Here is a 144,179-nt window from a genome sequence, read left to right on the forward strand (position 1 = left end):
CTGGACCATTACCCCATATCATCGCAGCTAGCTAGCTGCTACCGAGTGGCCCAGCCCCAAAGCTAGCCTTGAGCCAGGCCCATCTCCCGGCCTGCTCAGTGGACCCTATGATCACTCGGCTACACAGCTGATGCCTCCCGGACTCTTCACTAACACGACTAGAAGCCACTACATCACCGGATTCCTGCCGTAAGCTCTGGACCTTTGCATCGGATCATCGCAGCTAGCTAGCTGCTACTGAGTGGCTATAGTGACTAACGCCCTTGTCCTGAAGCTAGCACCAGTTAGCCTCGAGCCAGGCGCATCTCGCCTACAAACTAAATTACTCCAGCTACAATACCTCTTTTGTCAATTGGCCTGGACCCTTTGTCGACACAGAGCCCCGCCGATCCATCACGACTGGTCTGCCGATGTAATTCCGTTCGTTGTGCCCTCAACCGGCCTTTGCCAGACGTCGGTGAAGACGCTTCTGCTACCCCCGGCCTGCTATCTTTATGTACGCCGTGTCTGCCGCTTGCTAGCGTAGTAACGACTACCTAACGGCTTCCCTGTTTCATCTATTGCTGTTCACCTATGATCACCTGGCTACATAGCTGATGCCTGCTGGACTGTTCATTAATCACGGTACTCCATTTTGTTTATTTTGTTTATCTGTCAGCCCCAGCCTCAAACTCAGGCACTGTGTGTAGTTAACTGACCCTCTCTGCCCATGCATTGCCATTTTACCTGTTGATGTTGTCTTAGCTGATTAGCTGTTGTTGTCTTACCCCGTTGTTGTCTTAGCTAGCTCTCCAAATCAACACCTGTGATTGCGTTATGCCTCGCTTTATGTCTCTCTCTAATGTCAATATGCCTTGTATACTTGTTGTTTAGGGTAGTTATCATTGTTTTATTTTACTGCGGAGCCCCTAGCCCCACTCAACATGCCTCAGATACCTCTTTTGTTCCACCTCCCACACATGCGGTGACTTCACCTAGCATAACTAGTGCCTCCAGAGATGCAACCTCTCTCATCGTCACTCAATGCCTGGGCTTACCTCCACTGTACCCGTACCCTACCATACCCTTGTCTGTACATTATGCCCTGAATCTATTCTACCACGCCCAGAAATCATGCTCTTTTTATTCTCTGTCCCCAAGCACTAGACGACCAGTTTTGATAGCCTTTAGCAGTACCCTCATCCTACTCCTCCTCTGTTCCTCTGGTGATGTGGAGGTTAACCCAGGCCATGTGTGTCCCCAGGCGCTCTCATTTGTTGACTTCTGTAACCGTAAAAGCCTTGGTTTCATGCATGTTAACATCAGAAGCCTCCTCCCTAAGTTTGTTTTACTCACTGCTTTAGCACTCTCCGCCAACCCTGATGTCCTTGCCGTGTCTGAATCCTGGCTTAGGAAGGCCACCAAAAATTCGGAGATTTCCATCCCCAACTGCAACATTTTCCGTCAAGATAGAACTGCCAAAGGAGGAGGGGTTGCAATCTACTGCAGACATAGCCTGCAAAGTTCTGTCATACTTTCCAGCTCTATACCCAAACAGTTCGAGCTTCTAATTAAAAAAAATAATCTCTCCAGAAATAAGTCTCTCACTGTTGTAGACCCCTCTCAGCTCCCAGCTGTGCCCTGGACACCACATGTGAATTGATTGCCCCCCCCCCCATCTATCTTCAGAGTTTGTTATGCTAGGTGACCTAAACTGGGATATGCTTAACACCCCAGCTGTCCTACAATCTAAGCTAGATGCCCTCAATCTCACACAAATTATCAAGGAACCCACCAGGTACAACCCTAAATCCGTAAAAATGGGCACCCTCATAGATATTATCCTGACCAACTTGCCCTCCAAATACACCTCTGCTGTTTTCAATCAGGATCTCAGCGATCACTGCCTCATTGCCTGCATCCGTTATGGGTCCGCAGTCAAACAACCACCCCTCATCACTGTCAAACCTTCCCTAAAACACTTCTGGGAACAGGCCTTTCTAATCAACCTGGCCCGGGTATCCTGGAATGATATTGACCTCATCCTGTCAGTAGAGGATGCCTGGTTGTTCTTTAAAAGTAATTTCCTCGCCATCTTAAATAAGCATGCCCCTTTCAAAAAATGTAGAACTAAGAACAGATATAGCCCTTGGTTCACTCCAGACCTGACTGCCCTCCACCAGCACAAAAAACATCCTGTGGCGTACTGCACTAGCATACATTGCTACTATGGCCTATTTATTGCCTTACCTCCTTACTCCATTTGCACACACTGTATATAGATTTTTCTATTGTTATTGACTGTACGTTTGTTTAGCCCATGTGTAACTCTGTGTTGTTGTTTTTTGTCGCACTGGTTTGCTTTATCTTGGCCAGGTCGCAGTTGTAAATGTGAACTTGTTCTCAACTGGCCTACCTGGTTATATAAAGGTAAAATAAAAAAATATGTCCCGTAAACACTCCAGTCAGCTGGTCTGCGCATGCTCTGAGGAGGTTTAAATGTTTTACTCACGTTGGCCACAGAGATAGAGAGCCCACAGGCTTTGGTAGCGGGCCGTTTCAGTGGCACTGTATTGTCCTCAAAGCGTGCAAAGAAGTTTTTTAATTTATCTGGGAGCAAGACATTGATGTCCGCGACGGGGCTGGTTTTCTTTTGTAATCCGTAATTGACTGTAGACCCTGCCACATACGTCTCATGTTTGAGCCGTTGAATTGCAACTCTACTTTGTCTCTATACTGATGCTTTGCTTGTTTGATTGCCTTGCGAAGGGAATAGCTGCACTGTTTGTATTCGGTCATGTTTCCAGACGCCTTGCCAAGATTAAAATCGGGGGTTCGCACTTTCAGTTTTTTTTGCGAATGTTGCCATCAATCCACGGTTTCTGGTCAGGAAAGGTTTTAATAGTCACAGTGGGTACGACATCTCCGATGCGCTTGCTAATAAACTCACCGAATCAGCGTATACATCAACGTTATTGTCTGAGGCTATCCAGAACATAGCCCAGTCCACGTGATCGAAGCAATCTTGATGCGTGGAATCCGATTGGTCAGACCAGCGTTGTACAGACCTGAGCACAGGCGTTTCCTGTTTTAGTTTCTGTCTATAGGCTGGGAGCAAGAAAATGGAGTCATGGTCAGATTTGCCGAAGGCAGGGCTTTGTATGAAGTTAGAGTAGCAATGGTCCAGAATGCTACCAGCTCATGTCGCACATTTGATTTGCTGATAGAATTTAGGAAGTCTTGTTCTCAGGTTAGCTTTGTTAAAATCCCCAGCTACAATAAATGTAGCCTCAGGATGTATGGTTTCCAGTTTACATAGAGTCCAGTGAAGTTCTTTCAGGGCCGACGAGGTATCTGCTTGGGGGGGATATACATGGCTGTGACTATAATCGAGGAGAATTCTCTTCTCTAATATGGTCGGCATTTGACTGTAAGGAATTCTAGGTCAGGTCTTGAGTTCCTGTATGTTGTTGTGATTACACCAAGACTCGTTAATCATAAGGCATACACCCCCGCTCTTCTTCTTACCAAAGAGATGTTTGTTTCTGTCGGCGCGATGCATGGAGAAACCGGGTGGCTGTACCGACTCTGACAACATATCCCAAGTGAGCCATGTTTCCGTGAAACAGAATGTTACAATCTCTGATGTCTCTCTGGAAGTCAACTCGTGCCCTAATTTCATCCACCTTGTTGTCTAGAGATTGGACATTGGCGAGTAATATGGTCGGAAGCGGTGGATGGTGTGCTCGCCTTCTGAGTCTGACCAGTAGGCCGCTCCGTCTGCCTCTCCTGTGGCGACCGTGTTGTTTTGGGTCGGCCTCTGGGATAAGATCCCATGTCCAGGGTTGCGGTCCGAACAAAGGATCTGCTTCGGGAAAGACGTATTCCTGGTCATAATGTTGGTTAGTTGAGATCGCTTTTATATCCAATAGTTCTTCCCAGCTGCATTTAATAACACTTGAGATTTTCTGGGCTAACAATGTAAGAAACGAATAACTGCATAGTTTTCTAAGGACCTAAAGCGAGGCGACCATCTCTGTCGGTGCCATGTTTAAAATATATATAATAATTAAATAAAATCTTATTTTTTTTAAAGTCTCAGGCCTCCTGTGTGTCTCTCCACTCCAGTGATAATCCATGGCACAAAGCCTCCAGTGATGATCCATGGCACGAAGCCTCCAGTGATAATCCATGGCACGAAGCCTCCAGTGATGATCCATGGTACGAAGCCTCCAGTGATTATCCATGGCACGAAGCGATGATCCATGGCACGAATCCTCCAGTGATGATCCATGGCACAAAGCCTCCAGTGATGATCCATGGGACGAAGCCTCCAGTGATGATCCATGGCACGAAGCCTCCAGTGATAATCCATGGCACGAAGCCTCCAGTGATGATCCATGGCATGAAGCCTCCAGTGATGATCCATGGCACGAAGCCTCCAGTGATGATCCATTGCACGAAGCCTCCAGTGAGGAGTTATGGCACGAGGCCTCCAATGAAGGCCGTCAGTCCGGAGCCTCCAGCGACGCCCTCTAGTCCCGGAGCCTCCAGCGACGCCCTCTAGTCCGGAGCCTCCAGCGACGCCCTCTAGTCCAGAGCCTCCAGCGACGGGCTTCAGTCCGGAGCTGCCAGAGTCTCCCTCCTGTCCGGAGCAGCCAGAGTCACCCTCCTGTCCGGAGCAGCCATAGTCTCCCTCCTGTCCGGAGCAGCCAGAGTCGCCCTCCTGTCCGGAGCAGCCAGAGTCGCCCTCCTGTCCGGAGCAGCCAGAGTCGCCCTCCTGTCCGGAGCAGCCAGAGTCGCCCTCCTGTCCGGAGCAGCCAGTGTCGCCCTCCTGTCCGGAGCAGCCAGAGTCGCCCTCCTGTCCGGAGCAGCCAGAGTCGCCCTCCTGTCCGGAGCAGCCAGAGTCGCCCTCCTGTCCGGAGCTGCCAGAGTCGCCTTCCTGTCCGGAGCTGCCAGAGTCGCCCTCCTGTCCGGGGCCCGCTGCGAGGGTCCCCAGTCCGGGGTCGGCGGCAAGGGTCCCCGCACCAGAGCCGCCACCGCGGATAGATGCCCACCCAAACCCTCCCCTATAGGTTTAGGTTTTGCGGCCGGAGTCCGCACCTTTGGGGGGGGGGGGTACTGTCACGCCCTGACCTTAGAGATCCTTTTTATGTCTCTATTTTGGTTGGTCAGGGCGTGAGTTGGGGTGGGCATTCTATGTTTTGTTCTATGTTGTCCTTTTCTATGTGTTTGGCCTGGTATGGTTCCCAATCAGAGGCAGCTGCCAATCGTTGTCTCTGATTGAGAACCATACTTAGGTACCCTGTTCCCACCTGTGTTTGTGGGTAGTTGTTTCCTGTTTTGTGTTTTTTTCACCTTACAGGACTGTTTCGTGTCGTTCACTCTCTTTGTTGTTTTTTGTCATTCAGTGTTCAGTTTATTTAATTAAATTAAGATGAACACTTACCACGCTGCGTGTTGGTCCGATGATTCCTATTCCTCATCATCAGACGAAGAGGAGAGTCGTTACACTTCCGTAATAGTGTAGTGCCCCCAAGTATACATAAAGTATTGTAACATACAGAGAGACATTAATTGATTGTTTGTAACCAAGGATGGAGTTTCATAAAAATATATAAATTGTAAACTAAAAAAAAAAGTTTAAAAAACAACATAAAAGCCACTCTGACAGTATGTAGAGTCAGGTCCAAAAAAGACGGTATATTCTATAAATACTGAGCTGCAGTGCAATCAGAAAGTATTCACACCCCTTTACTTTTTCCACATTTTGTTGTGTTACAATCTGAATTTTAAATGGATTAAATAGAGGTGTTGTTGTCACTGGCCTCACTGTACCCCATAATCTCAAAGTGGAATTTTGTTTGTATAAAAGAAAAAAAAATATTTAAAAGCTGATATCTCTTGAGTCAGTAAGTATTCAACCCCTTTGTTATGGCCGGCCTAAATAAGTTCAGAAGTAGAAATGTGCTTTAAAAAATTGCATAATACGTTGCATGGACTCATTCCATGTTCAATAATAATGGTTAACATTCTTTTTTTTATGACTACCCCAAGGTAAAGTCACTCAATCGAGTAGTGAATTTCAAGTACAGATTCAACCACAAAGACCAGGGATGTTGGTAGATGTTGGTAGATTGGTAGATGTGTAAAAATAAAAAAAGGACACACTGAATATCCATTTGAGCATGTTGAAGTTATTAATTAGGCTTTGGGTGGTGTATCAATACACCCAGTCACTACGAAGGTACAGGCGTCCTTCCTAACTTAGTCGCCAGAGAGGAAGGAAGCTGCTCAAGGATTTCACCATGAGGCCAATGGTGATTTTAAAATGTTGTGATATTAGAAAGGAACCTAAATGACAGAGTGAAAAGAAGGAAGCCTGTAAAGAAAATGTGGCAAAGAAATTAACTTTTTGTCCTGAATACAGAGCATTATATTTGCAGAAAATCCTACATAACACATCACTGAGTACCACTCTTCATATTTTCTAGCATGGTGGTGGCTGCATCATGTTATGGGTATGCTTGTCATTGGTAAGGCCTGGGAAGGTTTAAAAAAAATATATATATGTAATAGAGCTATAAGCACAAGCAAAATCCTAGAGGAAAACCTGGTTCAGTCATCAAGACTTGAACATGGCTGTCTAGCAATGATCAACAATCAACTTGACAGAGTTTGAACATTTCCTTAAAGAATAATGTGCAAATATTTTACAATCCAGGTGGGCAAACTCTTAGAGAATTACCCCAAAAGACTCACTCAGCTGTAATCGCCGCCAAAGGTGCTTCTACAAAGTATTCACTCAGGGGTGAAATTACTTATGGAAATGAGATATTTCTGTATTTAATTTTCAATGTTTTCACTTTGTCAATATGGGGTATTAATCAATGTTTAATTTAGGCTGTAACACAACTAAATGTGCAATAAGTCAAGGGGTATGAATACTTTCTGAATTCACTGTATATCGTATGCAAAAAAAAGGGGGAAATTATATTATTTTATACTAACACAATTGTTCAGACAAAGATTATATATTTTTATTATTCTCAAAAAGATAGGGGAAAAATATTGGCACCCCTGTTTTCAATATCTCACCTTGGGAGGATAACTGAGCCTTTTTCTAAAATGTTTTATGAAATTGGAGAAGACATTGGGAGGGTTCTTAGACCATTCCTTCCTTCCAGATCCTTGATATCCTTTGTCTGTGTCACGAACGTCGTAGAGAGGAGACCAAGGCACAGCGTGATTGGAATACATACTTCTTTTAATAAAGAAATATACTGAACAAACGAAAATACAAAACAACAAAACGAACGTGACCGCTATAAACAATGAGTGCAGACATGCAACATCACAAAGACAATAACCCACAAAACCAACATGGAAAATGGTAACCTGAATAGGATCCCCAATCAGAGACAACGATAAACCGCTGCCTCTGATTGGGAACCAATCAAGGCCACCATTGACCTACATATGCCTAGACTAACTACACACACCTAGACATACAGAAACCCTAGACAATACCAAAACCCCATAGATATATAAAACCCCTAGACAAGACAAAAACACACATACCACCCTCGTCACATCCTGACCTAACCAAAATAATAAAGAAAACAAAGATAACTAAGGTCAGGGCGTGACAGTCTGTGCTTATGGACGGGCCCAATTCAAACTACAGTCCGGAAACTAACATGTCCATTGTAAAATATTGCTTTTGAGGTCAATTAACCATTTCTCTGTGCCTTTTGATGTGTGCTTGGGGACAAGTTTCAGTCTCCTGGCAGAGACAACAAGGTTTTTTGGCTAACATGTACTGTTTTTTGGGGTAAGGTTCATGATGCCGTTAACCTTAACAAAGGCTTCAGTACCAGTGGAAGAAAAATAGCCCCATAACCATATTTTACAGTAGGTATTGGGTTATTTTCTTCATATACATCCTTATTTAGATGCTAAACCCACCACTGATGTACGTGGCTAAAGAGCTCAATTTTCCTGTCATTTGACCATAGCACCGGTTCTAATCCAGGTGCCAATGTCGTTTAACAAACTCCAGGCATTTACATTTGTAGGATGACATGAAAATAGAGCTGTTTAGCCACTCACACCAGTGGTGGGTTTAGCATCTAAATAAGGATGCATATGAAGAAAATAACAGTATTGGCAGTATTGTCCTTAAGCGCAGATGAAGGATATCAAGGATCTGGAAAGATTCTGTATGGAGGAATGGTCTCAAAATGTATTTTCCAATCTCATAAAACATTCCATGCCATTATCCTCACAAGGTGAGGTATTGAAAGGTATTGAAAACAGAGGTGCCAATAGTTAAACAAAATAATACAATTTTCAATTTTTTTGGAGCATACAATAGGTAACTCAGTATTTGTATTATTTATTTTATACAGTCTTTTTTGCTCATATGTACAAATAATTTTGGACCTAAGTGTACATCTCCCTGTGCGGTGGAAGCAGGGCCGTCAAGTTCCTGTGGGCTGTCAAACACATCCCCTCTGCGGGCGTAATGCGGAGTATGACGCGTCAGACCCTATCACTCTGCCTTGCCACTGACCAGCCGCTTATGTACGCTGTGTGCACCACTGGATGCCAAAACAGACACTGTGAGGTGGGATAACAGCTCCAGCTCTGAAACCCTGCCCTCTCCCATTTCCCCACAACCGGTTTGATGCTGCTGCACAGACCACGGACCACAATGCACCACTTCGAGTGCCGTGTCCTGAAAAAACCTTTCCAGGTTCACCTGTAGGTACACTGAGGAGCAGCCCCCCTTGCTGAGGCCCAAAGACAACCCTGCTTTACTCCATTCAACTGGACCATTACCGCGCCATTAGAGGAGAGACTCTACCTCCACATGGGGGTTTTAGGAGAGATTAGAACTGCTACCATACCACTGTTCTGTGGAGGGGATCAAATACCTTTCCTCTCCTTATCGCATATGCAAGGTTCACTGTGAGGATACTGGAGCACACCAATTTTAAGCTGAATGCATACTGTGGTATGTCAATAAAAAAACGACTACCCAAAGGTTATTGGTTGACTGTATATGCAGCGTTATTTTATTTTATTTTATTTAACCTATATTTAACTAGGCAAGTCAGTTAAGAACAAATTCTTATTTGCTATGACGGCCTATCAAAAGGTAAAAGGCCTCCTGCGGGGACGGGGCTGGGATATAAAAAGAAAAGAAAAGAGAGAGACACCACAACACTACATAAAGACAGACCTAAGACAACAATATAGCATGGCAGCAACACATGACAACACAGCATGGTAGCAACACAACATGATAACAACATGGTAGCAACACAACATGGCAACAGCACAAAACATGGTACAAACATTATTGGGCACAGACAACAGCACAAAGGGCAGGAAGTTAGAGACAACAATACATCACACAAAGCAGCCACAACTGTCAGTAAGAGTGTCCATGATTGAGTCTTTCAATGAGGAGATTGAGATAAAACTGTCCAGTTTGAGTGTTTTTTGCAGCTCGTTCCAGTCGCTAGCTGCAGCGAACTGAAAAGAGGAGCAACCCAGGGATGTGTGTGCTTTGGGGACCTTTAACAGAATGAGACGGGTATACAGAGATTCCCAGTTTACAGAGAAGTATAGAGTGCAGTGATGTGTCCTATAAGAAGCATTTGTGGCAAATCTGATGGCTGAATTGTAAAGAACATCTAGCAGCTCGAGAGCACCCTTACCTGCCGATCTGTAAATTACGTCTCCGTAATCTAGCATGGGTAGGATGGTCATCTGATACAGGGTTAGTTTGGCAGCTGTGGTGAAAGAGGAGTGATTACGATAGAGGAAACCAAGTCTAGATTTAACCTTAGCCTGTAGCTTTGATATGTGCTGAGAGAAGCACAGTGTACCATCTAGCCAAGTACTTGTATGAGGTGACTACCTCAAGCTCTAAACCCTCAGAGGTAGTAATCACACCTGTGGGGAGAGGGGCATTCTTCTTACCAAACCACATGACCTATATTTTGGAGGTGTTCAGAACAAGGTTAATTGGTTTAACTGAATGTAACGGTCCTGTAGTACACTGTATGTTTCCTGAATAAGTATTCCGCTCCATTCCAGAGGACCTGCTCCCTGGAGTGGAAACGTCACTTTTTTGTTGATTCTATGTCCTCTGGCGTCCTCCATGCCCCTTGGTCCCAAAAATGTGCTGCCTACATTTGCCATTGAGGGTAATATTCCCCTGCACATGATCATTATTTCAATCCTCATGAGCCTGCGGACAGGCACAGCCTCCCTGACAGCGTTTGATGCTGTTTCTCTCTATCTATCTCTCTTCTCTCTCTCTCTTCTCTCTCTCTCTTCTCTCTCTCTTCTCTCTCTCTTCTCTCTCTTCTATCTCTCTCTCTCTCTTCTCTCTCTCTTCTCTCTTCTCTCTCCTCTCTCTTCTCTCTCTCTCTTCTCTCTCTCTCTTCTCTCTTTCTTCTCTCTTCTATCTCTCCTCGCTCTCTTCTCTCTCTCTTCTCTCCTCGCTCTCTTCTCTCTCCTCTCTATTTTCTCTTTCTCTCTTCTCTCTTCTCTCACTCCCTCTCTCCTCGCTCTCTTCTATCTCTCCTCTCTCCTCTCTCTCTCTCTTCTATCTCTCCTATCTCTCCTCTATTTTTCTATTTCTCTCTTTCTCATCTCTTTCTCCCTCTCTTTTCTGTTTATCCCCATCCCTTTCTCTCTCCTCTCTCTATTTTTCTTTATTTCTCTCTATCTCCTTAATTCCCTCTCTTTTTCTCCCCTCCCCTCCCCTCTCTTCTGTTCTCTTGATGATAAAAACCTGTAGAAATAGCAAGGGGGGAAATAAAGCAGCAGCAAAAAAGGCTTTTGTTGTGCATCAAAACTAAACTGTCTGTCTCTCTTGGCTCATACACACTGTCCCCTTTTGGAGAAAATGTCAGACATGTTTATTTAGGTAAGTAAGAGTGTTTGCACGTTGAGTCACACAAGGTAACTCCTCTACAATCTCCAGAGACCATCCCTTCATTTGAACATACAGTATAAGTACATGTAAATCAATGGGAGAAAAATACCACATGAGGAGGTTTAAGATCTCAGCCTCCTAGGCCTCTTTATTATATCTCATCCTGTCCATCACGTCTCAACCTGGCTGGCTGTTTGCTATAGTCAACCTCTGATCGTTTCCCTTTTGTTCTGTTTGGTTTGCAACATGAAGGGGAATGATAGAGCATATACTGGAGCAGCCTACTGTATCGTCTCAGGATTCTGGAGTCTGATAAAACAATGTAGCCCTGGAAGAGGAGAGGAAAGGAAGAAATGGGGAAGAGAGCGATGTTCTGTGGCAGATTGTTCTCTTTGATCTGGAGTGCAGTGAAAGGAGGTCATTATGTAACCGTCTTCAGCACACACATGGCTGAGTGTGTGACTGCCAAACAGAGAGAGAGAGAGAGAGAGAGAGAGAGAGAGAGAGAGAGAGAGAGAGAGAGAGAGAGAGAGAGAGAGAGAGAGAGAGAAAGATAAATAGAGAAAGAAATAGAGAGAGAAATAGAGAGAGAAAGAGAAATAGAGAGAGAAATAGAGAGAGAAATAGTGAGAGAGATGGAAAGAGAGAGAGACCGACAGTGAGGCAGAGGAAGATGGAAGACATGAGAGGAGCAACATTTCTGCTCATATTGGCGTTGGGTCACTTTCCTTATTAAGGTTGTTTAGTGGAGCAGCTGTAACATGGCCCCTAATGAGCCTGATAATGAGACATCAGAATGCCCCTTAGTGATGGTTCAACGTTAAGTCCCACTGTCTCAATACAGCATCCCTTTCTGTGGCAGTCTTTACCAAATACTAAAAGATTGTAGAATTACAGGGGAGTGCTGATCTTGTAAGTTATGAAAAATATATGGTTTCTGGCTAATAACAAAACCATACTGGCTGATCATGATGATTTGTTCATCTTAATTGAGGACAATTCATTATCTTGGAGAGAGGGGGGCAAACGGTAAAGGCCAAATCATGCTATTGTATAGCAGATGGGTTTCGTAATCAATCATTCAATAATAATGAATAATTCTAAATCTGTAAATTGTGTGTCACTTTTATCCTTTGGAAATGGCCTTTCCCAAACACCATATGGTCCATAAACCTCTATCAATACAGGCTGCTAATTGGCTTGTCTAATGTACACTACAAAGGAGGACAGAGATGTACAGTACACAAGTGCTGAACTGAACCAAGCTGACACAGTAAGACTTTACATTGAGCTTCTTCTCTCGGGTTGGAAATTACATTTCCATTAATAGATCCTGACAAATCAATGTTACACTCTCACCATACAGAGAGGATAACAAAGGGAAGCTGTCTTCACTGATGGAGGAATGAAATGAGGGAGGGAAGGATCGATTGGCAAAGTGTGGTGGTGGTGGTGTATGGTGGTGTATGGTTGGGGTGGTGTATGGTGGTGTACGCTGGGGGTGGTGGTGTATGGTGGTGGTGTATGCTGTATGGTGGTGTACAGTGGGGTTGGTGGTGTACGGGGGTGTACGGTGGTGGTGTATGGTGTATGGTGATGTACGGTGGTGTATGGTGAGGGTGGTGGTGTATGGTGGTGTACGGTTGGGGTGGTGGTGTATGGTGGTGTACGGTTGGGGTGGTGGTGAATGGTGGTGTACGTTTGGGGTGATGGTGTACAGTGGTGTACGGTGGGGTGGTGGTGTATGGTGGTGTACGGTGGTGGTGGTGGTGGTGGTGTACGGTGATGTATGGTGGTGTATGGTGAGGGTGGTGGTGTATGGTGGTGTACGGTGGTGGTGGTGGTGAATGGTGCTGTACGGTTGGGGTGACGGTGTACGGTGGTGTACGGTGGGGGTGGTGGTGTACGGTGGAGGTGGGGTTGTACGGTGGTGGTGTACAGTGGTATACGGGGGTGGTGTACGGTGGTGGTGTATGGTGGTGTACAGTGGTGTACGGTGGTGGTGTATGGTGGTTGTGTACGGTGGTGTACGGTGGTGGTGTATGGTGGTATACAGTGGTGTACGGTGGTGGTGTATGGTGGCGGTCTATGGTGGTGGTGTACGGTGGGGGTGGTGTATGGTGGTGTATGATGGGTTGGTGGTGTACGGTGGTGGTGTATGGTGGTGTACAGTGGGGTGGTGTACGGTGGTAGTGTATGGTGGTGTACAGTGGTGTATGGTGGTGGTGTATGGTGGTGGTCTATGGTGGTGGTGTACGGTGGGGGTGGTGTATGGTGGTGTACGGTGGTGTACAGTGGTATATGGTGGGGGTGGGGGTGTACGGTGGTGTATGGTGGTGGTGTATGGAGGGGGTGTACAGTGGTGGTGTATGGTGGTGGTGTAAGGTGGTGTACGGTGGTATACAGTGGTGGTGGTTGTTGGTGGTGTATGATTGTGGTGGTATATGGTGGTGTACGTTGGTGGTTTATGGTGGTGTACAGTGGGGGTGGTGGTGTACGGTGGTGTACAGAGGTGGTGGTGTGTGGTGGTGTACGTTGATGGTTTATGGTGGTGTACAGTGGTGTGCGGTGGTGTATGGTGTGTACAGTGGTGGTGTACAGTGGTGTTGTGGTGTGCGGTGGTGGTGGTGTACGGTTGTGTACAGTGGTGTATAGAGGTGTATGGTAGTGGTGCTGTACGGTTGTGTATGGTGGTGTATGGTGGTGTACGGTGGTGTACGGTGGTGGTGTATGGTTGTGTACAGTGGTGTTTGGTAGTGTACGGTGGTGGTGGTGTACGGTTGTGTACAGTGGTGTACAGAGGTGTATGGTAGTGGTGCTGTACGGTTGTGTATGGTGGTGTATGGTGGTGGTGGTGTACGGTGGTGTACAGTGGTGGTGGTGTACGGTGGTGGTGTATGGTTGTGTACAGTGGTGTGAGGTGGTGTGCGGCCCACCGACACTGAGACAGCCTGACAGGTTCTGTTTCTGCTCATTGGAGGACTGTTATCCAGAGTGACCGTGTTGTCTTCCTTTCCCTCCACCGAGGTTATGCTATTGCCAGCAGTCCACATGACACAATGAATGAGTCTCCTACATGGTTGGCTGGGGACAGGCAGAGGCACAGAGAGACCCTCATCAGGTCAGCCTACTGAAGGTAATTCACAAGTCCTCTCAACCCCCCTGTACTGGACCTATACACACATCACTCATCACACATCCCAGTCACGTGGGGTTGGGAGGGCGGTAAATCAGAGGGTTAGATCTCCATATATGTCCCCATTCGTTTGTGACCCATAGGGACTGCTTCTGTGGCCACTGCGTTTGGAAGATGACGTGCCTTGTAATCGGGTGTGTTGGGCTGTCAGCTCAGGGTGCATGATCTTGCCAGCATGACTCAAGTCTGCCCGTGAGCCGCTTCCTGCGCTTGTGCATCTACTTCAGTTGCTTGTATGATCTATTTTAGATTCTCTAGCCTAAGGATGTGTGCGCATCCTCACAGCAGATAGCCACAGAAAAAAGAGGGGTAGGGGGGATAGATAATGTTCAAATCATCTACAGGCAATCATGCAAATTCCCCGTCTGTGGTGCACTCAGGGATGTAGATAGCAGAGCAGCCCTACTTCCTCATCAGCCACAGCAAATGTTTAATTATGCAAACGAGTGAGATCTCTAACAGCCCTTTGCACACGCCAACATGTAGGCTACACATATGCCAACGAGTCATTTTAACCTTTAGAATTTCAACTGATGTATGTCTTGACCATGTCTGAGAGCGGGAGTCCATGGTGGTGCAACGATAGTAGGAGACAGGGTCAGAGGACCGGTCCTCTTTGTCTCTACTGCAGATGTCACACACTATGCAGCCTTCGCACACTGAAGCAGCCAGGCCTGGGTTTGGCTTGACCCTGAAGTGTCGTTCTGATTTAGACCCTATTCTCTGTGTCTGCTACCAATGTGGCCTGATGGCTGTGCCACCATGCAGGGGATTCGCCATACTCTGTGTGTCTGCCATTTGGGTTTTTACATAAAGCGGAGAAATGTGGATCTTCCTCTTCTTCCTCTCCTCTTCTCGCAGTAATCCCTGGGGAGCGGGCTTCCTTGGAAGGCTTGGTGTAGTGAGAGCACTGCGGTGACATTGTGCTGTTTCTATGGTTGGGTCTAATCTCGTGGAGGCAGGGGTCTGTTTTTTTTGTTTTTTTATTGTTTGAGGGGCTTTAGAGCAGCTTTGAGCCTGAGGGGCGAGAGCACAGAAATCCCAGGGATCTTCTCCCTCTCCCAGTAAGAAGATGTGGGTTACAACGAGGGGTGTTGGGTGATTTCAAAATTGCCATAACTAGAGGGGCTTTGTTTTCTAGGCTACATAGAACTGTCTAAATCCATTGCCCCCCAAAAAACGAGGCCATCAGAAAGATGCCGCTTGAATTATAAAGTCGAACAATAAATGTGTTAATCCTATACATTTTCCCACTGCACGCTTGCATCGTTGTTTGACAAAAACATCAGCTACGATAAAGAGCAAAATTAAACAATCTCTCCAGCAGCAGCAGTATCAAACGCGACCCCGGAGCTGGGAGAATGACACCTTCGGTACTCTACCTCTCATGCAATTATGCTTTGTCACCTGCATTTGTTTCAGTGGAAACCACATGTAAGAATAAATAATATGAGAGATGAGAGCTGTTTCATTCAAATCAGCCTTCCCAGAGTGATGTACATTTTCTTTGTTTAGTCTCTGGGGAGTGGAAGGAGTTTCATGGGGATGTCTGTATCGTGGTTAATTACTGCCATCTGGTGGGTGAAGATAGAATGTGTTTGCTCAAGTCAACACCATATATATTATTGAGTCAGGAATAAAGAAAGATATCATTTAGAAGCAGTCATGGAAATCCTATAAAACAGTTTTACTACGATTGCCACCCGAGTCAGCGACCTCACAGGGAAAACTTATGAGCCAATTTGACCCTTTTAATGGGAAAAATCCCCCAGAGTAGCTTCTCCAAACAATTGCAAAAGACAGAACCATTAAAAGGGAGGGTGTAACCCCACCAACAGTAAGAGGATAATACAAAACAGATGTTGTGGTTGTGTGACACGCTGTTTTGGCCTTTCAGCCAAAGCCTACAGTTATACATAACACTCCTGATATGTAAAATGTAGTCTATTTCATGACTTATGTCTCTGATCCCTACTAGCAAGCATTTGAAACAAGGTTAGTTACACACCACAAATACTGTAATTACACAAATATAATATAGTTCATAACATTGTGATATAAAGGCTCAATTTAATATTCAACAACAATTTGGTTCACCAGGAAGAGTAAATTAACTTCAATTCAAATCAGTTTGTCAAAATTGGACACAATTCTATATTCTTGAAGTTTGAATAATAAATTCTCCTGAAAAAAACCCAGCCCTCTTAGAGGACAGTGTTTGTTGAGCTCCCTCATACTCTGGCTTCCTCTGTGGCCTTTCACTTTCCACTGACTGACCACAGCTCCCCCAACGCAGTTCTCCTCTGACATTTCTAAATAAGCAGCAGCATTATGAAGTTTGCCAACACCCTGATGGTCAAATGACAGGGTTGTGATTGGACCAGCATCAGCCTCCAGACTTCACCATGGGCTGATTCTACTCGTTAATACTGTTGTGGACCAAACAGGCCTGAAACACCCTAGAAAATCCTGCCTTCAACTGCCCCATCCCACTGGCCCAATTATTCATGTGAATTAGACACATTTTTTCTCTTCTTGATGTTCAGACATGGGACTTGCTTTTGAGATTTATGTTCAACTTCCTAACATTATTTCACCGAAGAGAAGGCTTTTAAATGATGGGGGTCTCTTGTTTAGACAGAGATAGTGTTTGAGAAAGACAGAATTATCATCCCTCCCTGCCAGCACTGAGAAACAACAATCACACAGCACAGCTGTAACTAGTTACTGTATGTTACCACCACACCCATGAGGCCAAATACAACTTTATTTATAAAAAGTAAACCCAGAGCTGCCTCTGTGGCTGGTTTCATGGCAATGGGCTGGGTCCTGTGCAAGATGTATAAATGGCCTCAAGTCTGAATCACATTGTTGGACAAGTATTGGTTACCCAAAACCAAAAAACATTCACATACTGGACTGTGATAGAGCATTTTAAAGTTTATTTAGGAGAAATCAAGTAAAAAAAAAAGTGGTATATTCTTCTGGAGAAATAAGACCAAAAATTAACAAAATACAGATTAACAAACCGTCTAAGGCGATGCAGTTTCCCATGTTAAGAGACAAATGGAGGAGTTAGTTCCTGCAACTTGTTGTTTAGAGGCACAAGCAGTCAAATACCAATTAAATAACATTGGAACATTAAACCCCAACATATCACTGAGATTCAACTCGTGATAAACCCTTACAGTTCCACTGTGGTACAGAAACAAGCAGAGAACCTGCAGCAGTAATGTCACCCTGACATCATGCCAAGAGAGCCTTATTCATAGAACGACTGGTGTTCCTGCACTTATCAAACCTCAGACAACTCTGGAAAAAGATCAACTTTTTAGATAGATACAAATGCATGGTTAGAGGATCATGAATATCCAATGGCTACATATCATGAGTACATTGTTCTGTTAAAAAAAATCTATAGGATCATTACGCACGGCGCAATGATAGTCTTTCGATATCAAAGTAAAAAATAAAAACGGGAATATGAGTTTATATAGTCATTTTCAAAACAGTGTAGAATATAGGATGCAAGTACATATAATATATTTTTTTCACAAAGAGCTGACTAAAACAATCTCAATGTACTATACAATTTTCTATCAGTGTTAACTCATGTTTACTAAAGGAAATGGAAAACACTTCAGAAAGGTCATTCATCCTCAAACTGCCTCTATAAAGCACTTTCGATGTTCTGCTACTCCCCTTGATTCTGTTAATGTTTTTTAAAGTCCCATACAGTTTACACTATAGAAACACATGTAGGAGAACCTATCCCTCTTTCCTCAAAGCTTACTCTTACCAGATCTTATTTTAGACAAAAAAAATATTAAGCTGGGTAGTGATGGTGGAATGTTCATGCCATCGTCTCAAGACAAGTTTGAGCAAGGCTTTCGTTCAAGGCCAGCCATGATACATGTGGGTAAAGTCATCAGCATTTTAATTTAGGGGAAATAAACATTACACTTTCCAAAGTGAAGAATGTCAAGTAGACATGCTCATTGCAAGTCAATTTAACAAAAGAAAAGTTAGTCAAAATTTGACAGAATTCAACTAAACTAAACATCAGATTGGAATAAATAAAACCACAACTAACGGCATTATGGTGAAGATAGTCAACTCTAAGACAGGACTGGTCTACAGATGTTAAATGTTGACTATTCAGTCATGCGTCTAAGCCAAAGCATCCCGTACCAACCACATAATAACAACGTAGCCTATTATACTGCATTCAGACAGCCTTGCCAGAGGCTGCGATCGGTAGATGGATGCTAGTGTATACATATTCTAATGAAAACCATATACAAAAAATATATTGAGTACGACTGTACCAGCAGTAAGTATTTCTAAAACGGTTACTGACAAAAATAAATTCTGAGGGTAAATAGAATAGAATAACAAGGCTTATTATAATAGATACCAGCTATTTGAAACATGCATCTCTGTAAGCAGAATACTATAATTATTACTAACTGTATCTACGAAATAAACCAGTGAGTACTAAAAGAACAAAAAGATAAAAACAAAAAATGTAAAGTCCACAAAAGAGAAAGAAGTTAGTCCAGTTCTGAATAGTTGGAGAAAAAAAAGAGAGAAACATTGTGACCAGAGGGAGACGAGAGCCTTGATAGCCACTGTTAGAGAGCCACTGTTAGTATTGTTAAAACAAACAAAAACACACTCTTACAAATGTACTGTTTGCTCCAAATGAAACAGGTATGCTGTTACCACTACCTCAATCTAACACATAATAGTGCAAATCAGAGGCGGTCTTCCTTTCCAACTAAAAACACAAACACAGGGTCACATGTGGAGTTAACAGAGACGGCAGGAGGAGGAAAACAGAAGAGGAGCAAAGCAGACTATGGCTTTTTGTTTGAAGCAGCAGGCAAGTTCTTTGGTTAATAAGAAAGGCATGAGGGAGTTAAGACCGAACAGTATGCCTTCTCAAAGGCCAAATGAATTGGTCATTTTGGGAATCTCTGTCAGGGTAAGTGTTAAAAATATATAAAATGATACACCTCAAATAAAGACAAGCTGACATCTGCGGGTCCTAGAGAGCTCCTCAAAATGAAGAATTTGAACACTTGGACTCAAACCAAAACTACCCTAACTAAACAAATGTATCAAATCCTCCCAGATCGGAGTGTCAGGAACCCCCCAAGGTCTGTAAAAGGCCAGCTTTGGTGTATAATACAGTATTAAAACTGGAAATTCATTGTCTTGTCTAGCGTTGTTCTGAGCTCAGGGAAGTCAAGCTTGACAATGAATGGTATAGGGAGGTCAATCGGTGCACTTGTCTGATGCCACAGACAAAGAAATGGTTGTGGTTCACCATTCAACAGTGAGGGAGGTCCGGCCAGTGTTTCAGGAGTTGGCCTCTGGACTGTGGGGGTGTCCCCCCGGCCCCTTGGACTTGATCTGGAGCCAGGTCTTCCCCAGGGCCTTGGCAAAGTGGTCGTCCACCGAGCCTGTGATGGACACAGAGTTGGAGACGGGCTCGGGCTCCTTGTAGTTCTTCCCCAGGCTGCGGCGGAAGTGCTCCTCGATCACAGGGTCGACCGCAGTGTTATCTGGGATTACAGAGGAGAGGAGAATAAATCAACATTTTAAAGTGTGGCATGGTAACAAAGATACAAATTATGTCAAATTTATGCACAGATTTACCACGTTAGTAAGATAATGTGGTGATAAACATTTACCATCAGCCTTCCTCTGATCCATGGGTGGGCTGGGGCTGTGAGACTTGTGGCAGTGAGACAGGTTGCAATTGCGATTGCTTGCAGGAGCACAGGTGATCACAGAGGGACGATTCTATAAGATATAAACAAAAACGTTAGCGACACACAATACGAGACTGTACGTAAGGCGCAACTGACCAACGCATGAATGTATTTCGGAATTGTCAGAATTACCTGTGGTCTGTCCACAGGGCCAGGCATGGCAGGCCTCTCTGTGCCACCCAATCCAGAGTCTATGCTGTTTTTAGTCAGAGCCAGAGGCTGGTCCATCGCATAGGAGGGGATGGAGGCGTACAAGTGGTTGCCATGGAGGCCGTTGGAGGAGGAAGTGATGCACTCCACGGGGCTGTGGCCGAGGATCCAAGGGTCGTTGCGGTTGTCTCCGCCGGCAGGCTGTCCCCTGGTTAAAGAGAGGACAAGTGGCAGATTACCCCCGACAGCCTGACACAGACCAGCAACTGCTCCAGTTATTCATAGGCCACTTTAAATCAACCCCGCCTTGAAGTCAGGAGATTGGGCCTGTCACTTAATGAGGGTGCAGGGATTCAGTGCATGGATTGTTTAAAGAGCAGTAGACAGTGTTTACTTACGACACGCGTCTCTTCGGAACATGTAACTACGCTGAACAAGAAAAATAAAAGGCAACATGTAACGTGTTGGTCCGATGTTTCATGAACTGAAATAAAAGATCCCAGAAATTTTCCAGACGCACAAAAAGCTTTTTCCTCTCAAATTGTACACACATTTGTTTACATCCCTGTTCGTGAGCATTTCTCCTTTGCCAAGATAATCGGTCCACCTGACAGGTGTGGCATATCAAGAAGCTGATTAAACAGCATGATCATTACACAGGTGCACCTTGTATTGGAGACAATAAAAGGCCACTCTAAAATGTGCAGTTTTGTCACACAACGCCATGCCACAGATGTCTCAACTTTTGAGGGAGCTTGCAATTGGCATGCTGACTGCAGGAATGTCCACCAGAGCTGTTGCCAGAGAACTGAATGTTAATTTCTCTACCATAAGAACGCCAAATTAGGGAACTTGGCTGTACGTCCACCCAGCCTCACAATCACAGATCACGTGTATGGTATTGTATGTGTGAGCCAGGCATAAGCTACGGACAATGAACGCAATTGCATTTTATCGATGGCAATTTGAATGCACAGAGATACCGTGACGAGATCCTGAGGCCCATTGTCATGCCGTTCAGCCGCTGCCATCACCTCATGTTTCAGCATGATAATGCACAGCCCCATGTTGCAAGGATCTGTACACAATTCCAGGAAGCTGAAAATGTCCCAGTTCTTCTATGGCCTGCATACTCAGACATGTCACCCATTGAGCATGTTTGGGATGCTCTGGATTGACGTGTAAGACAGGATGTTTGAGTTCCCGCCAATATCCAGCAACTTCGTACAGCCATTGAAGAGTGGGACAACATTCCACAATCAACAGCCTGATCAACTCTATGCGAAGGATGTCGCGCTGCATGGAGGCAAATGGTGGCCACACCAGATACTGACTGGTTTTCTGATCCACGCCCCTACAGATGCATATCTGTACTCCCAGTCATGTGGAATCCATAGATTAGGGCCTAATGAATTTCAATTGACTGATTTCCTTATATGAACTGTAACTCGGTAAAATCTTTGAAATTGCTGCATGTTATGTTTCTATTTTTGTTCAGTATACATGCACACTGTAACGGCTGTCGACGTCGTTCTCCTCCTCAGACGAGGAGGAGCATGGATCGGACCAACACGCAGCGAGGTATGTCGACATGATGATTTTAATAATAATAATGAAGACGAAAATACACTTGAACAAACTACAAAACAACAAACGACGTTAAACAGACCTGAACATGAGAACTTACATAACACGAAGAACGCACGAACAGGAACAGACTAAACAAACGAAACAGTCCCGTGTGGTGACGAACACAAACACGGAAGACAATCACCCACCTAACAAACAGTGAGAACAGCCTACCTTAATATGGTTCTCAATCAGAGGAAACGTCAAACACCTGCCTCTAATTGAGAACCATATCAGGCAACACATTTAACCCAACATAGAAACACATAACATAGAATGCCCACCCCAACTCACGCCCTGACCAACTAAACACATACAAAAACAATGGAAAACAGGTCAGGAACGTGACACACACTCCTCGTGTGTACAATATTTATCTGATTTTCATGCCAGCAAATGTTTGGATACATTTGACATTAAAATATTGTAATGTAAAAAAATATTTCAAAGTACGTAACGATAGATTAAGACAGACATGTTTATACTTACAGTTGAGCAGCATACAGTCGACTCATTTTGGTCATGTGGTTGTTGTCACAGTCAATGCAGTCATCTACCTGCTCCTCGCCATACTTCCTTTTGCTGGGGCAGGTGGGGGGAGGACCGGTCCTCATGTTGGTCATTGGAGAGGGCAGCGACGGCATCCTGGATTCACCTGTGAGAGAAGATTCAGCTGTAGAGAACACTCTCTGTTTATACTTTGCATGCAAACCAAGGTGCAAACCAAGGTGGTCATGTCTCAATAATGTAGAACTACAGACTATTCAGAACGTTTTAAACACTAAATCAGTAATACTAAGAGTTTGCCATGCTCCCCCACGTGATCTAGTTACCTGCTGTGACCATTACCTGACAAATGGGAACTAGAAAAGGTTTAGTCGATTAAACTCAAATCCACGATGGAGTTGAGCGGCAACTAGTGTGGGGGGGACTGGAGCTCCGACGTAGTTTTTAAATCAGAAACGACTGATTTCCGCACCCAAAGAATAGCCCACAATTACACACATTGTTCTGTGTAATCGCTGGATATTCTTTGGGTGCTGAAATCAGTAGCTAGTTTTTGATAAAAAAATTAAATAAATGTAACATTGGAGCTCCAGTCCACCCACAGTAGTCGCCACTCAAATCCATTGTAAATCGCAGAATTGAGTTTAGTCGGCTAGACAAGGTTTAGCTTTACCTTGTCTGTCAAGCCTTGCAGTCACACTAGCTAGGTTTCCATCCAATTGGCGACAGATTCATGCAAATATTCAAAAAAATGCATGAATAAAATATGCTAATTTTCCTACCAGAGATGTGTTTCCATCAAATTGACTTGTTGCAGATGAAGTGATGACAGTGCACATAAAAATGTTTTTGAAGTTAAATTGCTATGTACCGAATACAAGTTAAATGGGTTTCCATCTCATTTTAACCTTACTGATGGTTTTGTCACAAAAAAAATGCATTATACACTGAGTATACCAAACATTAGGAACTGAGTTGCACCCCTACCTTTTGCCCTCAACCTCAATTCGTCGGGGTATGGCCTCAACAACGTGTCGAAAGTGTTCCACGGGGATGCTGTCCCATGTTGACTCCAATGCTTACTACAGTTGGATAAAGTTGGCTGGATGTCCTTTGGGATGTGGACAATTCTTGATACACACAGGAAACTTTTGAGCGTGAAAAACCCAGCAGCGTCGCAGTTCTTGACAAACCGGTGACGCCTGGCACCTACTACCATACCCCGTTCAAAGCCACTTAAATCTATTGCCTTGCCCACTCTGAATGACACACATACACAATCCGTCTCAAGACTTAAAAATCCTTCTTTAACCTGTCTCCTCCCCTTCATCTACACTGATTAAAGAGGATTTAACAAGTAACATCAATAAGGGATCATGGCTATGTCATGGAAAACAACAAGTGTTCTTAATGTTTTGTATACTCAGTGTATATCAAATGTGCCCACTCTATTATTGGCTCTAGTATTGGCTCAAGTATTGGCGCTCTAGCCAACAGCTTGCAGATATGGAACGCCGTGTGGGTCATCGCGTGTCAAAGAATATATACACGTCAAATAATACTATTTGACGCGTTAAATAAGCTTTTAATTTGACATGTCAAATAACACAATTCTATTATAGAATGTTGTGTGTGCTGAATTTGCACGTGCAAGCCAAGCGCCACCATTACTATCAGTAGCACTGTCAAAGCTGTACATAGAAGTCTGCAAACAAGCACACACCATACACGAACAATGTGTTTACAATACCACGTTGGTAATAAGGCATTTGTTCGACTGCTTTAGCTTGGTACCCATCTAGCACCAACACAACTAGCCTGAAAACAATGAGCAATAGAAACTGCAGTCATTTTCATTAATCTTTTAAATGATTTAGGCATCCTTGTGAGTAAGTATTAGCTAGGTAACCACTTGTTGTTCACCTATTGAAATTGAAATTCAGTTCATGGAAATACATAAAGATCCCTTTTTCAGGACCCTGTCTTTCAAAGTTAATTCAAAAAAATCCAAATAACTTCACAGATCTTCATTGTAAAAGGTTTCAACATTGTTTCCCATGCTTGTTCAATGAACCATAAACAATTAATGAACATGGACCTGTGGAACGGTCGTTAAGACACTAACAGCTTACAGATGGTAGGCAATTAAGGTCACAGTTAAGAAAACTTAGGACACTAAAGAGGCCTTTCTGCTGACTCTGAAAAAGAAAGATGCCCAGGGTCCCAGCTCATCGGCGTGAACGTTCCTTAGGCATGCTGCAAGGAGGCATGAGGACTGCAGATGTGGCCAGGGCAATAAATTGCAATGGCCGTACTGTGAGACGCCTAAGACAGCGCTACAGGGAGACAGGACGGAGAGCTGATTGTTCTCGCAGTGGGAGACCACGTGTAACGACACCTGCACAGGATCAGTACATCCGAACAGCACACCTGCAGGACAGGTACAGGATGGCAACAACAACTGCCCGAGTTAAACCAGGAATGCACAATCCCTCCACCAGTGCTCAGACTGTCCGCAATAGGCTGAGAGTGGCTGGACTGAGGGCTTGTAGGCCTGTTGTAAGGCAGGTCCTCACCAGACATCACCGGCAACAACGTCGCCTATGGGCACAAACCCACTGTCGCTGGACCAGACAGGACTGGCAAAAAGTGCTCTTCACTGACAAGTCGTGGTTTTGTCTCACCAGGGGTGATGGTCGGATTCGCGTTTATCGTCAAAGGAATGAGTGTTACACCGAGGCCTGTACTCTGGAGCGGGATCGATTTGGAGGTGGAGGGTCCGTCATGGTCTGGGGCGGTGTGTCACAGCATCATCGGACTGAGCTTGTGTCATTGCAGGCAATCTCAACGCTGTGCGTTACAGGGAAGAAATCCTCCTCCCTTATGTGGTACCCTTCCTGCAGGCTCATCCTGACATGACCCTCCAGCACGACAATGCCATCAGCCATACTGCTCGTTCTGTGCGTGATTTCCTTCAAGACAGGAATGTCAGTGTTCTGCCATGGCCAGCGAATAGCCTGGATCTCAGGACGTTTCTTTTTTTGCTGATTTTAGCTAGCCAGCTACTTAACCCTGTTACCCAAAGCTAACGTTATAAGCAGCCAGCTAGCTTCATCTGGCTAGTGAGGCTCAACCGGACCGGGTTGTGTTGTGAAGCTAGCCACAATAAGGATTAGGCACAACAGTGGAATTTGAGGTTTACCTTCAAAATAAAAGTAGCTCTTTGAAAGAGACGCAGAAGGTTACAATTGGTGGAATTGTAACATATTTAGACTAGATAATGTTAAACAAGGTTGGAATGTGAAGCAATGAAATGGGGTATCAGTCTACTCGGTGACACCCACAGAACACAACTGTGAAGAGTTTACGCAAATATTAGCTTTGTAGCTCTAATCGGGGGACTGTGACTTTGTGAAATCACCTCCCCAGTCAGCCTATTGTGTGTATTGACATTCATTTTGCACTGTACAGCTTTACCCAAGATATTTTTTCCCAAGGTCCTCCTCAGAGTTATCAGACTCCAAAACATCCACGCAGTTTTGTTTTTCCTCAGGAATAGTGTTCAATGCATATAGTAGGTTGACAATAAATGTGGTTCTAATCACAGTTGTTTCAGATTCCCGCAATAAGAGCCAAGACGCTAATGTTATCTGGGTGTCAGAGTAGACTGATACCCCATGTCATTGATCCACAATCCATAGGTAAGGCTGTACAGTGAAATAAGTATGCCCCACAATGCAATGCTAAAGTGTAATACATCCAGTGTAATTTCAACAGATTTGTCAAATTTAACAAATTGTCTTTTACTGATTTTATATAACATTCCAACCTCGTTTAGCATGATCTATTCAATTATGGCATAATTCTATTTTTTATTCATTTGCATCACTGTCAATGACATACTTTTATTTTGAAGGCTAACCGCAAAGTCCACTATTGTGGCAAATCCTTATTATGTGTTTGGGGAATAACATTGTTTTCACCCATCAGCTAGCTAGCTTTTTTTTATGACCAGCACTGTAGGTGCGCGAGACAACTTTACCTATATTTTTTATAGCATACCTATCGATGAATCCTTGTGACATATGAAATACGAGTGATAGTGTAATCAATGTATAATAACTACGTAAAAAAAAATATGAAATTATTATGTGACGTGCGGTCATATTCAGATCCTGATTGGTCAATAAGCTTATATGGCACGTCAAATAGTGTTATTTGAAACGTCAAACACAATTTGTCGTGTATCTTTTTTTGACACGCAAAGACCCAAAAGGCGTTCCATAAACTGATACAGTGCGGGTATAGCCTACATGAGATTATTATGGACAAAAGAACGACATTATTTTAATTTGTCAAATGGCTGCCAAGCATCGATCATGTCACCACAATAAGACCCTCTCCTTTATTGGAAAGGAGAATAAAGATTATCACCTTACACTTTCACCACCCATTGAAGTTGAGAATTTGTTGTTAACTGACTTGCCTAGTTAAATAAAAGGTTAAATAAATGTTTTTAAATAAAAGTTAATCAGAACTTATTTTATTTGTATCCTAATAAACTGCATGTTTTCCCGAGATGTAGGACCACACAATATGCCATCGCGTGACTCCAAGTTTACTTCGATATGATGGTTAATATATCAACATTTTCACACCGCCATTTCTCACATAATAAATTTTACAGACAATAAGATCCCACCTTGTCATGCGTATTTTGTTTAACCGACAAATTTGCTGTTTCCATCATCAGGCCTGTCTTTACATGTTTTATCCGACATGTACTTTACTCAAATAAGAAGGTTGGATGGAAACCTGGTTAGAATTTTTTAGTGGTTACAAAACTAATCAACACATTCAATTGTGCTTTTAATGCTAGTTAACTAAACACACGGTATGGTTTGTTATGGTGATAATGGATTGATCAACAAATAATGGGGGAAGCCATAGCATAGATAGCTGGCTAACGTTAGCTAGCAGTGGTGTAAAGTAGCCTACTGAAGTACTAAATACTTTAAAGTACTAAGTTACTTAAGTCGTTTTTTGGAATATCTGTACTATTATTACATTTTTCACAAATTTTACTTCACTACATTCCTAAAGAAATTAATGTACTTTTTAACTGCATACATTTTCCTGACATCCAAAAGTACTCGTTACATTTCGAATGCTCAGCAGGACAGGAAAATTGTACAATTCACGCACTTCAAGAGTCATCCCTACTGCCTCTGATCTGGCGGACTCGCTAAACACAAATGCTTCCTTTGTAAATAATGTCTGAGTGTTCGAGTGTGCCCCGGCTATCCGTAAATTAAAAAATAAATTAAAAGAGTGCCGTCTGGTATGCTTAATATAATGAACGTTGACTACTGTAGTCAGTTTGCCTCTATTGGCCTATTTATTGCCTTACCTCCTTTTTTTTGCCTTACCTACCTCCATTTGCACACACTGTATAGATTTTTCTATTGTGTTATTGACTACGATATTTTATCCCATGTGTAACTCTGTGTTGTTTTTTTCGCATTGCTTTGTCTTGGCTAGGTCGCAGTTGTAAATGAGAACTTGTTCTCAACTGGCCTACCTGGTTAAATAAAGGTGAAATAATAAAATAAAGTTAACGTTAGTGACTTACCATCAGCTAGGTTTAGGCCAATAACAGATTTAGCTAGCTATTGAAAATGAGTCTCTTACCTTCGTAGTGTAGTCTCCCGATATTGTTGTTCATTTTGTCCAGGAACTGATAGTTCAACAGGTCCATTCTCGTGAAAACCATTTACGCGTACTGGCTACTTGCTAACATCAAAGTTAGCAGCTAGCTAGCCAGCTAGCCAGTAAGTGTCCGTCCTAGAATAGAATATAAAATATTAGCTAGTAGCTAGCTAAAGTTAACCAACTAGCTAGCTAGGTAAAGATACGCGTTGTTGTACCAAATACACAACATTAGCTAGCTAACGTTATAGCTAATAGTTTAGCAACCTCTATGAACTAGCTAGCCAATGCATCCATGTCAAATGGCCCTCTTCGCCTGTAAACATTGGATAACTGGCTAGGCTAGCTAGCTAACTACCGTGGTAGTAAGCTACTAAGAAACTAAACTAGTGCAAGCAGCTAAAGTTAGCTAAAAAGCTAACTCACTTTTTCAAAGTTGGTAAAAACCAAAAAATACAAACCTACAATGTGTTCGAGGTCCAGATCAGATGGCCGATAGTCAAAACGAACTGTAGATAGATCTTCTGAAAATCAGTTGGCTGGCTCCATCAGTATTATATATTTTTCCGCAAACAGTTTTCAGACAAAAGGGACGTTGCGCCACATCTCATACTCAGCCTAGCTACACAGTGACGCTGCTAACCAAGCTAGTTAGCTAGCCAACTACCCCTGGTGACTATCTTCTCTCCCACGACCCCATTCAATTTACTACAAGGTTCTGTGCGTCAGGCCCGACTGAACTAAGGGGCCACACAAAGGGAGGACTTTGACAAATATAATATTTTTCACTTGAAGCAAATATTTTTTTCCCCTGAGAGATGTTTGTTTTTTGTATTTAGATTAGTCATAAACCTAATGATTCTTGAGTTTCGACATCTGGGGGGGAGCTGTTTTAAAACATTGTGTAATTTTCTATGTTGAGTGTTTACAGGGAGTTCCCATAATTGTTTGGTGTTTCAAACATTTCGCCCCGCAATGGAAAATGTTAAAAACCTCTGCTTTACCTTTATTTGTTTGTTTGAAATAATCTTTATTAAAGCAATTTTTAACATTTTACAAACATAATAGGTTCAACCATATAAATACAAATATGTTTTCACATCAATACATGGGTTCATTATTTGGCTACTTAACATGATTTACATATTTAATAGTGTCCATGTAAGTTTTTGTAGGTCAACTTGTTTTTTTAGACCTGGCCTAGACTCCCCAAGCACATAGGAAGGATCATACTCTATGGAAGGATAGGACCTTGAGAGGAACCAGACTCAGAGGGGTCTGCACTATGGATGGTATGCAACTCATTATCTAAACCCGTTATAATCCTATGGGAATGGGATCCTCGCTACAAAATAAACGCCAGGTGAAATATGATACCATAGGCCTATGGGTCATTAGGCCTAATGATATTGTATGTTTAACTAGAGATATTGCATAACGATGACTGGATTTTGTCTTAATGAGCGTGTTTATAATGAAGACATTAATTTAGCGACAACACCTAGCGACCTTGTCAAGAGGTTCGGACCTCTTAGCGTAATTGTTGACAGTCGCTGGACCTGGTTTTGAGTCCCGTTTAGGGCTACCCCACAAATTCGCTGTTGGTGTCAGAGGTGGGATAGCGCCTGTGAGGCCATCGGAGAGGCGTGTTCACGTGAGGGAATTGGTATAGAGACTTTTGGGGACACGCAGTCCTGAAGGAAAGGGGTAATGTAGCGACTTTGTCAAGAGGTTCGTAACCTCTTGGCATAACTGTTAAGGTTTTGGCTTGACAGTCGCTGGACGCGGGTTCGAGTCCCGGTCGGGGCTACCCCCTGAATTTGCTACAATATATTATATAATGTGTTTGTAGGTTATGTGTTCATTGGGCTGGGATGATCAAAATCATTTACTAGTTTTGTTTGCAGAAGTCTCTACCCTCACATCAACCAATGTGGTCCACCTACTCATTAAGACTTGTGTCCTTCCTTTCTGGATAAATTAGGTCTGACCACAATCTCTACAATTATCACCCTACCTGAGAGAATAGCAGATTTCTAATGCCAGTTTCCATGGAGATACATTTTCTGCCACTTGTTACAATGCGTTCTACACTTGGTGCAGCGTATAGCTTAGAGCTGTGGAGGAGCAGCATGACATTTAATGACATTGCCTGAGGGAAAGAGCACCTCTGAGGCCAATGTGTTATGTGTGAGAACATGATTCATGCCCTACTATAATAGTGACATAAAATACAGTACAGCGTCATCATTAGTCTAGTATTTTCCTTCGTATTTCACAGTACATCATTTGTCTGACAATGGCTTTTAAGGACGTTATCAAACACTCAAGACAGAGCAGGGAATTCATTATGATATCTCAAGTGAACAAGAAGCCTACATACAATTGGCAGTAGATGCAGTGACATACAGCATTTAACCCATGTTAAGGTTTTGCATTTAATGTCTTAGGTCTATATTTTCTAGTGAATTCGTTGATCAATTCCAAGAGTAATGCATTTTCCAAATATTGACACCACAATATGTACAATTGCTAAAATGGGTTAACAGCTAATACAGCAATACCATACACATTTTTTATTGGAATCTAAGTCTTTTTAATTTGTGTATGCGAACCATTTGTATTTTTTATAAACTTTTGTCAAATACTATTAAAAATACTCCCCCAAATATTAAACAGTGCTGCAGTATATTGTATACTATTTGACTATACTAATTCATATTCTTTTACACCATCAAAGCCATAGAAAAGACTGATGATCAGTAGCCTATCTGAAAAAAAGAATTAGAGAGCATGGTATTATGCGAATTAATCTAATGGCAGCAAGAGCAAAGCTCCGCAATCATACATTCTGCAGACCTCTACACACCCACATTAAAAACCATGCTAGTCATGTGCAATAGTAAAGATAGGTAAATATTTCCAAAAATACTGTGTTTAAAACACCTCTAGTGGGAAATCCACATGGATGATTCAGAATGGCTGCATGGGATCTTTCCTCAGTTAAATTAGCTGCTTAACGGGGATGGGGAGGAATCCATCACATGGCAACGTGAAGGAGGGGGTTAACACTACAGCATGCGCTGGTGTCCCAGAGGACTGTTGCTGCCACTTGCCTGCCTCTCCTTCTGCAAGCCACACTGACAGCAGACCAAACAGCCATTTTCTCTCTCCATCCTCATAGCTGTATTAGGCACAGGCAACTGCGGACACAGAGATAACATAAGAAGAGAGAGGGTCAGGCTGTGTTGGCGGTTTCCTCTATATTACTACCTCGTGCATTTCCATTAGAAACCTCTCTTCCCCCCCCTTTTTTTTGCAGTGGTATGAAAAGACGTGATGCCTGTGAGGCAGTACAGAATGGGGGAGGGGTAGAGGAGGCAGACACGACACAATACGAATGAGTGGGAGTAGGGAGGAGAGGAGGAGAGAAGAGGGAGGGAGAGAGTGAGCATTTCTTGCAGACGTTCAGGCTAGCAGAGAGGCATGCGATTGGCTGAGGGGGAGAATAGCATCACGGCCACAGTGAGGGGAGCTCTGAGGATGCACGGCTGAGCTGGGAGGAAACATTACATTCACTGGGAGTTTGCATGGAGAAGAGCTGAGCCTTCAACCAGCTGCACCCTGGGAAGTGGCGCCTTCTGCAAATTAATCGGTCCCTCAGGTGACATCATTTGGCCTCTACCATTCTCCTAAGGACTCTTCACATCCAGCCCTCATTGATTCGTCTGTTCTGTCTGCTCTAATAGCCCTCCATCTTCTTCAGCCATGAACTACCTGCGCCGGCGCCTCTCTGACAGCACCTTCATCTCCAACCTGCCCAATGGCTACATGACGGACCTCCAGAGGCCTGACCCTGCTCAGCCTCCTCCCCCAGCTACAGCAGGCCCAGCCACGGCTGGGACCACGCCGCCTGCCACCTCCCCTACCCCCTCCCCTGCCCCAGAGAGGAAACCCCAGCTGTCCCAGTCCAGTGGGGCAGGCTTCTTCAGCTCCATCACCAACGTAGTCAAGCAGACTGCGGCCTCAGCAGGACTGGTGGAGCAGACCACGGTCACGACGCCCAAGAAGTTTAAGATCCTCCTGGTCATCGACGAACCACAACAGGAATGGTGAGGCAACATGCTGTGTCTTGCTGTAAAATGGTGTACTGTAATTATGTGAATTATTGTGTTGATGTATGTGTTGTTTGTGTTCTGTAACATCGGAGCGGCTCTTGGCCAGGTCACTGTTGTGAAACTGATATTCTGCTCAGGTTCCTTCTTGAAAAGAGGAGCTCTCAGATGGACCTGGCTTGTGGTAAAGAAAAGGTTAAAACAACCTGTCAGCCAACAAGTATGGCGTCCAACTCTGCTTATAAGATTTGAACAGGTTACTGCTGTGGATGGTCTGATGCCAGTGCAGGTCGCTCTAATGACAAAACACAGATGCAGCTACTCAGGAGGAAACGAGGAAACAAAGTCCACTGACTCACCATGTTAATGACATTACAGCATCAGGGAGTCTTTTTATGGCTTGCCTCACCCAAATACGGTGGTTTCCTGCAGTAATTGACAGGCATTCAGGGGTTTATGCCCTTTTTGACAAGATTCAAATTTCAAAATGACAGATTGGCCTTGCAGCAGGAGGAAAATTCTATATATTTTGAGGATGTTTGACTTGGTATTCCAAGAAACCCATGTGAATTCTGCTGCTATTTTTAATATTAGGTCAGTTTCTTGCAACCACATGTGAGCATGCTCCAGACTTAAACCCATTTAATTGATTAGTCTGATCAACCCAATGTACTCTAACACGGCTTTGCATCATTGTTGAGAAAGGCAATTTCATGAATATTCAACAGCCAGTGAGAGCATGGGAAAATGCATGTGTGTTTTCTCTATTGAGTAAATACTGCAGTGCTTTCCAGTCATCAGTGAGGTTTCCTTTCCCTTCCCGCTCAATGATAGGATCCCTGGTCACATGACCACCTGTCCACAATTACAGAGAGTCAATCCACAGAATTTATCTTTGGCCAATCATGCAAAGACAACACATGGCATCATTGTAGGAATAGGTGATACATAGGCTAGTAGTAGCAATAGAAATGGAGCTAAAAGGGATGTTATGTGTGTGCTCTGCGTTACAATGCTAGTTCAGATGGACACCTCTCTTTAATGCTGTGTGTTGAGGAGGCAGGCAGGAGAGAAGGCAGATCATGACATGAATCCAAAGAGCAGATGGCATATATTAAAGATCTAATGCAGCTGTTTTTTTGTGTCAATATCAAATCATTCTGGACAACAATTAAGTACCTTACTGTAATAGTTTTGCATTAAAATGGTCAAAAAGAAACAGAAATTGCTTCTTAGCAAAAATAACTGTTTCTCAAGCAAGAATTTTGCTAGGATGGTCTGGGAGTGGTCTGAGTAAGGAGTGGGAGTGATATGTAATCAGAAAACTAGCTGTTATTGGCAGAGAGGTTTGGAACTCTCTTTGTTATTGGTCTATATAAACTTATACTGCCTGGTGATGTCACCAGTCAGGCCAAAACTCCACCCATGCAAACCCTGCTGATTTAGAAGTATGTTTCATCAGCTGTTGTACAATATGATACAAAACACCTGAAAACTGAATTCTGCACTGGGCCTTTAAAGGGATTGCACAGCATCACTGACAGGTAGCTATTTCCTCTCCTAAGAGCTACTTTAAATCAAGCCTCTTTTTCCAATGTTCTGTAAAATGTATAGCAACTGCAGTGTTGTGAGTGAGAGGGTTTGCTTATTATATACTATATGTTGGCAAGGCGGATTTATGCAGTAAGGAATTCTACAGAACCTTTCAGTGACAGACACAAACTTACATAACTGTCTGCACAGCATCCCACGCCAGACATCCTTCTTCATATCGCATATCCTGCTTTGAAGAGGTAATTGCGAGATATATTGTAGATAGTAGGCCTACATTATCACATAGCAGAGTCCTGAAGAAGGTAGCATGAAGATCGATGTTTTTAGATTTTGTGATTCTTGCTATGTGTTTTGTCTTGTGAATTCAAATTAACTAGATATATTTGCTTGAACATGGTTCCTTAGCATCAGCTGATTTTCCTCAGACATGTGTAGCTATATACAGTGGTCTATATACAGTAGGCTATGTGCAGTAGGCTATATACAGTGGTCTATATATAGTGGTCTATATGCAGATGGAAACTGTAGCCTGAGGGACACATCTGCATTTGGATGACATGTTGCTTTCTGGAGAGTGGCTATTCCAGGAGTCCTGTGTGTATGCATGATTCATCTCACCATGCAAAATGGCTGCTATCACAATAACAAAGGCAGAGTGGACAGATTCCGTTTATTGGCATATGGCATACTGCAGATGCATTTATGATATTGATGTGTATGTTGAATAATTGCAAGCTCCTTTTAACAATAATGACCACTATGCTTGCACTGCGGATATAGCCTATAGCCTAAGTAATGCTAGATATTTGAATACACGTCACATTGTATCACGGCTGAGGGAGCCCATTAAGGTAATAGAAACCCAGATAAATCCTAATAAGATCATACTCATGTCATTTTTAAATGATGCCATGTCTTTTGGCTCCACATAACAGCAGACAGTCAACAACCTGAGAAGAAATGTAATCATTGTATTCTTATGGGATATGGGAATGCATCTATAATCATTAAATGTACCTGGATTGTTTTCTGTCTAATACCACATAGAGTAATGCGAATCATGACCGGACTATCTGCACTGACTCCATTTTGCACTGACTCTATGCACACTCACAGGACTATCCACACACTCACACATACTTACACTAACATACACACATACACTTACATTCACACACACATAACCCACACACATATACACACGCATACAGATGACACACACACTTTCACACATTCACTCATCATATACACTGCTGCTAATTAGTTTTTTGACTATTATTATTATTATTATTATCTATCCTGATGCCTAGTCACTTTACCCCTGCATTCATATACAGTACCTACCTCAAATACCTCATACCTTGACACATTGGTATGGTATTTGTAACGGCTTTCTTCCATAGGTGAAGGAGAGGACCAAAGTGCAGCGCGGCTAGTGTTCAACATGTTTAATAAAAGAACAAGTGAAACACTACAAACAACATACAAAATAACAAAATGTGCAAAAACCGAGACAGACCTATCTGGTGCAGACAACCACAGAGACAGGAAACAAACACCCACAAAATCCCAACACAAAACAAGCCTCCTATATATGATTCTCAATCAGGGACAACGATTACCATCTGCCTCTGATTGAGAACCATATTAGGCTGGACATAGAAACAGACAAACTAGACACACAACATAGAATTCCCACCCAGCTCACGTCCTGACCAACACTAAACAAGCAAAACACATAATAACTCTGGTCAGGACGTTACAGTACCCCCCTCCTGAGGTGCGGACTCCGAACGCACCCCTACAACTCAAGAGGAGGGTCTGGGTGGGCATCTGTCCGCGGTGGCGGCTCCGGCGGTGGACGAGGACACCACTCCACCACTGTCTTTGTCCCCCTCCTTAGCGTCCTTTGAGTGGCGACCCTCGCCCACGACCTTAGCCTACGAATCCTCCCCAAGGCCCCCACATGATTTTGGAGGTAGCTCAGGACAGAGAGGTAGCTCAGGACAGAGAGGTAGCTCAGGACAGAGTGGCAGCTCCGGACTGAGTGGCAGCTCCGGACTGAGTGGCAGCTCCGGACTGAGTGGCAGCTCCGGACTGAGTGGCAGCTCATGACTGTAGGGCAGCTCATGACTGTAGGGCAGCTCATGACTGTAGGGCAGCTCATGACTGTAGGGCAGCTCATGACCGTAGGGCAGCTCATGACCGTAGGGCAGCTCATGACCGTAGGGCAGCTCATGACCGTAGGGCAGCTCATGGCCGTAGGGCAGCTCATGACTGTAGGGCAGCTCATGACTGGCTGACGGCTCTGGACGCTCATGGCTGACTGACGGCTCCGGCAGATCCTGTCTGGTTGGCGGCTCTGGCAGATCCTGTCTGGTTGGCGGCTCTGGCAGATCCTGTCTGGTTGGCGGCTCTGGCAGATCCTGTCTGGTTGGCGGCCCTGGCAGATCCTGACTGACGAATGGCTCTAGCGGCTCCTGACTGACGAACGGCTCTGACGGCTCGGGACAGACGGGCGGCTCTAACGGCTCGGGACAGACGGATGGCTCAGACGGCGCTGGGGAGACGGATGGCTCAGATGGCGCTGGGGAGACGGATGGCTCAGATGGCGCTGGGGAGACGGATGGCTCAGATGGCGCTGGGGAGACGGATGGCTCAGATGGCGCTGGGGAGACGGATGGCTCCGATGGCGCTTGGCAGACGGCCAGCTCTGACGGCGTTGGGCAGACGGACAGTTCAGACGGCGTTGGGCAGACGGACAGTTCAGACGGCGTTGGGCAGACGGGCAGTTCAGGCGCCGCTGGGCAGACGGGCAGTTCAGGCACCGCTGGGCAGACGGCAGACTCTGGCCGGCTGAGACGCACTATAGGCCTGATGCGTGGTGCCGGAACTGGAGGTACCGGGCTGAGGGCACGCACCTCAGGGCGAGTGCGGGGAGGAGGAACAGGGCTCTGGAGATGCACTGGAAGCCTGGTGCGTGGTGTAGGCACTGGTGGTACTGGGCTGTGGCGGGAAGGTGGCGCCGGATATACCGGACCGTGAAGGAGGACACGCGCTCTTGAGCACCGAGCCTCTCCAACCTTACCAGGTTGAATGGTCCCCGTAGCCCTGCCAGTGCGGCGAGGTGGAATAGCCCGCACTGGGCTATGCAGGCGAACCGGGGACACCACCTGTAAGGCTGGTGCCATGTACGCCGGCCCGAGGAGACGTACTGGAGGCCAGATATGTTGGGCCGGCTTCATGGCACCCGGCTCGATGCCCAACCTAGCCCTACCAGTGCGGCAAGGTGGAATAGCCCGCACTGGGCTAAGCACGCGTACTGGGGACACCGTGCGCTTTACCGCATAACACGGTGTCTGACCAGTACGACGCCCTCTCACTCCACGGTAAGCCCGGGGAGTTGGCTCAGGTATCCAACCCGGCTTCGCCACACTCCCCTTTAGCCCCCCCCCCCCCCCCAAGAAATTTTTGGGTGAGCCTCTCGGGCTTCCAGCCTCTCTTACGTGCTGCCTCCTCAATCCACCGCTCCTGGGCTGTGGCTGCCTCCTTCTCCTCCCGAGAGCGGCGATTCTCTCCAACCTTTGCCCAGGGTCCTTTTCCGTTCATGATTTCCTCCCATGACCATTCCTCCTGGTACCGCTGCTGCTGTTGCTGCTGCCCGTTGCCACGCTGCTTGGTCCGGGTTAGGTGGGTGTTTCTGTAACGGCTTTCTTCCATAGGTGAAGGAGAGGACCAAAGTGCAGCGCGGCTAGTGTTCAACATGTTTAATAAAAGAACAAGTGAAACACTACAAACAACATACAAAATAACAAAATGTGCAAAAACCGAGACAGACCTATCTGGTGCAGACAACCACAGAGACAGGAAACAAACACCCACAAAATCCCAACACAAAACAAGCCTCCTATATATGATTCTCAATCAGGGACAACGATTACCATCTGCCTCTGATTGAGAACCATATTAGGCTGGACATAGAAACAGACAAACTAGACACACAACATAGAATTCCCACCCAGCTCACGTCCTGACCAACACTAAACAAGCAAAACACATAATAACTCTGGTCAGGACGTTACAGTATTGGTACTCCCTGTATATAGCACCATTCTTGCATGTTTTTATTTATCTTGTGTCTTTACTCAATTACTTTGAACACTGCATCGTTGGGAAAGAGCTTGTAAGTAAGCATTTCCCTGTAAGGTTTACACCTGTTGTATTCACCGCATGTGACAAATAGCATTTGATTTGACATCAAAAGCCTGGAATTTATCAAAAAGTCAACAGTTATGGAAACATTGAAGACATCTGAGTAAATTACGTTACCTTTCACAAATCATCTGTAGAGCCATCAGCTGAAAGATCTCTCCAGCTAAGCATTTCATTGTTAGTCTACACTTGTTATTTATTAAGCGTGTGATGAATAATACAATTTGATTTGATTGATTTTGATTTGATTTGAAGCCTCTCCTGGCATCGTTAGCTGTTTCCCTGTTTCATGTTTCCACCACTTAGCCACTAGAGAGACCTGCCACTAGCTCCCAATGCCTGCCTCAGGCTCAGCATCACGTCTACATTTCATGTGTCTACAATAACAGTGAGTCAGTTCTGAGGCCCTCTCAACTTTTATACTCTTTGGGATTGGTGACAACAGCAATGTGTTAAACAATAGGAGAGCTAGCTAGGGGACGTTTGCCACTGTCTGATTGCCCCATTGATTGTGTAATTTCTCGTTACTCTTTGGCCTTTTAGCTTGCGGTTGTATTTCATAAGGATGAGCTGTTTATGACTGTAGGTTTTTACTTTGGTGTCGACATTAGCTTGTCTTTCAGCTCCCAATAAAATATCTGTATTAGCATGTCTGGTGGTGATTCATTGTTAATTAAGTTTACTGATGTCACCATGAAGAGCATAGGCCCAATTACAGATATGGATGTGATGAATACGTAATCACTTAATTGTCTTTGAGTCTAGAATTCTGGAATACAGGATATTCTGTTTGAACAAGAACAGTATTTAACCGATAAAATTATCAGATATCTACTTCAGACAATATATTACAACTTTAGTGTCTACTGCATCTCCTCCATTTTCAGATCTGATCATTTTTAGTCTGTAGGCCAACCTCATGTGATATCAGCTCTGAACTCTTGGCTAAAGGGGGTTTGAGGGTTGTGTTTCAGTGTGGGATGGGCGGTTTCTGGGTCAGAAATGTTGTGCCCTGTGCAAGAGATAAAGACAGAGGCTAACAAGCTGCAGTATAGTAACCTTAGGACAGAGACTGAAATGGAATCTGACAGGAATACTTCATACTCACACAACAGAAGGCTAAACTAGGCTATGACCACTGGTTTCAGGCCTAAACACAAACCTGCTGCTGATTATTGCATGGTAGCAATGCGCTAACATCTTTCACAGTTTATGTCCTTATTATTATAGTTATGAATGTTGTTGCTGACAGTCCTTGTTTCTTGGCATTATCACTTCAGGGATTTAAGAAACCTTTCCTCCCCTTCTCTCCTACTCAACTATCTTAATAAGACTGTTGATTAGTTGTTGCTATGGAGAGCTAGACAAATTAACTTGCTAGAAACCAAACAGAGATGAAAACAGAATGTTCTGAAAATGTGATAAACTGGAGAATAGCACACTAGTATAATGACCAAAGCTTGCCTCAATGACAGTGATTGTGCCAAATCATCCCTCCATTAGTGTGATTATATATTTAGCTAATCTAATGAAAATGGATTTAGAAGTAATTGCTCTAAGAATGGGTAAAATAATTCACAGTGTCAGGTTCTCTGTGAAAATGACATTTGTCTTTCTATGGCGTAGCAACTGTGATATTCTAGCTTTTTGTGAAAACATCATGGCTTCTGTAGTCATATGAAAGGGCATTTTTTTACCATAATGACACTCTCCCACTGTGTACCACATATATCATGCTGTCCTTGTAGGAGAGATCATGGCTCTAGGACTGACCCCAGGCCTGTATATCAGATCGACCGTCTGACACTGCTGCCTTCAAATGCCTCTTATGCTAGCTTTACATTTACATTAACTCCTCTTTCCATGTACGCCATGAAGTGTACAATTCCCTTGTCCAAATATGTATATCTGCATCTGGCTTCTATACATTTAGCATGACTCCGTGAACGACTGTGTATGAAGGCAGTACCGTGGTGTCAGAGGTTGTCGAGCTGGAGTTGATCTGTCTTAAGATGCACTACAGCCAAGGGCCTAAGACAACGCATTATCTGTTATTAAAGTGTTATCTAGGGAACAGTCTTCCTTTGTGAAACCCTGACAGAAATGGGACAGCACTCACTCACAGAATGGCTGCTCAGTGCAATATCATCCTGCCTCAGAAGGAAACATCAAACAAAGCAGCACTTCTATTCCCTAGCTGCTCTTTGCCTGCTACCTGTTGGAAGTGGCATGGCAATTTCCCCTCGACTGACAGACTTTCAAATAGTTTTAAGATTGCATACTCTCTAGTGGTTCTGTATTGACTTTGTGCGTTGTAGGAATGAAGCATGTAGGCGAGATCACCGTTACCATTATACTGGAAGTATCACAAATATGGCATAATGAAGACGCCTCTTCAGATCTTATTGATATACTAGCATGGTGAGATGAGTTGGACTACTGCTTGAGCTTCTCTGTTTCAGAGGTTTGGAGATAACGTAGAATAAAAGTAATTTCCTGAAGTCAGAAATAAACACCGATATATCGGAGATTATAAACTGGGTGGTTCGAGCCCTGAATGCTGATTGGCTGAAAGCCGGGATATATCAGATCGTTTACCATGGGTATGATAAAAAACATATTTTTACTGGTCTAATTACGTTGGTAACCAGTTTATAATAGCAATATGGCAACTCAGGGGTTTAAAGTATATGGTCAATATACCACGGCTAAGTGCTGTATCTAGGCACCCCGCGTTGGATCGTACATAAGATCAGCCCTTAGCCGTGGTATATTGTCCATATACCACACCCACTCAGACCTTATTGCTTAATTAGAGTGGGAATCAGGAATAGAAATTTCCCCTAACCTTTGATAAAGGATCAGATGGTTACGGTTAGGATTGGGTCTGTCTTGTGATAGGAATGCTGTGCTATACATCAAAAGGTGGACAAGGACAGATGGAACTGTCTCACTTATCAGACAAGTGTCAGAGGTTTGCTCTTGCCTCTTACAGTAGAGAGACAGCGATAGCCATTACTCATTCACTCAGTGTCGTAAAGTGGATGTCACATACTGACTAGGAAAATGAAGACAAAATAGGCCTGTTAGTCAGATTTGCATTGCAAATTATCATAATTAAGTTTGCCTTTGTTTGACATATTAATCTAAATCAACTAATCAACAAAGGCAGTTAGTCCCAGCCGCTCTGTCGTCCTGCCCAGCCCTCTCTCTCTCTCTCTCACACTCATAATCCTTAAAAGTCTATCTAATTAACATAACACAAAAATCCCCATTAAAAATCTGTCAATTTAAGACAGAGATATGTTTTTTTGCATGGGCTGCGTCTCAATCCACCGTATGCCCCTATGTCGGCCTTCCGCATTTGGGGTGGAAAGTGGCAGAGCTACAGCGCTGTTTGTAAGACCAGGAGACATCCTGAAAATTGGTCTTTTCACGAAAACATCTGTAGTGTTCGAACTCATATGACCACTCAATGAAAAGATGATACTTTCACGAACGCGATGGTGCTTCTCCGTTTTGCTCTATGACCCCCACAAGCTCAACAAGACCCGTCTGAAGCCGGTACCACCGATGTGTGTAGTTTTGTACCAACAAAAAAAAGGGGTTAAATATGTGTCCAAAAAAGATAACATATCCTGAGCTTTCCTATACTGTATCTCCTAGATATAGGAAAGAGACTTCAAAACCGTATTCCTTCTGATTTATTTTTTGACTGTCTATTTTGCCATTTCTGAATGTGTTATTCAATGTGTTTCTATGAGCCTTAGTAGTAAAGGCCACATTCAATATTTAATCAAATCAATATTTATTTTTTAATTAACTACAGAGGTCCTAAAATTCTAAATATAATAGCTAAATGATCCATGGTATGACCATCTTAAAATAATTCCATATGTTAGCTTAGTAGCTGCTACTCCCCACCGACTCACTCACTCTGTCTTTTCTGTCCCGTCTTGGACTTGGGCATAGATCATTTGAGTATTAGAGCTATTACAGGACATTGGTATGCACCATTGTTTTTTTTCCTCACAAACGCTTCTTCACATGATATGTTCCTTAATAGACACATTATGGTCCGACACAAGTGGCATGTGCTTCATTCAATGCAGGAAGGTGTTATTCGCATGTGCAGTGGTCAGGGTGCAGAGCAAAAAAGCAAAGATCAATCAGTTGATTGTAGGTTTAATAATCTCTGCGTCAATGCATAGGCCTATGTAAAGTAACCAACTGCGGTTTGAACCTGGGCCTCCTGGTCACAATAAAACTGTGTTAACTTGCTGTGCTAAATCCAAAGCATTAGCTAGGGAAACGAATGCAGGTATTCAGGAGTCAGCGAAGGTTACTCATCACGTGAGTGTGATTCTGAACCACCTCCGCTCTACACATACATTCAGTACATCCTCCACAAGTTGGAACTGAATCAGGGAGACAGTCGTGATACCCATTCTTTACACCAACACTGACCTATCTAAAATTTCAGGCATTGTGGTTCTGTCTCTGAGTCATGTCTTTGGCTGCCCCACATATATCCATGTATCATAACACAGATAATCTACAGGCTTTTCATTTCCTGTGTCTCTGCTGCTGTGACTCATATTCAGATGATTGTTTTCCTCCACAGCCATAGATAAATCCCAGACTCAAATTAGATCAGCAATAAATTATTCAGCCAGTCCTCACTAGGGTGTGTTTGACATACGGTACTGACGTGAAACAAACAAGTAGAAGATATATCAAATCATTTTTCCCATTGTATTTTTCTTCTGCTAGTAGACTTCGCTGCACACTGCTATGTGTCATTTCAATAGAAAGTGGAAAATATGCTGGTCATTGAAACCTTGTATGGCTCTACTGTAGGCCTAATTGCAGCACATTTTGATTACTTTGGCCATTGAACTACAGCAACATTTTTTGTTTGTCATAGGACTGTTTGGGTTTTTAGACCTCCATAGAGAACAGCTATTTTGTAATATTTAGTGGAGGAATATCCCATTGAAATCTGTACACTTCTCTACAGCACGGTTCCAGTTGAAGTTTTGGCCACTGAAAAGCTTGACATAATTCATTGGCTAAGAGCAACACCATGGCAACACTGAGGAGAGGAGAGGCAATGCTTTCAACAGTCCCCTGACACATAGTTTGTTTCAGGTCACTAAGTTTGTCTCCATTGATTAACCTCCCTTCCCCTCGCTCATCACTTTAAGAGCATGGCAAAGGTCTCCTGTGTTTGTCCGTGGTTCAATTCAATAAATGCACTGTGTGTGGGTTCAATAATGGCCAGCCTGCCTGTCTGCAGGGAATGAGTGCCAGTACCTCTGTATAGACATAGCTCGATGCTAAGCTGATATTAACACTGGATGCGCTCAGTAGACTAAGATCCACCAGACTAAAATCCACCAAACAAACACTTTTTTCTTGGACAAAGACCATAGCTATTGAACCAGATCATTTCATCCATTTTATGGAATTGTAAAATGTATCTCGTTCCGAGGGCTTCTGACTACAATGCACCATTCAGTAACGATCCACTAGATGGAAGCAAACGCTGCAACACGGGGGACTACTTACATTTCATAAAGGACAAAAACAAATCAAAACATAAAATGATAAGTAGTGGATATGTCACTACCATGACTTTATCACTTTAACAATTCTCCATGACATATTTATCTGAGGGGAATATGTCACAAGACAGAATGTTTGGGTAATGGTGTGGTGTGTATTTAAAGTCTTTGCTCCATAAAATCCATATTGATGCATTTTAAAGTTAATGAAGTGTCTTATTCAATATTTGTGATTGTAAATTGATGGAAGGCGTTCACAGAGAAACGTGATCACAAGGACTCAACACTGATAGATCCTTCTGCTATTATCTCATCATGTCCTCTAAAGGTTCATCAATTATCTTCCCTGTTGCTTAGGGCCAAACTCTTCAGAGGGAAGAAAGTTCACAGAGATTATGACATCAAAGTCGAACAGGTAAGCCTCATTTGGCAAACTGCATCGATTTACTTTTGGCACCTGTCTCAGATAGAGTTGTCTACATAGAAACTTTTATTCCATTCCAGCCAATACATATATAGCTCCACCCACCAGCCTCCTCTGATCTGTGCCGTATTCATGACTATTGATATACATTCAGTTAATCAGATAGATCTGTATGTTTTTCTACCATGCAGGCTGAGTTCAGTGAGATCAACGTCATAGCTCACTCCAACGGGTCCTGTAATGTGGACATGCAGGTTCTGAGGAACGGTACCAGGGTGGCCAGGTGAGACACGTGCAGATGCGCGCGCACACACACACACACCACACACAACACACCCACAAGCAAAACAGTATTATCTGAAATCATTGGCACTTCACCAGTGCCCTTAGAGACAATTTTTCATAAGCAACACACTCAATACTCGGAAATGTGCCACATGGAAAATGTGCCATGGTTCACTTTACATGTGAAGGTCAACCCAGTTTTAATTTCTCTCTGAAGCATCTGTGTATTTATGTTTTACAGGTCATTCAAGCCTGACTTTGTCCTCATCCGCCAACACGCCTTCAGTATGACCCAGAATGAGGACTTCCGTAACATGATCATTGGTCTGCAGTATGGGGGCATCCCCAGTATCAACTCCCTGGAGTCCATCTACAACCTGTGTGACAAGCCCTGGGCGGTAGGCAGACAGAAGGCTGGCTGCGTGCAATGCATGAGACTTGTTTATTTGTGTCCTAAGTCAGTGGCATAACTTCACTAATGGATGTCTGTTTGTCTCTAGTTTGCACAGCTAATAAGCACCTACAGGAAGCTTGGTACAGAGAAGTTCCCTCTGATCGAACAGACCTTCTATCCCAACTACAAGGAGATGGTAAGAACGTAATCATGTCGTCTGAAATGTAGCCATTAATGTGGACTTCTTTTTCTTCATTGTATCATGAAACCAGACATAAAACAATACTGTTTGACGGTTTATCACTCAGGTTACCATGCCAACGTTTCCTGTAGTTGTGAAAATTGGACACGCTCACTCAGGAGTAGGAAAGGTAATAATGTTATTAAGGCTTGATATTGTTATTCTGTAGACTGTGGGGCTGCTAGTGGAAGGTGGTGTGTGTTGTGTCCAGGTGAAGGTGGATAACCACAGTAAGTTCCAGGACATAGTCAGTGTGGTGGCTCTCACCCAGACCTACACCACCACAGAGCCCCTCATCGACTCCAAATACGACATCAGAATTCAGAAGATTGGCAATGACTACAAGGCTTACATGTAGGTACTATTCCCCATTTTGTATTCATGATTATTCCTCTGTTGTAAGCAAATGTAAACATATGAAAACCTTTAAATGTTCCACATTTAGCATAAGGATCTGCCTTTTTTTCAAATAATCCAGAAGTGTAATCAAATGAATCCAAGACTATTGAATTTGTGAATCCTTGAATTAACAATCAACAGGGACTTTAATATGTATACCATTTGTATAATGTCTCATATGTTATAGGAGGACCTCAATCTCTGGCAACTGGAAGAGCAACACAGGCTCAGCCATGTTGGAACAAGTGGCCATGACTGACAGGTATGAGTCCTTAACAGCAGTACAGCACCACGGACAATGCTTCCTTTCTAAAAGGACAAGACAAGAGAATGTCAGAAAATGGCCTGTCTCGTTACCAAAGTCAATTATCATTCATGTAGCTCATTATGAAACAATGTAAATGTCTGTATTGATACAAGTTAGCACTCTGTACTGTGTTCTCTCTGAATGATACAAAATTGATAAAGCCATTTGATTAATTACACTCCTACATGCAAATGATCTCTATTAAATAGCATCGCACTTGTCCTTGACTGTGACACTATGTAAGACCACTTAGTGTCAGATCTGTACTCCTTGGCCTGTGTTCAGGTACAAGCTGTGGGTTGACACCTGCTCAGAGATCTTCGGAGGGTTGGATATCTGTGCTGTCAAAGCCATTCATGGAAAGGACGCGAAAGATTACATCACTGAGGTAGGTGTTCCCTAGTAAGTGTAAAATATTTCACAGCGCCTGAAATATTGCAGGAATTTTTATGATTAATTATTTAATTATTCAGCTGCTCTCAACACACTGAGGCAGTTCGCTTATTAAATATTTTGAAATATTCAACATCTTTGTTAACCAATGTATTGATGTATTCCATATCCTTGTTAGGTTGCTATCTGGTTGTTATGGGAACAGCAGCCTAGACATGTTTCACAGATGGCACAACTGTTGAGAACATGGGATGGTATCCAAACATAGTTCCGAACCATTCAGTTAAACCTTCACTTTAACCAAATGTGACACACAATCTACTGTCCTTCCTTCATAACCTACTCCACGTCCATTTTCTCTTCCTCTGGTAATATTACCATCTTCTGTGTGTGTCAGGTGGTGGGGTCGTCCATGTCACTGGTAGGAGAGCATCAGGCAGAGGACAGGCAGCTCATCACTGACATGGTGGTAGCCAAGATGAACCAGGCAGTAGGACGGACACCCGCTGGGTCCTCTAACAGACCAACCACCATGCAGCCATCACAGGTATGGTGAAGTAGGCTACATACAACACTGTATGGGAATATGATCAGTCATAGTCTCACAGATAGTCTTTTAGAAAATCCTGTTTGAGAGCCTTCACGTGTATTAGAGTTCAGTGTATAACGTCCATATTACTGTGTCTTAGTAACTAGTGTATAGCTAGATTTGTTTATAGCCTTTGTGTATTGCCAGATTTGTATAAAACCAACATTGGATCCATATTCTTGATTGAAAAGTACATTCTTTAAAGCAGTATGAAAACAGAACTGTGTCATAAGGACATTTAACTGTAGTGTCTCTGGGAGTATCACTTAGTTTTATGTGTTTGCAGAGTGGTGGCCAGAAGGAACTGGTGGTTGATCCCAAGACTGGCGCTACACGCCCTCCTCAAGGTTGTCTGCAGTACATTCTCGACTGTAATGGCGTTGCAGTGGGGCCAAAACCCGTCCAGGCCAACTAATTAGCCCGCCAGAGAGGAAGTGTATGTAATATTGAAATGACGATGACGTACATTAGCTGAACACAAAGCAGAGAGGAGGGGAGGGGGTTGGGGAGTGGAGAGACGGTAGACGGACTGAGATCTGGCTGGTGTTAGTTTGGTCCAGAGTGTACTGCTGGCCTGGACTGTGTTTTTCCTCTATGCAGTGTCAAGATATACTGTCCACTTGTTTCCCTGTTGATTTAGTGTGCTTGTAACGGTCGCCTCTGTTTCTCTGTAGCCGTGGTTTTCTTTGGGGCTGTTGTTGACGGTGTAATAAGCAGATTGTGCCTACACTGAGTCCAGTGCTACTGTGTGCCACGTGTTTGATTCAGTCATTATTCATAATTTGACCTCCCTCTAAACCCCCCTGTTTATTTCTCAATTTTGGTGTGTACTTTTAGATATGGTCAAACTGGTTTATCGTGCAGTTTGACGTTTGTGTATATGTCAATATGTAAATGTGGGTGCGTATGACTGTATTGGTGATTATTTTCATACATATACTAATATAATAGGTATTTCTTTTTGGTTTTGCATGAATGATACGAAGGAAGGTAACTGTATGTTTTAAATGTCAGATGATCAATCAGGATGTTTCTTTAGTGACATCACTGGTATAGTTCCAAACTACTGTCCCTGTGATTTATGCATTGTGAATGTGTCATAATATGGAATACATATTGTATAAGTTCTACATAAACAACCAAGTGTTAGTGCCAAGAAAGCTGATGAGCACACCAATATATACAGCCAGATCACTTCTAAGTAGACCTTCATTGATTAAAAGGAGGTTCGAGACATGAAACGTAGTTGCTGTTCCTTTGTCCATTATTAGCAGATAGACTACCCATACTTCGCACAGTGAATGTTGAAATACAACCGACTCCTAGCGAGACAGTTCTTTGACAGTTTTATAAACTGTCTCTATGCACAGAACACAGCCATAGATGTCTTCATGTGTATGAGGACAAACATATTAGATAACTTACAAAATTACAATAGACTACTCTAGCTTTTTGAGAGAAATAATAAATATTAGACTTTTGTTATCACTCAGCACTTATAATCACAGTCCCCCACTGTAAATATATGGGATTGGTTTGTGGCAGCTGCAGTTGGATCAGGAGAGAGGAGAGCTTATGGTAGAGTTAGAGAGTAACTGTGATAGTAGAATGCTCTCATTAAGATTTGTTAACAGAATGACTCTAGACGTGTGTCCATTATCTAATAAGATTACAGTAATAACCATTTCCTCTTAGGCCTATGATGCATGTATTTGTGATATTTCAGGAAGTGAAGTAGTCCAATTAGTCTTGTCGCTTTCAATTATGTTATCAAGTAGAAAAACTAAATTGTGCTTCAGTAAAATAGTCAAGGTTTTACATAATATATTTAAATTACTAGGTATAAGGTTTCTGATACCACCATACACATACCATCCATGCTTAATATCAATGACCGTAGTGTCGTTGCCATGACGATGGTGATGCTGCTCTGTATTGCAGTGATGATATGCGTGGAGTTATGCTTATGTTACTGCCATTTAAAGATTCTTTGACATATTTGCCTTATCATACTCATACTGAGTTAATGGAGAGTGCAATATATATGTTTTTAACTTTATATTCTTTATATTTTTAGTACCAGATCTTCTAGCATAATTTATTCACAGAGCTATATTCACAAGTGGGATACAAACATTTTCCCATAGCTAACACTGTATTAATTAAAAACACTTGCATTAAGTAGTAGTTATTAGAAGCCATGCATGTGTCCTATTTGGTGAAATGGTCGTACAACTAAGAATACATCTACATCAAGATAATTGTAAATGTGTGTCCCATTGTAAAACACTTTGTAAACTAACAGAATTGTACAAACAAACTATGTTTGGCAAGCTCAATGTGCAAGTTCTTTTCCTAGGTGTATGAAATAACATTGTGTCTGTGCAGATAGCCTAACCCAGAGAGTAACCCTGTAAAAGCCTTGCCTGTGGCTTTATGGTTTTGTGTTTTGATTTGTGGAGTAAAATGCCATGACATATCTACAAAAGTGAGGATAGAGCGGCGGCACCAAGGTCCTTAATAGTTGCATAGTGACATATTTGTTGTGTAACTGATTGATTAAAGGAGTTATTGTCGGGGGAAATTCAAAATCAGCCATCCTGCCCAGGTGAAAATCCTTTGCTGGTTCAGTTTTTCAAACCTGCTGGGTTGCAGCTATTTGGGACCAGGGTTGCTACTACCTGTTAAGTGTGCACTCTTGGAACTAGTGTTGAACTGTTTGAAAAGATCCAGTACAGATAACAAGACATTGTAGAAACATACCCCACACTGATATTTTCCCCCTGTCACTGGCAATAAAGCTTCCTTTGCAATATATGTTCAGTCTGTGTTGCCGTATTTGTTATGGTTGTATAAAAAAACTAGGCCTATATCAATGAGCAAATCAGCCTATATTGTGTCACTATGTACAGTGTATATATAGTGGAAAGGGAGACTCCTTTAAAATGTCAGTTTATAGAAAGATATGTGGAGCAAGAAGACCAACAAACACAGGTGAAGAAAGGCCTACTAATGGTAGTCAAAGTATGTATTTTTCATATCATATTATTAAAGTTTGGAAAACCAAATAAATGAGCAAACATATTGGTTGGTCAAAACCCCTCCATCTATACCCTCATGAAGCATGTTCACCCCACATTGCATTGCTTCTAATGCATGACAGATATCTGCATTATTGTAATATCGTATCCTCCTTGCTTTGTGTTTTTTTATTTTGCAACTTTTACCTCCTCCATTGACCAGTGTTGATTTTAGACTGTTTACTGTTATTGTCACATGGGTTTAGGGACAAAATTACCCATACAAATGTGAAAAGGGTACAGAAATTAGGGGGCTGTCTGGAACCCCAAGGATCCCTATCACAAAGTCCCAGGCCTGCTCCAAAGTCATCTCCTAAAGCTTCTGCTAAAGACTCAAGCCAGAGGCCTACCTCAACCACACAGCAGCCCCATCCCCAGTCAGCGAGTCAGGCCAAGCCCAGACCAGGAGGACTGGATGCTCAACAACCACTACCACCTCCAGCACAACCAAGACAGCTCAACTCAGCACCTCAGGTCCAACCCGAGTCCCAGGCTCCTCCACAGGCCTCAGTCCAACCCTAGCCTGAGCCACAGGCCCAACCCCAAAATGAATCACCGACTCAGGCACAAGTGAAGGCCACCAGTCCTGAGAAGAACCAGCCTCCAGTGTTAGAACAGCCAACAGTAGAGGAAAAGGCACAGGCACATCCACTGGTGAAGTAAGAGCACATTGGCAGCAACACTTTGAAAATACCTAGTTTTGACATAATTACAAGGTTAAACCAAACATCATAGCCAGTATCTAATAACTATAATACTCTACAGTCAGAGTACAAAACAAATGTTCAGTGAATCTCAGTCCCTGACCAATGCCTTTGGCCTGAAGGAAACATCGTTCTTTCGCACAGCCAGTGAAGACGTGGCCAAGGCCGAGACCATATGCAACTTGAGGAAGTCTTTTGCAGGTCTGTTCTCTGACTAGACACAGTGCAGGTTGACTAACCCTGAAACAGAGGGAATGAAAAGTGGTGTACCGAAACCAGTCTCTGTTTCACTGACCTCTGTATCACAAAGTGTTACAATAACCTCCTTCCTGTTTATCTAGATACATACGTATATGCTATTTCATTATAGGAATATTGAGTGTGCTCAGAGGTCAGGTAAAACAACATAGTGATGCAGGCTAAGACTACAATCTATGACATGCTTATATTTGTCCTGAGATGTACACTACCATTCAAAAGTTTGGGGTCACTTAGAAATGTCCTTGTTTTTGAAAGAAAAGCATATTTCTTGTCCATTAAAATAACATCAAATTGATCAGAAATACAGTGTAGACATTGTTAATGTTGTAAATGACTATTGTAGCTGGAAACGGCAGATTTTTTAATGGAATATCTACATAGGCCTACTGAGGCCCATTATCAGCAACCATCACTCCTGTGTTCCAATGGCACATTGTGTTGGCTAATCCAAGTTTGTTATTTTAAAAGGCTAATTGATCATTAGAAAACCCTTTTGCCATTATGTTAGCACAGCTGAAAACTGTTGTCTCGATTAAAGAAGCAATAAAACTGGCCTTCTTTAGACTAGTTGAGTATCTGGAGCGTCAGGATTTGTGGGTTTGATTACATGCTCAACATGGCCAGAAACAAAGAACTTTCTTCTAAAACTCGTCAGTCTATTCTTGTTCTGAGAAATGAAGGCTATTCCATGCGAGAAATTGCCAAGAAACTGAAGATCTTGTACATCACTGTGTACTACTCCCTTCACAGAACAGCGCAAACTGTCTCTAACCAGAATAGAGAGAGAAGAAGAAGACCCCGGTGCACAACTGAGCAAGAGGACAAGTACATTAGAGTGTCTAGTTTGAGAAACAGATGCCTCACAAGTCTTCAACTGGCAGCTTCATTAAATAGTACCCGCAAAACACCAGTCTCAACGTCAACAGTGAAGATGCGACTCCGGGATGCTGGCCTTCCCCTGTCCAGTGTCTGTGTTCTTTTGCCCATCTTAATCTTTTCTTTTTATTGGCCAGTCTGAGATATGGATTTTTCTTTGCAACTCTGCCTAGAAGGCCAACATCCCGGAGTCGCCTGTTCACTGTTGACGTTGACTGGTGTTTTGCGGGTACTATTTATTTAATGAAGCTGCCAGTTGTCCCCCCCACATTCTGAAATTGCATTTTCGTCCCCCCCAGTTTTATCATTGGAATGTGATACAAAACAAGGCAACGATGTGCTTTAGGACCATGCGGACGCATCCGAGCGGTCAGGTAGACTGTTTGGAGTGTTTATCTGACTGAAAAATAAAATAAAAAATGAATAAATAAATTATGTCCCCCCCACTTCTAAAACTAAAGTTGTGCCCCTGATATTTATTTACTATAGTATTCACTGTAGTGTTTTAGCAGACTTTACTGTAGTATTTACTGTAGTGTTTTTGCAGACATTAATGTAGTATTTACTATAATGTTTTTGTTTTATTATCTTTGACATAGAAGTGGCTGTTTTCTCCTTGAGGAAACCTACTGGACAAATACTAAAATAGCAAATGTTCTATAACCTGAAGGTAGATAGGACTGGAGTCTAGTTCAGTGCTTCTGCTCTTTTCTATGACCTGTAGGGAACACAATATATGGTCTATACTTCGCATGTAGGTTTATCACTCATGGGTGGCACCCAAGTGAGCGGACGCCTAAGGCAATTGTTTCATGAACGGTTCGCAACGGATATTACCCCCTTCGTACCCGCTCCCATAGTCTATAATTCTATATAACCTTGTAACACGTGTACAGGTAGACCAGAGAGGCCATCCCTGATTGACAGAGATCAATTACCCTGATTAGAAGCACCTGGACTGTGCACCTGGACTTACTGATTGTAAGCTTTGAATCTGTACACTGAAGAAGGCAAAAGCAGAAATGTCTGTGTATGTTACTCTCCTGATACAATAAAAATGGTAAAAATTAAGAAGTAAGCTTTACGCAACATATTTTTTTCACACAAACAATTGGGATATGGGGGAAGGGAATGGGTGGGGGTATAAGTAAATTAAATACTGTAGTATTACTATAGTGTTTTTATGAACACTGTAATATTTTTTGTAGATAAAATTGTAGTATTCTACAGTATACTACAAAATTCTATAGTAAGTACTACACATGATCGAGGGATACTACAGTGTGTAGTGTATTCTACAGTGCACTACAAAATTCTATATTAAAGGGATACTTTGAGATTTTGGCAATGAGGCCCTTTATTATGCTAGCAGATACCAACAAACTTCCAGTCATTGCGCTAATGCTAGTTAACATTGGCTAGCGAAACAACTAACATCCTTCATACTGAACACAGAGACATAAAAATGGTATCCACGAGTTCATCTGGCTCTGGGGAAGTAGATAAAATCCCGAAGTATCCCTTTAAGCACTACATGATGTGGAGCATATTATTCTAGAGTATAATACAAAATTCTGTAGTAAGCACTACACAATAGATATTACAGTGTGTAGCATAGTATTCTACAGTATATTCTAACATTATATAGTAAGTACACATGATCAAGGGATACTATCAATCATACAGAATATTAAATATAGGCTATTTTAGTGGAATAGTAATAAACATTTGGCTTTCAGGCTCCCGAGTGGCACAGCGATCTAAGGCACTGCATCTCAGTGCCAGAGGCATCACTACAGACCCTGGCTCGATTCCAGGCTGTTTCACAACCGGCCGTGTTTGGGAGTCCCATTGGGCGGCGCACGAGTTTGCCTGGGGTAGGCCGTCATTGTAAATAAGAATTTGTTCTTAACTTCTTATGGCTGCAGGGGCAGTATTGAGTAGCTTGGATGAAAGATGCCCAGAGGTGCCCAGAGTAAACTGCCTGCTCCTCAGTCCCAGTTGCTAATATATGCATATTATCTGAGGTTGGTCGATTTTCAACTCACCGCCTATCGAATACACAGTGGGATATGGATCAGTTTGCACTTCCTACGGCTTCCACTAGATGTCAACAGTCTGTAGAACCTTGTCTGATGCCTCTACTGTGAAGTGGGGCCGAAGGAGACAGGAATAAGTCAGGTCTACCATGAGCTGACCATGGTCTAACCATGCGCGTTCACATGAGAGGGAGCTCTGTTCCATCACACATCTGAAGTCAATGGAATTCTCCGGTTGGAACGTTATTGAAGATTTATGTTAAAAACATCCTAAAGATTGATTCAATACATCGTTTGACATGTTTCTACTGACTGTTATGGAACTTTTTGACATTTCGTCTGCTTTTAGTGAACGCGCTTCCTGACTTTGGATTTGTTTACCAAACAAGCTAACAAAAATAGCTATTTGGACATAAATGATGGACATTACCGAACAAAACGAACATTTCTTGTGGAAGTGGGAGTCCTGGGAGTGCATTCCGACGAAGATCAGCAAAGGTAAGTGAAGATTTATAATGCTATTTATGAGTTTTGTTGACTGCACAATTTGGCGGGTAACTGTATGGCTTCCTTTTGTGGCTGAACGCTGTTCTCAGATTATTGAATATTGTGCTTTTGCCGTAAAGCTTTTTGAAATCTGACACAGCGGTTGCATTAAGAACAAGTGTATATTTAATTCTATGTAAAACATGTATCTTTCATCAAAGTTTATGATGAGTATTTATGTTATTTGATGTGGCTCTCTGCAATTTCTTGGAATTTCTTCAATATTTTGGAGGCATTTCTGAACATGGCGCCAATGTAAACTGAGGTTTTTGGATATAAATATGAACTTTATCGAACAAAACATATATGTATTGTGTAACATGAAGTCCTATGAGTGTCATCTGATGAAGATCATCAAAGGTTAGTGATTCATTTTATCTCTATTTCTGCTTTTTGTGACTCCTGTCTTTGGCTGGAAAATGGCTGTGTTTTACTGTGATTTTGCGGTGACCTAACATGATCGTCTGTGGTGCTTTCGCTGTAAAGCCTTTTTGAAATCGGACACTGTGGTGAGATTAACAAGAAGTGTATCTTTAAAATGGTGTGAAATACTTGTATGCTTGAGGAATTTTAATTATGAGATTTCTGTTGTTTGAATTTGGTGCCCTGCACTTTCACTGGCTGTTGTCATATCGATCCCGTTAACGGGATTGCAGCCATACTGACTTGCCTAGTTAAATAAAGGTTAAATAAATTGTAAACCGTATTGTTTACATGATTTTTATCCACTGATTGGTTTCTACAGTCCTACAGATTTTAATAAAGTTGCCATGCATTGATAAGCAAAATGACTCTAGAGGCCTACGGTCTCTGCATTAGAAATGCAGAAGCAATTTATAGAATTCCATGTAAAGTGCTGTTTCTTGTAAGTTTAAAATTAGTAGATTATACATGTAGCTACATTCACCGGACAGTTTATTAGGTACACCCATCTAGTACAAGGTCGGACCCCCCTTTTCCTCCAGAACAGCATTCTACAAGTTGTTCGGAAACGTTCAACAGGGATGTTAGTCGATGCTGACGCGATGGCATCACTTCCATCTCATCCCAAAGATGCTCTATTGGGTTGAGGTCTGGCCACTGTGCAGGCCACTCAAGTAAACTGAACTCGCTGTCATGTTCCAGGCAAAGTTCTTCCACTCCTTATTGTCCAGTGTTGGTGATCACGTGCCCACTGGAGCCACTTTTTCTTGTTTTTAGCTGATAGGAGTGGAACCCAGAGTGGTCGCCTTCTGCACACCACGTTTGTGGCCCGCCGTTTAGCTTGTATGATTCTTGTCATTCTCCTTCAACCTCTCTCATCCTCTGACTGGATGTTTTTGTTTGTCACACCATTTTCGGTAAGCCCTAGACACTGGCGTGCATGAAAAGCCCAGGAGGGCAGACGTTTCTGAGATACTGTATCCGACATGCCTGGCACCGACTATCATATCACGTTCAAAGTTGCTTAGGTCACTAGTTTTTCCCATTCTAACATTCAATCGAACATAATCAAATCAAATCAAATGTTATTTGTCACATGCGGCGAATACAACAGGTGTAGACCTTACAGTGAAATGCTTACTAAGCCCTTAACCAACAAGGCAGTTTTAAGAAAAAATATATTTTTTAAAAATTAAAAAAAAGTAACAAATAATTAAAGAGCAGCAGTAAAATAAGAAGTGAGGCTATATACAGGGGGTATCGGTACAGAGTCAATGTGCGGGGGCACCGGTTAGTCAAGGTGATTGAGGTAATATGTACATGTAGGTAGAGTTATTGAAGTGACTATGCATAGATAATAACAGAGAGTAGCAGCAGCGTAAAAGGGGGGCAATGCAAATAGTCTGGGTAGCCTTTTGATTAGATGTTCAGGAGTCTTGTGGCTTGGGGGTAGAAGCTGTTTAGAAGCCTCTTGGACCTAAACTTGGCACTCCGGTACCGCTTGCCGTGCAGTAGCAGAGAGAACAGTCTATGTCTAGGGTGGCTGGAGTCTTTGGCAATTTTTAGGGCCTTCCTCTGACACCGCCTGGTATAGAGGTCCTGGATGGCAGGAAGCTTGGCCCCAGTGATGTAATGGGCCGTACGCACTACCCTCTTTAGAGCCTTGTGGTCGGAGGCCAAGCAGTTGCCATACCAGACAGTGATGCAACCAGTCAGGATGCTCTCGATGGTGCAGCTGTAGAACCTTTTGAGGATCTGAGGACCCATGCCAAATCTTTTCAGTCTCCTGAGGGGAATAGGTTTTATCGTGTCCTCTTGGTGTGCTTGGACCATGTTAGTTTGTTGGTGAGGTGGACGCAAAGGATCTTGAAGCTCTCAACCTGCTCCACTACAGCCCCGTCAATGAGAATGGGGGCATGCTCGGTCCTCCTTTTCCTGAATGCCTCGATGCCTGTTTTATATAGCAAGCCACGACCATGTGACTCACTGTCTGGAGCGATCCATTTTTGTGAACCAGGTGTTGTACCTAATAAAATGGCCTGTGAGTTTATGTCTACTGTAAGCCTATGGATTTATATGTACTGCTACTCTGAATACAGTTATTTACTTCAATATTCATATGAGAATCATACAATCTCATAAACTAGTCTACAGTAGCCTACATCATTCTACTATTCCAGTCTACCTATGAAATCAGATAATCCCTCAGTGCAACAGGTTTGTGCCCAGTGTTCAGTGAAGAATTACTCCAAAGTCCAACCCCAACTAAATAGTGAAGAACGAGTTGATATTTTGTGTTGCAGATCAAGACAGGTAGGCAAAACTACATCAACCTTGAATAATTCTGATTGCGTGAGAATGTAAGATGTGCTCCGACAATCTAATTTCGAAAGGTGAACAAGTGCAACTGTCTGTCAAGGCTATTCATGAACACAGTCTACAGTCTACATCTCGTAAACTATTCTACAGTAGCCTACATCATTCTACTATTCCATTCTACTATCTATGAAATCAGATAATCCCTCAGTGCAACAGGTTTGTGCCCAGTGTTCAGTGAAGAATTACTCCAAAGTCCAACCCGTAAATGGAGGCGGGACGGAAGATGGGAAGCCATGCAGTTCGCGAAGGGAACTTCTGTTATTCAAACACTGGTTGCGTGACCCACATTTAACCTGTCCTATTATTAAGCAACCCCGTGATCAAGAAAAAGGAAGACATATTGCTGAATAAGTGAATAGTGAAGAACGAGTTGATATTTTGTGTTGCAGATCAAGACAGGTAGGCTAAGCTACATCTTCCTTGAATAATTCTGATTGCGTGAGACTGTAGACTGCTATCTAGTTTCAAAAGGTGAACAAGTGCAACTGTCTGTCAAGGCTATTCATGAACACAACTGATAGCGGTTTTAAATCCATCAAAGGCTTTAATTTGTTTCATTTGACAATTTATCTCGACCTATAGACATACAAAACCTTTTTGGATTATAATAAGGATTAATTTTGTCAATTTAAATGCTAGCTTGTCTGTAATTCAAACAGCATATATGTCACGTTCCTGACCTGTTTTCTGTTGTTTGGTATGTGTTTATTGGTCAGGGCGTGAGTTTTGGGTGGGCAGTCTATGTTTTCTGTTTCTATGTTGGTTTTGGGTTGCCTGGTATGGCTCTCAATTAGAGGCAGGTGTTTGACGTATCCTCTGATTGAGAGTCATATTAAGGTAGGTTGTTCTCACTGTTTGTTTGTGGGTGATTGTCGTCCGTGTCAGTGTTTGTCGCGCCACACGGGACTGTCTCGGTTTATGTAGTCTGTTCCTGTTCGTGAGTTCTGCGTGTATTTTATGTAAGTTCCATGTCCAGGTCTGTCTACTCCGTTTTGTTATTTTGTAAAATCCTTCCAAGTGTTTGTTTTCGTGTTTCATCGTTTGATTTAATAAATCATTATGTATTCACAACCCGCTGCACTTTGGTCAAATCACTACTCCTCCTCTTCGTATGAAGAGGAGGAGGAATGCCGTTACAGAATCACCCACCAAACCCGGATCAAGCAGCGGGTTAACGGACAGCACACGAAACAGGATTTCTGGTCTTGGGAGGAGATCATAGAAGGAAAAGGACCATGGGCGAAGGTTGGAGTTAATCGTCGCTCTGGGGAGGAGAAGGAGGCAGCCACAGCCCAGGAGTGGCGTTATGAGGGGACGCGTCTAGCACGGAAGCCCGAAAAGCCCGCAAGTACAACCCAAAAATTTCTTGGGGGGGGGCTAAGAGGTAGTGGGTCTAGGGCAGGTAGGAGACCTGCGCCCACTTCCCAGGCTAACCGTGGAGAGCGGGAGTACGGGGAGACACCGTGTTACGCAGTAGAGCGCACGGTGTCTCCTGTACGTGTGCATAGCCCGGTGCGGGTTATTCCACCTCCCCGCACTGGTAGGGCTAGAGTGAGCATTGAGCCAAGTGCCATGAAGCCGGCTCAACATATCTGGCCTCCAGTACGTCTCCTCGGGCCGGTGTACATGGCACCAGCCTTACGCATGGTGTCCCCGGTTCGCCAACACAGCCCAGTGCGGGTTATTCCACCTCCCCGCACTGGACGGGCTACGGGGAGCATGCAACCAGGTAAGGTTGGACAGGCTCAGTGCTCAAGGGAGCCAGTACGCTTGCACGGTCCGGTATATCCGGCGCCACCTTCCCGCCCCAGCTCAGTACCACCAGTGCCTGCACCACGCAGCAAGCCTCCTGTGCGTCTCCAGAGCCCTGTACGCACTGTTCCTTCTCCCCGCACTCGCCCTGAGGTGCGTGCCCTCAGCCCGGTACCTCCAGTTCCGGCACCACGCACCAGGCCTACTGTGCGCCTCAGCGGGTCAGAGTCGGCCGTCTGCCCAACGCCTTCTGCACTGCCTGTCTGCCCAGCTCCGTCTGAGCCATCCGTCTGCCCAGTGCCATCTGAGCCATCTGTCTGCCCAGTGCCATCTGAGCCATCTGTCTGCCCAGTGCCGTCTGAGCCATCTGTCTGCCCAGTGCCTTCTGAGCCATCCGTCTGCCCAGCGCCTTCTGAGCCATCCGTCTGCCCAGCGCCTTCTGAGCCATCCGTCTGCCCAGCGCCTTCTGAGCCATCCGTCTGCCCAGCGCCTTCTGAGCCATCCGTCTGCCACGAGCCGCTAGAGCCGTCCGTCAGTCAGGAGCCGCTAGAGCCGTCCGTCAGTCAGGAGCTGCCAGAGCCGCCAGCCAGTCAGGAGCTGCCAGAGCCGCCAGCCAGTCAGGAGCTGCCAGAGCCGCCAGCCAGTCAGGAGCTGCCAGAGCCGCCAGCCAGTCAGGAGCTGCCAGAGCCGCCAGCCAGTCAGGAGCTGCCAGAGCCGCCAGCCAGTCAGGAGCTGCCAGAGCCGCCAGACAGTCAGGAGCTGCCAGAACCGCCAGACAGTCATGAGCTGCCCTACAGTCATGAGCTGCCCTACAGTCATGAGCTGCCCTACAGTCATGAGCTGCCCTTCAGTCATGAGCTGCCCTTCAGTCATGAGCTGCCCCCCAGTCATGAGCTGCCCCCCAGTCATGAGCTGCCCCCCAGTCATGAGCTGCCCCCCAGTCATGAGCTGCCCTCCAGTCATGAGCTGCCCTCCAGTCATGAGCTGCCACTCAGTCCGGAGCTGCCACTCAGTCCGGAGCTGCCACTCAGTCCGGAGCTGCCACCCAGTCCGGAGCTGCCACCCAGTCCGGAGCTGCCATTAGTACAGAGTTGTCCCTCTGTCCTAAGCTACCTCTCTGTCCGGAGCTACCTCTCTGTCCGGAGCTACCTCTCTGTCCGGAGCTACCTCTCTGTCCGGAGCTACCTCTCTGTCCTGAGCTACCTCTCTGTCCTGAGCTACCTCTCTGTCCTGAGCTGTCTCCTCTATGTAGGAGGGGCCTTAGTGAGGGTTCCTGGACCATGGTCGGGGACGAGGGTCGCCACTCAAAGGACGCTAAGGAGGGGGACAAAGACAGTGGTGGAGTGGTGTCCTCGTCCGCCGCCGGAGCCGCCACCGCGGACAGATGCCCACCCAGACCCTCCCCTTGAGTTGTAGGGGTGCGCCCGGAGTTCGCACCTTGAGGGGGGGGTTCTGTCACGTTCCTGACCTGTTTTCTGTTGTTTGGTATGTGTTTATTGGTCAGGGCGTGAGTTTTGGGTGGGCAGTCTATGTTTTCTGTTTCTATGTTGGTTTTGGGTTGCCTGGTATGGCTCTCAATTAGAGGCAGGTGTTTGACGTATCCTCTGATTGAGAGTCATATTAAGGTAGGTTGTTCTCACTGTTTGTTTGTGGGTGATTGTCGTCCGTGTCAGTGTTTGTCGCGCCACACGGGACTGTCTCGGTTTATGTAGTCTGTTCCTGTTCGTGAGTTCTGCGTGTATTTTATGTAAGTTCCATGTCCAGGTCTGTCTACTCCGTTTTGTTATTTTGTAAAATCCTTCCAAGTGTTTGTTTTCGTGTTTCATCGTTTGATTTAATAAATCATTATGTATTCACAACCCGCTGCACTTTGGTCAAATCACTACTCCTCCTCTTCGTATGAAGAGGAGGAGGAATGCCGTTACAATATATGCTACTGTCAACTTTTGACAGTTTGATAAATGTTTAATTTATTCCACCCAAGTTGTCAATTTATACTATTGTATTTTTATTATTATTATTCTATTATTATAAAGTAACTGCCTAACTCATTAAAGAAATTGTGTAGTGGTTACTCAAACATCTCCAACAGCCAGTAGAACTCAAATCATAAAAGTGGTACTAACTCATATGTCAATAAGATTTCTTATCTTTTAACATTTTTGAGTACTGTTAACAAATATTAGGTTATTGAGTAAATACATCTTTATTTATTTGCGTTCTGATAATCTAGTTATTGAGTTTTACAAGTTATGATTATTTAATATTTTAAAGTCAATCTAACATTTATTAAATAAGTTGTTCATACTTGATTCTATTATGTTTTACGTCTTTACTTAAAATAATAAAGTAGTAATAAGACATTTATATTTACGTAAAAAACACTTGATTATCTGTGTTGTGCTGATATAGAATTATTACGTTTTTACAAGTTATTAATTCATAATAGTGGCACGTGGCTCTTTTTTAAAGAATTGTGAGTATTTTAAAATGTTTAGACTTCATGGTACTTTTACACAATGTTGTATTAATATTTGAAGAAATAAAAGTATATTTCTAAAATAGTATTAAGCAGTTTGTTTTGCTATGAGGTGTAGTTGATGTGATGAACGGATATCAAATTGACGTTCAATAATGAGACAAGCCATTCCCACCATCAACTAGGTAATGTTCACCAGTCTTAATGACAGAGGATAATGCAGCATCCTGTAATGCTTACAGCTCTACCTCCAGTTACTGCTAGAGGAATGATCACTGTGCTCAACAATGCTTGCTAAGGCGGGTTAAAATGACAAATTGTCAAATACCTAAAACCATGTTAAACACTAAGACATGACCACTGAAAATGACTAATCAGAACTACTTACTACTTGAGATTTTTTTTTAATGAAGGTTAACAATTTAAGTAGAAGTGACCCTACATTTGTATGTTCACTACAACAAATTTTCCTCTTCAAGTAACTTAAAGCGTACATAATTTAATTTAGTCGCAAAAAGCTCATAAAACACAACAATTAAGTATTTACAACTTTAAAAGATAATCATATGGATGGAGATGTCACTGTATTACTAGAAAGTATTGAATACTGAAATACTTTGAGTTAGGTTACTCGAATGGTTCTAGGCAACGGGTTTCCACAACAAAAAAATTGTTAGCAGAACTAATTACTTTTTACAATGTAGTATCCAGACCTCAATATGATTAGGTGTTCCCTGTTTACCAACTTCTAACACACTAACCTTTTCAATCATACCAACTAGGTAACAAGACTGTTCCACAGGACTTTGTCAGTCTTCTGTTAAGGTATGTGTAGATAATTTATCAGCACTCATCATTAGGGTTGCGAAGGAAGGGTATATTACTGGAAACTTTTCAAGTTTACCAATAAACTACTAGAATTGTTGAATTTTACAAGGATTTTTTGTAATCTATCAGAAGACATCTAGTCGCCCCTTTCGGTACTTAAGAATTTTACTGGTGTCTGTAATTATCTCTGGCCTTCTGTGTATCCTGATCATATGTAAAATATTTGATAAGATGATTTTCAAATAAAAAATAGGATGACAAAGCAGTAAAACATTATCCTAAATATAAACCATTAACTTAGTGAATACCATTGGTGTTTAATAGGAGGGTTTCAGCATTAAATATCCTTTATACATTATGCAAGACATGTACGTACGCACGCAGATATGCACGCACGCACACACACACAAACACACCCACACATGCTGCCTATGAAAGTTTTCTCATTCATTTTGAAAGACTAGCTATAGATGACAGGCGGCCATTTATCATCCTACACTCAGATATGTTTTTTTTTATCGTATCTTGATTTCTGCAGAGGGGGGGGGGGGGGGGGGGGAGAGGGAGAGCGGTAGAGAGAGAGAGAGAGAGAGAGAGAGAGGTAGTTGTACCTGTCAATTCTAAAGGTCTTTGAGTTGAAGTGAATGTGGCTTTGTTCACCTTTCTCACCTAATGTGTCTAAAGTGGAGAAATGTTCTGAAATGGTACAGTACAGAAAGTTGTGTTGACTTACTGTGGGGCTGTGAGTTCCTACCAGCGGGCCGCTTAGTTAGTTGTCGCTCTCTTATCTCTTAAACACTGCAATAAGCTGAATGAAAAGTGCATTCCTGTGTTTGCCCTGAATCTAATGTATAGATCCAAATTAGTGCAAATGTAGAATTAGTCCAATTATTCTTCTTAGTTTTAACAGGCTGAAGTTATAATAATTACACCCATTTATAGCAGCACTGGTAATGAATGGTTTGCCTCTTCTGTGGTCTCCTTGATAGCTTTATTTATAGTAAATTGAGAGATTCATACTGTTAGTTGACCTCTTCACTGCTGTCTTCTTATCCAGAGATGGTGGCCCATAATGAGTTTTGAGCTGGGCACATTGGACCTGGCAGAGATGGACAACAGGATGAATAGTTCTGACATGAAGACCCTGTCAACCCTGGACCACCCTTACCTCTCCTCCCTAGAGCACAGCCTCAACAGTCCCCACCACCACAGCCCAGACAGAAACCACTCATTCAACCACAGCCCGGACATAAACCACTCATTCAACCACAGCCCAGACATAAATCACTCATTCAACCACAGCCCAGACATAAATCACTCATTCAACCACAGCCCAGACAGAAACCACTCATTCAACCACAGCCCACACAGAAACCACTCATTCAACCACAGCCCAGACATAAATCACTCCTTCAACCACAGCCCAGACAGAAACCACTCATTCAACCACAGCCCAGACATAAACCACTCATTTAACCACAGCCCAGACAGAAATCACTCATTCAACCACAGCCCACACAGAAACCACTCATTCAACTACCCATACAACTACACATACAGCGAGTACCAATGTAAGTCTACTGTAAGGGACTTTTACTAAATCTGGCATTTACTAAAGTGTAATAACTTAATGATCTATAAATGTAATCTTATGTTAAAGCAATTGCCACACAGTCTTTTCTCTTGCCTGTGATGCTATGTATACAGATGTAGGATCTTAATTTGATCACCCTGTTGCAAGAGAACTTTCCAGCAATGCAGGAAATGTAAAACATGCAGTGTATTTAAGGTTTAAAAAGGCTTCTGAAGTTTGAAAGTTTGACATTTCAGACTTGATTCCCCTACAAAAAATTTATCAACCCCTACAAAAATGTCCATTAATTATAAAACACATAATACTTCACATTTCCTGTTGCTGCAGGATTATTTTCCTGCTGTAGCAAACAGGCTCAAATGAAGATCCTACATCTGTATCTCATTGTGTTCTCATTTGTCTTTGTTTAGGTTCGTTAAAAGAGGAGTCCATGTCCTCTCTTTGGTCTAGCAACTGTAGCGTTGTCAGACTGTCCAGACCCACTCTTCACTCCAAGTCCCCCACTTACACAGACCCCAGCACTCTGCTCTACATTGACTGCAGAGTGTGTGGGGACACGGCCTCAGGCTTCCACTATGGAGTCCATGCCTGTGAGGGCTGCAAGGTAGGACTGAGACCTACCAACTGAGGTTCTGGTGGCTTGACAGTATGTATGGCTATTGTGTTTGCTTGGAGCTATACAAATGCATTGTTACACATTTGAGGATAAAAACAAAACAAACGTCTTGCTATTTAACCTCCAGGGGGTCATATATTAGTAAGGATTTATCCCTGACACATAAACACTCACCGTAAACCTTGTATTCATGTCAAGCTCACTGTATACATTGATCACATTTCTTTATAAATTCTGTAAAATAATTATAGTCTGTTGTTGCTTTATGATTCTACAATCTACATGTTCTCTGCATTTCTCTTAGGGATTCTTCCGCAGAACCATGCGGTTAAAACTGGTGTATGACCACTGTGATCTGCATTGTCGGATTCACAAAAAGAGCCGGAATAAGTGCCAGTACTGTCGCTTTCAGAAATGTCTGCTTGTGGGCATGTCACACGATGGTAAGCCACTACATTGTTGTGAAAAGTATATTTGCTTACCAAGATTTTTAAGGGTCATGATTTGTCATATACAGTGCATTCGGAAAGTATTCAGATCCCTTGACTTTTTTCACATTTTGTTAAATTACAGCCTTATTCTAAAATGTATTAAATTATTTTTTCCCCTCATAAATCTACACACAATACCCCTTAATGACGAAGTGAAAACAGGTTTTTAGAAATGTAAGCACATTTATTACAAATAATAAACTGAAATACCTTATTTAAATAAGTATTCAGACCCTTTTCTATGAGGCTCGAAATTAAGCTCAGGTGCATCCTGTTTCCATTGATCATCCTTTATTTTTTTATTTTTTTATACCTTTATTTAACTAGGCAAGTCAGTTAAGAACAAATTCTTATTTTCAATGACGGCCTAGGAACAGTGGGTTAACTGCCTGTTCAGGGGCAGAACGGCAGATTTGTATCTTGTCAGCTCGGGGATTTGAACTTGCAACCTTTCGGTTACTAGTCCAACACTCTAACCACTAGGTAGCATCCTTGAGATGTTCTACAACTTGATTGGAGTCCGACTGTGGTAAATTCAATTGATTGGACATGATTTGGAAAGGCACACACCTGTCTATATTAAGTCCCACAGTTGACAGTGCATGTCAGAGAAATAACCAAGCCATGAGGACGAAGGAATTGTCTGTAGAGCTCCGAGACAGGATTGTGTTGAGGCTCAGATCTGGGGAAGGGTATTAAAAACATTCTGCAGCATCGAAGGTCCCCAAGAACACAGTGGCCTCCATCATTCTTAAATTGAAGAAGTTTGGAATCACCAAGACTCTTCCTAGAGCTGTCCGCCCGGCAAAACTGAGCAATCAGAGGAGAAGGAGGTCACACTGACAGAGCTCCAGAGTTCCTCTGTGGAGACGGGAGAGCCTTCCAGAAGGACAACCATCTCTAAAGCACTCCACCAATCAGGCTTTTATGGTAGAGTGGCCTGACGGAATCCACTCCTCAGTAAAAGGCACATGATAGCCCGCTTGGAGTTTGCCAAAAGGCACCTAAAGGACTCTCAGACCATGAGAAACAAGATTATCTGGTCTGATGAAACCAAGATTGAACTCTTTGGCCTGAATGCCAAGCGTCAAATCTGGAGGAAACATGGCACCATCCCTACAGTGAATCATGGTGGTGGCAGAATCATGCTGTGGGGATGTTTTCAGCGGCAGGGACTGGGAGACTAGTCAGGATTGGGGGAAAGATGAACGGAGCAAAGTACAGAGAGATCCTTGATGAAAACCTGCTCCAGAGCGCCCAGGTCCTCAGACTGGGGTGAAGGTTCACCTTATAACAGGCCAATGACCAGAAGCACACAGTCAAGACAACGCAGGAGTACTTTCGGGACAAGTCTCTGAATGTCCTTGAGTGGCCCGGCCAGAGCCCAGACTTGAACCCGATCCAAAATCTCTGGAGAGACCTGAAAATATATGTGCAGCAACGCTTCCCATCCAATCTGACAAGAGCTTGAGAGGATTTGCAGAGAAGAATGGGAGAAACTCCCCAAATATAGGTGTGTCAAGCTTGTAGAATTATACCCAAGAAGACTCAAGGCTGTAATCGCTGCCGAAGGTGCTTCAACAAAGTACTGAGTGAAGGGTCTGAATACTAATGTACACTACCGATCAAAAGTTTGGGGTCACTTAGAAATGTCCTTGTTTTCCATAAAAACATACATGAAACAAGTTGCAAAATGAATTGGAAATATAGTCAAGACGTTGACAAGGTTATATATAATGATTTTTAATTGAAATAATAATTGTTTCCTTCAAACTTTGCTTTTGTCAAATAATTTGCATCAATTACATCCTTGCAGGCCTTTGGCATTCTAGATGTCAATTTGTTGTGGTAAGCTGAAGAGATTTCACCCTATGCTTCCTGAAGCACCTCCCACGAGTTGGATTGGCTTAATGGACACTTTTATGTACCACACGGTCAAGCTGCTCCCACAACAGCTCAATAGGATTGAGATCCGGTGACTGTGCTGGCCACTCCATTATAGACAGATACCAGCTGACTGCTTCTTCCCTAAATAGTTATTGCATAGGTTTTAGCTGTGCTTTGGGTCATTGTCCTGTTGTAGTAGAACCTTGGCTCTAATTAAGTGCCATCCACAGAGTATGGCATGGTGTTTTGCGAAATGGAGTGATAGCCTTCCTTCTTCAAAATCCCTTTTACCCTGTAGAAATCTCCCACTTTACCACCACCAAAGCACCCCCAGACCAGCACATTGCCTCCACCATGCTTGAAAGATGGTGACAAGCACTTCTCCAGCATCTTTTCATTTTTTCTGCGTCTTACGAATGTTCTTCTTTGTGATCCGAACACCTCAAACTTAGATTAGTCTGTCCATAACACTTTTTTCCAATCTTTCTCTGTCCAGTGTCTGTGTTATTTTGCCCATCTTAATCTTTTATTTTTATTGGCCAGTCTGAGATATGGCTTTTTCTTTGCAACTCTGCCTAGAAGGCCAGCATCCCAGGGTTGCATCTTCACTGTTGATGTTGAGACTGGTGTTTTGCGGGTACTATTTAATGAAGTTGCCAGTTGAGGACTTGTGAGGCGTCTGTTTCTCAAACTAGACACTCTAATGTACTTGTCCTCTTGCTCAGTTGTGCACCGGGGCCTCCCACTCCTCTTTCTATTCTGGTTAGAGACAGTTTGCGCTGTTCTGTGAAGGGAGTAGTACACAGCGTTGTACGAGATCTTCAGTTTCTTGGCAATTTCTCGCATGGAATAGCCTTCATTTCTCAGAACAAGAATAGACTGACGAGTTTCAGAAGAAAGTTATTTGTTTCTGGCCATGTTGAGCCTATAATCGAACCCACAAATGCTGATGCTCCAGATACTCAACTAGTCTAAAGAAGGCCAGTTTTATTGCTTCTTTAATCAGAACAACAGTTTTCAGCTGTGCTAACATAATTGCAAAAGGTCAATTAGCCTTTTAAAATGATAAACTTGGATTAGCTAACACAAGGTGCCATTGGAACACAGGAGTGATGGTTGCTGATAATGGGCCTCTGTAGGCCTATGTAGATATTGTCACGCCCTGACCTTAGTTATCTATGTTTTCTTTATTATTTTGGTTAGGTCAGGGTGTGACGAGGGTGGGTATGCTTGTTTTGTATTGTCTAGGTTTTTTTGTATGTCTAGGGGTTTTGGTAAGTCTAGGTAAATGTATGTCTATGGTGGCCTGAATTGGTTCCCAATCAGAGGCAGTTGTTTATCGTTGTCTCTGATTGGGGATCATATTTAGGTTGCCATTTTCCCTTTTGGTTTTGTGGGTTCTTGATCTATGTTTAGTTGCCTGTCTGCACTATCCATATTAGCTTCATGGTTCGTTTTGTTATTTTGTTTGTTTTGTTCAGTGTTCGTTCTTTAATCAAGAAGAATGTACGCTTACCACGCTGCGCCTTGGTCTCCTCCCTACGACTGCCGTGACAGATATTCCATAAAAATCTGCCGTTTCCTACAACATTAACAATGTCTACACTGTATTTTTTATCAATTTGATGTTATTTTAATCGACAAAAAATGTGATTTTCTTTCAAAAACAAGGACATTTCTAAGTGACCCCAAACTTTTGAATGGAAGTGTAAATGTGATATTTCAGTTTTCTTTTTTATTAATTTGCAATAACATGGACTCTTAACAACATAATGAAACTTTGTTGCTCCAAGGCAACGCCCCCCTCCCTGCAGCACCAGCACACATTGAAATAGAATGAATAGAATGGGTTTGGAACCTCTAATCATGGCAATTTGACTGGTAAACTCATGGGTACACTCGCAATGGCTGCATGGTATTGGGATTTATACAATGGGTGGGTCTAATACTGAATGCTGATTGGTTAGTTAAAACTGCATTCCAGCCGATCTCTATTCCACAAGTTGCCACTGGCTAAATCTATGATGTTAAAATGCCTATTTACTCTGTTCCATCTGACTGTGTAATCCACTGTCTCATCAGCCCAGCCAAGCAACATATAAACTTGATCTCCACTGTAAAAAGCATCTAGACATTATCTCACATTTCTTTTAGACTAACATTTCATTTTCAACAGCAGAGATTTGTATAAACCTTGCTGTCTGTCTCTCCGACACTTGCAAAATTGAAACAATATTAAAATGAGATCTCCAGCTGTCCCATAGTAATGAATGTGTCGGGAGTCGGGACGAGACAGACAGGCAGGCAGCGTTTCTCAGCCAGTTGAAATCATGATTAAGCTGGCATCATTTTTATGGATATATACAAAAAATATTTAAACATTTTGTGGGAAAAATGTAAAATGAAACACAGCTAATTTGACGTCTTTCCAGCTTCAGTTTGAAGTGATCATGTTACTGTAGCTGTGTTGTTGGCTAGCTACTTTGAACAACAGTGTCCTGACGAGAGAGCACATTTTCTATGCCAGGCGAAGTCGTGCCTCATTAGCTCATTGTTATGGATGTATCCAAATAAATGTCACAAGAAAACAGCTTAAACAAATGCAAAATTTTGACTTTGTCTCAGACCTAACAACAATATATCCTCCAAACATCGACTTCTCTAGCATTATCACTTAAGCAATCATTTGTTTGGAGGATATATTTGCACGGTTTGTCAGCCCTCAACAAACAACACCCGTGCCAATATATCCTCCAAACACCGGCTTCTCGGACATTATCACTTAAGCAATCATTTCCATGGTAATGAAGAATGTTCATTCAAATGATTGCTTCAGTGATGTTAACTGATGTGGCTCATACAATGGAATGTATTTTGTCTAATGTAAGTTGAGTTGAATCAACAAATCACAGCACATATTGATGGGTACACTTTCTGCTTTTACTTCCTGCTTTGCTTCTATGGGTGCACTCGCAATGGCCGCCAGTCCACCCATTATGCCATTATTGACTTGAATGGGGACACCCGTTTTATTAATTATATTTCTATGGCAGCACAGTCAGGAGCGGAGTAGAGAAGAAAATGTGCGTCTTTATTTTTTGTTGCTATTCGATCGGTTATAAAGGTGACACAGTCATTTGGCTGACCAATGACCGTCATCCAAAATTCCATGACTGTCACAGCCTTAATCAAGGGTGTTAAACATATTCAATGTGAACTGTTTCAACAGCAGGTGTCTGTCTGAAACCGGGCCTTAAGTCTTTGGAGAGGTTTCTACACAGCAGGATGAAGTATATTCCTTCTTTAGCCAACGTCTTTGTCATTGTATTGTTTGGGAAGCCAGTGACGTGTAGCATTATTCAATACAGAAAGAGTCTGACTGGCACCCAGGCTAGAATATAATGATTCTGATGTCCCCACGCAGCCATCCGCTTCGGCCGGATGCCCCAGGAGGAGAGAGAGAAGCTGCTGGCTGAGTTTATGGATGTGTCCCCCAGGAGCCCAGAGTCAGCGGACTTGAGAGCCTTGTCCAGACAGCTGTGTCTGTCCTATCACAGACACTTTCCCCTGACCAAGAGCAGGGCCAGAGCCATCCTGTCTGGGAAGACCCACGGAAACTCAGTTAGGGCCCAATTGTTACTTGAGATACTGTACAACTACATGCACATAATCTTTAAAGTTTTGCATAAATTATGCATTGATGTCAATGGAACATTTGTAATATGAGTCAGAACAGAGCCATTGAAAGCCACTTGACCTCTTTCTCTCTCACACACACCAGACATTTGGTTCTGTATATTTGAATATCACAGTTTTTGGTAAATGCACTCTGTCCTGATTAACTGGTAGCAAAATATCAGTGTACAGTAGGAAGCAGTAATATTGTGTCATCTCAGCTTGTCTAAGAGGAAATAACTAATAGACAGTTATTTATACTTTAGAGAAGCAGATATATATTCACTAACCTAAAAGTCAGGATTTTAATGTATCTTTTATTTCCTAGTTAGATTAACCCGTTGTGCACCCAGCAAGGGGCCTAATACTGAATCACTACAAATTGCCAAGAGAATGAATGGCAATTGATGGCAATGCTTCATAATACATTGTTTTTAAGGGATGTCTCTCTTTCCTTCCAGCCGTTTGTCATCCATGACATGAAGTCCCTGACAGCGGGTCAGGACTTTATAAACAGTAGACAGTTCCCTTTCCTGGGGCACCAGAGGTCTGTCCTGCCCCCTCAAGAGCCTGCTGGGGAGCTGGAACTCTCCTTTTTCCGGCAGGTTCAGTTCCGCACCGTCGAGGCTGTACGAGAAATCATAGAGTTTGCCAAGAGCATCCCTGGGTTCACAGAGCTGGACATGAATGACCAGGTGACCCTGCTGAAGTACGGGGTCATCGAGGTCATGTTGATCATGCTGGCGCCGCTGATGAACAAGGACGGCACACTGTTCGCCTACGGACAGATCTTCATGACCCGGGAGTTCCTCAAGAGTCTGAGGAAGCCATTCTGTGAGATGATTGAGCCAAAGTTTGAGTTTGCGGTAAAATTCAACGTGCTGGAGCTGGACGATAGTGATACGGCGCTCTTCCTCGCTGTCATCATCCTCAGTGGAGGTGATGTTTTTCTGTTTTACATTTATGCATTTACAGTTGAGGTCGGAAGTTTACATACACTTAGAATGGAGTCATTAAAACTTGTTTTTCAACCGCTCCACAAATGTATTGTTAACAAACTATAGTTTTGGCAAGTCGGTCAGGACATCTACTTTGTGCATGACACAAGTCATTTTTCCAACAATTGTTTACAGACAGATTATTTCACTTATAATTCACTGTATCACAATTCCAGTGTGTCAGAAGTTTACATACACTTGACTGTGCCTTCAAACAGCTTGGAAAATTCCCGAAAATTATGTCATCAAATCAAATCAAATGTATTTATATAGCCCTTCTTACATCAGCTGATATCTCAAAGTGCTGTACAGAAACCCAGCCTAAAACCCCAAACAGCAAGCAATGCAGGTGGCTTTAGAAGCTTCTGATAGGCTAATTGACATCATTTGAGTCAATTGGGGGTGTACCTGTGGATGTATTTCAAAGCCTACCTTCAAACTCAGTGCCTCTTTGCTTGACATCATGGGGAAATCAAAAGATATCAGCCAAGACCTCAGGGAAAAAATTGTAGACCTCCACAAGTCTGGTTCATCCTTGGGAGTAATTTCCAAACGCCTGAAGGTATCACGTTCATCTGTACAAACAATAGTACGCAAGTATAAACACCATGGGACCACACAGCCATCATACCGCTCAGGAAGGAGACATGTTCTGTCTCCTAGAGATTAATGTACTTTGGTGCGAAAAATCCAAATCAATCCCAGAACAACAGCAAAGGACCTTGTGAAGATGCTGGAGGAAACAGGTACAAAAGTATCTATATCCACAGTAAAACGAGTCATATATCGACATAACCTGAAAGGCCGCTCAGTAAGGAAGAAGCCACTGCTCCAGAACTGCCATAAAAAAGCCGGACTACAGTTTGCAACTGCACATGGGGACAAAGATAGTACTTTTTAGAGAAATGTCCTCTGGTCTGATGAAAGAAAAATAGAACTGTTTGGCCATAATGGCCATCGTTATGTTTGGTGGGAAAGGGGGGAGGCTTGCAAGCCGAAGAACACCATCCCAACCGTAAAGCACGGGGGTGGCAGCATCATGTTGTTGGGGTGCTTTTCTGCAGGAGGGACTGGTGCACTTCACAAAATAGATGGCATCATGAGGATGGAAAATTATGTGGATATATTGAAGCAAAATTTCAAGACATCAGTCAGGAAGTTAAAGCTTGGTCGCAAATGGGTCTTCCAAATGGACAATGACCCCAAGCATACTTCCAAAGTTGTGGCAAAATGGCTTAAGACAACAAAGTCAAGGTATTGGCGTGGCCATCACAAAGCCCTGACCTCAATCCTATAGAAAATTTGTGGGCAGAACTGAAAAAGTGTGTGGAAGCAAGGAGGCCTACAAACCTGACTCAGTTACACCAGCTCTGTCAGGAGGAATGGGCCAAAATTCACCCAACTTATTGTGGGAAACTTGTGGAAGGCTACCCGACACGTTTGACCCAAGTTAAACAATGTAAAGGCAATGCTACCGCATACTAATTGAGTGTATGTAAACTTCTGACCCACTGGGAATGTGATGAAAGAATTAAAAGCTGAAATAAATCACTCTCTCTACTATTATTCTGACATTTCACATTCTTAAAATAAACTGGTGATCCTAACTGACCTAAGACAGGGAATTTTTACTAGGATTGAATGTCAGGAATTGTGAAAAACTGAGTTTAAATGTATTTGGCTAAGGTGTATGTAAACTTCCGACTTCAACTGTATGTTAGATAGATGCGGTAAAGAGGTCAATGGATCTCATCCCAAACGCGTGGGGGAAAGATGCCGTGGGGAAAATGTCCAGAATCTTCTCATTGCCCCCTAGCAAAATTAGCCTACCTTAATTAAGGCTATTGTTTAAACAGTATGTGTATTTCACACTATGTTGAGGTAAACATCGGAGTATATTGCTTGTATGCATGTCAACCCCAATACATGTTCATGTCATCGTCACCAATCAACTGCATTGCAGTTCAAAATTACTTTGGCTACCACCACCGATTTCTGTATGCTAGCTATTCTACCAGCTTATACAAACCGGATTTAGCATTTAGCAGTCACTTTTTCTAAACCTGAAAAGGAACTTCTAAATGTTATGCAGCAAAAAGAGCCATATATATCAAAATCAGGCTTTAGTAACCACATTGTGGGCCTGTTCAGAACGGATTTGACGAATATCCACTTTGTTTGATCAGATTTGTTGATTGTGCATCAATATGGCATCCTTCTTCTATCCCCAACGGTCTGCCTTCCATTGACCTCAACTGTAGGATTAGGTGTTTTATTGCTCTGTGATGGCTTGATTGGGCTTGAGACCAGATATAAAACAATGGTGACCTATTTTATGCTGTATCATTTCAATTGACCTTGGACTTTGCTCATCAGGACATTGCAACTTCAGATCATTTGATGTATACTGTATGTCCAATCTTCCTCTATTTCCCTCTCTCTCCTCTTGCACTTTCCACTCTCTGGTGACCTCTAACCTTGACCTTGTTGTGCTCTACTCTAGACCGTCCAGGCCTGGTGAATGTGAAGCCCATCGAGGACCTCCAGGAGGTAGTACTGCAGGCCTTGGAGCTGCAGTTGAAGACCATCCACCCAGACTGCCCCCAGCTGTTTGCCAGGCTGCTGCAGAAGATGACCGATCTGCGACCGCTGGTGGCTGACCACGTCCGCTTCATCCACCTGCTCAAGAAGCAGGAGCTGGAGATGTGTCTGCACCCCCTACTACAGGAAATCATGAGGGACCTGTACTAGAGTAGTGGGAGACTCAGTTTAACAGCTATGAAGAAAAGAAGACTATACACTGTACAGCAGTGGAGGCTGCTGAGGGGAGGACTGCTCATAATAATGGCGCAAATGGAATCAAACACATGGAAACTGCATTTAACCCAACCCTCTAAATCAGAGAGGTGCGGAGGGCTGCATTAATCAACATCCACGTCATCTGTGCCGATGGAACAGTGGGTTAACTGCCTTGCTCAGGGGCAGAGCGACAGATTTTACCTTGTCAGCTCTGAGATTCAATCCAGCAACCTTTTGGTTACTGGCCCAATGCTCCTACCCGCCAGGCTACCTGCTGCCCATATTGGTGGTACCACCAACATCCTGTGCTATACAGTACAGTTTTATCCAACTAGTGTGTTTATTATAACAATATGCAGAACCTTATAGGTCTTTATCTAGCCAGATCTGTTGGTGCTTTGGTCAACTCTTCTGTGTCATGTATATCATAGCAGCAATAGTCACTGAGACCAGGCTAGTTTTCATCAGGCTCTCAGTTAAAGCAAATGTCTGGCTTCACAGGTGACCTCCATGACAAGTGAGAGTCTGTTTTCTTGGGACTTGTTGTTTAATAGAAGGATCTGTGAACTCTATTTAAACAATAAGGCACGAGGAGGTGTGGTTTATGGCCAATATACCACGGCTAAAGGCTGTTCTTATGCATGACGCAGCGCAGATTGCCTGGATACAGCCATTAGCAGTGGTATATTGGCCACATACCACAAACCCCCGAGGTCCCTTATTGCTATTATAAACTGGTTACCAACGTAATTTGAACAGTAAAAATAAATGTTTTGTCATACCAGTGGTATACGGTCTGATATATCACGGCTTTCAGCCAATCAGCATTCAGGGCCCAACCACCCAGTTTATAATACACTATGAATGATTCATTACTGAGCTTCCTACCGTCTTGCTGTAACTGCAGCTATTCTGTCTCCTACCATGCTTTTTAATTAAAGGGATGAAAGGAGAATTGCTTTTAATTACAGGACATTTATTGGGGCATCCTACAATAAAATAAGCCGATACCTACAGGTGTTATATACTGTGAAACACAATGTGTGTTATCGTAATACATTGTTCATGATGTAATTTTTTTATGTATGTTTCCATGTCTTTGAAGCATTTTTGAGAGGTTAGATGAGTGTGAAAACGTCTATTAGTTTCCATTTCCTCAACTTCACCCCCTCTAAACATTTCAGTGTATAATGTAACATGTACTACCATGGAAATATGCTATCCTGTGTTAATGTATAAATCACCTGTATAAACAATACTAATATCCTTCCTAATAAATACTTAAAGTACATTTTAATGTTGCCATCTGGTGGTGAATATGTCAGAGATGCCATCACTTCATGATGTTATGCAATGTCTTGATATACCACTGTTGCTGAGGCAAAACGTGTCGGTGCTCATGTTAAGGTAACGATTGGCACGTGTTTTTCTGTTGCTCACTAGATAAACGAGATTTCAGTCTTGGAGGTGTTTCCTGGCCGATTCCGCGTTTGGTTAATGATGTTTGTTCCCGATGAGCCACTGTAGACGCAGAAGCCTATTTCACTTCCTCAAAAACCGCAGAATGAATCTATGATAACTCATGAAATCGGTAATAAATGTTAACGTTTTTGCTGATTATATTTTAGTTGCCCAATTTTACATCTAACTAAGATGTTTGGTGCAGTATTTCTCAAGTTAATAAATGTGCGGTGTGTTGTCTGATGTAAACAAGTCGTGTTGTCTTATATAAACAGTCGGAGCTGCTGTCTCACTGTATGCTATTGGATAGAGAACAATCGCCGCAGCTGTTCACCCCATGTTAGTGGGCAAATGGACATCGTCAAATAAAAACCCAACCAACCCGTTGTGTTGCACGGATGTTACAAACTCCATTTTAGACGAGACTGACTTTATGACCAAAATTATCCTATTTACACTTTAGTACATTTTGACACTAGAATAACTGTTTCTGACTCATATTGATGCTACAAAGGCAGTTTTCAAAGGGATTCGTTGCTGTGATTATTGCTATACATAGTGTATTCTATCTACAATGAGATATGACATGGTTAAAATTCTTTAGTTTATTCAAAACATAATTGGGGAAATGGTACAATAGTTATTTTGCCACAGTAAATTAATGTGCAGCACAGGTAGTAGACTTGCAGTACACTTATCTACAGGGTTATAATCTTTATATATTGTAATGAAACAGCAGGGAGCAGGTCTCGAACCCTCGACCTCCTAGCCCGAGGTCCGGCGCGCTATCGACTGTGCCGCAAAAGCATGCTCGAGCGGCAGAGTCGATTTCCGCGCTTATAAACACAGGGTCGTTACAATATGTTGTATAAGTGTCTATCTTTTGAATATTTATTTTAATGTTGATGCCCAAAGTCAGAGTCATCGTGATTTCTTATAGACTAACATGCCTTGTCTGCACAGGGAACATACACTTTGATTGACAGTTATTGTTTTGAGGGGGGGGGGGGTTGCAGAGATGGATTTGTTGTATGTGCAAGAGGATGCTGTGTACATGCGTGTGCTTGTAGATAGTGGATAGTGTAACCCACTTATAGCCCGCTGGATCTGCTACAGCCACCACTGTGTAAGGAGGGTGAATCTGAAGCATGTGTCAAAGCTATGTAGACAGCAACATGATCGCAGCATTCCCACCAGGTGGAGCTCTTGTCACCATAGGGCCAGATCAGAATTAGATCTTTGTATTCTATTTCTTGTCTTATTTTAAGGAGTCGCTCTCTGGTCTGTCAGAAAGCAGAAATAGAACAGTTAAACACACACGCAGCAAAACTCCACAGAAATAGAAGCCAAGAGGTCAGAAGACAGAGATGGTTTTGGTCTTGTGTTTCACCACTTTTGATGACCCCAGGGCTATTTTTCCCTTCACTGAAGTTTTCTGAGACACACATGATTCATAAGATACAGGAAAACACATTACTAAAACTTACGCCCCGTCATCAGTCCCCGAATTAGGTCTGATGACCAACTGAAAGGAAAACATCAGGGCCATCACACATTATAGAACACAAAAACATAATGGTCTATGACTGTAAAAGGTGTTGTGAATTTAACATAAGGAGCTTCAACTTAAGTGTTACCCAATAACTTTGTTGAGATTGTGTTATCATTTAGTCCCATCCTCTCTGCCAATAGCTGTGGAGCACCTAGTGCCATTTCCCAATGGTGGAATCCCCTAGTGGCCTGTCTAGACGGGATCCACAGTGAGATTGCACCACACTGCTACTGCAACAGCAAACATTGTACCCAGCTACAAAGTCTTGCACATGTATCCTACTGAGGTGCAGAGTCTAATGGTGGAGAACAGTGTCTCAACATCTTTTGTACCTGCCTGGGACAATTTACATTAAAACAAGCTCTTTACAGCATACACAATCAGTGTCAGGGTTATAATTTTTGTGTTATATAAATGTCTATCTTTTGAATATTTATTTTAATGTAGATGGCCAAAGTCTGTGTCATCGCATTTTTTTATAGCCAACCAATGCCTGTGTTCGTGCACAGGCAACATACACTTTGATTGACAGTTACTGTTTTGAGTGAACCGCATCCTTACCAGTCAGTAGCAACAAAGAATGGAAGGTGTTGAACACTTACGCAAATTAGTTTAACTTAATTTTATTAAAATAACATGAAATAAACAACATTCTCAGGTTTACAATAAAAAAGAAATGTACCTCCTGAAAGAGACATGGCAGACAAAATGCAAATTAGATTTCAAATAATTGTTTAAATATTAAAGACAATTGCCCAATATCCAGCTCATGATGGTTTACCCAAAGAGAAGGCTGATTAATATGTGTGGGTAACTACTGATCAGAACACTCTGCAAAGCCATGAACCAATCACATGGACCGTAGAAACATAGCCATTGCGTTTGTTAAAATGTTAAAATAAAAATCAATCAGTCATGCTTGACAAGTTATAATGTTTTCCAGAATTAAGGAAAAAAATGATAAAAGCATGAAGATGAAGACATTGATAATAATTTCAAATCTCTATCTGATTTAAGACTATGTACAATCAAATACCCCTGCAAAACCAATAGATGGATCACAATGTTTTTGATAAGAATCATCCTAGAAGGTGGTTGTCCAGGGTGTCTTGGTCTAGGCTTCATCTCCTCTTCAGGCAGGTCAGCTTAGAGAATATCTTCTTCATAAGAAAGTAGGGCAGTCAGTCCTGTCAGACAGAAAGGTGTGCTTCACAGCTCAGAGATAGAGAGCCTCTTATTTCACTCTCTCTCAGGCATTTCCTTCACTGTCTCTGCCTCTCTGTCCCCAGGTAGGTGTGCTTTCTTTCACATATTTACATGTTCCACTAACTGCATTGCCACTCTGTCCATTGCACCCATTTTAGCAATGGAGAAAATTACAGTAGGCCTCTGATTAACCCTATAATTTGCATGAATTTCATTCACCATCAATCATCTCCAACCCAATCGGTAGTCAATATTTTTCTCTTCTCTCCATACCAAAACAGTCACTGGAAAAACTCAGTCAGTGACTGAAATCCCATATTGATCCCATCCACCGTCACTGTCAGAGGATTCCTTTTACCCCCAGTCACTCCTCTTTTTCTACGCCATACAATGCCTTGCAAAAGTATTCATCCCCTTTGCATTTTCCTATTTTGTTGCATTATAACCTGTAATTTAAATAGATTTGTATTTCATATAATGGAAATACACAAAATAGTCCAAATTGGTGAAGTGAAATGAAAAAAATAACTTGTTAAAAAAACAAACAAAAAATAAATAAATAAACTGGTGCAAACAATTACCTTCAGAAGTCACATAATTTGTTAAATAAAGTCCATCTGTGTGCCTATCTAAGTGTCACATGATCTGTCACATGATCTCAGTATACATACACCTGTTCTGAAAGGCCCCAGAATCTGCAACACCATTAAGCAAGGGGCACCACCAAGCAAGCGGCACCATGAAGACCAAGGAGCTCTCCAAACAGGTCAGGGACAAAGTTGTGGAGAAGTACAGATCAGGGTTGGGTTATAAAAAAATATCTGAAACTTTGAACATCCCACAGAGCACCATTTAATCCATTATTAAAAAATGGAAAGAATATGGCACCACAACAAACCTTCCAATAGAGGGCCACCCACCAAAACTCACAGACCAGGCAAGGAGGGCATTAATCAGAGAGGCAACAAAGAGACCAAAGATAACCCTGAAGGAGCTGCAAAGCTCCACAGCGGAGATTGGAGTATCTGTCCATAGGACCACTTTAAGCCGTACACTCCACAGAGCTGGGCTTTACGAAAGAGTGGCCAGAAAAAAGCCATTGCTTAAAGAAAAAAAATAAGCAAACACGTTTGGTGTATGCCAAAAGGCACTCCCCAAACATATGGAAGAAGGTAATCTGGTCACGAGACTAAAATGTAGCTTTTTGGCCATCAAGGAAAACGCTATGTCTGGCGCAAACCTAATACCTCTCATCACCCTGAGAACACCATCCTCACAGTGAAGCATGGTGATGGCAGCATCATGCTGTGGGGATGTTTTCATCGGCAGGGACTGGGAAACTGGTCAGAATTGAAGGAATGATGGATGGCTCTAAATACAGGGAAATTCTTGAGGGAAACCTGTTTCAGTCTTCCAGAGATTTGAGACTGGGACGGAGGTTCACCTTCCAGCAGGACAATGACCCTAAGCATACTGCTAAAGCAACACCTGAGTGGTATAAGGGGAAACATTTTAATGTCTTGGAATGGTCAAAGCCCAGACCTCAATCCAATTGAGAATCTGTGGTATGACTTGAAGATTGCTGTACACCAGCGGAACCCATCCAAGCAAGAGCAGTTTTCCCTTGAAGAATGGGCAAAAATCCCAGTGGCTAGACGTGCCAAGCTTATAGAGACATACCCCAAGAGACTTGCAGCTGTAATTACTGAAAAGGTGGCTCTACAACGTATTGACTTTGGGGGGGGTGAATAGTTATGCACGCTCAAGTTTTCATTTCTTTTGTCTTATTTCTTGTTTGTTTCACAACAAAAAATATTTAGCATCTTCAAAGTGGTAGACATGTTGTGTAAATCAAATGATACAAACCCCCAAAAAATCTATTTAATTCCAGGTTGTAAGGCAACAAAATAGGAAGAATGCCAAGGGGGGTGAATACTTTCATAAGCCACTGTAGATATTTGTGTGTGTGTGTGTGTGTGTGTGTGTGTGTGTGTGTGTGTGTGTGTGTGTGTGTGTGTGTGTGTGTGTGTGTGTGTGTGTGTGTGTGTATGCTCATGCACACACGTGTATGTTTTGGAACAGGAGCAGGTAGGAGGGACAGGTTGGGTATTGTAGTTCTAGAACACAGGCAGTCTGCTATAGGTGGAAGTGAAGGCGTTAATGTCCTCAGTGTGGGAGGCTCTGTGCATGGAGGGTTCTGAGGCACTGCGGTTGATCTTAGGCAGGGAATGCTGGAGCAGCTCAATTGACGACAGGATCTGGAAGAGAGGGAGAGGGAAAGAGAGAGAGAAAGAGGGGTAGATTGGATGAGTACCGGGAAGCACTCCCATCAAATTTGGAGGCCTTTACTAGTGCCATTTGCATTAAACTCCAGAGACCTTTCAACCCACTTCAGCCAATAAAGGTGTCAAGATAATGTACAGAGAAAACTCATTAGCTAGTACCTGGGGGAACAGTGGCCTCTCGTCCTTGATTTTCTTGATGCAGTCGGCCACCAGCCTCTTCATGGCCTTAGGACAGCTCTTATAAAGCTTACTGAGGTCTGGAGACAGGTACCCCCGGCCCACCATGAAGATGATCTATAGAGGGAGAAAAAGGGTTAGAGGTCAGGGGTAAGGAATAGAGGTCTGAGACAGGTACCCCCGGCCCACCATGAAGATGATCTGACAATGGAGACAGAGATGAGGGATTGCAGTGTTATTGGTTTCTGTGGAGGTCACAACCAGTCACTAATAATACCTGTGAGACAGTCCTTATGACAGAACTTGACTATGGCCCTAAGGGTAGAGGGTAGAGCTGCCGCTTTCAAGGTGCGGGACTCTAACCCGGAAGCTTACAAGAAATCATGTTATGCCCTGTGACGAACCATCAAACAGGCAAAGCGTCAATACAGGGCTAAGAAAGATTGAATCATACTACACCGGCTCCGACGCTCGTCAGACGTGGCAGGGCTTGCAAACTATTACAGACTACAAAGGGAAGCACAGCCGCGAGCTGCCCAGTGACACGAGCCTACCAGACGAGCTAAATCACTTCTATGCTCGCTTCGAGGCAAGCAACACTGAGGCATGCATGAGAGCATCAGCTGTTCCGGACGACTGTGTGATCACGCTCTCCGTAGCCGACGTGAGTAAGACCTTTAAACAGGTCAACATACACAAGACTGTGGGGCCAGACGGATTACCAGGACGTGTGCTCTGAGCATGTGCTGACCAACTGGCAGGTGTCTTCACTGACATTTTCAACATGTCCCTGATTGAGTCTGTAATACCAACATGTTTCAAGCAGACCACCATAGTCCCTGTGCCCAAGAACACAAAGGCAACCTGCCTAAATGACTACAGACACATAGCACTCACGTCCGTAGCCGTGAAGTGCTTTGAAAGGTTGGTAATGGCTCATATCAACACCATTATCCCAGAAACCCTAGACCCACTCCAATTTGCATACCGCCCAAACAGATCCACAGATGATGCAATCTCTATTGCACTCCACACTGCCTTTTCCCACCTGGACAAAAGGAACACTTATGTGAGAATGCTATTCATTAACTACAGCTCAGCGTTCAACACCATAGTACTCTCAAAGCTCATCATTAAGCTAAGGATCCTGGGACTAAACACCTCTCTCTGCAACTGGATCCTGGACTTCCTGATGGGCCGCCCCCAGGTGGTGAAGGTAGGTAGCAACACATCTGCCACGCTGATCCTCAACAGTGGAGCTCCCAGGGGTGTGTGCTCAGTCCCCTCCTGTACTACCTGTTCACCCACGACTGCATGGCCAGGCACGACTCCAACACCATCATTAAGTTTGCAGACGACACAACAGTGGTAGGCCTGATCACCGACAACAACGAGACAGCCTATAGGGAGGAGGTCAGAGACCTGGCCGGGTGGTGCCAGAATAACAACCTATCCCTCAACGTAACCAAGACTAAGGAGATGATTGTGGAATACAGGAAAAGGAGGACCGAGCACACCCCCATTCTCATCGACAGGGCTGTAGTGGAGCAGGTTGAGAGCTTCAAGTTCCTTGGTGTCCACATCAACAACAAACTAGAATGGTCCAAGCACACCAAGACAGTCGTGAAGAGGGCACGACAAAGCCTATTCCCCCTCAGGAAACTAAAAAGATTTGGCATGGGTCCTGAGATACTCAAAAGGTTCTACAGCTGCAACATCGAGAGCATCCTGACTGGTTGCATCACTGCCTGGTACGGCAATTGCTCGGCCTCTGACCGCAAGGCAATACAGAGGGTAGTGCGTATGGCCCAGTACATCACTGGGGCTAAGCTGCCTGCCATCCAGGACCTCTACACCAGGCGGTGTCAGAGGAAGGCCCTAAAAATTGTCAAAGACCCCAGTCATAGACTGTTCTCTCTACTACCGCATGGCAAGCGGTACCGGAGTGCCAAGTCTAGGACAAAAAGACTTCTCAACAGTTTTTACCCCCAAGGCATAAGACTGCTGAACAGGTAATCAAATGGCTACCCGGACTATTTGCATTGTGTGTCCCCCCCAACCCCTCTTTTACGCTGCTGCTACTCTCTGTTTATCATATATGCATAGTCACTTTAACTATACATTCATGTACATACTATCTCAATTGGGCCGACCAACCAGTGCTCCCGCACATTGGCTAACCGGGCTATCTGCATTGTGTCCCGCCACCCCCTCTTTTACGCTACTGCTACTCTCTGTTCATCATATATGCATAGCCACTTTAACCATATCTACATGTACATACTACCTCAATCCGCCTGACTAACCGGAGTCTGTATGTAGCCTCGCTACTTTTATAGCCTCGCTAATGTATATAGCCTGTCTTTTTACTGTTGTTTCATTTCTTTACTTACCCATTGTTCACCTAATACCTTTTTTGCACTATTGGTTAGAGCCTGTAAGTAAGCATTTCACTGTAAGGTCTACACCTGTTGTATTCGGCGCACGTGACAAATAAACTTTGATTTGAGAGAGACAGAGAGAGAGAGAGATACTAGATAGAAATAAGTAAATTTATGCCAGTGGCTGAAACTGGGTCACACAATCTTAGTTATTGTAACGGCAGCCTTCCTCCTCTTCGTCTGAAGAGGAGGTGTAGCAGGGATCAGACCAAGACGCAGCGTAGTTCGTGCTCAACATATTTAATTAAGACGATAAACGTGAACACTTACACAATACAAAAATAACAAACGTGGCAAACCGAAACAGTCCTCTCTGGTGAAACGAACACAAAGACAGGAAACAACCACCCACAAACCCCAACACAAAACAAGCCACCTAAATATGATTCCCAATCAGAGACAACACAAAACACCTGCCTCTGATTGAGAACCATATTAGGCCAAACATAGAAACAGACAAACTAGACACACAACATAGAATGCCCACCCAGCTCACGTCTTGACCAACACTAAAACAAGTAAAACACACAAGAACTATGGTCAGAACGTGACAGTTATATTTGATTTGTTAAAATCAAACAAGGCAGGACAGGTCAAGGGCCTATATCTGTCCCTACATTTAGCACAACTGAAATAGAGACTACCATGGTTTTAGAGATGGCTGTGTGGCAGGCTGGGTTTACCTGGTCTCTGTTGGCTATCTGTGAGTATGGCAGCTCTCCCGTCATCAGCTCATGGAGGACAACACCGTAGGAGTACACATCAGACTGGAAACTATAGGGCATGTTGTCCTGCATACGGATAACCTCAGGAGCCTGAGAACAGATGATAGAATAACAGACAAACGTGTTTAAATTGATTTCATTTTTAATTCCAGGAACCATAATGAGTACATCTCAAAGGTGTGGCTTCTAAGTTTCATTTTCAAAAGAGACAAGTCAAACGATTGCTGGAGTGCACAGCCACCAAAACGAACACATTTTCCCAGATTAAGAAACTGCTCCCCTTAACCCAGGGGTGGGCAATTCCAGTCCTCGGGGGCCTGATTGGTGTCACAGTTTTGCCCCAGCTAACACAACTGACTCCAATAATCACCTAATCATGATCTTCAGTTTAGAATGCAATTTGATTAATCAGCTGTGTTTGCTAGGGATGGAGAAAAAGTGTGACACCAATCAGGCCCCAGAGGACTGGAGTTGCCCACCCCTGCCTGAACCCCATCTCTCAGGCCCAATCTCAACAGCAACGAAAGTAAGGTATTTTTTCTTCTAGTGTGACATTGACATTTTCCTCTTACTGACCATCCACAGTATGGACCCTGAGGGTTGCTCCACCTGGTGAGAACCACTCCACCTGGCCTTGACCGTGGCCAGACCAAAGTCTCCTATCTTCACCGTCAGGCCCTCATGTAGGAAGATATCTGTACCACTGTCAAGGAAGCAGAGCTGTGGCAGACTGCTGAATCTGTGAAAAATACTACGACTCTGAACTCATACATCATTTGTCTAATTTCAAGCCAACACTATTTTCTATTCAGTTGTCACAACAAAGTGACAGAGCTTAAAACAGTGAAGAAAAGGATACTGTTTGACTTCATGTCCCGGTGGATGATGTTTTTGGCGTGCAAATAGCTGAAAGAAAAATATAGTGAAAATGGGAATTTACGACATTTCAGTTGCATGTTAATAATACAATAATAAACATAATATCCTTCTAAAGCTATCACCTTTTTATAGCGTCAATCTAAAGCTAACACCCTTGTAAACCTAGTATTCCTATAGAGCTATAAGTAGCACCAATCTACACCTAAGCTTGTCCCTGCTGTGTGGACTCACTCCATGCCCTGAGCTGTCTGCCTGGCGATGTCTATAAGCTGGAACATCTGGAAGTTGGTCTCCTGGACGTGAAGGTGTTTGTAGAGGCTGCTGCCCTCACACCACTGGGTCACGATGGCCAGGTTGTCCTTCGTCATGTAGCCCATGAACAACAGGATGTTGACGTGCCGCGTTTTCCTGCGGCCAAAAAGAAGGAGAGAGACATACAGACAGCGAGAGAGCAAGAGTGAGAGAGCGATACAGGAAGAGGAAATCACCAAAACAAAGATGAGATAATGCTGCATAAAGATAATCTACCAACAATAAACACATAAGGTCAATCTATTGCTCTCTCTAAAGTGATGAATACAATAAGAATATCACTATAGGGCAACAGAAAGCCTAGTGGTTAGAGCGTTGGGCCAGTAACCGAAGGGTTGCTAGTCAAACAAGGTGAAAAATCTTGAGCAAGACACTTAACTCTATAGGGGTCGCTGTTAATAATGGCAGACCCAAGTCATGACCCCACTCTCTGAAAGTGTCTCAGTGGGATTTGGGATATGCAAAAAACACATTCCCAATTAATACACACTTGTACATGTGTGCAATAGGAGAAATATAAGCACCCACCAAATTATTATTATTATAGTTCTCCTCACTACTCTCACCCTCTCTTACCTAAGGACAGCCACCTCGTTTCTGAAGGCCTGGAACTGCTCTGGCGTGGGGTCAATCACCTTTAGGATCTTCACCGCTACGTCACCTACAACAGACAAACAACGTGGTACAGAAACTGTCTAAGCTGCTGTGTGACCATGTAGACTAGGCTCAGTACAAGTGTTCAAGTCAACTCATACGCGGGATTGGAAGATCCAGAACTCCTCACAAATCTTTGTAGACCTTCGTAACAGCATAACCAAGCATTACAAGCATTGTGTTTATCCAACAGGTGCAATCCAAAAGCATGCTCACCGTGCCATTTCCCTTTGTATACCGTTCCGAAGGAGCCTGAGCCGATACAGGAGTGTAGCACCACTTCACTGGCCTCAATCTCCCAGTAGTAACTGGAGTCCCGCTTGTCCCTCGGACGCTGCAGTGGGATAGTCAATATAAGGCCACATTCTCCATCTAAAGTAGATCTTACATACAATTCACTTATGCAGTTATTCCTACACTCTTACAAAAAAAGGTGCTATCTAGAACCTAAAAGGGTTCTTCGGCTGGCCCATAAGAGAACCCTTTGAAGAACCCTTTTTGGTTCCAGATACAACCATTCTGGGTTCCATGTAGAACCCTTTCCACAGAGGGTTCTACATGGAACCCAGAATGGTTCTACCTGGAACCAAAAAGGGTTCTACCTGGAACCAAAAAGTGTTATTCTATTGGGACAGCTGAATAACCCTTTTGGAACCCTTTTTTTAAATGTAGGAATTAAAAGTACTATTGAGATGCTATTCATTCACAGTCAGTGTACAAACTACAGGGGCTGTCTAACTTACTATTTTGTGTTTCTCCTGAGTGTTGAATGAAGGAGCCCTTTCTCGTCTGTCTGGAGCTGGGGTGTTAGACTGGGACCAGCCTGTGGGACTCTGGCTGGGGGAACTCCCGCCTAGGAAGGGAAGATGGACCAATGGTATTTAGGATGGCAGGTTATGACAGAAAGTGTTGTTGTGGGATGTTGTGCATGTTTCCATTAGCTTAGCAGAAACTGTGCCACTCATGTGAGGTAACCACCTTTTAAAATCTTACCTGAGTCATGATTACGCATTGCTTCATGATTACGCATTGCTTCCTAGGAAAACACAAAACAAAATATTCTTTCAGATTTTTACACATATCAAATGAACACAAGTTATTCAACAGTTTCATCATTCAGTTAGATACATAAACTATAAAAGCATGTGGATACTAGTCTGTTGAAAGGCATGCCATGTTATTTATCACACAACACTCTGACACTCTGCCTCCTAACCTTGTCTGGGCTCTCTGACGTCGCCTCAACAAAAGAGTTGGAGAAGCGAATAATATCTACTCTCCTCTTCAGCCAGAAACACCTGCACCATGAGCTAGGGGAGGTATTCAGATCATCTAGCTACTCCCCATCAGGGCACAACACAGTGGGACAGGAAGGAAAGGGAGACGAGGAGAGATAGTGCTACCCAGGTGTTACATTTTGTGGGCATATTAGATACAGCATTCAAGTTATCATTTTTCCAAATACACGGGTATGGAAATTAATGAATCAGAAAGGAATACAGTAAAGTGCAGGATATAAAAAGTGAAATGAAACAAAGAGAATAGAACACAATCAAGGAAATCATGCAAAGTAAATTGTAATCATGCTAGATTAATTACTTAGTAGAAAGAATAAGGGGGAGGGAGGGAGGGAGGGATTACAGAAGTTACGCAGAGAAGATGGTTGAGATTCCTGGTGTGTAAGAAGGGCCAGATCGGGCAGGGAGGTTATTTTAAGATGGGCTGCCTGGACCTCCAGGAGTCCCCTGGGGACCCGCCTGGTGTGTTGTTACCTCGATCATGCTGCTGTCGACGGGCATGGTGGTGCTGACCATGTGGACGTTGGGCGTGGAGGTGGAGCGCTGCCTCTGGGACAGAGCGCCCACCGTGGGTGGGTAGGGGGCCGTGTAGTTGAAGGCATGAGGGGTGGAGCAGCGGTGCAGAGAGCTGAGGGGTGAATACAGGGGCAACATCAGGCTTAGGAAAAGTAGGGACACTGAACACAACACAACACATTAAGTGCATCAGTAAGATAGAATAGTGTCATGGTTTTGTCATGAAAATTGTTTGGATAATCAAGGATCAAATATTATTACCATGATTGAATAATTACTATTTTTGTTTATCTTAGTCTGAGATACCATTGAGTGGCTCTTCTAATGCAAAAAATTATAATAATTCACACACAAGATAATTCTACAACTTCTTACAATCAATCTCACAGGGGTGTAGTGGATGGCAGCTTGTCAGTTTCATTTCTGCCATTATGTGACATTTTTCTCAGGCACACCCTAGAACACCCTCACTATGTGACATGGTTAGAAGGCAGTTTCTGTTTCAGGCAGTGACAGTTTGACACTACATCTCAAAATCTATCCTCTACTTTCTTGATAGTTGAACAAACACAGTCCTGTACACATTGAGATTCTACTAAATTCAATAACAGGAAAATGTTCTAGGTATTAGGATTTCCATTCTACAAATACGACCCCATTCACTAGGGGAAGTATTTCAACCTCAGTGTTTGCCAAGTATTTGCTATGATGTTACGCTACAAAGCTCACCAGTCAAAGTTAGCACAAATCCTACCAAAACAATTCACATGGTACAGATGTGGGATCTTAATTTGAACAGCAGCAAAAGAATCCTACAGCAACAGGATTTTAAATGTCACACTTTTCCGCCGATGTAACGTTTAATCTGTGATTAGGCTATTAGCTGGCCAAAATTGGGCTACATGAAAAGTGCAATTCTGCTAATATAACCGTTTGTTAGTGCGGTAGATTTACATATATTTCTGTGAATTTATGTAAATCTCGAACGCTCATCAGCATTTCCTGCAGCGCAAGGAAATTCTCAGCAACAACAGAGTAATCAAATTAAGATCCAATATCAGAGTAGTACAAATTTCACAATAACTTGAAGGGAAAGGATATGGTTTTTAATTTCTTGCATGTGTCATGCTTTTCTAGGAGCCTATGCAACTCATGATTGCTAGTTAGCCTTTTCAGAATGGTGGTAGGTGACAATTCTCCTTGCACTCTCATTAAAGTTCTTGTTGATTCAGTGATGCTTAGTGTGATGCTGGTCTTGGTTCACTGCTGACTGGAAAGTATATTGTACTGTCAGTTGCTGGTGAAAGTGGCACTACATGCGAGTGACATACCATAACAGCACTCATAATGTATTAAACCACACTTCTAACCCTGTAAAGCACTCTATGAGAACAAATCCCCCTTTTGGCCAAAACAGGACTTTGTTTTGAAGAGCATTTGAGATTGTTCTGCACTGAACAACTTGATACTGTGTGCGAGATAATTTGGCAACGATCTGAGTGCTTTTAAACTGTTATAAATGCTTCTGAAACAACAGCCTCTTTTCACACCTCTGGTTACATCATAAAGCTGGAGACAAAAAACAGGCATTGATTCGGTTTGAGGCCTGGGTTAAGGTGCTTTACAACTTACAGCTGCATCAGCTGAGGGCCAGTCAAATGGCAACCAAAGAACCCTTAACATTTGGCCACCATTACCTCTGAGAGCCAAGGACTTAGTAAACCTTACTGTACTGTAGTTAAATCAATTACAACCACACGCAACCCTTAGCCGTCATTAAATGGTAAGTCAAGAGGAAGACTTTGGCTGTACTTCTGTAGTTATTTGATTGCTGATGTTCTGTTGCTGCCTGGAGATAGCCTTGCTCACAGTACCAGGGTGAAAGAGGTCCATGGGACCAGTATCACTCATGGGTCAGAAGTGATAGGTCAGAGTTCAAGAGCAGGAGGGGTGGCTTTACCTGCTGGGGAGTCGGGACAGCGATTCTCTCATTCGCCGAGAAGTAAGAGGAGGAAGAGATGGACCCCCACTTTCACCTGGTGTCGGGAACAACCTAGAGAGAGAGGGAGAGAGAGAGTTTCAAGCTTTATTAGTCATATGTACAGGATACACATGGTATACACTGTCCAACGAAATGCTTAATTGCAGGATCCTTCTCAACAATCCAACATAAATAAGAAACAAAAAATCTACAAATGTATCTCTTCATGGCCAGTGATAGCCATCTACAAATGTATCTCTTCATGGCCAGTGATAGCGATCTACAAATGTATCTCTTCATGGCTAGTGATAGCGATCTACAAATGTATATCTTCATGGCTAGTGGTAGCCATCTACAAATGTATCTCTTCATGGCCAGTGATAGCAATCTACAAATGTATATCTTCATGGCCAGTGATAGCGATCTACAAATGTATCTCTTCATGGCCAGTGAAAGCCATCTACAAATGTATCTCTTCATGGCCAGTGATAGCCATCTACAAATGTATCTCTTCATGGCCAGTGAAAGCCATCTACAAATGTATCTCTTCATGGCCAGTGATAGCCATCTACAAATGTATCTCTTCATGGCCAGTGATAGCGATCTACAAATGTATCTCTTCATGGCCAGTGATAGCGATCTACAAATGTATATCTTCATGGCCAGTGATAGCGATCTACAAATGTATATCTTCATGGCCAGTGAAAGCCATCTACAAATGTATCTCTTCATGGCCAGTGATAGCGATCTACAACTGTATCTCTTCATGGCCAGTGATAGCGATCTACAAATGTATCTCTTCATGGCCAGTGATAGCCATCTACAAATGTATCTCTTCATGGCCAGTGATAGCCATCTACAAATGTATCTCTTCATGGCCAGTGATAGCCGTCTACAAATGTATCTCTTTATGGCCAGTGATAGCCATCTACAAATGTATCTCTTCATGGCCAGTGATAGCCATCTACAAATGTATCTCTTCATGGCCAGTGATAGCCATCTACAAATGTATCTCTTCATGGCCAGTGATAGCCATCTACAAATGTATATCTTCATGGCTAGTGATAGCGATCTACAAATGTATATCTTCATGGCCAGTGATAGCGATCTACAAATGTATATCTTCATGGCCAGTGATAGCCATCTACAAATGTATCTCTTCATGGCCAGTGATAGCGATCTACAAATGTATCTCTTCATGGCCAGTGATAGCCATCTACAAATGTATCTCTTCATGGCCAGTGATAGCCATCTACAAATGTATATCTTCATGGCCAGTGATAGCCATCTACAAATGTATCTCTTCATGGCCAGTGATAGCGATCTACAAATGTATCTCTTCATGGCCAGTGATAGCCATCTACAAATGTATCTCTTCATGGCCAGTGATAGCGATCTACAAATGTATCTCTTCATGGCCAGTGATAGCGATCTACAAATGTATCTCTTCATGGCCAGTGATAGCCATCTACAAATGTATCTCTTCATGGCCAGTGATAGCCATCTACAAATGTATCTCTTCATGGCCAGTGATAGCGATCTACAAATGTATATCTTCATGGCCAGTGATAGCGATCTACAAATGTATATCTTCATGGCCAGTGATAGCCATCTACAAATGTATCTCTTCATGGCCAGTGATAGCGATCTACAAATGTATCTCTTCATGGCCAGTGATAGCCATCTAGAAATGTATCTCTTCATGGCCAGTGATAGCCATCTAGAAATGTATATCTTCATGGCCAGTGATAGCCATCTACAAATGTATCTCTTCATGGCCAGTGATAGCCATCTACAAATGTATCTCTTCATGGCCAGTGATAGCGATCTACAAATGTATCTCTTCATGGCCAGTGATAGCCATCTACAAATGCTTATTTTTGAAATATGGAGATCTAAAGCCTGCATGCAAAACAATGCTCTATGTAAATATCTATCTTCAATGCAGACTGAGAGCACCACAATCATGTATCTTACTTAGCTCTTTTGTTAGTATGTTCCTTATATTGTTTATTCACCCATTGCTGTATACTTGTACTGTTAATATTTATATTGTTTTGTAAGTGTTCTTGCTATTCAATACAAACAGTTAGGTGTTAGCAGCCATTTTGATTTGTGCTGCACAGTAGAGGAGACTTACAGGAGCTGTCTGATGTTGCTCCAATCCACACACATCGTGGGCACTTTGGTGCTGCAATGCTCATGGAATTTGTAGCCACATGTTTGGCAACGGAAACCGTTCAAAAGGAACTTCTGGCATATATCGCAGAAGGCCAACTTCAGAAATGTTTTCCGAACCTGAAAGTTAAAGAGGAAAATTAAGTATTTCATTATTTTCCAGTCGATGCTAACGGCCTGGGTAAACAGTGTAAAATCCTTTATGGCAAGGGTGTCAAACATATGGCCATTCAATCCAGCCCGCGGATTTTTGTTTTTTCAATGTTGTTTTTTTTGGGGTGGGGGGGGACGATATTAAATCGACATTGAAATGACTAAAACCAAATCGAAACTGTGTAGAAATTTATAGTCCCTACATTTACAGTTGAGGTCGGAAGTTTACATTCACTTAGGTTGGAGTCATTAAAACTCGTTTTTCAACCACTCCACAAATTTCTTGTTAACAAACTATAGTTTTGGCAAGTCGGTTAGGACATCGACTTTGTGCATGACACAAGTAATTTTTCCAACAATTGTTTACAGACAGATTATTTCACTTATAATTCACTGTATCACAATTCCAGTAAGTCAGAAGTTTACATACACTAAGTTGACTGTGCCTTTAAACAGCTTGGAAAATTCCTGAAAATTATGTTATGGCTTTAGAAGCTTCTGATAGGCTAACTTACATCATCTGAGTCAATTGGAGGTGTACCTGTGGATGTATTTCAAGGCCTACCTTCAAACTCAGTGCCTCTTTGCTTGACATCATGGGAAAATCATAAGAAATCAGCCAAGACCTCAGAAAAAAAATTGTAGACCTCCACAAGTCTGGTTCATCCTTGGGAGCAATTTCCAAACGCCTGAAGGTACCACGTTCATCTGTACAAACAATAATACGCAAGTATAAACACCATGGGACCACGCAGCCGTCATACCGCTCAGGAAGGAGGCACCTTCTGTCTCCTAGAGATGAACGTACTTTGGTGCGAAAAGTGCAAATCAATCCCAGAACAACATCAAAGGACCCTGTGAAGATGCTGGAGGAAAAAGGTACAAAAGTATCTATATCCACAGTAAAACAAGTCCTATATCGACATAACCTGAAAGGCCGCTCAGCAAGGAAGAAGCCACTGCTCCAAAAACGCCATAAAAAAAGCCAGACTACGGTTTGCAACTGCACATGGGGACGAAGATCGTACTTTTTGGAGAAATGTCCTCTGGTCTGATGAAACAAAAATAGAACTGTTTGGCCATAATGACCATGGTTATGTTTGGAGGAAAAGGGGGAGCCTTGCAAGGCGAAGTACACCATCCCAACCGTGAAGCATGGGTGTGACAGCATCGTGTTGTGGGGTGCTTTGCTGCAGGAGGGACTGGTGCTCTTCACAAAATAGATGGCATCATCAGGATGGAAAATTATGTGGCTCTATTGAAGCAACATCTCAAGACATCAGCCAGGAAGTTAAATCTTGGTCAAAAATGGGTCTTCCAAATGGACAATGACACCAAGCATACTTCCAAAGTTGTGGCAGAATGGCTTAAGGACAACAAAGTCAAGGTATTCGAGTGGCCATCACAAAGCCCTGACCTCAATCCTATAGAAAATTTGTGGGCAGAACTGAAAAAGCGTGTGTGAGCAAGGAGGCCTACAAACCTGACTTAGTTACACCAGCTCTGTCAGGAGGAATGGGCCAAAATTCACCCAACTTATTGTGGGAAGCTTGTGAAAGGCTACCCGAAACATTTGACCCAAGTTGAACAATTTAAAGGCAATGCTACCGCATACTAATTGAGTGTATGTAAACTTCTGACCCACTGGGAATGTGATGAAAGAAATAAAAGCTGAAATAAATCATTCTCTCAACTGTTATTCTGACATTTCACATTCTTAAAATAAAGTGGTTATCCTAACTGACCTAAAACAGGGAATTTTTACTTGGATTAAATGTCAGGAATTGTGAAAAACTGAGTTTAAATGTATTTGGCTAAGGTGTATGTACATTTCCGACTTCAACTGTATAGTCTTTTCACTCTGTCCAGCTTGCTAACCGCTCCCTAGACAGTCAGGGACCATCAAAAATACAAAAGCGATGGATAGAGGACTATTTTGTGCAAATATTTACAACAAGGAAATATAATACATTTTAAGAGTGACCCTCCGGACCTCGGTTAAGACCGAATGCAGCCCGCGGGGTAAAATGAATTTGAAACCCCTGCTTTATGGGTTACTTACAAAGTTGTGCGTCGTCAAGGGGACATGATCTAAGACTTTCACCAGCAGTTCTTCCCCAATTAGTGAGGTAGAGTCGGTATTCCAATCCATACGTGACTTTTTACTGTTAGAAAAGGGACATGACACATTAAGTAAGGTAACAAATACTAGAGAGCACAGACTGACACAACCAACCTTTACAAGACAAGGTCATTCAACATGTCTTAGCCTGAAAGGTTGTATAGCTGCAGAATTATTTTGGAGCAAAAAATAAAACACTTTCTTACAGCATCATATGGACCTACCTCAAGGTAGAAGTTGCCCCTAACCACAGATCTATGATCAGCTTGCCCCACTCCCAATCCTAGCTTTTAACCTTAGGCGGGTGAAATAATACCTCACCCTATATCAGTGGTTAGGGATCATTTCACCTACACTGCGGAGATCCAGTGACACCCCTCTGATCCCCCAGTGCCCAGAGCCCAGAGCATACCTCCTCTGTCCTGGGTGCAGTCTGAAGACAGCACAGCACTCCGGTTGCAGGCCCCGCACCTTCAGCGCTTTGATCAGGCAGCTGTGCAGGGTCATACCTGGCCTCACATTCACCTGAGGGACCACAACTAAAACACTCAACAACAACAACAACACTTACTGGGACCAGTGAAAACACAAACATGTGCATAATATATTATCTTTTGGAATAATGGTATGCCCTTTGGTCTGTGTATGATGATGACAATCAATTTAGGTAGCAATTTTCCACTAACAGACTGCCACACTGCACTTAGGTGACTCAGTTAATTAAGCCCCCACTCAAACAACATTAGCGCAGCAGTGTATTGTTGTTTCCATAATCCCACTCACTCACCGTCCCCTAAACTACTGTATTTCATTGCTTCCATTTGTTTAGTGTCCTTGGGTGTTTTGAAAGGCTCTTCAAATGAAATGTATGATTAGTAATGTACTATTATTATTATTGTTCTAATGGACTCACCACTGTGCGCTGCTGGTTGGGGAGGTAGACGCGGATGGTGCTGCTGGTCTTGGAGTCGGGGATCTTACTGTCGTCGGAGGAGCGGCGCTGGGAGGGGAAGCCCTGCACCATGGTCGGGGAAAGGCAAGGGCCCTCGAACACAGAGTCCTTCATCCCAAAGCCGTTGCTCAGGGTCTTCCATGCTCCCTGGAGGTGCTCCATCAGCAAACACTGGTGCTCTCAGCGCTCTGGGGACATAGTGGGAGTCAAAGTGTTGGGTTGAAATTCATCATATAGCAATGTTTACGCAGTGTCTGTCTTCATTCCCTCACAACTCCCAATACATTTCATATTCTGAAAACTAGCTGAGAAAACTAGAAAGGAGTCTACCTGGTAGTAGTAGTGGTAGTAGCTAGTAGGATTTGACAGTCCTCCAAAACATTCTGTGATTTTATTTGACCATGGGAAAAAGAGTACTGTCAATACAGCAATGGTCCTATTAGGGCTGTGGCGGTCATGCCATTTTGTCAGCCAGTGACTGTCTAGCAAATAACTGCCGGTCTCACGGTAATTGACCGTTAATTAACATAAACACATTTGGCATCTCCTGCCTTCCACGCATGGCCTACAAGACACTGATGCAGACCTTTGGAACATTTTAAAAAGTCTAATAAATCAATTTAATATAGCCTACACCATCACAACAAATCCATGACTTATTTTAGACAGGTCTAAAGAAATATGATACGAAGAAAATGTGGTCTATTTCAGATGTCCTTAGGCCCTGATATGGCTATGCCATATGGCTGTGGGCTACACTAGTTCATTTAGCAGACAAAATTTACTTAGAATTCCGTGGCATTATTTTATAGTATTTTATAGTATTAAGAATACAACTGAACAAAGCTGAATAAAATAGAAAGGATATTTTCTCCAAACTATTTCTGAGGGAGCGCGCACATGAGGCTATTCTGTTTAACAAAGAAACTGGTGCTCCTATATGCCTAATTTAGAGTTATTTATGCAACTTTAACGGTTATTCAAACATTGGGCAATATGTTTGGATTTTTTATACATTCTAAAGCTGCATGATGCGACTCTCATGATGATTTCACAAAAGTTGCATGAAAGGCATGAACTCTGCTTTGTTTTTTGTGCAGGCTGTACACTCTTCATCTGTCTCTCATTCCCAATTTCACAAGCACTTGATAATGCCTTGAATATCCCGGCCCTTTGCGGCCAGTGCTCGTTGTGCCCTGGTTTGAATATAATAATTATAATTCCCTTCTCCTGGCTGTATGCTCCAAAGCACCACTCACTCACATGGCTCTCGCAGATATCTAAATTCTTATTAGCCAATGCCCGTCAAGTGATCAGGTCCTTCTCACAGGCATCTCAGCTCCGAAGTAGGCTACAAGTGAAGACAGACACATCGGGGACGCAACTGCGCGCGTCCTTTTTATCGAATTCTGAAGCGCATATTGAAAATAGAATCACTGTCCACATTTACTTTTTCGTCAGCCAACAAGATGAGTAGGCCTAACAAACAGCAAAAGCACTAGCCTATGTCCATCTACTATCCCCCATAGTACAAAAGTTGACCTATTCTATTGGTCAACTTGTCCTTCTGTGTGAGAAATAAATATTCCAAACATAGTCTGGGACAGCTGTGGGATGCGATAGATCCCAAAATAATGCAACCACTCTCATCAAAAAAAGTTTAAAAGCAACAAGGCTGATGCAACAGATCAGAACGTTTAGCTTAAAATGTTGATAACCTATTAGGCTATTTCTTCACATCATAAGCGCAGCAATGAGCACACGGCAGTAGGCTTTAAGCCGCAAATGTTACAAAATGCAATGAACTAGTGTGAAAACACCATTCTCAAAAGTGACAGCAATTGTGATTATGCATGTAATGCTTTATTATAAAGGGAAATTATCTTCCTCAAACTTGAAACTCAAGCATTGCCTATGTATTGTATGCCAGTTAGGCTCTACATCGGTTGTAAAATGGATTCATGTGCTTAATTTTAAGACGTTATTGTGCCACTTTAGTTGTGATACAAACCTTACCAAAACATATAGGTCTATGGGCTAGTCTACATGAGGTGTGCGACTATGATTTGAAAAATTCACAAAAAAGCCATGTGCTGTTTCTGCCCGTACTGCATACAAGCTGGGCATCATTCACAAGTGATAATATACACTACATGACCAAAAGTATGTGGACACCTGCTCGTCGAACATCTCATTTCAAAATCATGGGCATTAATATGGAGTTGGTCCCCCCTTTGCTGCTATAACAGCCTCCACTCCTCTGGAAGGCCCTTCCACGAGATGTTGGAACATTGCTGCAGGGACTTGCTTCCATTCAGTCACAAGAGCATTAGTGAGGTTGGGCACTGATGTTGGGCGATTAGGCCTGGCTCGCAGCCGGCATTCCAATTTATTCCAAAGATTTTTGATGGGGTTGAGGTCAGGGCTCTGTGCGGGCCAGTCAAGTTCTTCCACACCAATCTCGACAAACCATTTCTGTATGGACCTCGCTTTGAGCACTGGGGCATTGTCATGCTGAAAAAGGTCAAGGGCCTTCCCAAAACTGTTGCCACAAAGTTGGAAGCACAGAATCGTTGAGAATGTAATTGTAAGCTGTAGCATTATGATTTCCCTTCACTGGAACTAAGGGGCCTAGCCCGAACCATGAAAAACTGCCCCAGACCATTACTCCTTCTCCGCCAAACTTTACAGTTGGCACTATGCATTCCGGCAGGTAGCGTTCTCCTGGCATACGCCAAACCCAGATTTGTCTGTTGGACTGCCAGATGGTGAAATGTGATTCATCACTCCAGAGAACACGTTTCCACTGCTCCTGAGTCCAATGGCGGCGAGCTTTACACCACTCCAGCCAACTCTTGGCATTGCGCATGACTATCTTAGACTTGTGCGCTGCTCGGCCATGGAAACTCATTTTATGAAGCTCCTGACGAAAAGTTATTGTGCTGACGTTGCTTCCATAGGCAGTTTGGTACTCAGTTTGGTACTAGTGAGTGTTGCAACCGAGAACAGACGATTTTTACGTGTTACGCGCTTCAGCACTTGGCGGTCCTATTCTGTGAGCTTATGTGGCCTACCACTTTGCGGCCGAGCCGTTGTTGCTCCTAGACGTTTCCACTTCACAATAACAGCAATTACAGTTGACCGGGGCAGCTCAAGCAGGGCAGAAATTTGACGAACTGACTTGTTGGAAAGGTGGCATCCTATGACAGTGCCATGTTGAAAGTCACTGAGCTCTTCAGTGAGGCCATTCTACTGTCAATGTTTGTCTACGGAGATTGCATGGCTGTGTGCTCGATTTTATACACCTGTCAGTAACGGTGTGGCTGAAATAGCCAAATCCACTAGCTTGAAGGGGTGTTGACATACTTTTGTATATACAGTTGAAGTCGGAGGTTTACATACACCGTAGCCAAATACATTTAAACTCAGTTTTTCACAATTCCTGACATTTAATTTTAGTAAACATTCCCTGTCTTAGGTCAGTTAAGATCACCTCTTTATTTTAAGAATGTGAAATGTCAGAATAATAGTTTAGAGAATGATTTATTTCAGCTTTTATTTCTTTCATCACATTCCCAGTGGGTCAGAAGTTTACATAGACTCAATTAGTATTTGGCAGCATTGCCTTTAAATTGTTTAACTTGGGTCAAATGTTTCGGGTAGCCTTCCACAAGCTTCCCACAATAAGTTGGATGAATTTTGGCCCATTCCTCCAGACAGAGCTGGTGTAACAGTCAGGTTTGTAGGCCTCCTTGCTCTCACACGCTTTTTCAGTTCTGCCCACAAATTTTCTATAAGATTGATGTCAGGGCTTTGTGATGACCACTCGAATACCTTGACTTTGTTGTCCTTAAGCCATTTTGCCACAACTTTGGAAGTATGCTTGGGGTCATTGTCCATTTGGAAGACCCATTTGCGACCAAGCTTTAACTTCCTGACTGATGTCTTGAGATGTTGCTTCAATATATCCACATAATTGTTCTCCCTCATGATGCCATCTATTTTGTGAAGTGCACCAGTCCCTCCTGCAGCAAAGCACCCCCACAACATGATGCTCCCACCCCCGTGCTTCACGGTTGGGATGGTGTTCTTCGGCTTGCAAGCCTCCCCCTTTTCCCTCTGAACATAACGATGGTCATTATGGCCAAACAGTTCTATTTTTGTTACATCAGACCAGAGGACATTTCTCCAAAAAGTACGATCTTTGTCCCCATGTGCAGTTGCAAACCATAGTCTGGCTTTTTTATGGCGATTTTGGAGCAGTGGCTTCTTCCTTGCTGAGCGGCCTTTCAGGTTATGTCGATATAGGACTTGTTTTACTGTGGATATAGATACTTTTGTACATGTTTCCTCCAGCATCTTCACAAGGTCCTTTGCTGTTGTTCTGGGATTGATTTGGATTTTTCGCACCAAAGTACATTAATCTCTAGGAGACAGAACGTGCCTCCTTCCTGAGCGGTATGACGGCTGCGTGGTCCCATGGTGTTTATACTTGCGTACTATTGTTTGTACAGATGAGCGTGGTACCTTCAGGCATTTGGAAATTGCTCCCAAGGATGAACCAGACTTGTGGAGGTCTACAATTTTTTTTCTGAGTTCTTGGCTGATTTCTTTTGATTTCCCCTTGATGTCAAGCAAAGAGGCAGTGAGTTTGAAGGTAGGCCTTGAAATACATCCACAGGTACACCTCCAATTGACTCAAATGATGTCAACTACCCTATCAGAAGCTTCTAAAGCCATGACATCATTTTCGGGAAATTTTCCAAGCTGTTTAAAGGCACAGTCAACTTATTGTATGTAAACTTCTGACCCACTGGAATTGTGATAAGGTGAATTATAAGTTAAATAATCTGTCTGTAAACAATTGTTGGAAAAATTACTTGTGTCATGCACAAAGTCGATGTCCTAACCGACTTGCCAAAACTATAGTTTGTTAACAAGGAATTTGTGGAGTGGTTGAAAAACGAGTTTTAATGACTCCAACCTAAGTGTATGTAAACTTCCGACTTCAACTGTATAGTGCATCTGTGACCAACAGATGCATATTTGTATTCCCGTCATGTGAAATCCATTGATTAGGGCCTAATGAATGTATTTCAATTCACTGATTTCCTTATATGAACTGTAACTCAGTAAAATCGGTGAAACTGTTGCATGTTGCAGTTATATTTTTGTTCAGTGTAGTATCATTGATAATATATGATTTATAGTGTATGGTTACATTTAATTTGCTCTTTAAAGACCTAACCTTTGGAATGACTTCAATAGCAACAGTGAATCTATTAAGAGATCTCTCAATAATCATTCTCACGACAGCACATTGGTAGTAGTCAGTGGACTACCACTGACTACTACCATATCAAACCTTGATGAGAGACCAAATGGATAAAAGTAGCTGTAGAATAGATCAAATCTCAGTCCAAATCATGCCCAGCCTATTGTTTTTTTTCTTCTTCTGATAGTGGATATAACGTTGAAGATCTGACGTTGTTTCAAAGGTACAAATCCAACATATGTTATACAAGATTTGCCTATGTTGAAAATTGGTTACCATGATGACATAATACTGTGGTTAAAATGTCACCCTCAAAACACTTTTTGCAAATGCAGTGTATTGTCCACATAGATTCTACGTCAAAATACCTTGACAAATGATGTTGAAACAAGTTGATTCAACCAGTTTGTGCCCAGTGGGTTATAACTACATATTCCAGCTTTCAGAAAAAGTAGAGATGACAAATGCCAACGTGTTATAGAATGAGAATAGAATGTGTTATATGCAATGCATTTACATTTTACAAAATAAGTAAATATATTTGTGCAGGAGAATAGTGGTAGAAATGGCTCAACACAGTCCTCTAATTTACAAGTTTAGAGTCTATTTTCAACTTTTCCTCTAAACATAGATTGAAATAGCATAAACAATGCCACGCTGTCTAAAATATGACAGTAGTCTATCTAGGGCCCTTTTCCGTACGATCCAAACTCCTTCATCAACCGAAACTTTAGACAGATCTATCACCATTTTCCTATCACATTAAAATACACATATTTGTTCTACTGACTCCAACAAGACTCACAGTGATCTGACTCGTGAGAAAGACGACAGCTGCAATCCAATTTTGTGCAGAATTAATGGCACTGCCAGAGCAAACTCACCAACACAAGCTAGAAAACTTCAGCTCCGCCATAACTTGAGCAAAATGTGGAGTCGATGACATCGTCATATTTGCAACGCATTCAGAAAGAAAAAAAGTAGCGGGTTATGATCAATCCAAAATGTTTAGCCCGGAAAGAAAGTAACAATGTATCAAAGTATCAAACCATGAAATAATAACCCACATGAAAGGAACCCCGATGTGTTACTCAACCAACCCCTAAAAAGATCTTTAGCCTTCCTTTCATTACTTACCCTGGGTGAGAGAAAAAAATACAAGCCTACAAGTCCAACAGACACCTTCCCAAAGTCACATGTGAATGACACTCTACAACCGCCCGCTTCTATTTGCCTGATGCCAAATTAAAACTTTAAAAAAGTGGTTGTAGTTATGTTGTCCACATACCAATCAATATTTACGGCGATAAACAGAAGGTGAAAGAGTTTGAGTTCATGTCGTGCGCCTGCCTGACGCCAGTGACTGAAACAGGACCCCACAGTCATAACAAGAATTTCAGCCATACAACTTACTGCGCAAAAATGAGGACACAAATTTAAGTCAGCCCACCAACTCTGACACTATGATATTTACTTTTTATGTGAATAACTAGTGAAAAGTAAACAAAGTCCAAAAAGTGGAGGTGTAGCTTAATAGAAAACAACCACAATTATGTTCTTAATGAACTTTGAATGTGTGATGGAGGTTGGGCACTGACAACCAGCACACAAATTAGACAAGATTTAGCCTAGCTATAGGCATTCAGGATGATTAAAATGTGTTGAGATTGCAATAGGCAGACTTTTCACCAAAATATAAGTCATTCTATCAAAACTTCAAAACAAAAAGGACATTGCTCAATTGCAAACATCTGTGCAATATATGGTGAATCAGCATAAAATGCAGGCAATTATATTATTCAATCATTTTTGTAGACTATATCCTTATATTCAGTTGCAGAATGAGAAATCCATCAAAAGAATAGAAAGCACCCCATCATCTGGTAAAAAGAAGGCACTACCCATAGCCTAGTTCAGAGAGCATCTACAATTACGCTATCTTTTCAGCCTGTCTATTAGATTTTTGACAAGAGATTTTAAAATCTTGGTTACTTGATATAGATAAAACCTGCTTGTTGACTTGAAATAGATAAAACCTGCATGGTGACTTGAAATATATAAAACCTGCAAATCATTTCAACTTAAATGTACTGCATCTATCTTATTTGAGACATGCTGTTCTCATCATGAAATATAGTCCTTTCTCATAGCAAAGAACAAGCTTAAAAGTGTTTGCTCTTAAATGGAGCAATAGGATCTTAGGGTCCTATCTTACCTTCAAACCTTCTACTCACCATGTGTTCAAGATCAGGTCCCCAGCCAATGGTCCCCTGAGGTAGATTACGACATCAAAGAGCCCAGAGTTCTATTGTGGAGAAAGATCAGAGCTTTGGTGATGTGGCTCTCCTCACCAGCACAGACCAGCAGCCTGCTCTCCTTAATGCTATGGGCACACATTGAATGTATGGGCAGATGACATCCTTATAAAAAAAGCTAAAATCATCCTAATTTTATAGTTGCATATCATATCCTCTCTCTCCTGTCAAATGCTCACCATTTTCTGATCATATATTTGATTTAATCTCCATTCCAGCAACTACCTAATTCATATCCTGACAGCAACAAATACCAGGAAATACCAACGCAAGCACTTTGTAAGCAGCCTAAGAGGAAGAGGGCAGGGCTTTATCACTGTACGATCTTAAGGTATCCCATTAGGATGCAGTCTAATCATCCATCCCAGTGCAACGTCAGCTACAGTGTTGGGAGGAAAACAGAAAACCATTATTTCAGGGGAAAGTGTCCAGTCACTGGTATTCACTAAACCAAAATGATGAAATTCAAGAGAATTTAGAGAATCTAGAGTTTTGAAAAACAATGTATTGAGGGTTTCAATATCCCACATCACCCTAATGAAATCAGCCTATCCCTTCCATGTTCATGACTGTGCAGGCCACCTTAATAAGATATGGATTATTGCATCTTTCCCACTTATTGATCTGACCATGCACTCAGAGCAGTGAGCTGAAATGCTTAGCCTCCATGATTCAGTGTAATGTCTGTCTCACTGAGCAGCACTGTGTTCAAATAGCCTATCTATGATGCAACCTCTGTGTGGAACGGGATGGGTCAGTTTGCATCCATTTATCCCATACACTAATATTCTTACACTTTATAGACCCTTTTACCTTATATCAAAATGATCCAAGGTCATTGGCTATGCTCAATACTGATTACCAAATAATTGTATTTGATTGTTTACCTGCATGCCCACGAGAAGATTGGTGTCAGTCAACACTGATACATAATATGCATTTTAGCCTACATACAGCTCTTTTAATGTGATATTTGGAGGTGGAAAGCTATTAGAATATATCCATAGAGGAATGATAAGTTCTTAGACTACATGATTGTATTAGGCTATAATTGTAGCAATTCTACGTGTAATATATGGCAAATTAAACATCAAAATATGACAATATGAGATCACCTTTGATTTGACAGCAGACAGCAGGAACTGGAAACTTGGGAGGCGGGACATAATTGCTGTCTTGTTAAGTGATTCGCCACTCCATGGAGGAAGTGTCCAAGTGCGGTCGTTTGCTATTGGTCCTGGAAAAAGACCATGCCCAAGTGCTGCGTTAGCTTTGACTGGATAGTGTGAATGATCACTAGAAACTCGTGTTCACACCGCATGTGGCGCAACGGAGAGAGGAGGCGTAAACAGCAGAGAATCTCGTAGCTAGGTAAGGTGAGTAATAAAAACATTTAATTAGAAAAGATCGGAGTATTTGTAATATGTTCGATCTTAGTTAAAGTATCAAACTTAGAGGCACCATAAAATAAATATCCGAAATAATGTGTTTTCATGCGATAATGGCTCGCTGATGTTAGCTAACGGGTAGCATTAGCCTTTTCTAACGTTATTGGGTCGGTGGCCTAACTGCTACTTCGACTTTGTCGTTATGCGCGGGAAATTAGCCCTATTAAATTTGAATTTTTCCTCATTAAAATATGGCCGATTAATGTGTCTAGCAATATACTATTGAAACGAAGTATTTGTGAATGTGCTTGATAACTGCAATTTTTAGAACGTTGAATGGCTGCTGCGCGGCCTAGCAATGCCACATTCAAGAGGTGGTGTTTGCATTTTGCTACAGCTAGAAACTGCTGCAATCTCAACGTGACAAGGCCAGAAAGCCTCATGCACTGGTCATGTTTTTACCGAGGATAACTACAATTTTAATGGATCTGTATAGAAAGTACCTCGGTAGATCAAATCGTCAGGGAGAATAAGCCATATTTTGCAGTTAACCAGGTTTGTGTTTGCTAGGTAGCTAGCATTGCTAACGTTAATCAATTGGCCAGACGTGACATGTGTTTCATTAGCTACCGACGTTGGCTAGCTATCTACGCTGGCGTTGCAGGGTAACGTGTTAGGCCCTTTCATAGTTCATGCCCGCATGTCAACTTGCTCAAGCAGACATGACCAAACCACCACGAAATGTAGCTTATTTCAGGTGGCATATGGATCATTATTTGACCTTTTAGAATAGTAGCCACGAGCTAACTTGATCCCATCCACTGGGCATAAACTGGTTGAATCAACGTTGTTTCCAAGTCATTTCAGCCTCAAAAAATTGTGATGACATTAAATCAACGTTAAACTACGTTTTTGTATTGTCATGCACAGGCGGGAATTGTATTTTACCACCCAACGTTTAACCTCCATCCAGTGACATGCATTTTTTTGTTTAATTCACGTTAGTTGACAAAGTAAAAACAAAACTGATAATCAAGCTAACAGCACATGGTTGATTGAGTTGGTCAGTCACTTGATTGGGTCGGAACAAGCCATGGATTGGCCCAACTTTTATTGGCCAATCGTACCTTTGACTCCACTGTTGAATGTATCATTTACCATACCCTTAGAATTCCTGCCGCTTTGTAAGTGACTTGCCAAAAGTGTGGTTTTAGTTAAGTATTTTCTGTTTTCTTTGCAGATATGGAGATGAGCAGCAGCAGTGAGTGCTTTCGATGTGGCCGTCCTGGGCATTGGATCAAGAACTGTCCTGAAGCTGGAAGTGGGGGGCGTGGCCGCGGCAGGGGCAGAGGAAGAGGAAAGGGTACTTTTCTTGGTTTTTGGGACACCTCACACATTCTACACCAAGCAGAGATGTATGAACGATTATCAGCAGCGGTCTTAAGTTTGCTGAGCACAAAGGCCTTCTCCTATGGGGAATAACCTCACTGTTGGTTGCTTTCAGGGTTTTCACATAGTCCTATCACATATCAAAATGACAAAGCATGGTTGTCTTAGTCACAATCTGTTACGTGATTCTGTTGGTTTAGTTCACAATCGCATAGTTCAATGTCAACTTAGCTGACATGGCAGCAGAACGATACATGTTCCTCCTCGGAGTTAGGGTTGCCGGTATTTTCTTCACGGGTGAGTATAAAGTAAACCTCGGTCACCTTTCTTCTTCTAGATCTGTTCTGCTATCGCTGTGGAGAGCAAGGTCACATTGCCAGGGACTGTGAACAGACCGAGGATGGTGAGAATACTTTTCTTTCCTTAATTGAATGCTAAGTACATGCCAATGGTTTTGTCAACCCAACTCCCAGTTTTCTGAATGTTAAACTTGTCGTTCCAATGTGGACTTGTTCAGCTTTACAGTGAGCAATAGTTGCAGCCTTCTTGTGACTGTCACTATGTACTAGGTCCTACTGTTATTCAGGATCTGGGGACACATGATATTTCAGAATGTTTATTACATGTTATAAACATTGTATAAAACAAATTCTTATTTGAATAATGGTATTTTGAAAGATATGTATTAATTATTGATAGCAATGCCGTTGTTAATTGCTTTGAAGTAGTTCTGACAAAATTACATGTTAATTTGAAGGAAAAAATCGTGTAACTTTTTTCTTTCTCAGCCTGCTACAACTGCCACAGGAGTGGCCATATTTCCCGGGACTGCAAGGAGCCCAAAAAGGAGAGGGAGCAGTGCTGCTACAGCTGTGGCAAGGCTGGCCACGTGGCCCGTGACTGTGACCATGCCAACGAGCAGAAGTGCTATTCCTGCGGTGGCTTTGGTCACATCCAGAAACTTTGCGATAAAGTCAAATGTTACAGGTGAGTGGCCACTTAGTAAGAATATTTTTTGTAAAAATGTTTAATAAATACACATGGTAACGACTCATACTTGCATGTTTCCATGTACAGAGAACTTGACTAACAACTGCTGAAAGCACATACGCACAACGTGTTTCGACAAGTCTTCTCGAGGGTGACATGCAGCCTCTGGTACCCCCTTCTTTTGGGGACATAAATGGGTTTACTGTAGTCTTAAAAGCTTTCAAGTAGTTATGCAGTGTATCAAGATATATGTATGTTTGTGCTTTGTATATGGTCCTTCCGCTTTTTGTTTCCAGATTAGTTCCCGTCTCCGCCAAAACCATGTAAATGATAACTCTTACGCTTGGTCAACTGAAATCCTAATGTTTTCTCTCCTCTCTCTAGGTGTGGTGAGATTGGCCATGTTGCTGTGCAGTGCAGCAAAGCCAGTGAGGTGAACTGCTACAAATGCGGCAACACTGGCCACCTGGCGAAAGAGTGCACCATCGAAGCCACCGCATAATCAGTGCCCTTTGTTGCCCCTCCTATTTTTTTCTGATTGATGGTTGGTTGTATTATTTTTCTCTGAATCCTCTTCACTGGCCAAAGGTTGGCTGACAGAGGCTAGTCCCGGGCCAGTGAGCCTCTCAACATGTAATATGAAGAAAGGGGTGGGGAAAAAAATCTTTCTGCATTCAATACAAAAAATGTTTGTTTAGTTTGGTAGCGGTGTTATGTATAATGCTTTGTTAAAGAATCCCCCTTTCCAAGCCACTGGTGAACAGAGATGAATGGGACTAAATATATGGGATAGAGAGGACCTCTGGGCTTGTGGAAAGCGAGTCTCAGTAAGAAGGGAGTAAAAAGAAACCTGAACTTCCATGTATGGTTATTTTTGGTTTGTTTTAGTGGGATAACATGAGTTGGCCAAGAGAGTATGACATGGGAAACAGTTCACAACATATGAGCTGTTTGCATCTGGGCCCTACAAGCAGCTAAGTGCCGGGCGATAACAAACTGCATGTTATATCGATAAATGCCATTACATTTTGGAAGAATTTAAAGAATCTTCTGTTCTTTTATAAAAAGAAATCTGTTTACAATTTAAAGGAGTATCAGTAAATAGACCATGGTAGACGTTTCCCCAAAAAATGATTTTGGAAACTTTTGCCTTGGAGGAACAATTATCAACAAAAACAGTTGTCAGATCATCAGAATTAGCAGTTATTTCGGAATGGAGAATGTTTTCACAGAAATCAAATGTTATTTTTGTACAATATCACTTAGACTACTGTAAAAAATCAATTTTGCTTGTACTCAGTTTTTAAGTCGGAAGGAAAACGCATCTGAAGTCGTAGAACATAGAAATGTAATTTTAAACTATCAATAAAGCGGGAGGAGCACGGGGAGGAAGATTCTTGTGATTGCGTTTATTTCAATGCTTATTTCTTCTAGGTCTTGTATTGCTTTCTTGAATGTAGTTGTGTATATATTATGTTTTGGTCAGCAGTTCTGAGTTCTTTTATGTTGAACAACTTAAACAACCCTGCCCTAGAAATGTGTCATGTAACATTTTCTTTACAAATTGACAAACTCATTGATTGTGGGTGGCCCCACATTGTCAGCAGTTATAGTACAGGACTAGGCAGGCTTTTCTTCCCAGAGAGAATATAGAACAGGTTGTGGCACACTCCATAGGGAATCCTCCTGTCATCTCTAACCCATAGCTCAGATTTCCATGTCAAATTACCCTTGGGTGGCACTTGCAGTGTAAATTTAGCCAACCTATATATAAAGCCCCACTTGTGCTTCAGCTCTCCGGTTGTCGATTTTGCAGTCGGTTTGGCCCTTATTTGGTCTCAGAAAATGGAAATAAATCAATTGAAAACATATGGATTAAGTCAATTAATACACTTGTATTACTTTGGTGCAGTGCAGTAGACAAAATTCCTCAATCTATACTTCTAAAATGGCCAGTATCCTTGCTGCTGTTTTCCCCTGCATTTCTATTGCTCCACCTGATGTTCAAAATGGCAGCTGGGGCCGCAGTCTAGTTCTGCCGCTGTTTACGATTTTCAACAGTGCGTAATATAATGCCACGTTAAAAACAACTCGGAAATCTCCGACTTCCGTGCGGTCTAGACAACTGTGACATCGCGGGGGGAAAACGAGCACCGACTGGAAATAATCGTTTCGAACGGTAATCCAACTCGGAATTTGGAAGGTCGGAAATGCGAGCATCTTACTAGCTCCGACCTGAACACCACTGACGTCATGATTTGACCTCTCTTTTTCCGTGTTCCCAGTTGTATTGAAAGCACTAAAAGGATGTCGTCATTTCGCCGTGCATAGAAAAAAATTAATGAGTAAAAAAATCGGAATTAAACAAGCCCAGCCAGCTCAGCCCAAACCGGCTTTTTTATTTGGTGTTTCATTATTTTTCGGTCACCGGTGAAAGTAGGCGGAGATGAGGGGACTCCTGCCTTTTTACAGAGTTCTGAACGCCCTGTGTAACCGACAAGTCAGGCGAAGAGCTGGATTTGCCGGTTCTGAGTGCGGGTTTAGCGGAACCGTGTCTGTTAGCAAGGTACGATTCGAACTGCAAAGCTGTTGCTTCCAAATGAATTCTGCACTGTCAGCTGATACATTGTAGCCAATGTTTCCTTGTAATAGGAATACCAACGAATGTAGCATTGCACTGATATTTTGGGGGATGGGCGCTTTGTGTCCTCAAATGTTAGTTTTTTCCCCATCAGTTTTCAAAATCCAAACAGGCACATTTTTATGTCTCCGAATGTTATCGCTCAAGGTGAGTGTGTAGGAAAAGAGATTGCAGTTCCATCACAATCCCATATCATTAGCTCCTTCTGTAATGTTGGCTACAATGAATTGAATACATCATGGGGTTTTTTCTCTCTAAATAATAGGCCTCAGAGGTGCATATGTATCCAAATGGCATATTGGGCCTGTCAGTAAAGTGGCTTTGATAAGAGGAAAGTCCCAATAATCACAGGGCCTATGAATTTCTACCCTCACATCACATATTATGTTTATTTTCTCTTTATGTGAGCTGCCTCCACAATTCACATTTCCTTCCACATATACCTAGAGGCTAGACTGTTGTAGCCTGATCCACACCAATAGCAAAACAGATTGTAAACTTACGGGACTTCAGGATGGTCGTATGAGGCTAAGACTGTTGAGCAACACCCTGGAAATAGTTGTGTGTTGTAACATACAGAAACTAAATCATTACTAGTTTAGATTCATATTTAAAACAGAACCACACACATGGTCCTGCATCCTGTCTTGTGTGTCAACTCAGACCCATGCTTTGGGGATGGGTCTTATATTGTTGAGTGGAATATTTCTAATGATGCATGATGTCAACATTACAGTTTTATGTTATCATGTAGCGATCTAGAATGTGGCATATGAATCATTCTCTCTTCCTATCCCAGCCACAGCCATGCTTTGGCCTGCTGTTTGACATCGATGGCGTGCTTGTCCGGGGAAAGATACCCATCCCTGCTGCAAAAAAGGCCTTCCAAAAACTGGTCAACTCTCAGGGACAATTTGTGGTACCAGTTGTTTTTGTCACCAACGCAGGGAATTGTATGCGGCAGATGAAAGCAGACCAGCTCTCGCACATCCTGGGAGTGCCTGTAAGTGTCTCACAGCTCTCTTCTGCCACACAATCTGTAATGATTAAGACATCATTTAATTCAAGGCCCTGTGTGGGCAGTTAGCCACTCATGCTGTACATGTTAATGTGGTGCATTGTCTTTTGACTTTAAACGAGTTCTCAGCAATATGATGGATAAATATTAGGACCAGCAGAGGTAGACAATGACATGCATTATACCCAGCCTTTTGACATAAAATTCAACTATGTGTGTCTCGTTGCACAGAAAATCAAACCAATTAGGTCCTCTTGAAGATATTGCTTGCTGTAGGTCTGGCTCAGCCTATCTGACCGGTGTTTTTGTTACCAGATCACCATGGACCAGGTGATGATGTCACACAGTCCACTGAGGATGTTCAAGAAATACCATGACAAGTGTGTTCTGGTGTCAGGACAAGGGCCCGTCCTGGATATTGCCAAAAAGTATCCTTTTGAAATACAATATGTATTATCAGACATTATCAAAGCATCTACTTGACTTAGCTTGATAAGAGAATATCAGGGCGGCAGGTAGCCTAGTGGTTAGAGCTTTGGACCAGTAACCGAAAGGTTGCTAGATCGAATCCCCGAGCTGACAAGGTAAAAATCTGTCGTTCTGCCCCTGAACAAGGCAGTTAACCCACTGTTCCTAGACCGTCATTGTAAATTTGAATTTGTTCTTAACTGACTTGCCTAGGTAAATAAAAAATAAAAATTACCTAGTAATTAATTAACAAGCTGATTATATCAGGTATATCAGACCCAAGTGCAGACTGTGTTGAAGTTAAAATGTTTATTGCAACAACAGGGGCAGGCAAACGACAGGTCAAGGCAGGCAGGGGTCGATAATCAAGAGTAGCGGCAAAGGTACCGGACGGCAGTCAGGGGCAGGCGGGCTCAGAGTCAGGACAGGCAAGGGTCAAAACCAGGAGGACGAGGAAAAAGAGAGACTGGGGAAAAACAGGAGCTGAGAAAACACTGGTTGACTTGAACAAACAAGACAAACTGGCACAGACAGACAGAAAACATAGGTATAAATACCCAGGGGATAAGTGGGGAAGATGGGTGACACCTGGAGGGGGGTGGAGATAAGCACAAGGACAGGTTAAACAGATCAGGGCGTGACAGATTATAATGACCATGCTATACATTGGTGGTGTAATCCTTAAAATTATAAGCTTGGGCTTCCAGAATGTGGTCAGTATCGACATGTTGAGAGAATCCTTTCCTCTGCTGGACATGGTAGACCACAACAGACGGCCCAAACTGCCGGTGAGACTCGAGCCGATGTATACATCAAGATCCATAGACAGGCTATATTTCAGAGGCTTTCCTAAGCACCTTCCATTTCTTATTTTCTTTTCAGTCCAGTCCTATTGCCAACCTTCCCACAGTAGAAGGTGAGGGCTTGTAAATGGATTCTCTCCTTCTGATTGATCTTGTTGTTGAACTGTCACCGTAATCGCAATTGTATATCATATCCATCATATTCCACTTCTTTTCTCTTCCCGGTCCAGCTGTTATTCTGTTTGGGGAGCCCATCCGATGGGAGACCAACCTCCAGCTGATAATTGATATCCTGCTGACCAATGGGAACCTGAGCGGAGCCCACCAGACCCAAAAGCTTCCCCACCTCCCCCTGCTGGCCTGCAACATGGATCTCATGTGGATGGCTGAGGCCCAGTCTCCACGGTAACCACAGTGAATCAGAGCTGTTATTGAAATGTGGTGAAAAGGAAGGCAGATATGAATAGGAAGAAAGACATTTGTTTTTTTTCACCATAGAATCTATTAATGTCCTGGATGCAAAATGGGACTAAGCTCATTGAAGTCTGACCTTTAAGAAAACGGTGCAATGAGCTTGATTAGTTGAATTGATCATGTTTTCATTACATGTTTGCTTCTTTATATGATCTCAACTCCAGCTTTGGTCATGGAACATTCCTGGTGTGCCTGGAGAACATCTACAAGAAGATAACGGGTAAAGAGGTGAAGTACAAAGCTCTGATGGGAAAGCCCAGTGAACTGACCTACCACTTTGCTGAGTGCCTCATCAGAGGCCAGGCTGTGGAGAGAAACTGGACACAGCCCATCACCTCCCTCTATGCTATTGGGTAAGACCCCTGTCATCTCACTGTTGACAGCAAAAATGGTGGCAATTTATTTTACGTGGAAAAAAATAGAATAAAATGGGTAATCGCATAATGATAACATATCATTATAATTACTTGTTTGTTGTTTGGGGATTCAAAGCACAGCTAGAGTTCATCTTGAAGCTAGAGTAGTTGTTATAAGTGTGGGCTCTTAATTTGATCACTGTTGTGGCTGAGAATTTTCCTGCGCTGCAGGAAATGCAGATGAGCTTTGAGATTTACATACATTCACTGAAACCCGCACTACAGTTATATTAACAGTATAGCACTTTTCATATAGCCTAATTATAGCCTAACCACAGATCAAACATTACATTGGTGGAAAAATGTGAATGTTCAAATCTTGTTACAGGATTATATTGATGTGACAATACTGGTCAAATTAAGATTCTGCACCTGGATGTGCTGATGTCCATGATGTGGGATGTAATTTCTGTACTACCTGATTCCTCTCCTTGATTTCCTTTCTTTTGCCTCTCTACTCCCTCAGGGATAACCTGATGACTGACATCTATGGGGCCAACCTCTACAGTTGTTACCTGGAGGAGAGGAACAGGAGGAAGAACTCCAAAGCTGTCGCCAATATGGCCACTGGCACGGGCTCTAGTGCAGCCCTTCCCCAGGACAACGACCACGTAGAGAACACCTGGGAGAGCGAGCTGGCACCCCCCTCCGCCACCTCCTGCAAGTCCATCCTGGTGTGCACTGGGGTGTACAACCCCCACACGGAGGTGCCCACTTATGCCAACAAGTGCATCAAGGAGACTGTGTTTCACGGGCATCGCGACTTGCGCTTTGACCCGGCGTTGGTAGAGCCCGGGCACATCGTGCAGGATGTGGCTGACGCCGTGGAGCTCATCTTTGAGCAGGAGAAGTTTGTGCCTCAGTAATGTTTTCAGGTTGGTGTCGTCATGGAGACCTCCTTAGTAGAGGTCTCAGGTTTGCCTGTGCCGGCCATAGAATTAGAATTGATTATATTCAAATTCTATGGTTCTGGGTTAAAAAGGAGGGGGTTCCTAAAAATTGATACAGAGCAGACCCAACCAACTGATCAATATCCAGTGTTGTGCAGATTTGTTTTGTATGATACGATGGACCAGATTCCCTTAGTCCTTAACTGGGAAATACCACTTACTGAGTTACGTTGGACAGTGTTTACAACTTGGCAGGGTATTGAAGGAACTTAATAGGTAAAGTACTGTAGTGAGATTGAACTCTTATTCATTCTGTTGTATTGTTCTATAGTGGGCTTAAAACGATTTAAGTTCTGCACAATTACCCGCTTTTAAGTAATGGCAATTGATTTTAATGCAAGCCTTATTTAATAGTATTATGAATAAGTATTTTCTTAGTTGTGATTATGTACAAAGATTAATACCATCTTTAAAATTGTGAATTTGATTTAATTGGTCTTATGTATCTTAATGACTATAATAAGTTCAAAATATTTGTATGAATTCATATGTTTTCAATTCCTTGTCAAACTGACCATATTACTGTCTACCATAAGTTTTGTCTGTTACATCTATGCATGCATTTCATAAGATCGATTTAATGCATTATACTGTACTTAGCCCGGTTTCCCAAAAGCATATTAAGGCAATTTCATCGTTAGAACCATAGATGGTAGATGGTTCTAATATTAATTTTGCCTTAAGATGCTTTTGGGAAACCGGGCCCTGTACTGTAAGAATACCTATTTGATATTTAGGGTGCAATGCCGTCCTTCAACTGTGCTGTCTACATTATTTCGAGCAATGTAAACCATGTAACCTGTATTTGCACAGAACAAAACGATTCATTCTCATTTAATGTTACCATATCTTGCCGAGCTACTAAACCTGCCCTTTGTTGTAAATGTACCATTTGTCGTATGCGTTAGAACTTTGACCACAGATGCAAAGACTGTATCTAGCCACTTATATTTATATAGGAATATCAGAGAAGCTATTTTATCATAGGTGTATTAACCATGCATTTCAGTTGATGCGTTACATATTTTATAAGATGTTGTCAATATTGCTTGTATGAATGAAAATAGCGTAGCCTTAAAAAAACAAAAGAAAAAAGCTGGCTACCTGTTCTTCAGTGCTGATGATACAGCATGGCTTTGTTTACATGAAAACAAACGACTCCATAGAAAATTAAACATGCTTATCTTCTTGCCATATATCCTACCAGTTTTCTTCTTACTGTCCTCATGCACACATCTTCAGTTTCAGAAATAAATATTCTCACTTATCTGGTGTTAACAATATTTGCAAATTGTACAACACCTAAATGTCTCCCGAATCTGTCTAAGGCACTGCATCTCAGTGCTTGAGGCGTCACTACAGACACCCTGGTTCGAATCCAGGCTGTATCACAACCGGCCGTGATTGGAAGTCCCATAGGGCGGCGCACAATTGGCCGGTGTAGGCCGTCATTGTATATAAGAATCTGTTCTTAACTGACTTGCCTAGTTAAATAAAGGTAAAATAAATAAAAAAGCTTCACCCTCATGTAGTGCTAGGTATCAACAGCCAATCCAGTAGGGGCTGGAAGCTATAGTGAGCTTCGATTGGTCAAAAATGGCACGATGTCACAGAGTATTTGCGTAAAGGTCAGCCTTCCCTAACTTTGGTCACGCTCCCTCGCCCATGCTCGCATCGCCCGGTGAGAGAGGCAGAGTTCTCACATTCCTCAGACAGAGAGCCTCTGGAGTGTCCTCCTGTGTTTGGGCTTCAGCGACTTCAGAGAGTCAGCCTCAAACCATGCGTGTCTCTGATCCATGTCCAGAGTGAAGGTGGAGTTCTTCGCCAGCCTCAGGCCCCACAGCAGGAGGCCGATGAGCCCACACAACATCACCCCCACCAGGGTATCATACACCTCCCTTGCACACCTCTGCTGGGCACAGGAGGAAAAGTAGGCATCACTGAGCACAGTGATTGCTGTGTGTGCCACACTACTTGGGCTGGCACAGGTGGGCACCCCACCAGACACGACAGCCCCGTTCCTCTTCAGCCAGGTACTTAGGTACTGGATTTCACAGTTACAGTGGAAAGGGTTCCCATACAGGGTGACCCTTCTCAGGCCTTGCAGCCTGTCGAAGTGCCCTGGAGGTACTGTGGACAGCTGGTTGTTCTGGAGGTGGAGCTTGTGGTGTCTGGGGAGAGAGGTGGGACTTCCCTGAGGCTCAGGGAGCTGCAGTTGATCTGTAGTCCTGCAGGGTGTAGGGCTGAACACTGGCAGGGCTGTGGGCTGGTCTGTGCACTGGATGTGGCCAGGAGGAGGAGGATGGCTAGCCCTGAACCAAAGAGCATCCTACAGGAAGAAAAACATACCATATCTGATGTATACATACACTATACAAACAAAACAGCCTCTGGAAGCAACGTCAGCACAAGAACTGTTCGTCGGGAGCTTCATGAAATAGGTTTTCATGGCCAAGCAGCTACACACAAGCCTAAGGTCACCATGCACAATGCCAAGTGTTGGCTGGAGTGGTGTAAAGCTCGCCACCAGTGGACTCTGGAGCAGTAGAAACACGTTCTCTGGAGTGATGAATCAAGCTTCACCATTTGGCAGTCTGACGTACAAAGTTGGGTTTTGCGAACCTTCCCGAATGCATAGTGCCAACTGTAAAGTTTGGTGGAGGAGAAATAATGGTCTGGGACTGTTTTCCATGGTTCGGGCTAGGCCCCTTAGTTCCAGTAAAAGGGAAATCTTAACGCTACAGCATACAATGACATTGTAGACGATTCTGTGCTTCCAACTTTGTGGCTACAGTTTGTGGAAGACCCTTTCCTGTTTCAGCATTACAATGCTTCTGTGCACAAAGCGAGGTCCATACAGAAATGGTTTGTCGAGATCGGTGTGGAAGACCGACTTGACTGGCCCGCACAGAGCCCTGACCTCAACCCCATCGAACACCTTTGGGATGAATTAGAACGCCGACTGGGAGCCAAGCCTAATCGCCCAGCATCAGTGCCCAACCTCACTATGCGTCCTCCGAAGCACGACCCAACCAAGCCGCACTGCTTCTTAACACAGCGCGCCTCCAACCCGGAAGCCAGCCGCACCAATGTGTCGGAGGAAACACCGTGCACGCCCCCTCGGTTAGCGCGCACTGCGCCCGGCCCGCCACAGGAGTCGCTGGAGCGCGATGAGACAAGGATATGCCTACCGGCCAAACCCTCCCTAACCCGGACGACGCTAGGCCAATTGTGCGTCGCAATCCGTAAACATGGGCACCCTAATAGACATTATCCTGACCAACTTGCCCTCCAAATACACCTCTGCTGTCTTCAATCAGGATCTCAGCGATCACTGCCTCATTGCCTGTATCCGCTACGGGTCCGCGGTCAAACGACCACCCCTCATCACTGTCAAACGCTCCCTAAAACACTTCTGCGAGCAGGCCTTTCTAATCGACCTGGCCCGGGTATCCTGGAAGGATATTGACCTCATTCTTTAAAAGTAACTTCCTCACCATCTTAGACAAGCATGCTCCGTTCAAAAAATGCAGAACTAAGAACAGATATAGCCCTTGGTTCACTCCAGACCTGACTGCCCTCGACCAGCACAAAAACATCCTGTGGCGAACTGCAATAGCATCGAATAGTCCCCGCGATATGCAACTGTTCAGGGAAGTCAGGAACCAATACACTCAGTCAGTCAGGAAAGCAAAGGCCAGCTTTTTCAAGCAGAAATTTGCATCCTGTAGCTCTAACTCCAAAAAGTTCTGGGACACTGTAAAGTCCATGGAGAACAAGAGCACCTCCTCCCAGCTGCCCACTGCACTGAGGCTAGGTAACACGGTCACCACCGATAAATCCGTGATAATCGAAGACTTCAACAAGCATTTCTCAACGGCTGGCCATGCCTTCCTCCTGGCTACTCCAACCTTGGCCAACAGCTCCGCCCCCCCCGCTGCTACTCGCCCAAGCCTCCCCAGCTTCTCCTTTACCCAAATCCAGATAGCAGATGTTCTGAAAGAGCTCCAAAACCTGGACCCATACAAATCAGCTGGGCTTGACAATCTGGACCCTCTATTTCTGAAACTGTCCGCCGCCATTGTCGCACCCCCTATTACCAGCCTGTTCAACCTCTCCTTCGTATCATCTGAGATCCCCAAGGATTGGAAAGCTGCCGCGGTCATCCCCCTCTTCAAAGGGGGAGACACCCTGGACCCAAACTGTTACAGACCTATATCCATCCTGCCCTGCCTATCTAAGGTCTTCGAAAGCCAAGTCAACAAACAGATCACTGACCATCTCGAATCCCACCGTACCTTCTCCGCTGTGCAATCCGGTTTCCGAGCCGGTCACGGGTGCACCTCAGCCACGCTCAAGGTACTAAACGATATCATAACCGCCATCGATAAAAGACAGTACTGTGCAGCCGTCTTCATCGACCTGGCCAAGGCTTTCGACTCTGTCAATCACCATATTCTTATCGGCAGACTCAGTAGCCTCGGTTTTTCTAATGACTGCCTTGCCTGGTTCACCAACTACTTCGCAGACAGAGTTCAGTGTGTCAAATCGGAGGGCATGTTGTCCGGTCCTCTGGCAGTCTCTATGGGGGTACCACAGGGTTCAATTCTCGGGCCGACTCTTTTCTCTGTATATATCAATGATGTTGCTCTTGCTGCGGGCGATTCCCTGATCCACCTCTACGCAGACGACACCATTCTGTATACTTCTGGCCCTTCCTTGCACACTGTGCTATCTAACCTCCAAACGAGATTCAATGCCATACAACACTCCTTCCGTGGCCTCCAACTGCTCTTAAACGCTAGTAAAACCAAATGCATGCTTTTCAACTGGTCGCTGCCTGCACCCGCACGCCCGACTAGCATCACCACCCTGGATGGTTCCGACCTAGAATATGTGGACATCTATAAGTACCTAGGTGTCTGGCTAGACTGCAAACTCTCCTTCCAGACTCATATCAAACATCTCCAATCCAAAATCAAATCTAGAGTCGGCTTTCTATTTCGCAACAAAGAATCCTTCACTCACGCCGCCAAACTTACCCTAGTAAAACTGACTATCCTACCGATCCTCGACTTCGGCGATGTCATCTACAAAATAGCTTCCAATACTCTACTCAGCAAACTGGATGCAGTTTATCACAGTGCCATCCGTTTTGTTACTAAAGCACCTTATACCACCCACCACTGCGACCTGTATGCTCTAGTCGGCTGGCCCTCGCTACATGTTCGTCGTCAGACCCACTGGCTCCAGGTCATCTACAAGGCTATGCTAGGTAAAGCGCCGCCTTATCTCAGTTCACTGGTCACGATGGCAACACCCACCCGTAGCACGCGCTCCAGCAGGTGTATCTCACTGATCATCCCTAAACCCAAAACTTCATTTGGCCGCCTTTCCTTCCAGTTCTCTGCTGCCTGCGACTGGAACGAATTGCTAAAATCTCTGAAGTTGGAGACCTCAACAACTTTAAACATCTGCTATCTGAGCAGCTAACCGATCGCTGCAGCTGTACATAGTCCATCGGTATATAGCCCACCCAATTTACCTACCTCATCCCCATACTGTTTTTATTTATTTACTTTTCTGCTCTTTTGCACACCAGTATCTCTACTTGCACATGATCATCTGATGATTTATCACCCCAGTGTTAATCTGCTAAATTGTAATTATTCGCTTCTATGGCCTATTTATTGCCTACCTCCTCATGCCTTTTGCACACATTGTATATAGATTCTCTTTTTTTTCTTTTTTCCCCCTACTATGTTATTGACTTGTTTATTGTTTACTCCATGTGTAACTCTGTGTTGTTGTCTGTTCACACTGCTATGCTTTATCTTGGCCAGGTCGCAGTTGCAAATGAGAACTTGTTCTCAACTAGCCTACCTGGTTAAATAAAGGTGAAATAAAAATAAATAAAATAAAAACAACGCATCACCGGGGGCAAACTACCTGCCCTCCAGGACACCTATAGTACCCAATGTCACAGGAAGGCCAAAAAGATCAACAACCACCCGAGCCACTGCCTGTCCACCCCGCTATCATCCAGAAGGTGAGGTCAGTACAGGTGTATCAAAACTGGGACAAAGAGACTGAAAAACAGCTTCTATCTCAAGGCCATCAGACTGTTAAACAGCCATCACTAACATAGAGAGGCTGCTGCCAACATACAGACTCAAATCTCTTGCCACTTTAATAAATGGATGTAATACAAATTAAGTCAGAAGTTTACATACACTTAGGTTGGAGTCATTAAAATTCGTTTTTCAACCACTCCACAAATTTCTTGTTAACAAATTATAGTTTTGGCAAGTCGGTTAGGACATCTACTTTGTGCATGACACAAGGAATTTTTACAACAATTGTTAACAGACAGATTATTTCACTTATAATTCACTGTATCACAATTCCAGTGAGTCAGAAGTTTACATACAATAAGTTGACTGTGCCTTTAAACAGTTTGGAAAATTCCAGAAAATGATGTCATGGCTTTAGAAGCTTCTGATAGGCTAACTTACACCATCTGAGTCAATTGGAGGTGTACCTGTGGATGTATTTCAAGGCCTACCTTCAAACTCAGTGCCTCTTTGCTTGACATCATGGGAAAATCAAAAGAAATCAGCCAAGCCCACAGAAAAAAAATTGTAGACCTCCACAAGTCTGGTTCATCCTTGTGAGCAATTTCCACACGCCTGAAGGTACCACGTTCATCTGTACAAACAATAGTACGCAAGTATAAACACCATGGGACCACACAGCCGTCATACCGCTCAGGAAGGAGGCACGTTCTGTCTCCTAGAGATTAACATACTTTGGTGCGAAAAGTGCAAATCAATCCCAGAACAACAGCAAAGGACCTTGTGAAGATACTGGAGGAAACAGATACAAAAGTATCTATATCCACAGTAAAACAAGTCCTATATCGACATAACCTGAAAGGCCGCTCAGCAAGGAAGAAGCCACTGCTCCAAAAACGCCATAAAAAAAGCCAGACTACGGTTTGCAACTGCACATGGGGACGAAGATCGTACTTTTTGGAGAAATGTCCTCTGGTCTGATGTAACAAAAATAGAACTGTTTGGCCATAATGACCATCGTTATGTTCAGAGGGAAAAGGGGGAGGCTTGCAAGCCGAAGAACACCATCCCAACCGTGAAGCACGGGGGTGGCAGCATCATGTTGTGGGGGTGCTTTGCTGCACAAGGGACTGGTGCACTTCACAAAATAGATGGCATCATAAGGATGGAAAATTATGTGGATATATTGAAGCAACATCTCAAGACATCAGTCAGGAAGTTAAAGCTTGGTCTCAAATGGGTCTTCCAAATGGACAATGACCCCAAGCATACTTCCAAAGTTGTGGCAAAATGGCTTAAGGACAACAAAGTCAAGGTATTGGAGTGGCCATCACAAAGCCCTAACCTCAATCCTATAGAAAATTTGTGGGCAGAACTGAAAAAGTGTGTGGAAGCAAGGAGGCCTACAAACCTGACTCAGTTACACCAGCTCTGTCAGGAGGAATGGGCCAAAATTCACCCAACTTATTGTGGGAAACTTGTGGAAGGCTACCCGACACGTTTGACCCAAGTTAAACAATGTAAAGGCAATGCTACCGCATACTAATTGAGTGTATGTAAACTTCTGACACACTGGGAATGTGATGAAAGAAATAAAAGCTGAAATAAATCACTCTCTCTACTATTATTCTGACATTTCACATTCTTAAAATAAACTGGTGATCCTAACTGACCTAAGACAGGGAATTTTTACTAGGATTAAATGTCAGAAATTGTGAAAAACTGAGTTTAAATGTATTTGGCTTAGGTGTATGTAAACTTCTGACTTCAACTGTAAATGTATCATTAGTCACTTTAAATAATGCCCCTTTATATAATGTTTACATATCCTACATTACTCATATAATACCTATATACTGTATTTTATACCATCTACTGCATCTTGCCTATGCCGCACGGCAAACACTCATCCATATATTTATATGTACGTACATATTCTTATTCATCCCATTACATTTGTGTGTATAAGGTAGTCGTTGTGAATTTGTTAGATTACTTGTTAGATTTTACTGCACTGACGGAACTAGAAGCACAAGCATTTCGCTACACTCGCATCTGCTAACCATGTGTATGTGACCAATAAATGTTTTTTTTAACAACACTCTTTGTCCAAATGTAAGATTAGCAACCATTTCTGCTCTAGAGAAGAACAGATTGTCCTCATGGTTATGAGGGCCCAGCAGGGCTCTCCTTTTACTTCTGGGTCAATACTCCGGACCTGCATTGGCCCCTTTGGCTCAGGACTCCTTCTACGATGACCAACTACTTCTGGGCCACTACTCCGGACCGGCGTTGGCCCCTTTGGCTCGGGACCCTCTGCCAGGTTCCCCTTTGGCTCATCTCACCCTCTGCCAGGTTTCCCACAAGAGGACAACCTACTGTTCTTATAAGCACTCCTGTACTAATGCAGAGGAGGGCCACACTGCACCACCGGAACTGGCAAAGCCCTATCTTCTCCTAGATCAGGAACTCGTCTGCAGTGTGACACGTGGATCCAGGTATCTCTCTCAGCAACCCAGAAGAACTTGGTACTGCCCTCTCCAATGGGAGTCCTTCCAACTCTTTCTCCTGAAGTGCTTGACCACCACAAAATCCCCTGGGCTCAAACAGTGCTCAGCTCCACCTGCCAGGTTCGGCAAAAATGTCTTCAATTGAGGAAAGAGAGTCTTGAGAACCCTGTTAAGGGTAACATAATACTCAACCATGTCTTCCTCCATCCCTTGCAGGGACAACCTGTTCCGGGCGAAAGGTGCATTTGTCATTCGCATAGGACGGCCAGCCAGCACCTTGTGTGGAGAGACCAGTGACCGTATGGGATCTGCCTTTCATACTCATCAGTACCAATGGAAGCACTTTCACCCATGTCAGGCTTGTTTCACCAATCAACTTAACTAATTACATTTTCAGAGATTGATTCGCCCTTTCGACTGCATTCACAGGTTGAAGATGATAGGCACAATGTGTTTTCAAATCAATCTGCAAAGCCCCTGACAGGGACTGGACAAACACATTCACGAAATGCCAACCATTGTCGGAGAGATTTTAGATGGCAGACCCTACCTGGGTATGATGTCTCGCACGACTGCTTTCACCACAGCAACCGCTGTGGCTCTCCTGCAAGTGAAAGCTTCAATCCATTTTGAAAACATGTCAACAATCACCAAACAATACTTGTACCCCTCACAATGTGTCAACTCAATGAATTCCATCATTAAGTGCTCAAAAGGTCCTTCAGGCCTTGAATGGGATGCGGGGGATACTGAAATGCCGCGTCCAATATTATTAGTCATGCAAATCAAACATTTCTTGCAGAAATGTTCTGCAAACACAGTAAAACCTACTGTACACCAATATTTATTTACAAGATCCACCATCCCTGCTTTGGACACATGATCCTGACCATGTGACAACTTGGCAAGGAAATGAAAAGTACAATGGGGCATGGCAGGTCTGCTCCTCTCATCCAGCCATACACCCGATGCGTCTTTACGACAGCACCCAGCCCACTTGCATCTCTCTGACTCATCAGTCGTTGCCTGCAAAGCAACCACGTCATCAACAGAGAAAGGGTTGATGGGAGCTGGGACTGCTGCCATCTGTAGGAGGGGGGAAACAGAAGAGGAAGCAGCCAAGTTAGCTGCACGGTCAGCTTTAGAGTTCCCCAGAGAAATGTTGTCGTTAGAGGAAGAATGCGCTTGACATTTGATTATGGAAACAGAGGAGGTTAGCTAGACAGCCTGTAAGAGAGACGAAACAAGGTTACTGTGTGCAATCTGTTTTCCAGACAAGGTCAATAACCCTCTATTCTTCCACAATGTTCCAAAATCATGCACAACACCGAACACATATCTGCTATCAGTGTAAATGTTAACAGAGCTGTCCTTTCCCAAAATATAAGCTCTAGTAAGGCCAAAAAGTTCTGCCGCCTGGGATGATATGTGTGAAGGGAGTCGAGCACTCTCCACAGTTTCCAAAACAGTCACAACAGCATAACCAACTAATAGATCCCCTTTCTCATTTCTCTGGGCAGACCCATCTACAAAATACTCAAAGTCTGGATTGCCTAACGGGGTGTCTCTCAAGTCCAATCTAGGGCTACAGTCAATTTCAATAGCTACGTCACAGTTATGATCTTCACCGGCATCTGCTGTAGGGAGAAGAGTTGAGGGGTTAAGAATTGTACATTGTTTCAGAGTAACATGAGACATTGTCAACAGATTGTTCTGATAATCTAGCAGTCTCGCATGCGTCAAATGAGCCGTTCTTGCCTGTGTAATAATTGCGTGCACAGCATGGGGCAAATGGACGGTTAGGAGAGACATAGCCACAATATCAGAACATGCCAAAACAGCTTCAGTAGCAGCAGCTACTGATCTCAAACAGGAAACCATTCCCCTGATCACACTATCTAATCATTGAGAATAATAACCAACAGGTCTATATCCCACACCATAATACTGTGTCAAAACTGCTGACAAAGAGCTGGAAGGGTTTATTACGGTCTGGCAAACCCAAGCAAGGGGTAGACATTAATGTTTGTTTCAATTTTACCAATGCCATCTCAGCCTCATCGGTCCAGACCACAACTTCACTTGCATTCATCTTTCTCCCACAAATACAATCCTGCAGCGGTTGAACTATCTCTGCATAGTCTTTCAACCACAGTTGACTGTAACCAGCCACACCCAACAAAGGCATTATGTGCTGCTTGGTACCAGGTTTAGGCAAAGCTTTAATTGCCTCTAATCTACCTTTGGAGAGGGTGCGACCCACAAAAGTAATGTCATGACCCAAATATTTAACGGAGCTCTGGCATAATTGCATTTTACTCGGGGAAACATCATGACCATTTTCTGCCAGAAAAATCAACAATGCACTAGTGTCCTGGTGACATATCTCCTCTGATTGTGAGCAAAACAACAAATCGTCAGCATACTGAACCAAAGTACTCCCTTCCGGAGCATCAAAACTCTCTAGGTTTTGAGACATTTCTTGGGCAAAGATTGCAGGTGATTTCACGTAACCTTGGGGAATTACCGTCCATTTCCATTTGGCCCCAAGAAACATAAATGAGAACCAGTCCTGTGACTCCTCAGTCACAGGGATGCTAAATAAAGCATTAGCCAAATCAATTACTGAAAAACAACAACTACCTTGAGGCACCTGGGATAAAATGGTAACAGTGTTAGGCACCAAGGGTGCTCTAGCATGTACAGCATTGTTTACTAGTCTAAGGTCTTGCACAAAACGATTATCACCAGATGTTTTTTTTGTTTTTTTACCCCTTTTTTTCCCCAATTTTGTTGGTATCCAATTGGTAGTTACAGTCTTGTCTCATCGCTGCAACTCCCGTATGGACTCGGGAGAGGCAAAGGTCGAGAGCTATGCGTCCTCCGAAACCCAACCCAACCAAGCCGCACTGCTTCTTGACACAATGCCCACTTAACCCGGAAGCCAGCTGCACCAATGTGTCGGAGGAAACACCGTACACCTGGCGACCGTGTCAGTGTGCACTGCGCCCAGCCCGCCACAGGAGTCGCTAGTGCACGATTGGACAAGGATATCCCAGCCAAACCGTCCCCTAACCCGGACGACGCTGGGTCAATTGTGCGCCGCCCAATGGGTCTCCTGGTCGCAGCCGGCTGCGACAGAGCCTGGACTCTAATCCAGAATCTCTAGTGGCACAGCTAGCCCTGCGATGCAGTGCCTTAGACCACTGCGCCACTCGGGAGGCCCCACAGGTAAAATTGGTAAAATTGGTGTGTTACAAGGCAAATTTGGGGAGGGAACCAAGTCGCCTATTCCAACTAACGCACTATGAATGGGAATGATACACTTTTCAGCTTCTTTGCTAAGAGGGTAAAGAGCTTTGTAAGGTATGTGGGTGCTTTTTGGAATTACCACAACTGGTGCAGCTCCTTTCATGTGTCCAATGTCGGTCTTTGATTTAGCCCATAGTTCTTCAGGGATATCTTTTAGCCAATCAATATGTGAATTATCTTGTAATACCACAGGCATGGTTTCAACGTGAATTGGTTATTTTCTTGGTGTTGTCATTGCAGTAGCCCTGTATGGGGAATGCTGTATAAGCTGACTACTGTGCTTCCCTTCCCAGGCCACCCAATCAGTTGATTCTATCACTTTCTCCATACAAATACCCACATCTTTACATTGTCTTCCTGGAGCTTTTGATAAGCTACAATGGGGAACAGAGCCAGAGACTTCATACAAACTCATCTTAGTATCCGTCAACAATACTCTAGCTGCTACGAAGTCTTCTCCCATGTATATCACCTTCATGGTTTTCTCAACTTTCTCTTTTTGTTTTGACCATCTCTGTTGGTATTCAGGGTCCTCTTCTCATGAGGGAACAGCAGCAGTACAATGTAGGTAATCAGACACTTCCCAGTTACCATGCAACGGGGAAGAGAAGGACTGCTCTCTCAGCTCCCCCTCAACATGTTGATCATTCAGGTGCCAAGCATAGTAACAGTTCATCAGGCATGGGAAGATTACATTTTCTCGCAATACCAATGACAATCGTTCTACAGTACAGAAAACAGATAAATTCATTTTACGCATCAAATCTCTTCCTAATAAATTTACTGGGCAGATGGAGGAGTACAGGAATCCGTGTCTCCCTTTGCTGTCTCCCCACTCCACAATCAGGGGAAAAGTAAATAATTCTTCAGAGTGAATTCCAGACTGTGTGCATTGGTTCTTCATCATTGTTTTCTTAATTAGTTTCTTCTTCTGTTTCCGCCTCATCCTATGGTTGGTAGCCCCTTCGTTCACATCCGCTTCCAAATGGGTTTTTCACCTGCACGCCTGCAGGTGGGGACAGCCACTCTCCTTGGCCTTCTCCTACTGGGCAATGTGTTGAAAGGTACCATACCTTCCCACAGTTGTAGCAGCTCCAGTCTCTCCCTCTGTAAACTCCAGGACCCACTCCAGGACAATGTCTTGAAATATGCCCTAACTTCCCATAGTTGTAGCACCTCCAGTCTCGCCCCTCGTCAGCTCCAGCAGGGGTCACTCGGCCTCTAACTCTTCCTCAACCGTATCCACGGTTGCCACCATCATCCCCATGTCCTCTAGCTCCTCCAGAGTAGTACATCAGTTGTGCCTTCTTCAGTGTCTTTCCGTCCTTAGTTTCATTTTCCTTCAATTGTCTTTCCGCAGACAGTGGTTTTGTTTCCCTTGCAAAACAAGTTGTAGTTACTGCTGTCTTTAGATCATGTCTCAGGCCTGTCACCAGAGCATGACACAATAAGCTGCTGTATGAGTCTTGGTCAGGCGTCAGACCTGAGGGTTGGAGGAAGACTGTCTCCATTCTTTTCATGTAGTCACTACATTTTTCATCAGTTCCCTGTTTGGTGGAATGTATTTTCTGCCAGTCTGTGCATTTGGGGAAAGCAGCCTTTATTGCGGTAAAAACTGCATCTAGCTGGTCACCACGATCAGTAACAGGTACATCGCAGTCCCACATGTGTTTATAGTCCTTCCATTTAAATTCCAAGCAGCGGCGGAGTATTTCTTCAATTTGTCTGGTGGTGGGGTTGTACATGGAGATAATTGCTTTTACCTCTTCCTCAAACCTCACAGTATATTTTGCTGGGTCAACGACATCGCCCACTATTGCTTTTATTTCGTCAACATCCCACGGTTTCTCCATTTCCAACATCCACCTCCATTGGGGTTGGTGTAGCGTATTATTGTAAACATTCCCTCAAGCTTCTTTTTGGGTGTTTTCTTTTTATCCTTCTTATCTTTGTTTTTTCATTCATTGCTCTACCTCGCTGCAGCTCCTTGTATCTTCGTCTTGGCTACTTTCTTCTTCACTGATGTCATTCTTCCTGCTTGCATTAATTTGCCTCTTGTTTCTCTACTTTTTTATTTTCTCTTACATTTCTCCATTTATTTTCTGAGCTCTTCTAGCTCCTCTTCTTTACTCTCCCTCTCCTCTGTTCCTCTCTGCTCGTTCACTTTGGTCTTTGTTTTTGCCGTTAGCTTTTTGTCTTCAGCTCCAGCACCTGCAGCCCCTCCAACAGCTCCTAATCCCACGGCTCCTCCACTTAGCACAGGCCCAACCCCAACTGGGTTAGAAGGGGGTGGAAGGGCACCATCTCCGTCTGCTAGTGGAGGATTTGGCAGTGGCGGATACAAGGGGGGCCCCATGCAAGGGTTCCTCTCGGAGAAAGTCCAGCCAGGCTTCTTCTTTTTCATTTTTTTCCATCTTTCCTCTCAAGGTTCCACTTGCTTTACCAACAGTCCTCTTACAGCTTTATCTTTTGCACTTTCTACTTCTTTCTCCCACTTTCTGAAATCTTCCCACTTCACTTTAACGTTCTTGTGTTTTCTTTCAAGTTGGCCTCTCACAGACTCCCATCAACAGGGAAATGTCCATCTGTCCATTTTGTCCAGTCTTCTGTTTGGTTCAGTACCCCCCTACCAATTTTTTTTGCCATTACACAACACGACCCTTTCGGTTCTCAGCACAGATCTTCCATCCTACTCTTACTATTCGCTTTCCCATACTCTAACCCTTTGTTGTTAAAAAAATAAAAAATCCAGCTTAACACGTCATCCCACACTCACACAACTCTCACACCGTGGGCTAAACCCCTGTTCAGTTAGTTAGTCAAGCACACAATACTCTCATCCACATTCACTTAGTACTATTCCCAAACACACTCAGTAATCTCCCCTATTACTCGTCGTTGCCTCCTATGCATACCTATGTATCTTCTGCGGTTCTTCTATAGTCTCCATAGTCGCCATAGACTCCACAGTATCTATACTCTCTACAGTATCTATAGTCTCACATGTCTATAGTCTCTCAGTGTCTATAGTCTCAGTAGTCTATGTTGTCCAGTCTACAGTATCTATACTCTCTACAATATCGCATCTCTATAGTCTCATTAGTTTATGTAGTCATAAATGCTACAGTCTCTATATACTCTACAGTCTTGCCGCTTCCCATACATATAGAATAGTACCTAGTGCACCTTATGCTATTCTCAGTGGATCCCCGACCACATACAGTTGAAGTCGGAAGTTTACATACACCTTACCCAAATACATTTAAACTCAGTTTTTCACAATTCCTGACATTTAATCCTAGTAAAAATTCCCTGTCTTAGGTCAGTTAGGATCACCACTTTATTTTAAGAATGTGAAATGTCAGAATAATAGTAGAGAGAATGATTTATTTCAGCTTTTATTTCTTTCATCACATTCCCAGTGGGTCAGAAGTTTACATACACTCAATTAGTATTTGGTAGCATTGCCTTGAAATTGCATAGCTTGGGTCAAACGTTTCGGGTAGCCTTCCACAAGCTTCCCACAATAAGTTGGGTGAATTTTGGCCCATTCCTCCTGACAGAGCTGGTGTAACTGAGTCAGGTTTGTAGGCCTCCTTGCTTGCACACACTTTTTCAGTTCTGCCCAAAAATGTTCCATAGGATTGAGGTCAAGGCTTTGTGATGCCCACTCCAATACCTTGACTTTGGCGTCCTTAAGCCATTTTTCCACAACTTTGGAAGTATGCTTGGGGTCATTGTCCATTTGGAAGACCCATTTGAGACCAAGCTTTAACTTCCTGACTAATGTCTTGAGATGTTGCTTCAATATATCCACATAATTTTCCATCCTCATGATGCCATCTATTTTGTGAAGTGCACCAGTCGCTCCTGCAGCAAAGCACCCCCACAACATGATGCTGCCACCCCCGTGCGTCACGGTTGGGATGTGTTCTTCGGCTTGCAAGCCTCCCCCTTTTTCCTCCAAACATAACGATGGTCATTATGGCCAAACAGTTCTATTTTTGTTTCATCAGACCAGAGGACATTTCTCCAAAAAGTATGATCTTTGTCCCCATGTGCAGTTGCAAACTGTAGTCTGGCTTTTTTCTGGCAGTTTTGGAGCAGTGGCTTCTTCATTGCTGAGCGGCCTTTCAGGCCTTTCATTTGACCATGGATATAGATACTTTTGTACCTGTTTCCTCCAGCATCTTCACAAGGTCCTTTGCTGTTGTTCTGGGATTGATTTGCACTTTTCTCACCAAAGTACATTCATCTCTAGGAGACAGAACGTGTCTCCTTCCTGAGCGGTATGACGGCTGCGTGGTCCCATGGTGTTTATACTTGCATACTATTGTTTGTACAGATGAACGTGGTACCTTCAGGCGTTTGGAAATTGCTCCCAAGGATGAACCAGACTTGTGGAGGTCTACAATTGTTTTTCTGAGGTCTTGGCTGATTTCTTTTGATTTTCCCATGATGTCAAGCAAAGATGCACTGAGTTTGAAGGTAGGCCTTGAAATACATCCACAGGTACACCTCCAATTGACTCAAATTATGTCAATTAGCCTATCAGAAGCTTCTAAAGCCATGACATCATTTTCTGGAATTTTCCAAGCCGTTTAAAGTCACAGTCAACTTAGTGTATGTAAACTTCTGACCCACTGGAATTTTGATACAGTGAATTATAAGTGAAATAATCTGTTTGTAAACAATTGTTGGAAAAATTACTTGTGTCATGCACAAAGTAGATATCTTAACCGACTTGCCAAAACTATAGTTTGATTAACAAGAAATTTGTGGAGTGGTTGAAAAACGAGTTTTAATGACTCCATTCTAAGTGTATGTAAACTTCCGACCTCAACTGTAGATACTTCTCATAAATGCCTATATTAACACCTCGTGCTATTACCAGTGGTTCTCTGACCACGTAGACAGTTCTCACATAAATGCCTACAGAGAATTGTCAATGGGGTCTTTCCTTCCCCCACTCTAGTCTTCTCCTAAGACTAGCTCAAGCCTTGTTCTAAGACTAGTGGTACTCTTCTTCTACATCTTTATGATCAATTTGATTGGTTTTATAATTTATTACATTTTTATACAAATTTATTTAAATTGCCTTACTGAAATTCAGTAGACATGTCCCTCAGAGGTTCGCGGATCAATTATCTTCCTCTGGGCAGCTCTCAGTAAAAGCTTGGTCTGGACGGGTCCACGTGGTCAGACGGGAATGGAATGCACCACCGGTGTTCCCTCGCAGACCTTCACTGGGATGCTCCACAGATAGAATCACTGATCCATTTCGTGATTGTGGTGGAAATTCAACACCAGGGACACCTTAAGTCAATCGTAAATTAAATCACTTTATTATCAGCCGGCTGGAGAGGTTACAACAACAAACTCTGCACACTGTACAGGTCTATCAGAAAACTCCGCTGAGGCGGTCCCAACAACTGTCTTTAATACAGCTATGCACAGACAAGTTATATTTGCATGTTTAGCATAATTAATTAATCACTACCGGTGGCTCGCACATGACTGACCAATACCTCATAAGGCTCTCTCTCTCTCCAAGTTGAGACCTTGAAACTGAGATACCTCGGTTGTTCCCATAGCAATATTCTGGGTGTACTGCCAATTTGAAGAACAGTGAGTGAGGATTCCTCCATACAAGACCAGTCAGTCACCTGCATGAACCCATCTAATTGGTCACAAGAAGTAGCATTGATCTTGATTGATTTTGATACCCTTTGATCCCCAAAAGGTATTTCAGTGTTAAGTTACTGTCAACAAGACCAGAGTGAGGCCTAACTTTCAGTGTCAAGTTATTATCAACAAGACTAGAGTGAAGCCAAAGCAGAAGGTAGTTCTTGTAATTCCACTCATCATTGAGGCCTGTGCTATGTCAAATATTAATCCAAAGGGGTTCTGTCCAGTGCTGCACTGGAAGCTCTAGAAAAGTTCTAGAGTTCTAGGAGACATCCTTCAAGTCAGCCACTATTGTCCATTTTGTAACGGATCTGTTTTTTACCTGTCAGAATCCCCTCTGCACATACGTAACAGCGTCAGAATGTATGAAAGTCACCACTGACAGGGCAAGCGTTGGGTCAGGTGATGAGAGGAAAACACTTCTGTTGGGTGAATATAAGGATTTATCTCCCAAAAATGTTGTAGGCTTTTAATGAGTGAGTTTGTAATATTGTACTGCTATACATTTTATCAATGAGGACCAATGTGGTATTATTATATCCTTGGTATGAGCCTCCATAACTGCCATAAATTTGCTCATGTACTTCTTATTACTATAACCTACAACTATTCAGTTCTATGTAGAGTATGCTAAGACACATAAAATTATGAATTAGTGCATTTCTTGGCCCAACACCAGATCCGACTCTACTCTATGATATTACTAGGATTAAGTAGTAGCATATGGTAAACACTGACTAGAACCCATCTATCCACTAGGTGGTAGTGTACGGTAAACACTGACTAGAACCCATCTATCCACTAGCTGGTAGTGTACGGTAAACACTGACTAGAACCCATCTATCCACTAGGTAGTAGTGTACGGTAAACACTGACTAGAACCCATCTATCCACTAGGTAGTAGTGTACGGTAAACACTGACTAGAACCCATCTATCCACTAGGTAGTAGTGTACGGTAAACCCTGACTAGAACCCATCTATCCACTAGGTGGTAGTGTATGGTAAACACTGACTAGAACCCATCTATCCACTAGGTAGTAGTGTACGGTAAACACTGACTAGAACCCATCTATCCACAAGGTAGTAGTGTATGGTAAACACTGACTAGAACCCATCTATCCACTAGGTAATAGCGTATGGTAAACACTGACTAGAACCCATCTATCCACTAGGTAATAGTGTCTGGTAAACACCTTCTAGAACCCACCTATCCACTAGGTAGTAGTGTATGGTAAACACTGTCTAGAACCCATCTATCCACTAGGTAGTAGTGTACGGTAAACACCGTCTAGCACCCACCTATCCACTAGGTAGTAGTGTACGGTAAACACTGACTAGAACCCATCTATCCACTAGGTAGTAGTGTATGGTAAACACTGACTAGAACCCATCTATCCACTAGGTAGTAGTGTACGGTAAACACTGACTAGAACCCATCTATCCACTAGGTAGTAGTGTACGGTAAACACTGACTAGAACCCATCTATCCACTATGTAGTAGTGTACGGTAAACACTGACTAGAACCCATCTATCCACTAGGTAGTAGTGTATGGTAAACACTGACTAGAACCCATCTATCCACCAGGTAATAGTGTATGTGTCACACCCTGGCCTTTGTTATATTGATTTTCTTTATTAGTTTAGTTAGGTCAGGGTGTGACATGGGGGATGTTTGTGTGTTTTGTCTAGTTTAGGGTGTGTATATTGTTTAGGGGGTTTTGTAGTATGTATGGGGTTGTGTTCAGTGTAGGTGTTTAGGAAAGTCTATGGTTGCCTGGTTTGGTTCTCAATCAGAGACAGCTGTTTATTGTTGTCTCTGATTGGGAGCCATATTTAAGGCAGCCATAGGCTTTAGGTGTTTGTGGGTAATTGTCTATGTTTAACGTTTGTAGCTTGTGTATGCACTAACGTTTGTAGCTTCACGGTCGTCTGTTGTTTTTGTTAGTGTGTCAAAGTGTTTCGTTTCGTGTTTCATCTTCACTATTAAAAAGATGTATTCATATCACGCTGCGTATTGGTCCGATCCATGCACCTCCTCAGACGAGGAGGAGAACGACCGTGACAGTATGGTAAACACTGACTAGAACCCATCTATCCACTAGGTAGAATTGTACGGTAAACACTGTCTAGAACCCATCTATCCACTAGGGAGTAGTGTAAGGTAAACACTGACTAGAACCCATCTATCCACTAGGTAGTAGTGTACGGTAAACACTGACTAGAACCCATCTATCTACTAGGTAGTAGTGTACGGTAATCACTGACTAGAACCCTTCTATCCACTAGGTGGTAGTGTACGGTATACACTGACTAGAACCCATATATCCACTAGGTAGTAGTGTACGGTAAACACTGACTAGAACCCATCTATCCACTAGGTAATAGTGTATGGTAAACACTGACTAGAACCCATCTATCCACTAGGTAGTAGTGTATGGTAAACACTGACTAGAACCCATCTATCCATTAGGTAGTAGTGTACGGTAAACACTGACTAGAACCCATCTATCCACTAGGTAGTAGTATATGGTAAACACTGACTAGAACCCATTTATCCACTAGGTAGTAGTGTACGGTAAACACTGACTAGAACCCATCTATCCACTAGGTAGTAGTGTACGGTAAACACTGACTAGAACCCATCTATCCACTAGGTAGTAGTGTACGGTAAACACTGACTAGAACCCATCTATCCACTAGGTAATAGTTTATGGTAAACACTGACTAGAACCCATCTATCCACTAGGTAGTAGTGTATGGTAAACACTGACTAGAACCCATCTATCCACTAGGTAATAGTGTACGGTAAACACTGTCTAGAACCCATCTATCCACTAGGTAGTAGTGTAAGGTAAACACTGACTAGAACCCATCTATCCACTAGGTAGTAGTGTACGGTAAACACTGACTAGAACCCATCTAGGTAGTAGTGTACGGTAAACACTGACTAGAACCCATCTATCCACTAGGTAATAGTGTATGGTAAACACTGACTAGATCCCATCTATCCACTAGGTAGTAGTGTACGGTAAACACTGACTAGAACCCATCTATCCACTAGTTAGTAGTGTACAGTAAACACTGACTAGAACCCATCTATCCACTAGGTAGTAGTGTAAGGTAAACACTGACTAGAACCCATCTATCCACTAGGTAGTAGTGTACGGTAAACACTGACTAGAACCCATCTATCCACTAGGTAGTAGTGTACGGTAAACACTGACTAGAACCCATCTATCCACTAGGTAGTAGTGTACGGTAAACACTGACTAGAACCCATCTATCCACTAGGTAGTAGTGTACGGTAAACACTGACTAGAACCCATCTATCCACTATGTAGTAGTGTACGGTAAACACTGACTAGAACCAATCTATCCACCAGGTAGTAGTGTATGGTAAACACTGACTAGAACCCATCTATCCACTAGGTAGTAGTATTTGGTAAACACTGACTAGAACCCATCTATCCACTAGGTAGTAGTGTACGGTAAACACTGACTAGAACCCATCTATCCACTAGGTAGTAGTGTACGGTAAACACTGACTAGAACCCATCTATCCAATAGGTAGTAGTGTACGGTAAACACTGACTAGAACCCATCTATCCACTAGGTAATAGTGTATGGTAAACACTGACTAGAACCAATCTATCCACTAGGTAGTAGTGTATGGTAAACACTGACTAGAACCCATCTATCCACTAGGTAGAATTGTACGGTAAACACTGTCTAGAACCCATCTATCCACTAGGGAGTAGTGTAAGGTAAACACTGACTAGAACCCATCTATCCACTAGGTAGTAGTGTACGGTAAACACTGACTAGAACCCATCTATCCACTAGATGGTAGTGTACGGTAATCACTGACTAGAACCCTTCTATCCACTAGGTGGTAGTGTACGGTATACACTGACTAGAACCCATATATCCACTAGGTAGTAGTGTACGGTAAACACTGACTAGAACCCATCTATCCATTAGATAGTAGTGTACGGTAAACACTGACTAGAACCCATCTATCCACTAGGTAGTAGTGTACGGTAAACACTGACTAGAACCCATCTATCCACTAGGTAGTAGTGTACGGTAAACACTGACTAAAACTCATCTATCCTCTAGGTAGTAGAGTATGGTAAACACTGACTAGAACCCATATATCCACTAGGTAGTAGTGTACGGTAAACACTGACTAGAATCCATCTATCCACTAGGTAGTAGTGTACGGTAAACACTGACTAGAACCCATCTATCCACTAGGTAGTAGTGTACGGTAAACACTGACTAGAACCCATCTATCCACTAGGTAATAGTGTATGGTAAACACTGACTAGAACCCATCTATCCGCTAGGTAGTAGTGTATGGTAAACACTGACTAGAACCCATCTATCCACTAGGTAGTAGTGTACGGTAAACACTGTCTAGAACCCATCTATCCACTAGGTAATAGTGTAAGGTAAACACTGACTAGAACCCATCTATCCACTAGGTAGTAGCGTACGGTAAACACTGACTAGAACCCATCTATCCACTAGGTAGGAGTGTACGGTAAACACTGACTAGAACCCATCTAGGTAGTAGTGTACGGTAAACACTGACTCGAACCCGTCTATCCACTAGGTAGTAGGGTACGGTAAAACACTGACTAGAACCCATCTATCCGCTAGGTAGTAGTGTATGGTAAACACTGACTAGAACCCATCTATCCACTAGGTAGTAGTGTACGGTAAACACTGACTAGAACCCATTTATCCACTAGGTAGTAGTGTACGGTAATTACTGACTAGATCTAGAACCCATCTATCCACTAGGTAGTAGTGTACGGTAAACACTGACTAGATCTAGAACCCATCTATCCACTAGGTAGTAGTGTATGGTAAACACTGACTAGAACCCATCTATCCACTAGGTAGTAGTGTATGGTAAACACTGACTAGAACCCATCTATCCATTAGGTAGTAGTGTACGGTAAACACTGACTAGAACCCATCTATCCACCAGGTAGTAGTATATGGTAAACACTGACTAGAATCCATTTATCCACTAGGTAGTAGTGTACGGTAAACCCTGACTAGAACCCATCTATCCACTAGGTAGTAGTGTACGGTAAACACTGACTAGAACCATCTATCCACTAGGTAGTAGTGTACGGTAAACACTGACTAGAACCCATCTATCCACTAGGTAATAGTTTATGGTAAACACTGACTAGAACCAATTTATCCACTAGGTAATAGTGTATGGTAAACACTGACTAGAACCCATCTATCCACTAGGTAGTAGTGTACGGTAAACACTGTCTAGAACCCATCTATCCACTAGGTAGTAGTGTAAGGTAAACACTGACTAGAACCCATCTATCCACTAGGTAGTAGTGTACGGTAAACACTGACTAGAACCCATCTATCCACTAGGTAGTAGTGTACGGTAAACACTGACTAGAACCCATCTAGGTAGTAGTGTACGGTAAACACTGACTAGAACCCATCTATCCACTAGGTAATAGTGTATGGTAAACACTGACTAGATCCCATCTATCCACTAGGTAGTAGTGTACGGTAAACACTGACTAGAACCCATCTATCCACTAGGTAGTAGTGTACGGTAAACACTGACTAGAACCCATCTATCCACTAGGTAGTAGTGTAAGGTAAACACTGACTAGAACCCATCTATCCACTAGGTAGTAGTGTACGGTAAACACTGACTAGAACCCATCTATCCACTAGGTAGTAGTGTACGGTAAACACTGACTAGAACCCATCTATCCACTAGGTAGTAGTGTACGGTAAACACTGACTAGAACCCATCTATCCACTAGGTAGTAGTGTACGGTAAACACTGACTAGAACCCATCTATCCACTATGTAGTAGTGTACGGGAAACACTGACTAGAACCCATCTATCCACTAGGTAGTAGTGTACGGTAAACACTGACTAGAACCCATCTATCCACTAGCTGGTAGTGTACGGTAAACACTGACTAGAACCCATCTATCCACTAGGTAGTAGTGTACGGTAAACACTGACTAGAACCCATCTATCCACTAGGTAGTAGTGTACGGTAAACACTGACTAGAACCAATCTATCCACCAGGTAGTAGTGTATGGTAAACACTGACTAGAACCCATCTATCCACTAGGTAGTAGTATTTGGTAAACACTGACTAGAACCCATCTATCCACTAGGTAGTAGTGTACGGTAAACACTGACTAGAACCCATCTATCCACTAGGTAGTAGTGTACGGTAAACACTGACTAGAACCCATCTATCCAATAGGTAGTAGTGTACGGTAAACACTGACTAGAACCCATCTATCCACTAGGTAATAGTGTATGGTAAACACTGACTAGAACCCATCTATCCACTAGGTAGTAGTGTATGGTAAACACTGACTAGAACCCATCTATCCACTAGGTAGAATTGTACGGTAAACACTGTCTAGAACCCATCTATCCACTAGGGAGTAGTGTAAGGTAAACACTGACTAGAACCCATCTATCCACTAGGTAGTAGTGTACGGTAAACACTGACTAGAACCCATCTATCCACTAGGTAGTAGTGTACGGTAATCACTGACTAGAACCCTTCTATCCACTAGGTGGTAGTGTACGGTATACACTGACTAGAACCCATCTATCCACTAGGTAGTAGTGTACGGTAAACACTGACTAGAACCCATCTATCCACTAGGTAGTAGTGTACGGTAAACACTGACTAGAACTCATCTATCCTCTAGGTAGTAGAGTACGGTAAACACTGACTAGAACCCATCTATCCACTAGGTAGTAGTGTACGGTAAACACTGACTAGAATCCATCTATCCAATAGGTAGTAGTGTACGGTAAACACTGACTAGAACCCATCTATCCACTAGGTAGTAGTGTACGGTAAACACTGACTAGAACTCATCTATCCACTAGGTAATAGTGTATGGTAAACACTGACTAGAACCCATCTATCCGCTAGGTAGTAGTGTATGGTAAACACTGACTAGAACCCATCTATCCACTAGGTAGTAGTGTACGGTAAACACTGACTAGAACCCATCTATCCACTAGGTAGTAGTGTAAGGTAAACACTGACTAGAACCCATCTATCCACTAGGTAGTAGCGTACGGTAAACACTGACTAGAACCCATCTATCCACTAGGTAGGAGTGTACGGTAAACACTGACTAGAACCCATCTATCCACTAGGTAGTAAGGTACGGTAAACACTGACTAGAACCCATCTATCCACTAGGTAGTAGTGTACGGTAAACACTGACTAGAACCCATCTATCCACTAGGTAGTAGTGTACGGTAAACACTGACTAGAACCCATCTATCCACCAGGTAGTAGTGTATGGTAAACACTGACTAGAACCCATCTATCCACTAGGTAGTAGTATTTGGTAAACACTGACTAGAACCCATCTATCCACTAGGTAGTAGTGTACGGTAAACACTGACTAGAACCCATCTATCCACTAGGTAGTAGTGTACGGTAAACACTGACTAGAACCCATCTATCCAATAGGTAGTAGTGTACGGTAAACACTGACTAGAACCCATCTATCCACTAGGTAATAGTGTATGGTAAACACTGACTAGAACCCATCTATCCACTAGGTAGTAGTGTATGGTAAACACTGACTAGAACCCATCTATCCACTAGGTAGAATTGTACGGTAAACACTGTCGAGAACCCATCTATCCACGAGGGAGTAGTGTAAGGTAAACACTGACTAGAACCCATCTATCCACTAGGTAGTAGTGTACGGTAAACACTGACTAGAACCCATCTATCCACTAGGTAGTAGTGTACGGTAATCACTGACTAGAACCCTTCTATCCACTAGGTGGTAGTGTACGGTATACACTGACTAGAACCCATATATCCACTAGGTAGTAGTGTACGGTAAACACTGACTAGAACCCATCTATCCATTAGATAGTAGTGTACGGTAAACACTGACTAGAACCCATCTATCCACTAGGTAGTAGTGTACGGTAAACACTGACTAGAACCCATCTATCCACTAGGTAGTAGTGTAAGGTAAACACTGACTAGAACCCATCTATCCACTAGGTAGTAGTGTACGGTAAACACTGACTAGAACCCATCTATCCACTAGGTAGTAGTGTACGGTAAACACTGACTAGAACCCATCTATCCACCAGGTAGTAGTGTACGGTAAACACTGACTAGAACCCATTTATCCACTAGGTAGTAGTATATGGTAAACACTGACTAGAACCCATCTATCCACTAGGTAGTAGTGTACGGTAAACACTGACTAGAACCCATCTATCCACTAGGTAATAGTGTATGGTAAACACTGACTAGAACCCTTCTATCCACTAGGTGGTAGTGTACGGTATACACTGACTAGAACCCATATATCCACTAGGTAGTAGTGTACGGTAAACACTGACTAGAACCCATCTATCCACTAGGTAGTAGTGTACGGTAAACACTGACTAGAACCCATCTATCCACTAGGTAGTAGTGTACGGTAAACACTGACTAGAACTCATCTATCCTCTAGGTAGTAGAGTACGGTAAACACTGACTAGAACCCATCTATCCACTAGGTAGTAGTGTACGGTAAACACTGACTAGAATCCATCTATCCACTAGGTAGTAGTGTACGGTAAACACTGACTAGAACCCATCTATCCACTAGGTAGTAGTGTACGGTAAACACTGACTAGAACCCATCTATCCACTAGGTAATAGTGTATGGTAAACACTGACTAGAACCCATCTATCCGCTAGGTAGTAGTGTATGGTAAACACTGACTAGAACCCATCTATCCACTAGGTAGTAGTGTACGGTAAACACTGTCTAGAACCCATCTATCCACTAGGTAGTAGTGTAAGGTAAACACTGACTAGAACCCATCTATCCACTAGGTAGTAGCGTACGGTAAACACTGACTAGAACCCATCTATCCACTAGGTAGGAGTGTACGGTAAACACTGACTAGAACCCATCTAGGTAGTAGTGTACGGTAAACACTGACTCGAACCCGTCTATCCACTAGGTAGTAGGGTACGGTAAAACACTGACTAGAACCCATCTATCCGCTAGGTAGTAGTGTATGGTAAACACTGACTAGAACCCATCTATCCACTAGGTAGTAGTGTACGGTAAACACTGACTAGAACCCATCTATCCACTAGGTAGTAGTGTACGGTAATTACTGACTAGATCTAGAACCCATCTATCCACTAGGTAGTAGTGTACGGTAAACACTGACTAGATCTAGAACCCATCTATCCACTAGGTAGTAGTGTATGGTAAACACTGACTAGAACCCATCTATCCACTAGGTAGTAGTGTATGGTAAACACTGACTAGAACCCATCTATCCATTAGGTAGTAGTGTACGGTAAACACTGACTAGAACCCATCTATCCACCAGGTAGTAGTATATGGTAAACACTGACTAGAATCCATTTATCCACTAGGTAGTAGTGTACGGTAAACCCTGACTAGAACCCATCTATCCACTAGGTAGTAGTGTACGGTAAACACTGACTAGAACCATCTATCCACTAGGTAGTAGTGTATGGTAAACACTGACTAGAACCCATCTATCCACTAGGTAATAGTTTATGGTAAACACTGACTAGAACCAATTTATCCACTAGGTAATAGTGTATGGTAAACACTGACTAGAACCCATCTATCCACTAGGTAGTAGTGTACGGTAAACACTGTCTAGAACCCATCTATCCACTAGTTAGTAGTGTAAGGTAAACACTGACTAGAACCCATCTATCCACTAGGTAGTAGTGTACGGTAAACACTGACTAGAACCCATCTATCCACTAGGTAATAGTGTATGGTAAACACTGACTAGAACCCATCTATCCGCTAGGTAGTAGTGTATGGTAAACACTGACTAGAACCCATCTATCCACTAGGTAGTAGTGTACGGTAAACACTGACTAGAACCCATCTATCCACTAGGTAGTAGTGTAAGGTAAACACTGACTAGAACCCATCTATCCACTAGGTAGTAGCGTACGGTAAACACTGACTAGAACCCATCTATCCACTAGGTAGGAGTGTACGGTAAACACTGACTAGAACCCATCTATCCACTAGGTAGTAAGGTACGGTAAACACTGACTAGAACCCATCTATCCACTAGGTAGTAGTGTACGGTAAACACTGACTAGAACCCATCTATCCACTAGGTAGTAGTGTACGGTAAACACTGACTAGAACCCATCTATCCACCAGGTAGTAGTGTATAGTAAACACTGACTAGAACCCATCTATCCACTAGGTAGTAGTATTTGGTAAACACTGACTAGAACCCATCTATCCACTAGGTAGTAGTGTACGGTAAACACTGACTAGAACCCATCTATCCACTAGGTAGTAGTGTACGGTAAACACTGACTAGAACCCATCTATCCACTAGGTAGTAGTGTACGGTAAACACTGACTAGAACCCATCTATCCACTAGGTAATAGTGTATGGTAAACACTGACTAGAACCCATCTATCCACTAGGTAGTAGTGTATGGTAAACACTGACTAGAACCCATCTATCCACTAGGTAGAATTGTACGGTAAACACTGTCGAGAACCCATCTATCCACGAGGGAGTAGTGTAGGTAAACACTGACTAGAACCCATCTATCCACTAGTAGTAGTGTACGGTAAACACTGACTAGAACCCATCTATCCACTAGGTATAGTAGTAGGCGGTAATCACTGACTAGAACGCTTCTATCCACTGAGGTGGTAGTGTACGGTAGACACTGACTAGAACCCTATATATCCACTAGGTAGTAGTGTAAGCGGTACACACTGACTAGAACCCATCTATCCATTAGATAGTAGTGTACGGTAAACACGGACTAGAACCATCTATCCACTAGGTAGTAGTGGTACGGTAAACACTGACTAGATACCCTCTATCCATTAGATAGAACTGTCAGCTGCTACTACATACGAACTGTTAGCTGCTATACAACTGAACTCTGAACTGACAGCTGCTACTTCATACAGAACTGTTTGCTGCAACTACATACAGAAATGTTAGCTGCTACTACATACAGAAATGTTAGCTGCTACTTCATACAGAACTGTTAGCTGCTACTACATACAGAAATGTTAGCTGCTACTACATACAGAAATGTTAGCTGCTACTACATACAGAACTATCAGCTGCTAATTCATACAGAACTGTCAGCTGCTCTATACAGACTGTCAGCTGCTACTACATACAAACTGTCAGCTGCTACTACATACAGAAACTGTCAGCTGCTACTACATACAGAACTGTCAGCTGCTACACATACAAACTCAGCTGCTACTACATACAGATGTCACGGCTCCATACTGAACTGTCAGCTGTTACTAATTCAAAGACCTGTCAGCTGTTACTTCATACGACTGTCAGCTGTTACTTCATACAGAACTGTCAGCTGCTACTACATACAGAACTGTCAGCTGCTACTACATACAGAACTGTCAGCTGCTACTACATACAGAACTGTCAGCGCTACTACATACAGAACATGTCAGCTGCTAATTCATGACAGAACTGTCAGCTGCTACTTCATACAGAACTGTCACTGCTACTACATACAGAACTGTCAGCTGCTACTACATACAGAACTGTCAGCTGCTACTACATACAGAACTGTCAGCTGCTACTACATACAGAACTGTCAGCTGCTACTACATACAGAACTGTCAGCTGCTACTACATACTGAACTGTCAGCTGTTACTTCATACAGAACTGTCAGCTGTTACTTCATACAGAACTGTCAGCTGTTACTTCATACAGAACTGTCAGCTGCTACTACATACAGAACTGTCAGCTGCTACTACATACAGAACTGTCAGCTGCTACTACATACAGAACTGTCAGCTGCTACTACATACAGAACTGTCAGCTGCTAATTCATACAGTAGAATCTGTCCTGAACTGCTACTTCATACAGAACTGTCAGCTGCTACTTCATACAGAACTGTCAGCTGCTACTTCATACAGAACTGTCAGCTGCTACTTCATACAGAACTGTTTGCTGCTACTACATACATAACTGTCAGCTGCTTACTTCAACAGAATGTCAGCTCTACTCATACAGAATGTAGCTGCTACTCATACAGAACTGTTCTGCTGCTACTACATACATAACTGTCAGCTGCTACTAACATACAGAACTGTTCCAGATGCTACTACTACATACAGAACTGTCATGCTGTACTACATACAGAACTGGTCAGCTGCTACTACATACAGAAACTGTCAGCTGTTTACTACATACAGAACTGTCTAGCTGCTACTACATACAGAACTGTCAGCTGCTACTGACATACGAAACTGTTTAGCTGCTATCAGAACTGTCAGCTGCATATATTCACTGCTCTACATAACAGAACTGTAGCTGCTACTACATACAGAACTGTCAGCTGCTACTACATACAGAACTGTCAGGTGCTACTACATTCGACTGTTAGCTGTACAGAACTGTTAGCTGCTACTACATACAGAACTGCAGCTGCCTACTACATACAGAACTGTTAGCTGCTACTACATACGACTGTCAGTGACTACATACAGAAACTGTCAGGTGCTACTACATTCAGAACTGTTAGCTGCTACAGAGCTGTAAACTGCTACTACATACAGAACTGTCAGCTGCTACTACATACAGAACTGTCAGGTGCTACTACATTCAGAACTGTTAGCTGCTACAGAACTGTTAGCTGCTACTACATACAGAACTGTCAGCTGCTACTAAAGAACTTCAGTGCTACTACATTCGAACTGTAGCTGCTACAGAACTGTTAGCTGCTACTACATACAGAACTGTGCTGCTACTACATACAGAACTGTTAGCTGCTACTACTACAGACTGTCAGCTGCTACTACTACAGAACTGTCAGCTGCAACTATATTGATTGTTAGCTGTTACTACATACACGAACTGTTAGCTGCTACTACATACAGAACTGTCAGCTGCTACAGAACTGTTAGCTGCAACTATATATCATTGTTAGCTGCTACTAAAATACAGAACTGTTAGCTGCTACTACATACATAACTGTCAGCTGCTACTACATACAGGAACTGTCAGTGCTACTACATACAGACTGTCAGCTGCTACTTCATCATAATGCTGCTGCTACTACATACGAACTGTCCAGCTGTTACTACATACAGAACCTGTACAGCTGCTACTTCATACTAGAACTGTCAGCTGCTACTACATACAGAACTGTCAGCTGCTACTAACATACAGAACTGTCAGGTGCTACTACATTCAGAACTGTTAGCTGCTACAGAACTGTTAGCTGCTACTCCATACATGAACTGTCAGCTTGCTACTACATACAGAACTGTTAGCTGCTACTACATACAGAACTGTCAGCTGCTACTACATACAGAACTGTCGTGCTACTACATTCAGAACTGTTGACTGCTACAGAGCTGTAACTGCTACTACAACAGAACTGTCAGCTGCTACTACCTACAGAACTGTCAGTGCAACTACATTCAGACTGTTCGCTGCTACAGCGTTAGCTGCTACTACATACAGAACTGTCAGCTGCACTACATACAGAACTGTCAGTGCTACTACATTCAGAACTTTAGCTGCTACAGAACTGTTAGCTGCTACTACGTAGCAGAACTGTTAGCTGCTACTACATACAGAACTGTTAGCTGCTACTACATACAGAACTGTCATCTGCTACACATACAGAACTGTCAGCTGCTACAGAACTGTTAGCTGCAAC

At 43.0% G+C, this 144,179-nt stretch overlaps 6 protein-coding genes and 1 pseudogene across 15 annotated transcripts; 4 read left to right on the forward strand and 3 right to left on the reverse strand.

Annotated features, from left to right (window-relative positions):
- Window positions 1-17,049: 17,049 nt before the first annotated feature.
- LOC120061317 (transcription cofactor vestigial-like protein 4) lies at window positions 17,050-28,638 on the reverse strand. Of its 3 annotated transcripts, none has more exons than XM_039011042.1 (6): window positions 28,369-28,638; window positions 27,890-28,042; window positions 22,181-22,346; window positions 20,045-20,270; window positions 19,832-19,943; window positions 17,050-19,702 (listed from the first exon to the last, which is right to left on the reverse strand). In XM_039011042.1, exons 2-6 carry the CDS (start codon window positions 27,969-27,971, stop codon window positions 19,497-19,499), a joined length of 792 nt encoding a protein of 263 aa, XP_038866970.1. In that variant the 5' UTR covers window positions 27,972-28,042; window positions 28,369-28,638; the 3' UTR covers window positions 17,050-19,496. The 3 variants fall into 3 exon arrangements, with proteins under 3 accessions (XP_038866970.1, XP_038866969.1, XP_038866968.1); XM_039011041.1 differs by having other exon boundaries at window positions 22,181-22,364; window positions 28,373-28,637; XM_039011040.1 differs by having other exon boundaries at window positions 22,181-22,364; window positions 28,369-28,637.
- A 3,037-nt stretch (window positions 28,639-31,675) lies between these two features.
- On the forward strand, window positions 31,676-46,802 carry LOC120060764 (synapsin-2-like). The gene is made up of 11 exons (XM_039010181.1): window positions 31,676-32,019; window positions 43,713-43,770; window positions 43,971-44,062; window positions 44,306-44,462; window positions 44,565-44,654; window positions 44,767-44,829; window positions 44,911-45,053; window positions 45,286-45,360; window positions 45,691-45,793; window positions 46,196-46,345; window positions 46,674-46,802. Exons 1-11 carry the CDS (start codon window positions 31,676-31,678, stop codon window positions 46,800-46,802), a joined length of 1,404 nt encoding a protein of 467 aa, XP_038866109.1.
- Window positions 46,803-56,581: 9,779 nt separating this feature from the next.
- On the forward strand, window positions 56,582-73,894 carry LOC120061319 (peroxisome proliferator-activated receptor gamma-like). 2 transcript variants are annotated; one of them, XM_039011044.1, is made up of 7 exons: window positions 56,582-56,629; window positions 62,812-63,325; window positions 63,759-63,952; window positions 64,269-64,407; window positions 69,767-69,963; window positions 70,479-70,956; window positions 73,519-73,894. In XM_039011044.1, exons 2-7 carry the CDS (start codon window positions 62,827-62,829, stop codon window positions 73,764-73,766), a joined length of 1,755 nt encoding a protein of 584 aa, XP_038866972.1. In that variant the 5' UTR covers window positions 56,582-56,629; window positions 62,812-62,826; the 3' UTR covers window positions 73,767-73,894. The 2 variants fall into 2 exon arrangements, with proteins under 2 accessions (XP_038866972.1, XP_038866971.1); XM_039011043.1 differs by lacking the exon at window positions 56,582-56,629 and adding an exon at window positions 56,919-57,094.
- Window positions 73,895-80,010: 6,116 nt separating this feature from the next.
- Window positions 80,011-101,394, reverse strand: LOC120061320 (RAF proto-oncogene serine/threonine-protein kinase-like). Of its 5 annotated transcripts, XM_039011048.1 has the most exons (18): window positions 101,119-101,391; window positions 100,866-100,899; window positions 94,668-94,894; window positions 94,167-94,279; window positions 93,695-93,797; window positions 91,442-91,599; window positions 89,281-89,373; window positions 87,279-87,432; window positions 86,500-86,542; window positions 86,250-86,359; window positions 85,723-85,840; window positions 85,429-85,513; window positions 84,772-84,948; window positions 84,521-84,567; window positions 84,238-84,356; window positions 83,620-83,751; window positions 80,478-80,612; window positions 80,011-80,291 (listed from the first exon to the last, which is right to left on the reverse strand). In XM_039011048.1, the coding sequence occupies exons 3-18, from the start codon at window positions 94,866-94,868 to the stop codon at window positions 80,151-80,153; spliced, it is 1,929 nt and encodes a 642-aa protein (XP_038866976.1). In that variant the 5' UTR covers window positions 94,869-94,894; window positions 100,866-100,899; window positions 101,119-101,391; the 3' UTR covers window positions 80,011-80,150. The 5 variants fall into 5 exon arrangements, with proteins under 5 accessions (XP_038866976.1, XP_038866977.1, XP_038866975.1 ...); XM_039011049.1 differs by lacking the exon at window positions 100,866-100,899 and having other exon boundaries at window positions 101,270-101,394; XM_039011047.1 differs by lacking the exon at window positions 100,866-100,899.
- A 2,175-nt stretch (window positions 101,395-103,569) lies between these two features.
- Window positions 103,570-107,459, forward strand: LOC120061321 (cellular nucleic acid-binding protein-like). 3 transcript variants are annotated; one of them, XM_039011051.1, is made up of 5 exons: window positions 103,570-103,672; window positions 104,925-105,047; window positions 105,411-105,476; window positions 105,862-106,060; window positions 106,448-107,459. In XM_039011051.1, exons 2-5 carry the CDS (start codon window positions 104,927-104,929, stop codon window positions 106,563-106,565), a joined length of 504 nt encoding a protein of 167 aa, XP_038866979.1. In that variant the 5' UTR covers window positions 103,570-103,672; window positions 104,925-104,926; the 3' UTR covers window positions 106,566-107,459. The 3 variants fall into 3 exon arrangements, with proteins under 3 accessions (XP_038866979.1, XP_038866981.1, XP_038866980.1); XM_039011053.1 differs by having other exon boundaries at window positions 104,925-105,041; XM_039011052.1 differs by having other exon boundaries at window positions 103,571-103,667.
- An 833-nt stretch (window positions 107,460-108,292) lies between these two features.
- Window positions 108,293-114,075, forward strand: LOC120060765 (haloacid dehalogenase-like hydrolase domain-containing 5). Its single transcript, XM_039010182.1, has 8 exons — window positions 108,293-108,629; window positions 109,504-109,707; window positions 110,038-110,150; window positions 110,885-110,978; window positions 111,073-111,106; window positions 111,224-111,398; window positions 111,632-111,820; window positions 112,350-114,075. The coding sequence occupies exons 1-8, from the start codon at window positions 108,510-108,512 to the stop codon at window positions 112,747-112,749; spliced, it is 1,329 nt and encodes a 442-aa protein (XP_038866110.1). The 5' UTR covers window positions 108,293-108,509; the 3' UTR covers window positions 112,750-114,075.
- Window positions 114,076-114,541: 466 nt separating this feature from the next.
- On the reverse strand, window positions 114,542-115,161 carry LOC120061635 (annotated as a pseudogene).
- Window positions 115,162-144,179: the final 29,018 nt, after the last annotated feature.

This window comes from Salvelinus namaycush, chromosome 16 (assembly GCF_016432855.1).
Source record: "Salvelinus namaycush isolate Seneca chromosome 16, SaNama_1.0, whole genome shotgun sequence".
Classification (NCBI taxonomy): domain Eukaryota; kingdom Metazoa; phylum Chordata; class Actinopteri; order Salmoniformes; family Salmonidae; genus Salvelinus; species Salvelinus namaycush.

Excerpts from the sequence above, each read along its gene's own strand:
- LOC120061320 (XM_039011049.1), bottom strand. The coding sequence starts at position 94,868 with ATGGAGCACCTCCAGGGAGCATGGAAGACCCTGAGCAACGGCTTTGGG. Across the intron at positions 84,949-85,428 it reads AACGAGGTGGCTGTCCTTAG|GAAAACGCGGCACGTCAACA; the intron begins GTAAGAGAGGGT and ends TTTTGGCCGCAG. Across the intron at positions 83,752-84,237 it reads CAGGGTCCATACTGTGGATG|GCTCCTGAGGTTATCCGTAT; the intron begins GTCAGTAAGAGG and ends ATCTGTTCTCAG.
- LOC120060765 (XM_039010182.1), top strand. The coding sequence starts at position 108,510 with ATGAGGGGACTCCTGCCTTTTTACAGAGTTCTGAACGCCCTGTGTAAC. Across the intron at positions 108,630-109,503 it reads GAACCGTGTCTGTTAGCAAG|CCACAGCCATGCTTTGGCCT; the intron begins GTACGATTCGAA and ends TTCCTATCCCAG. Across the intron at positions 110,979-111,072 it reads ACAGACGGCCCAAACTGCCG|TCCAGTCCTATTGCCAACCT; the intron begins GTGAGACTCGAG and ends TTTTCTTTTCAG.
- LOC120061321 (XM_039011051.1), top strand. The coding sequence starts at position 104,927 with ATGGAGATGAGCAGCAGCAGTGAGTGCTTTCGATGTGGCCGTCCTGGG. Across the intron at positions 105,048-105,410 it reads GGGCAGAGGAAGAGGAAAGG|ATCTGTTCTGCTATCGCTGT; the intron begins GTACTTTTCTTG and ends TTCTTCTTCTAG. Across the intron at positions 106,061-106,447 it reads GATAAAGTCAAATGTTACAG|GTGTGGTGAGATTGGCCATG; the intron begins GTGAGTGGCCAC and ends TCCTCTCTCTAG.
- LOC120061317 (XM_039011041.1), bottom strand. The coding sequence starts at position 27,971 with ATGGTTTTCACGAGAATGGACCTGTTGAACTATCAGTTCCTGGACAAA. Across the intron at positions 22,365-27,889 it reads CGGGAGACTACACTACGAAG|CTGAATCTTCTCTCACAGGT; the intron begins GTAAGAGACTCA and ends TGTTCTCTACAG. Across the intron at positions 19,703-19,831 it reads GGATCAGAGGAAGGCTGATG|ATAACACTGCGGTCGACCCT; the intron begins GTAAATGTTTAT and ends CTGTAATCCCAG.
- LOC120060764 (XM_039010181.1), top strand. The coding sequence starts at position 31,676 with ATGAACTACCTGCGCCGGCGCCTCTCTGACAGCACCTTCATCTCCAAC. Across the intron at positions 32,020-43,712 it reads GACGAACCACAACAGGAATG|GGCCAAACTCTTCAGAGGGA; the intron begins GTGAGGCAACAT and ends CCTGTTGCTTAG. Across the intron at positions 45,794-46,195 it reads CGAAAGATTACATCACTGAG|GTGGTGGGGTCGTCCATGTC; the intron begins GTAGGTGTTCCC and ends TGTGTGTGTCAG.
- LOC120061319 (XM_039011044.1), top strand. The coding sequence starts at position 62,827 with ATGAGTTTTGAGCTGGGCACATTGGACCTGGCAGAGATGGACAACAGG. Across the intron at positions 63,953-64,268 it reads ATGCCTGTGAGGGCTGCAAG|GGATTCTTCCGCAGAACCAT; the intron begins GTAGGACTGAGA and ends CATTTCTCTTAG. Across the intron at positions 64,408-69,766 it reads TGTGGGCATGTCACACGATG|CCATCCGCTTCGGCCGGATG; the intron begins GTAAGCCACTAC and ends GTCCCCACGCAG.